Genomic DNA, 141,494 nt, shown 5'->3' with positions numbered 1-141,494 from the left:
GTTGGCTAGGCTTTACCTTGTCCATGCTGCTGGACAGTGAGGACCCCAGACCATCAGATGACTTTTTATGCCGCTCCTTTTGCCTCATCTTGTCCTTGTGACTCTGAATGAAACCAAAGGGAGAGGCTGAGGATTTGAGCATTCATGCAAATACAGCAATACAAGCCACACAAAGCAATAGTCAAATGCACGTTCAGTATGTACACAATACACACACACTCACCTTCCTGGGCCTGTGGTGGTGGGAGCCGTGTTTGTCCTGGGAGGGGGAGGTGGAGCGCCCCCTAGAGTGGCCGAAGGAGCTGTGTTCTGTGTTCTCCCCACTGGAGCGCATCTTCTTCTGCTACAGGAACCCACAGTGGAGAGGCAGAGAATCACACTGCTGCCAACAGTAACAATCACAGGGGCAAGTACAGCTAGAGGGGCAATAGCTAGTGGGGCAATAGTTACAGCTACAGGGGCAACTAGGGGGCAGTAGCTAGAAGGGAAACTGTCACAGGGGATATTTCTCTACGCAGGCTTGAAAAGCTATGCCTCCTTGCCTTCCTCAATGCAGTATGTGAATGGAAGTTACAAATCCAACTGAAAAGTTGTAAGTCCTTTCCAAAGCCTTCTTATTACACAATATAACACATTTACACATTACATGCCATTTAAATAAATAAGAATTGGAGATCTCTGAAAACAGAGTCGAATAGATTGCCAGTCTCTTACCATCTTGCTGTAATGGTGCTTGCAGTAGCCACAGTACTTGACGTTGTCAGCCTCAGGGCCCTCCTCCTCACACAGCAGGCCAGCCATCTGAGCACTGCACAGGGTCAGACAGTCAGACAGACGGGAGAGGACACACACACGCACAGTCACACACACAGACACACACACACACACAGACACACACACACAGACCACTCACCAGGTGACGTGGAAGGCTTGTCGACAGCCCTGGCGGTTGCACGTCATGCAGGCTCCACAGGCAGCCTTGCTCTCTCGCCCGTGGTCTTCACAGATATAACACGTCTAAAGACAGAGGAGGAGAAGAAGAAAAATGGTGGAAAAGAAAGATGACTGACCAGAACATATCTCCTCTTATCAACATCAGATGTCAACCTGAAATCACACACAGATGTAAAGGGCAGACTTAGCTATGGAAAGTAAATCAGTCGTTCCACGAAATGAGTGGCTTTTGCGTTCCTTTGATATTTTAAGTAGAAATTGTGCACAAATATTGCATTTTAAAATCCTGTTATATTACTGTAAATGCCCTTTAATATAGACCACATGGAAAATTCAATACATCAGATTTTTTATATGAATAAAGACTTAGCAGTATGACATGTCCCTCTGTGCATCCTCCGTGACTTATATGAAGATTTTAACCCACTTAACCCCAACATTTCTCCAAGTTCGCCCTAGTTATTTGGTCGCTTTGACAGTCATTTCTGAAGATAATTATTTATTTAATGTTATTAGTGATTCATTTTAAGGTCAACCCTGTTACGTGAACTGAACTCTCGTTTTAATATGGGGAAAGTATTGCTTTTTTAAATGGAAAATTCAAGAGACATTGAACATCTAATAGTCAAATCATAGTTTAAAAGCAGGTAAACTGGTTCTACTCTTTTTGGCCATTTTCTGGCGTTTTGTGGTGGAAAACTGAGCGGGTCGAGCATAACACGTCAACCCTGTTACCCATAGATAGACAGACTATACATTTTTAGATAAAAATAAATAAATTGTGAAGCATGCATTCAATTGCCTCTCCCTGTCGCACACAACAAGCCTCCATTCCCCCTGTCACAAGGGGATTCCTGGCTGATTTTAGATGAAGTCATCAACCCTGTTACTTTATTTGGCACTTAATAGGCACTTACTATAGTAATTTTTTTATTTAACCTCTGGAGATGGGAAAACGTGTTTTTTATTAAGTTGAACATGTGCTCTTTATGACAGAATGATAAAATTAGGTGAAATAAAAAGTTACACTACTCAAAAAGTACCTAATTGGTGGAACGACCCAAATGGCACCCTATTCCCTATATAGTGCACTACTTTTGACCAGGGCCCCATAGGGATAAAAAGTAGTGCACTGTACTCTAGGCTCTGGTCAAAAGTAGTGCACCACATAGAGAATACGGTGCAATTTGGGACGCACTCTGTGTGATACTGTTCAACTGTATGAGCCTCACCAGCGCCCAGAGCCCAACCCTAGCCTGTCATTGATAGCAGCCTTTTATGAAACATTCTGCCCCCCTTCCTCTTCACATCTCGCTCCCCCACGGCTACTACCCAGACAGAGGGGGCTGGCTGTCTACGGGGGCACGAGAGGCCTAGCAACAGGTGCTGGACAAAGGAACAGCGGGCTCCTTCTCTTTCTTCTCCCTACATCTACCTCTCCTCTCCCCTTCTGAGCCATATGTATCGTGGGCCGAAGGGAAACAGAGAAACGGCATCTGAAGCTACTGTAAAGGAGAGAGTGTGGTGGGCTTATTGAGTCTTCACTCATTGTCTGCATCCCAAATGGCACCCTATACTCTGTGTAGTAAAGCTACTTTTGACCAGGGCCCATAGGGGATAGGGTACTGTTTGGGACACGGCCATTGTCCACTCAAACGCTCTCTAAGAATGCAGGGCAGCAAATCCGGATGAATGGCTCTGACAACCCAGACTAGAGAGGTGCAAGCCATTTACTATGGCTTCACCTGACACTGTAACATGAGACCACTACCAGACAAGCACTCACTATTGTACAGCAGCAAGCATCTTAGTAGCTTCCCATTGACTCTAATAGAAATGTAATCTAATCATATAAAAGCTTTCGTTCAAAAAATCTGTCTGATGGGCGTATGTTGAATATAGATTTTTCCACAATAGCGATCACTCAAGACCATTAGGCCTAAAAGCATGCAGACTGTGGTGGGATACATGGCACATGACCATCCAGATGCCAACTCTAAATGGGCTAACTTGCAGCGAGGACTTGAAAGAGAGGGCTTTGTAAAAACTCTGGAGGATCTCATGAAAGCTTTGCCTGTGCAAAAATATATTGTATACTAATGACTGCTTGCAGTCACATCATATGCTTCTGCAAATCACAGAATATGACAAAAATGTCCCCACGTGTTTGTGTGGAATATTCAAGATAGGCACATTGATGAACAACCATTTACTCTGGCTAAATAAACAATATATCAAATTTGATTAAATCTTTATAGGCCTATACAATGCATTTCAAATGACAGTCAGAACACCCTTCACAAAAGACAAACAAGGTTATCAAAAGTTGAAGTGAACAGTGAAGAATACCTTGATGTATCTGTCGTGGGGGACGTACTGCAGCACTATAGGCTCCATGGTGAGAACGTTGGCAAACTGCACCTCGGGAATATAGAGCGCACACACCACGTGGGCCCAGCCTGGAGAGAGAACAGCTCACATTAGTACACACACATACACACACATACGCACACCCTGACGTGCATTCACACACATTAACACTAATCATATATTTGTAAAACAAGGCAAAAGTGGAGGAAGGCGGGATTGATGGAAAGTGGAGGATGAAGGATAGAGGGAAGAAAGTGCGCGTTCAGTAGTTTACCTCCACTGTCTGTCCTCTTGAGGGCGCCATCTTTGTGAGGGCACAGCTCACATCTCTGATGAGAAATAAGAGCACACCTCACAATAACCAACTACGCACAGTAGCTTCAATAGCATACTGTACTATCAGAGTTATTACTACAACAGGCAGGGTTATGCTGTACATTGATAGAGATGAAGTACATTACATTGATTTTAATGAGTATATGGATAATATATTGATATATTGGACATACAGCACCAGTCAAAAGTTTGGACACACCTACTCGTTCCAAGGTTTTTCTTTATTTTTACTATTTTCTACATTGTAGAATAATAGTGAAGACATCAAAACTATTAGATAACACATATGGAATCATGTAGTAACCACAAGAGTGTTAAACAAATCAAAATATATTTTATATTTGAGATTCTTCAAAGTAGCAACCCTTTGCCTTGATGACAGCTTTGCACACTCTTGGCATTCTCTCAACCAGCTTCATGAGGTAGTCACCTGGAATGCATTTCAATTAACAGGTGTGCCTTGTTAAAAGTTAATTTGTGGAATTTCTTTCCTTCTTAATGTGTTTGAGCCAATCGGTTTTGTTGTGACAAGGTAGAGGTGGAATACAGAAGATTTGGTAAAAGACCAAGTCCATATTATGGCAAGGTCACCTCAAATAAGCAAAGAGAAACGATAGTCCATCATTACTTTAAGCCATGAAGGTCAGTCAATCCGGAACATTTCAAGAACTTTTAAAGTGCAGTCGCAAAAACCATCAAGTGCTATGATGAAACTGGCTCTCATGAGGACGCCACAAGAAAGGAAGACCCAGAGTTACCTCTGCTGCAGAGGATAAGTTCCTTAGAGTTAACTGCACCTCAGATTTCAGCCCAAATAAATGCTTCACAGACTTCAAGTAACAGACACATCTCAACATCAACTGTTCAGAGGAGACTGCGTGAATCAGGCCTTCATGGTCGAATTGCTGCAAAGAAACCACTACTAAAGGACACCAATAAGAAGAAGATATTTGCTTGGGCCAAGAAACATGAGCAATGGACATTAGACCGGTGGAAATCTGTCCTTTGGTCTGATGAGTCCAAATTTGAGATTTCTGGTTCCAACCACTGTGTCTTTGTGAGATGCAGAGTAGGTGAACGGATGATCTCTGCATGTGTGGTTCCCACCGTGAAGCATGGAGGAGGAGATGTGATGGTGTGGGGGTGCTTTGCTGGTGACACTGTCAGTGATTTATTTAGAACTCAAGACACACTTAACCAGCATTGCTACCACAGCATTCTGCAGCGATACGCCATCTCATCTGGTTTGCGCTTAGTGGGACTATCATTTGTTTTTCAACAGGACAATGACCCAACACACCTCCAGGCTGTGTAAGGGCTATTTGACCAAGAAGGAGAGTGATGGAGTGCTGCATCAGATGACCTTGCTTCCACAATCACCCGACCTCAACCCAATTGAGATGGTTTGGGATGAGTTGGACCGCAGAGTGAAGGAAAAGCAGCCAACAAGTGCTCAGCATATGTGGGAACTCCTTCAAGACTGTTGGAAAAGCGTTCCTCATGAAGCTGGTTGAGAGAAAGCCAAGAGTGTGCAAAGCTGTCATCAAGGCAAAGGGTGGCTACTTTGAAGAATCTAAAATCTTAAATATATTTTGATTTGTTTAACACTTTTTTGGTTACTACATGATTCCATATGTGTTATTTCATAGTTTTGATATCTTCACTTTTATTCTACAATGTAGAAAATAGTAAAAAATAAAGAAAAACCCTTGAATGAGTAGGTGTGTCCAAACGTCTGACTGGTGCTGTATATACTCACCACTCTTGCAGCTCTCTCCTGAGACTCACATTTTCGACAGAACCACGGTCCAGTGGGCACCTGGACGATGCCATAGCACGCTGTGACACACACACACACACACACACACACACACACACACACACACACATAAAGACACAAATACAGACACATCTTTAGTCTACCACTCAAATGAATGAGACACAAACAAAGGAACCAAAACCGATACATAACTTATTAGATATGTAACTAACTAACTTCTTGGTATACCTTCAACTTTTAATTATTATTATTTTTTTTTACTGTTGAGAGCAAGCATAGTAAGTAGCCTTGCACGAGCCTTGGCTTGTGAGAGACGGAACGACTCATAGGAGCAAGAGCTGTTTCTGTAGCTTGAAGCAGCTTGATGTACAAGTACACCCCCTGGACAGGATGCTAGTCTATCGCAGGGCTTTACCCCCAATCTATCTCCTTAATGCTGAGTGCCAAGCAGAGATGCAGCAGGTCCCATTTTTACAGTCTTTGGTATGACTCGACCGGGGATCAAACTCCCAACCTTATCAGGACAGACATTCTTACCACAAGGCCACTGAATTAAGAGAAGGCATAGTTAGGGAATAAAGTTAAGTGTGACAATGATTTATAGATTTCTTGTCACAGATATTCCCGAGATGATCCCAATATTGATAGGCTATTGATGTAGGGCACCTTTTTCAAAGAATGGTGGTGGTTTGAATGCAGCCATAGTGGTTTTACTTTGCAAGACATAGGCTGATTTATAATAATATGACATTAATAACAGTTTATAAACTCAGATTGTATTGTGTGTCGGCTACATACGATATTGTAATTGATGTTTCCTATAAATAAATACATAAAAGCCTTGGGTGATAAAAACAATAAATAAAAGCCTTGGGTGATATCCTGTGAAGGTGTGCACAACTCTTAAAGCCTTACAACTGTAAAGATGTACAAATTAAATCCTAATTATTGGCTCTTATTAAAATCAAAACTCATGGACATACAGGGGATACAAAGATGTCAACAAAGCATGTGGATACATAGTTGAGGAAACAATGCATCCGGAAGGCCCGATAGGCCAGCTAGTCTGCTGCTCCAGTAGTAGCAAATGCTTGCTAACTCTGCGTGACTTAGTATCGAATAATAGCCACGCTACCAAAACCGCAACAGTCGGCGCCATAAGGGCTTAATGTAATTGTAAATGTAAATGTCCCCTCTCTCGCGCTCGCACCACGTCAACGCGTGCTGAAGGAAAACACCCCCTCCCACATAAACACACAGACACGCGCGCACGTAGGCACGCACCACCCCATCCTTCCCCAATACCGTAATTACATTGTAATATAGCAAGCTAGTTACCCTGGTGCACAGCGACGCTGCACCCGTGCCCATCACAGTATACAAGAGGATTTTCAGCCCAGCCTCGCTCATCGGAACACACGCAGCAACCTCCAACCATTTCCCGCATACTGTTCCCATACGGTATTTTATACGGTTTTGCGACGACTTAATTCGCCAGGGTGTCAAGTAGGCCCTGACTTCAACGGTGTATCAAACATGGTAGTCGGTAGTCGTGCTACACTGCAACCAAGAATGAATTTCAGCGTGGGATTCGGGTACGGCGAGTTTTCCGTGATGTCTTCCCGTCCCCTGTAGAACCGATGCAGTGCGCATGCCCACATCTGCATGCAGACTAGTCTCACTGTGAAGGTGACAATATTTCCATCCCTTGAAGTTATGTCCTCAGCTCTCCATGCTCAATGACGATATATATGCACCCTTTCTACATTATAATGACAAAACAGCCCAATCTCTTGCTGTCGAAAATCAATAATGACAAAAGTGTAGACTAAAGCATGCCTCTTCTCTTTGAACTGTGGATAAAAGCACTTTAAATGCATAGCGCCATCTTTAGGGATCAGACAACACAGAATTGTCTAGGCCTGCTAGCCTAAATTGAATATCCAAACATAGTTTGGGGAAACTGTTAATATCATTCAAAAAATATGTAGGCCAGGCCAACTACTTTGCAGATTTATTTTGAGACTTTACAACAACTATATCCAATATGTAGGCATATTAAAAAGTATTATCATAATAATAGTCTATAAAACAGAATCAGAAAACGTATGTTGTACTAGTGGCATTATAATGTCTCATATTGATGGTTGCTTAAAAAGAGGTCAAGAAAATCAAATACAATTGTAGGCTAATAATGCCTTTTATTGGGCACTTGTGTGATGTGTTATGTAAAGCATTGTTGTAAAACCTTAGACTGCAAAGCCTTACATGACTTATTACACGATCTTTCTCAGAAAGTGAAGTGAACTGTTAAATTAGAGATTAATGCATAAACATGTGAGAGAAAAAAACAATACAATATAATGTCTGTAATAGCCTAAAGATTACCACTATTGTTCATGAACATAAAATGTAATTGTAATCCAAAGTTTTAATAAGAGTTTATAGCTGAACTCAAAAACAGAGGATGTAATTATCTTTCCTTGGAATGACAGACTGCCAGTCAGCCTGTGAGACTTTAATAGCAATGCCTTTTGAAATGTTGAGCTCTGGCAACAACATCATTGGCATAGCCCCCTCCAGTGGTTTTAGCATCCACCTACTCATATGAGGAGATGCTGCCAACGCCCCTGAAAAACATAAACACAATGGGTTAGTAGTTGCATCACCTATATCCAGGTGTGAGTCAATGAGTACCTTTCAGCTTCTACTCCTTGGTCCAGCTAGGATATCTGAATAGGAGCCAGCCAAAAACTGTGCGCCTTGTTCGATATGTTCCTGACAGTTCCATTCCCCCTGTGGATGGTGCCAGCACCTGTCAACCTAGAAATATAATAGAGATCTCCAATAGAATTGTAGATTCTATTGATAGAATTGTAGATTCTGTAGACTCATACTGTATTGTAGAATGCTCATCAAACAAGTAATTCCACATTAGACATGACCTCCTGGGAAGCAGTTGCACAGTGGGTAAAAAAAAGTTAGAAATGAAACAACCAGATTACAATAATGGATGTAAAAATGATGTCTCTACAACCAGCATACAATCATGATTGTAATTATGTCATTTCAACCCTTGATCCAGAGTCTCACATTCATTCTCACATAAATGTTTAAATTACCCGCATTAGCCCATGGGCATTTCCATTGTCCCCTGAGCCATTGACCAGTCCTGTCCCATCCCTGGACTCTAGAGATGATACCACCGAGGACAGCTGGGTCCACTCCATACTTTTCGCCCTGCACTGGTGATGCGGTCCTTGTACTGGTCCACGTCGGGCCGATCATGCTCTGCCATTTCATGAGATGCTGACACGCCTTGATGATTGATTGCAAAGAAAAATAAGAATGTTATTATCATTCTGTGTTTGCTTTTCTATCAAATTGAATTATTAGATGAATGTATGTGTGACATGGTTTAGGTCTTGCCCAGGAATAAGCCAAAAGCTTGCTTATTAACATCCAAGCCCCACCCACAATTGCAACAAGCTGCACCTTGAGACCTGGGCGTTAATTAAGACATAACCATGTGACATATGGACTAGCAGTATTGATTATTTGTGTGTACTGAATTTATACATATATAAAGTGCATTCGGACAGTATTCAGACCCCTTGACTTTTTCCACATTTTGTTACGTTACAGCCTTATTCTACAATACCCCATAATGACAAAGCAAAAAACTAATAATAATAATAATAATAATAATAACTGAAATATCACATTTACATACGTTTTCAGACCCTTTACTCAGTACTTTGTTGAAGCACGTTTGGCAGCAATTACAGCCTCGAGTCTTCTTGGGTACAACGCTTCAAGCTTACCGCACATGTATATGGGGAGTTTCTCCCATTCTTCTCTGCAGATCCCCTCAAGATCTGTCAGGTTGGATGGGGACCGTTGCTGCACAGCTATTTTCAGGTCTCTCCAGAGATGTTTGATCGGGTTGGGCCACTCAAGGACATTAAGAGACTTGTCCCGAAGCCACTCCTTCGTTGTTTTGGCTGTGTGCTTAGGGTCGTTGTCCTGTTGGAAGATTGACATTCGCCCCAGTCTGATATCCTGAGCGCTCTGGAGCAGGTTTTCATCAAGGATGAAATGGCTTGGTTTTTGCTCTGTCATGCACTGTCAACTGTGGGACCTTATATAGCCAGGTGTGTGCCTTTCCAAATCATGTCCAATCAATTTCATTTACCACAGCTGGACTCCAATTAAGTTGTAGAAACATCTCAAGGATGATCAATGGAAACAGGATGCACGTGAGGTCAATTTCGAGTCTCATAGCAAAGGGTCTAAATACTTATGTAAATAAGCTTTTTTATCTTTAATACATTTGCAAACATTTCTAAAAACCTGTTTTCGCTTTGTCATTATGGGGTATTGTGTGTAGATCAGTGGTGTAGTGGTCCCTGGAGAAGTGGGTATACTCTCAGTATTCACCTTTTTTTTTTTTAAGTAGTCCAGAAAAAAGCCCTGTTTTAGAAACAGTGACATGTAAGACTATGATTTAGTTTACCCAAAAATATGTAATTTCTACTTGCACACTATTATAAAATGATCATGACTTGATTAGGAGCAGTTTGTAGTTACTACTGGTCACAAGAGCAGCCTGGATGAATGTAAAATGTATTTATCATGAGGCAAACAGGAAATGGTGTTTCGATTATTTTTTGCACATTTATTTAAATAAAATACTTCAAATCTGAAGGTGACAATGCATCCTTGTTCATATTGCTATATGCTTTGTTTTGAACATGCTCATTTACCGGTAAATCATTCAACAAAATATGTTACAACAATATTTAGTTAACAATTAACAAAAATATATGCATTAACAACACATCAACAGTGATATACTCTCTCAACCCAGCACTGGGTTTCTGACCTTTGCTCATACTACAGTATATTCCAGACAAATTTGCTTTCTGCAGGAGCTTTCACACTGCACTGTCTAGAACGCACCGAAGAGGCAGCACGATGGCTCTTCAACCAGGTCCTTGTATATTTTCTAGGATCAAACTTGGAAGTTGGTGGGCCGTTGATATTAATCATCATCAAGTTTGATATGTTTGAGATCAGAAGGACAGCCCTCTTGTCTGAGCTTATATTGTTCATAAGGCTAAAATTCCTCTCACACTCTGCTGTACCGACAGGGAATGTTTTCATACAGTTCATAAGTGGTTTTAGGTCCTTGGGCTCACTACTGGGCTCTTCCAGTAGGTCCCGCATCCCATTCAGTGCTTGGTCTGTGCACAAGTTAAATCGCTTGCACAGTCGCTTAACTTGTTCTTCACCATGGCGGATGCTGGGCTTTGATGGCCACTTACTCTGATCAAGGATGCTGAGGTCCATGATGGTCTCATCTTCAAAAGACAAGCGTTTCTCCAGATTGTTCACAAGGCTTTGTAAGAACTGGCCTGGATTGATAGACTTCAGCTTTGCATTTGTTTTCAGGGCTATAGACCGATACTCCCCAGTCTGTTTTGCTTCTAAAGCCTCACTATATTTCTCACCTGGACTCTCTTTGAATGACTGGATCACTCTGATTGAGCGTTTCAGCAGATGCTCTGCTCTGAGGAGCGTTATAGAACGAGACTGAAGCTCCTGTGACAGGAGACTTAGTTCATGGAGAGTGTCGTACATGAGGCCAAGGTCACAAATGAATTCTGGACTTTGAACACGGTCTAACAAACCTCTGTACATCTGCCTCTCTTTGGTGGACCTCATCTCATCACTGCAAGCATTTTTAAAGTGCTGCACAAGAGCTCCCAGGGATGTCCAAACAGCACGAACAGTCCGAAAGCTACTGGCCACCCAGCGTACATCCAAGATTCTGCCAATGCGAAGAAGTTGTGAGCCTACTTCAGCTGCTGCATTAACAAGTTCACGTTCATTTTTGTTTGACACACTATACAGAGAGTATAGCTTCTGGATAAAAGTTTTAAAGTGATTGACAGAGTTTACCTCATCAACTGCATCTGACACAGCAAGTTCAAGTCTATGGTTCATGCAGTGCCATACAAAAAGCTTTGGGAATCTCAAAGTCAGTCTGGTTGCTACTCCTGACTTCTTTCCTAGCATGACACTGGCTCCATCAGATACAAATGTTACCCAGTTTTCATGAAGCCACTCTTCTGTAAAGCCAGCATTAGTTAAACAGGTGAGTAACGCCTGTAATATGCCATCTGCTCTCTGATTGTCCAGTTCAACAAGTTCCAGGAATATGAACTCAGGGCTTTCTTCTTGAATTGATGCTTTAATAGAAACTGTCATGACAGCTTTGTGACTTAAAGAAGATGCCTCGTCAATTAGGACAGCTAACTTACTGGATGATGCTATAATGCTACTGATGATTTTGCTCTGCATCTCACTAGCAACATGTTGTATTATTTGTGTTGCACTGTAACGTGAATGAAGTATTGAGCCCATTTTTACACCATTCAGTTCCTGCAGCTCAATGAGGCTCTCATGGTCAGAAAAGGGTCGGTTCTTTTTGGCCAGATGGTAGGCTGTTCGAAACACAGCTTCAGTTTCCTTCATGTAGGACTCAGTCATAGTCTCCACTGCATTCTCAATGGCAGCTTCTTTCTGTTGCTCTGCCACCTTCACAGCCTGAGTGTGGGCCTTGGACAACGCATGTTTCCTCACCTTATTTCTCAAGATTGACAAACTTGTTGTTCTACTTCCCTGGCCAGACACTTGAATTTCAAAGTTCATCCATTCTCTTGAGAGCGATACACCTTGTCCTTGCTCCTTGTCGATCCCAATGGAGTTCACACTGCTACAGACCAGACATCCTGCGAAGCATAAACAAACAATGTAACTACTCCTGTATCCACAGCTGTACGTGTGCATGGTCCTTTACACACACACACACACACACACACACACACACACACAAAGTTATCTGTGCCCACTGTTTCAGAAGTTACCCAAACTAGCAATCTACCTAAACTTACCCAATTTTTTGTTTTTGGATCCCAACCAGGGGTTCTTGGATTTGAAGTCTTCTGTTTGTTTAGCACTCCACAGGTCTGGCCAGTCATTATTGATGTCTACAGACAACAACAAAACTAATTATGCATCTCCCTGTCTCTCTCTCTCTCACACACTTACACACACACACACACACACACACACACACTACTGTGATCACAATAGTCATCAGCAAGACATGGGTCCCCCTCTTTACATTAACAATCTGCATAACCAAGTGGAAATATTTTCAGCAAGTGAAGCTGAAGCATACAGGAGATTAGTGAGTGAAATACTTGGGAGAGTTTATTTAAAAAAAAAACAACAAATTTAACACAAAATGTACAAAATGTTATATAACAGTAGCATTGTAAAAAACAAACATGGATACAGACAAAATAAATAGAAGGGCAATAAAATAAATAACATCACACAGAAATTCAAAATGAGGCTTAATCTGTCAAAATCACCTTTTGTTACAGTGTGAGGCTTCACTTTTCAATAAACTGGAGATGCAATTTACTGCCTGTGTGTTCTGACCTGGTGGTGGTAGACTGGATCCTTCTCTATGCTCACACTGACTTGCCTGGCTAGCTCCCGGTTGAGAGCTGCCAGGGCTGCTGGTTTTAGGGGTGGGGTCTGCCTGGGCCTGATCTGGGCCTGATTTGTGCCTCTTTACAAAAAAGTCTGCAATATCTCCCTTCCTTTTCATGGTTACCTGTCCCTATACAAAATAAGACAGCCTGATTAGACCTCAATATTGTTTTAGGCTGAATCTTAAACTATTTGTCCCCATTCTTGTGTTTTAACTTACTTAAAAATCAACTACCAGCTTAGCTACTATGCAATTAAACTAGATCATATAGGTTAGTTAGGGCTAAGTAACTTGGCTAATGTTATAATTTAGGGCTTAGTAACTTGGCTAACGTTATAATTTAGACCTTTACAATAATAAACAAGCTTCATAAACATTGAGATAATCAGTTTCATCAGTCTGGTATGAAATTCTTATGAACTGGGTTGATTAAACACTTACTGAAAACCAACAATGCCCCGGTTTCCCCACATTATCCCAATCTACGTAGCTAGCTTCATAACGTTAGCCGACTCGCACTAACTATTGGCGGCAACATCTCTTCTCCTCTAAATGTGCAGTCACTGGCAATTTGCCAGTAGTTTAAAATAATGATTCATTTGGAAACCACCTTAAAACTTACCTCAGAATGATGTCTTCCATCAACTGGGGTGGCACACCGCCGCTTGTGTCCTTTCTTCATCCGTTGTTTGGTCTGCTGCCGTTATCGTAGTCAAGTGGCACCGGCACCTGAGTTTTTTTTTTTTTTTTTTTCACTGGCACCTGAGGTATTAGCGATATTTTCCTCGGCATGACCCGCCCTACTCTGCCTCTGATTGGCTCATCAGTCCTCATGCCTAAAGTTAACCAATCTAATCAGTGAAAGCAGCGAGTACCAGCCAATTAGAGGCAGAGGAGGGTGGGTCATGGCTTCACTATCCCCGAGGAAGAAAATAGGCAATCTGACTCACAGATATTACTGAATGATGCGCATCAGGGGGGATTTAGAAGTGGGTATACGCAATGCTGACTGAAAAATAAGTAGGTATACGCCGTATACCAGCGTATACCCTGGACTACACCTCTGGTGTAGATTGCTGAGGATATATTTTTTTTAAAATCCATTTTACAATAAGGCTGTAACGTAACAAATTGTGGAAAACGTCAAGGGGTCTGAATACTTTCCTAAGGCACTTTATAGGCAGGTCTTGATGAACCACCTGACTAGAAGTCATGGCTCAGTCCAGAAACAACCCAAAGCTCCCAACTAGGTCAAACTGAAACTGAAAACAAGCTCCCACTAGGTAAAATGATGATGATTTGTGTGGACATAGTAGGAAATGCATGCTTGAAATCTAAATTGAGCAAAGTGCCTCATTTTAACAGAACAATAGCCCCCATCCAATAAAATGGACCACAGGGATATTAAGATACAAGTCTTTTTTATTTATTTTACCTTTATTTAACTAGGCAAGTCAGTTAAGAACAAATTCTTATTTACAATGACTGCCTACCAAAAGTCAAAATGCCTCCTGCGGGGACTGGGGCTGGGAGTAAAAATAAAAATAGAGGACAAAACACACATCATGACAAGAGAGACACAACAACACTACATGAAGAGATACCTAAGACAACAACACAGCATGGCAGCAACACATGACAACACAACATGGTAGCAACACCACATGACAACAACATGTTAGCAGCACAACATGGTAGCAGCACAAAACATGGTACAAACATTATTGGGCACAGACAACAGCACAAAGGCAAGAAGGTATCGACAACAATACATCACGCGACGCAGCCACAACTGTCACAAAGAGTGTCCATGATTGAGTCTTTAATGAAGAGATGGAGATAAAACGGTCCAGTTTGAGTGTTATTTTGCAGCTCGTTCCAGTCGCTAGCTGCAGCGAACTGAAAAGAGGAGTGACCCAGGCATGTGTGTGCTTTGGGGACCTTTAACAGAATTTGACTGGCAGAACGGGTGTTGTATGTGGAGGATGAGGGCTGCAGTAGGTATCTAAGATAGGGGGGAGTGAGGCCTAAGAGGGTTTTTATAAATAAGCATCAACCAGTGGGTCTTGCGACAGGTATACAGAGATGACCAGTTTACAGAGGAGTATAGAGTGCAGTGATGTGTCCTATAAGGAGCATTGGTGGCAAATCTGATGGCCGAATGGTAAAGACCGTCTAGCCGCTCGAAAGCACCCTTACCTGCCGATCTATAAATTATGTCTCCGTAATCTAGCATGGGTAGGATGGTAATCTGAATCAGGGTTAGTTTGGCAGCTGGGGTGAAAGAGGAGCGATTACGATAGAGGAAACCAAGTCTAGATTTAACCTTAGCCTGCAGCTTTGATATGTGCTGAGAGAAGGACAGTGTGCCGTCTAGCCATACTCCCAAGTACTTGTATGAGGTGACTACCTCAAGCTCTAAACCCTCAGAGGTAGTAATCACACCGGTGGGGAGATGGGCATTCTTCTTACCAAACCACATTACCTTTGTTTTGGAGGTGTTCAGAACAAGGTTAAGGGCAGAGAAAGCTTGTTGGACACTAAGAAAGCTTTGTGGTAGAGCGTTTATCACAAAATCCGGGGAGGGGCCAGCTGAGTATAAGACTGGATCACCTGCATACAAACGGATGAGAGAGCTTCCTACTGCCTGAGCTATGTTGTTGATGTAAATTGAGAAGAGCTTGGGGCCTAGGATCGAGTCTTGGGGTATTCCCTTGGTGACAGGCAGTGGCTGAGACAGCAGATGTTCTGACTTTATACACTGCACTCTATGAGAGAGGTACTTAGCAAACCAGGCCAAAGACCCCTCAGAGACACCAATACTCCAATGCCGGCCCACAAGAATGGAATGGTCTACCGTATCAAAAGCTTTGGCCAAGTCAATAAAAATAGCAGCACAACATTGCTTAGAATCAAGGGTAATGGTGACATCATTTAGGAGTATTTTGGAGATTGCGAGGAGGATATCTTCTGATGTGATCAAAGCAACAATATTGTTTCTTATTGAGGTAATTTACAATTGAAGTGTCCTGGCTGCATATCAGTTCAAAATAGAGATGAGGGATAGTTCACCTAAATTAGAAATGTACACATTTGTTTTCGTACCTTGAAAACTATTTATGGAAATAATTACATTTGTGATTTGTGTGAACTATCAATATTCTTCTCAAACTCTTTATTTGTGTAATTATTAATCAAAGCAATTTCTTGGATGCAAATAAGTTAGACCTTGATTCAGTCAGCATTGTCACTGTGTGCCCTATTCCATTGTGCATCGTATGTTCTCCATTGCCATTTTATTACTCCTGTCTCTCACAGGAGGCTAGTGGCACCTTAATTGGGGAGAACAGGCTCGTGGTAATGACTGGAGCGGAATGGGTGGAATGGCATCAAATACATCAAACACATGGTTTCCAGGTGTTTGATGCCATTTCATTTTCTCCATTCCGGGACAATATTATGAGCCGTTCTCCCCTCAGCAGCCTCCACTGCTGTCTGTGTAAGTAAATTGCTGCTGGGTAACTTGTTTTAAACTTGTGGAAGAGAGAGAGACACAAGGACACTTGGGTAGACAGAGAAAGTTAGACAAAGGACTGGGTCATAAAACCAGGGAAGTAACAATGACTGGATGTATGCTTTTCTACCATGAACACCCACCCCACCTCTCTACCACTCTACACTCTCCTTTCAACCTAGGAGTCAGTTCTATTGTTGTTGTTTTTTACAGTTTACTCTCAACATTGATAAATATCTATTCAGCATCATCATTTTTAATGCAGAGACATACAAACCTGTCATCTTTACAATAAACACCCTGATAAGCATATCTGGGCATATTCATTGAGAGCCTGCTATGTAAGTAGCACGTCTCTTCACTCAACTCTGCACTGAGAGAGAGAGAGAGAGAGAGAGAGAGAGAGAGAGAGAGAGAGAGAGAGAGAGAGAGAGAGAGAAAGGGAAGTGAGTACTGATGGAAAGGACAGATAAAGAGGTGTCAGCAGCAGGATGAGATGAAAATCACACCTGTTCTGGTGGTCTGAGGCCGGCTTGGCAGCGAGGCGTGACTGACTGTGTCCCTGGTCTGTCTGACATGTGGCTGGCTCATCAACTTATTGCCTGCTTACTGTTACTGATACGACTAGGGAGTCTGATAAGACTACCTATATGTATATATCTACCTCAATTACCTCGTTCTTACCTCTGCACATACAGTGTATTCAGAAAGTATTCAGACCCCTTGACTTATTCCACATTTTGTGACGTTACAGCCTTATTCTAAAATGTATTAAAAATAAATAAATCTCATACCCCATAATGACAAAGCGAAAACAGGTTTTTAGATTTTTTTGCAAAAATAAATAAATAAATACCTTATTTACATAAGTATTCAGACCCTTTGCTATGAGACTCGAAATTGAGCTTGTGTGCATCCTGTTTACATTGGTCATCCTTGGGATGCTTCTACAACTTGATTGGTGTCCATGTTGTGTCGAGAAAACGTTGCTAATTATGCTGTGAAACCAAGGAGTCCGCTTATACTGTACTTTGATTATACGTTTTATTTATATCACAAGATTTCAGCATAAGTTTACAGACATCTGCAGCATCTGGAGAACAGTGTCCCAAAATAATATGTCTGTTCTGATCTCCTTTGTCTCAACCAAGTATTTATAATCTTTACCAGGATATGGGTGGTTTCCCATACTGACCAATCACCTGTCTCCACACAACAGACTTCCTCTGTTCTATGGGGTGTCCCTCTAAAACTGCTCCCCCTAAAACTGAATAAACATCCTCTCAGGTTCCACTTTGAAAACATTAGCAAAGTCATAATTCCTCAGATACTACATCCACCTGTGGTAAATTCAATTAATTGGACATGATTTGGAAAGGCACACACCTGTCTATATAAGGTCCCACAGTTGACAGTGCATTTCAGAGCAAAAACCAAGCCATGAGGTCGAAGGAATTGTCCGTAGAGCTCCGGGACAGGATTGTGTCGAGGCACAGATCTGGGGATGGGTACCAAAAAATGTCTGCAGCATTGAAGGTCCCCAAGAACACAGTGGCCTCCATCATTCTTAAATGGAAGAAGTTTCGAACCACCAAGACTCTTCCTAGAACTGGCCGCCCGGCCAAACTGAGCAATCGGGGAGAAGGGACTTGGTCAGGGAGGTGACCAAGAACCCAATGGTCACTTTAACAGAGCTCCCAGAGTTCCTCTGTGGAGATGGGAGAACCTTCCAGAAGGACAACCATCTCTGCAGAACTCCACCAATCAGGCCTTTATTGTAGAGTGGCCAGACAGAAGCCACTCCTCAGTAAAAGGAACATGACAGCCCGCTTGGAGTTTGCCAAAAGGCACCTAAAGACTCTCAGACCATGAGAAACAAGATTGTCTGGTCTGATGAAACCAAGATTGAACTATTTGGCCTGAATGCATTAATTTAATCAATTTTAGAATAAGGCTGTAACGTAACAAAATGTGGAAAATGTCAAGGGGTCTGAATACTTTCTGAATGCACTGTAGACTCGGTACTGGTACCTCGTGTATATAGCCATGTCATCGTTACTCGTTGTGTATTTATTCCTTCTGTTATTCTTTTTTTATGTTTCTATTATTTCTCTTTCTTTCTCTCTGCATTGTTTGGAAGGGCCCGTAAGTTTCACTGTTAGTCTACACCTGTTGTTTATGAGGCATGTGACAAATAACATTTCATTTGAGTTGGCCCTTAGGTTACTGGTGTGACTGACTGATACTCAGGTGTAGATGGACATAAGCAGTTTCGATTGGTTAGGAGAATTTCTTATCTGGATTGGGGTAGGCAAGTTCTCTCCTAAGAGACCTTCTGCCCCTTGGGAATTGCTTACTGTGTGCCAGACTTCTAGTTTCACATTGAGTGGCACTGAAGACTGATACTGTAGCAGGAGAACAGGACTATTTACTGGGTGATGAACCACAGTAGTGACCTGCTTCAGCCACTAGAGAGCGTCTTCTAGTAAAAGGAAAAGCAGAATGACATGTACAGTGGGGGAAAAAAGTATTTAGTCAGCCACCAATTGTGCAAGTTCTCCCACTTAAAAAGATGAGAGATGCCTGTAATTTTCATCATAGGTACACTTCAACTATGACAGACAAATTCAGAAGAAAAAAATCCAGAAAATCACATTGTAGGATTTTTTATGAATTTATTTGCAAATTATGGTGGAAAATAAGTATTTGGTCACCTACAAACAAGCAAGATTTCTGGCTCTCACAGACCTGTAACATCTTCTTTAAGAGGCTCCTCTGTCCTCCACTCGTTACCTGTATTAATGGCACCTGTTTGAACTTGTTATCAGTATAAAAGACAACTGTCCACAACCTCAAACAGTCACACTCCAAACTCCACTATGGCCAAGACCAAAGAGCTGTCAAAGGACACCAGAAACAAAATTGTAGACCTGCACCAGGCTGGGAAGACTGAATCTGCAACAGGTAAGCAGCTTGGTTTGAAGAAATCAACTGTGGGAGCAATTATTAGGAAATGGAAGACATACAAGACCACTGATAATCTCCCTCGATCTGGGGCTCCACGCAAGATCTCACCCCGTGGGGTCAAAATGATCACAAGAACGGTGAGCAAAAATCCCAGAACCACACGGGGGGACCTAGTGAATGACCTGCAGAGAGCTGGGACCAAAGTAACAAAGCCTACCATCAGTAACACACTACGCCGCCAGGGACTCAAATCCTGCAGTGCCAGTACATGTCCAGGCCCGTCTGAAGTTTGCTAGAGTGCATTTGGATGATCCAGAAGAGGATTGGGAGAATGTCATATCGTCAGATGAAACCAAAATATAACTTTTTGGTAAGAACTCAACTCGTTGTGTTTGGTGGACAAAGAATGCTGAGTTGCATCCAAAGAACACCATACCTACTGTGAAGCATGGGGGTGGAAACATCATGCTTTGGGGCTGTTTTTCTCCAAAGGGACCAGGACGACTGATCCGTGTAAAGGAAAGAATGAATGGGGCCATGTATCGTGAGATTTTGAGTGAAAACCTCCTTCCATCAGCAAGGGCATTGAAGATGAACCGTGGCTGGGTCTTTCAGCATGACAATGATCCCAAACACACTGCCCGGGCAACGAAGGAGTGGCTTCGTAAGAAGCATTTCAAGGTCCTGGAGTGGCCTAGCCAGTCTCCAGATCTCAACCCCATAGAAAATCTTTGGAGGGAGTTGAAAGTCTGTGTTGCCCAGTGACAGCCCCAAAACATCACTGCTCTAGAGGAGATCTGCATGGAGGAATGGGCCAAAATACCAGCAACAGTGTGTGAAAACCTTGTGAAGACTTACAGAAAACGTTTGACCTGTGTCATTGCCAACAAAGGGTATATAACAAAGTATTGAGAAACTTTTGTTATTGACCAAATACTTATTTTCCACCATAATTTGCAAATAAATTCATAAAAAATGCTACAATGTGATTTTCTGGATTTTTTTCCCTCATTTTGTCTGTCATAGTTGACGTGTACCTATGATGAAAATTACAGGCATCTCTCATCTTTTTAAGTGGGAGAACTTGCACAATTGGTGGCTGACTAAATACTTTTTTTCCCCACTGTATCAGTGAATCGCCCCAGCATCTGGGTGAGACAACGGATCTCAAAATCCCATGATGAGATTGGAACATTCCCCCAAATCAAATCAAGCATGTTTTTACATTTTGCTCCCACCTGCCATGTCTTTAGCCAACTCTTATATGCAAGCACAGTTCCCCATAAAAGTCACACTGTATGTACATAAAATACAGCCTAAATATTGGTATTAATGAACAATAATCAAGCAGCAATAAATTATAATTGCTACTATCAATCCTACATGCTCTCTATTAATGAATGTCTTTCAGTATACTGTCTACTTGTGCAATAATGTCCCCTCTATGGACAGACTTGCTTCAGCAGAGCCACAGAACATGTCTACAGAGCAGCCCATCACAGCACGTGTTCATAGCACAACATCTCCTTAACTTCTGGGAGAGCTAGATAAAAACTGTAACTTGAAATCCAGGACAGAGAAACAGTTAGACTTTGAGGAGTTGTGAAGAGGGGAGTGTACTGTGAAGTGATGGCTTTCTTTGAAGCTGTGAACTTCTCAAACCACAGCCTAAAACAGACACGTGACCTTTGAGATCATAAGGATAGTTTTTTTTCTATTTGCACATAGACTGTATTAAGAAGCAGTATTTTTTCTGTAATGGCGCTAGCTACTTCTTTCACAAGGTACAGTCCACACATGATCAGAATAGCTTTAATTATCTCTTTTTATTTTCAAACCTCAGTACAGTTAACAGGAAAACAAATGTACATCAGAGTCTGTCAGTCAGCTTACAGTCAACACAAAATGTACTCAGTACTATGTCCTACTACTACTGCTGTACATATAGAGGACATTTGGAAATACTGTAGTATATCACATCCTAAAAGCAGCAGGCATGGCAAAGGTAATGCCAAATATTGACTGCCTATTACCACTTCTATTGAATAAAACGTGGTCCCACATAAAACACATATTTCCATCATTTTAGATGGAAAAATAACTATTGATCAATGATTATCTTTCAGATAATCCTGATTTCTTATACTTTGGACACTTTGTTATTTGTCATAAATAAATGTTTGAGTCGAGGCATGACTATCCTCTATAAAACATTTTAAATGCTACTTTACTGAAATGCTACATTTCTTTGTGTATGTGTATGGTAATACTTGTGCTGATTAAAAACCAAAAGGAAAGTCCCTGAGATACTTTTTGTGTGTATGTAATGTATGTACACAATTAATGTGTGTACGTGTATAAACGTGTATGCATTATTCAGTTTAGGAGTCTGACTACATGTATGGGTGTGTGTGTGTTCACGTGCACATGTGTGTCTACATTACTTCAATTCCAAGCGGTGCTCGCCGCGCGCAATGTGTGAGGAGAACTCATAGCGGTCCCGGCTGCGGTGGCCACACACATTGCACTCCAGTGGGTCACGGAAGCCGTGGCAGCCCATGTGGATGGTGAACATGACGTAGTCCAGAAACCACACCCTGCAGTGAACACAGGGGTACACTGCCCCCGCCCCTGTACCTACCCCAACCCCTACCTCCCCCTCGCCCCTTACCACCCTCAGAGCCTCTAGGGGGGGCATGGGGAGCGCATGGGCATGGGGGTGCGGGAGGCTGTTGTGAGGACTGGGCCCCAGCAGGTGCCCCAGGCTGTAGATGAGAGGCTGGGAGAGCTGGGCCCGATCGGCGTGGAGTGAGTCCAGGCTAGGGTGGCCCTGGCTGGGCCGGGGCAGGTAGGCGAGACCGGTGCTCTGCTGCTGCTCCAGTTTGTGACCATTGGTGAGGGCCAGGGGGCTCATGTCAGCGCGGCTCAGGGGGATGGGGTAGGAGGCCCTGTGGGGGGAGGCAGAGTCAGGGTCCCGGCCTGTGTAGAGGGGCTGGTGGCTGTGGTGGTTCTCGGGTCCTGGGGAGGTGAGGGGAGGGTCCATGACGTCGGAGCGGTGGATCAGCTCCCTGTTGAAACTCAGGTCCAGACAGACGCCGTTGTCCCCTGGATCACCCACACAGGGAGAGACGCCTCAGCACTCACTCACTCAGCACTGTGCAGGTGGGGCCACTAACCCAGAGCCAAAAATATATAAACTGTATATCTCTCTCTATATATACTTATGGCTATATATATATATACATATATCTCTATATAAATGGCTCTGCAGTAACCATTTCACTCTCAGAAAAAAGCGAGAGACGTACAGTGGAGAGGGAGTCACAAGATAGCCACCTGCACTAACTGAAGGAGCTTCAGCAGCAAAAGAGCAAGCTTGGTCACACTTGGAGAAAAAAAGCACATTCTGTACAATTGAAATCTTGATAGCTAGTACAATAGCGAACTAGCAGGCAGCCGCTGACCCTGTAGATAAACGAGTTTCCTACCACAGAACGAACACTGAGAGGGTGTGAGAGGACAGAGAATCTGCGTCCCAAATGGCACCCTATTCCCTATATAGAGCACTACATAGGGAATAGGGTGACATTTGGTGAACTATAGGGAATAGGGTGCCATTTGGGACTCAGTCACAGAGACGAGAAGGAGACGAAGAGGACTCTCCGTCTCCACTGCTACAGCTGCTTCTCCAACCACAAGAGGAGACGGAGGCATCTGCTCACGTTTCGTGCTCTCGCCTGTTTTTCTAACTCTGTGGTCGAACACACTACTTCTCTTTTCCTCCTGTGGTCGTCATATTGCAAGATTTCAGTTCATTTGTCAGGGTGATGGGTGATAGGAGGATCTCTTTAGCCCAGACGCTTGCTGTTGTTTTGCAGCGACTCGAATTCCGAAACTAAACACTTCATGATCAGCGGAGACGCTTAACAAGAATGTGTGACCTGGGTATTGGAAATGGGTACACCGCCCTAGGGTTTGGGAAGTCAACGTGATGACAAATCACTCATTTACTGAAACTGATCGTTTTCAAACACTCAGCAGTAGTAGTGTATTAGTGACAATGAAGCACTACAACTTGGATGTTTATACTCGTCCGTTTGTGTGTGAGAGAGTTCCAGAGTGCAAAATGCACATCTCCCTCGATTGCTTCATGTTAATGGCATTCTCTTCCTATGCGTGGTTAACCATACCCACCTAACATATACATCAGGCACGGAAATTAGGGCAGTGGTCTACCACCCTATGGTGCAGTGCAGCAGATGAGGCTGGCGTTCTGCCCTGAATTCCTGCTTGGCAAGCAAAGCAAGGGGGGACAGGAGAACTGCATAGATAGAGAGACAGATAGACAGAGAGAGAGAGAGAGAGTGAGAGAGAGAGAGAGAGAGCGCGAGAGAGACAGACAGACAGACAGACAGACAGACAGACAGACAGACAGACAGACAGACAGACAGACAGACAGACAGACAGACAGACAGACAGCTTAGACAGACAACGATATGATACACTTTTTCTTAAATCATTAAAACTCACATTTGTTTTAATTAAATGCAACTGACAGTAAACACTAATACAATAATAGCAGCAGTAGCAGCAGCAACAACAACAAGTAGCAAGGGGTCAAATTATGGTAAAAATCATCTGACAGGTGCAGCAATGAAGCCAGTAATCAGAGACCCATTACACAAAGACATACAATGAATCACATTTCTATTGAATTACCAAATGAGCAATTTCGCAAAAGAATAAGCAATCATCAGTCAAGTTACAAAGTAATCATAAAATCAAAATTGCAATTCCTAATTTTGTTTGAATTATTATATCTATAAAAAAAAACACCTGCAGCTTTTACCGCCCATGCCTAGTTAACCCTTCCAAGGTCACAACCTGCAAGACAGTTGAACTGTCAGTGAGGAATGAGTCAGACTGGTCTTACCAGTGAACTTCTGTGGCATGGAGCTCTTGCGTTTGGCCACGTTGCTCGCCAGCCTGTCAAGCAGCAGAGCGCGCTCCGCGCCCATGTGAGTAGTCCTGGACACGTGGGTGTCCTCACCGGCTGAGAGACACACAGAGAGAGAGAGAGAGAGAGACAGAGAGAGAGAGAGAGAGAGAGAGAGAGAGAGAGAGAGAGAGAGAGAGAGAGAGAGAGAGAGAGAGACAGAGAGAGAGAGAGAGAGAGAGAGAGAGAGAGAGAGAGAGAGAGAGAGAGAGAGAGACAGTGAGAGAGAGAGAGAGAGACAGAGAGAGAGAGAGAGAGAGAGAGAGAGAGAGAGAAGAGAGAGAGAGAGACAGGAGAGAGAGAGAGAGAGAGAGAGAGAGAGAGAGACAGAGAGAGAGAGACAGAGAGAGAGAGAGAGAGAGAGAGAGAGAGAGAGAGAGAGAGAGAGAGAGAGAAGAGAGAGAGAGTGAGAGAGAGAGAGAGAGAGAGAGAGAGAGAGAGAGAGAGAGAGAGACAGAGAGAGAGAGAGAGAGAGGTCTCTTAACAGTACAGAGGTACAGTAAGGACACAGTGTGTGCTTTTTGTCCACTGTGCTGCAACTGTCCACTGCCTTGAGCATTTGAGATTGTGAAATTCTTTTTTTATTTTACAGAACTAACAAACAAAATTACTTTAAATGAAACTCACGCTCAGAGGAAACCAAGGAAAAATGTATTGCAGCCAAGATAACAAGCCCTGTGACCTCACTTCCTGGTGTTTGCCTCATCGACTACTGAGGCCTGCAGGAGGAAGACCGCAGGTCGAGGATGTGCTTCCTCACCACACACGCTACCGATCTGCCATACTTAACACATTGACCGAACAAACGACACAGAATTGATTGTGTCGCAACCGTCCTGGCTGTCCACCATGGCAGCCAACAGACTTCAGGGGGTGTGCAGTCAGAACACGACACCTGAGACATTTGTCCTACATCTCTTCTGACTGACTTCCCCTCTGGTGTTCTTACAACACAACGTCTCCCACCGCAACAGCCACAACCTATTTAGCTCTAATGGTGGGTAACTTATGACCATGAACTTAAATGAAGCTACACAACTCTGCAGCCAGCAAATGTGTATGTGTGTATGGGTGTGTGCACAAATGTGTGAGCAGAGTAAGTGAGTGCCTGTGAATGTTGTATGTGTGTGTGTGTGTGTGTGTGTTTGCATGAGTAAAGAGTAAAGTGTGTATGTGTGTATGTCTGAAGTGCGTTTGTGTAAGTGTGTATGTGTTTGTGTGTGTGTGTTGTAACAGAGGGTATGTAGGAGTGTTCCAGGGCCTCTCACCTCTCTCAGCGTTGCCTTTGTTCTGGATGTACACATGGCACCTCTCTCTGTGCTCTTCAAGGGAGCTGCGCTGCTTGTAACTGCGACCGCAGTGGTTGCACTTGTAGGGCTTCTCTACTGTGAGACAAGAGCTTCAGTTAAAACTACAAACTCCCACTTCAAACCATCATACAGTGGCTTGCGAAAGTATTCACCCCCTTTGGCATTTTTCCTATTTTGTTGCCTTACAACCTGGAATTAAAATCGAGTTTGTATCATTTGATTTACATAACATGCATACCACTTTGAAGATGCGAAATGTATTTTTTGTGTGAAACAAACAAGAAATAAGACAAAGAAACAGAAAACTTGAGCGTGCATAACTATTCACCCCCCCCCCCCCCCCCCCAAAGTCAATACTTTGTAGAGCCACCTTTTGCAGCAATTACAGCTGCAAGTCTCTTGGGGTATGTCTCTATAAGCTTGGCATATCTAGCCACTGGGATTTTTGCCCATTCTTCAAGGCAAAACTGCTCCAGCTCCTTCAAGTTGGATGGGTTACGCTGGTGTACAGCAATCTTTAAGTCATTCCACAGATTCTCAATTGGATTGAGGTCTGGTCTTTGACTAGGACATTCCAAGACATTTAAATGTTTCCCCTTAAACCACTTGAGTGTTGCTTTAGCAGTATGCTTAGGGTCATTGTCCTGCTGGAAGGTGAACCTCCGTACCAGTCTCAAATCTCTGGAAGACTGAAATAGGTTTCCCTCAAGAATTTCCCTGTATTTAGCGCCATCCATCATTCCTTCAATTCTGACCAGTTTCCCAGTCCCTGCCGATGAAAAACATCCCCACAGCATGATGCTGCCACCGCCATGCTTCACTGTGGGGATGGTGTTCTCGGGGTGATGAGAGGTGTTGGGTTTGCGCCAGACATAGCGTTTTCCTTGATGGCCAAAAAGCTCAATTTTAGTCTCATCTGACCAGAGTACCTTCTTCCATATGTTTGGGGAGTCTCTCACATGCCTTTTGGCGAACACCATACGTGTTTGCTTATTTTTTTCTTTAAGCAATGACTTTTTTCGTAATGCCCAGCTCTGTGGAGTGTATGGCTTAAAGTGGTCCTATGGACAGATACTCCAATCTCCGCTGTGGAGCTTTGCAGCTTCTTCAGGTTATCTTTGGTCTCTTTGTTGCCTCTCTGATTAATGCCCTCCTTGCCTGGTCCGTGAGTTTTGGTGGGCGGCCCTCTCTTGGCAGGTGTGTTGTGGTGCCAAATTCTTTCCATTTTTTAATAACGGATTAAATGGTGCTCCGTGGGATTTTCAATGTTTCTGATATTTTTTTTATAACCCAACCCTGATCTGTACTTCTCCACAACTTTGTCCCTAACCTGTTTGGAGAGCTCCTTGGTCTTCATGGTGCCGCTTGCTTGGTGGTGCCCCTTGCTTAGTGGTGTTGCAGACTCTGGGGCCTTTCAGAACAGGTGTATATATACTGAGATCATGTGACACTTAGATTGCACACAGGTGGACTTTATTTAACTAATTATGTGACTTCTGAAGGTAATTGGTTGCACCAGATCTTATTTAGGGGCTTCATAGCAAAGGGGGTGAATACATATGCACGCACCACTTTTCCGTTATTTATTTTTTAGAATTCTTTGAAACAAGTTATTTTTTTTATTTCACTTCACCAATTTGGACTATTTGGTGTATGTCCATTACATGAAATCCAAATAAAAGTCAATTTAAATTACAGGTTGTAATGCAACAAAATATGAAAAACGCCAAGGGGGATGAATACTTTTGCAAAGCACTGTACATTTTGCTTACTGAGGCAGTAGTTCAATAATGGGGCAACTACGATCTCTGCAAGAACCTCCTTTTAAATGAACGGCACTGACAGGCCCAACATGAAGTGGTTTATCTAAAACACTGTGTGCCGACTGGTTATAGGTACCTACGTGTGTGTGTGTGTGTGTGTGTGTGTTTGCATGTGTACGCATATATTTTGTACAATAAGTGCGAACAGGTGGAAAACACCTGAGTTTGTGTTATTATATTATGCATGTGTCTGTGCATGTGTGGTTATACATATGTAAACGCAGGTGGCACACAGATGGCGGATAGGTACTTGAGTGAGTGCGCAGGTGTCCACTGAGGGCGTCTCGTCTGCGGCAGGCGTAGCTGCACATGGGACACTTGAAGGGCTTCTCCCCTGAGTGCAGTTTGATGTGGCGAAGCAGGTTTCCCTTCTGGGTGAAGGAGGCACCACACTGGCTGCAGTGGAACGGACGTTCACCTGGATATAGGGCAAAACACAGGGATCCTATGTCATGGAGAAACTCTGTCAACCCTGCCAAGACGTACTGATACAGTGGTTATGTAGCATATAGTTGAGCTACTGTGGTACGTTAACTGGTATTTCTCAGTAGTACTGTAACTGAATATGAGGAACACTTGGTTTGTTCCACACGTCTAATAAAGCAAACCGTTGCGTGAATAGTAATTACTGTGTTATAGCAGATGTTGAAATTGTATGTAATCCGTACTAGGGCAAGTAATGTAGAGTGCATGTCAAGTCAAATGTGTCAATTCAAAGTGTAACGCATGAGTCACTGTATATATTGAAACACTAATCTTTCAATCAAACACCTTGATCTACTAAGTTTATCAAACGAACAATCAGCAGGGTTGGTTTGGCTGTGCTCCTCACCGGTGTGGCTTCGCTTGTGCACGAGCAGCACATTGATGCTGACGCAGGACAGGCCACAGACGTCACAGTTGAGCTTGCCTGCTGCGTGGCTGCGGGGTGCTGCTGCGTACAACGAGGAGTCAGTGTGGGCGTCCTGCAGGCCTGTGCTCTCGTACTTTACATAATCTGCTAGAGACAGGTCCTGTGGTTCGTTGAGGGTTTCTCCTTCTTCCTCCCCTTCCCCCTCCTCTTCTCCTTCGTCTTCCTCGTCCCTTTCCTTCTCCTCGTCTTCCTCTTCTTCATCAAGTTCATTGTCTCGTTCACCTTCTTCTTCACTCTTGGGGTACTGATCGTCATTGTCGTCATATTCTTCCCTCTCAGTTTTCACAGGAACCCGATCTAGGAAGGAGGGAGAGAAAGACAGGGTTAAATATATTTCCCTCCTTGGTTATTTGACTTCATGAGCACCTGGAGGTAATTGAATGAAACTAGTTATGACTGGTCTATGGTGGTAAAACAACATTTAAAAATATATATTTTTGCTTTTTGACTATTCTTATTTCAGCTGACCGGTTTCATAAACAGACTGACTAACTTTAAAGGAGAAATCAGCAGTTGCTACATCCATTTTTGGACTTATAAATTAATTATATGTACCCATTGGTTCTTGAAGAATATAACTTATAAATGCCTCATGAGCTTAGTTCAACTGTCGTAACCCATCAGAACCCAAAATAGAAGCTTGTTTTACTCCAATATTTGTAAACAAAGAAAATGTAAACAAACACTATGTAGCCTCAAAACATGGTCAAAACTATAATGTTGATATCATGGATGGTCAATCCTTGCATCCTTAGCTCTGTCTATGAATTTGAGAGTGATTACATTTCTCCAGCCCCATCCCTCAGCTTTTAACCGAACCAGGGGTGGTGAGGCCGCTTTGTTAATGTTTCAACTGCTGATTGCCACTTTAAGCCCGAAAGTTATTATTTTGTCCACTGCCAGTGTTAGAAGAGAAAAATGTTGGTCTATGTTTGAAAACATATACAGTGAGGGAAAAAAGTATTTGATCCCCTGCTGATTTTGTACGTTTGCCCACTGACAAAGAAATGATCAGTCTATAATTTTAATGGTAGGTTTATTTGAACAGTGAGAGACAGAATAACAACAAAAAAATCCAGAAAAACACATGTCAAAAATGTTATAAATTGATTTGCATTTTAATGAGGGAAATAAGTATTTGACCCCCTCTCAATCAGTAAGATTTCTGGCTCCCAGGTGTCTTTTATACAGGTAACGAGCTGAGATTAGGAGCACACTCTTAAAGGGAGTGCTCCTAATCTCAGTTTGTTACTTGTATAAAAGACACCTGTCCACAGAAGCAATCAATCAATCAGATTCCAAACTCTCCACCATGGTCAAGACCAAAGAGCTCTCCAAGGATGTCAGGGACAAGATTGTAGACCTACACAAGGCTGGAATGGGCTACAAGACCATCACCAAGCAGCTTGGTGAGAAGGTGACAACAGTTGGTGCGATTATTCGCAAATGGAAGAAACACAAAAGAACTGTCAATCTCCCTCTGCCTGGGGCTCCATGCAAGATCTCACCTCGTGGAGTTGCAATGATCATGAGAACGGTGAGGAATCAGCCCAGAACTACACGGGAGGATCTTGTCAATGATCTCAAGGCAGCTGGGACCATAGTCACCAAGAAAACTATTGGTAACACATTACGCCGTGAAGGACTGAAATCCTGCAGCGCCCGCAAGGTTCCCATTGCTCAAGAAAGCACATATACATGCCTGTCTGAAGTTTGCCAATGAACATCTGAATGATTCAGAGGAGAGCTGGGTGAAAGTGTTGTGGTCAGATGAGACCAAAATGGAGCTCTTTGGCATCAACTCAACTCGCCGTGTTTGGAGGAGGAGGAATGCTGCGTATGACCCCAAGAACACCATCCTCACCGTCAAACATGGAGGTGGAAACATTATGCTTTGGGGGTGTGTTTCTGCAAAGGACAAGGACAACTTCACCACATCAAAGGGACGATGGACGGGGCCATGTACCGCAAATTTTGGGTGAGAACCTCCTTCCCTCAGCCAGGGCATTGAAAATGGGTCGTGGATGGGTATTCCAGTATGACAATGACCCAAAACACACGGCCAAGGCAACAAAGGAGTGGCTCAAGAAGGAGCACATTAAGGTCCTGGAGTGGCCTAGCCAGTCTCCAGACCTTAATCCCATAGTAAATCTGTGGAGGGAGCTGAAGGTTCGAGTTGCCAAATGTCAGCCTCGAAACCTTAATGACTTGGAGAAGATCTGCAAAGAGGAGTGGGACAGAATCCCTCCTGAGATGTGTGCAAACCTGGTGGCCAACTACAAGAAACGTCTGACTTCTGTGATTGCCAACAAGGGTTTTGCCACCAAGTACTAAGTCATGTTTTGCAGAGGGGTCAAATACTTATTTCCCTCATTAAAATGCAAATCAATTTATAACATTTTTGACATGTGTTTTTCTGGATTTTTTTGTTGTTATTCTGTCTCTCACTGTTCAAATAAACCTACAATTAAAATTATAGACTGATCATGTCTTTGTCAGTGGGCAAACGTACAAAATCAGCAGGGGATCAAATACTTTTTTCCCTCACTGTATAAGGATTCTACATGCAGTTTTCTACAAATACGGACATAAAAAAGCTTCCCAGCTAGCACATACATTCTGAGAACCATATGCTTCTTAGAGCTTGGTGAGAGCGTGGTTGTCCTATGGTTATTTTGCATACAACCTTCCCACAACTTTCTGGGAATGGTGCAGGATAGTTGCTTGGCTTTGGAAAATTCTCAGCACATTTAAGGAACTTGACAAAAAAAACATTATTTTCTTGGTATTTCATTACTTTATAATGTGTCCTAAAAGTTCAAACATGGTTACTTTTTATTTAAATGTTGGTAATGTTCTAGGAATGTTCTCCAAATGGTTTGACATTGGGAATGTTCTCAAATTGTTGCGAGAATGTTAAGAAACTTAAGAAACAACTTTCTTCTGTGGTAATTTCAGTACTTCAATATAACGTTTCCTACAGGTTTCCTCATGGTTCCATTTAAAGTAATGTTCTCAAATTGTTCAGAGAACGTTATGAAAACTTTACATAAAAACCACAAGAACATTCTAAGAATGTTATTTAAAAACATACATTCCGTTTTCAGGACGTGAAGAAAACGTCCCATAAAAACCACAAGAAAACTTTTGTAACGTTCAGAGATTAAAAAAGATTTACATTCCATCCTCAGCATCAACAAAACTCTCTCTATCCTCTATCTTGTTAAGTGTGTTCAGGTGTGTTGGCCGTGCCCACTAATTGGCCACACCTGATCTTAATGAGTGCTTGTTTTCTTTTAAATGGGGTCTGTTTGAATAAACTAAAATAAACAGCTTTGTATGCTTAAAAAGAAAACATGGCATGCTAGCTCCATCCTGGTGGCGCAGTGGACTAATTCTATTGATAAAGAACAGAAGATTATAGGTTTGAATCTCACTCATGGCGTGTCACAATAAAAAAGAAATGTGTTTGCAAGATTAATGCTTAAGGAAATTAATTTTCATGTGTCCTATCTGTGCTTGGATTTCAAAAAAGTTAACCCACAATAAGCTAGCAGTGTTATTAAGTCTTATTGAAACATTAAGTGAAAGCTTTAAGGAAGTTATTAAAAAACCTTCAAATAACCGATCATTTCCATTCTCAGAGCTTTAATAAAACCTCCCAGGAAAACTTTCAAGGAACCAGAGTAAAACATTCTCATAACCTCCTTTCAACTTAAAAATAAATGTTCTCAGAACGTTTAAAAAACGTTCAGTTTCACCGGTGAGGAAGCATATGGCTTAATTCCCACAACCAATGTGAAACCAAAAATATAAATTCCTACAACTTCCCAAGGCACCAAATGTGCTAGCTGGGTTAGCAGAGCTCCACGGGGCCATGCATCAGACAGAAACGTCTACAAGGCTCTGTGATAAATGCCACATCTCCAATTCTTCATTTGTATTTATGGTTAGAATATTTTAATATATTGACACTAGCACGTCTAATTTAGGCCAAGGCAGAGTTTCAGAGAAAGATTTAGGAGATGTGCTTCGGAGAGAACAGCAAGGCATTTCCTTTCAATGCTCAGAAACCATAACCAGGGCAGGACAAGGTGGCATAGAGAAACCTCTCAGTCAACGTTGAAGGAAAGAAAAGAAAACAACAACCATGCTTCATCTTTTTCTGAACATATAGATTGAGAGCATAGCCTCCCCAAAAGTGTAGCATAGCCTTTCAAGTTAGAAGTGTATACCCCAAACCATGCAAGTGTGCACCCCAAGTCCTAAAAGTGCATAACTCAAACCCAGCAAATGTACACCAATATATGGCTGGGCAATATATTGTGAATACCCATATACAGGTATGGATCCACATTCCGGTATGGATTTTTACAATACCGTCTTTAAAGGTATTTTTATACAGTGCTAAATAATGTAAAAGTTCAACAAATTGGACTACTTCACTGTCAGTTTTGTCCTAGTTTGATTGCGAATAAAACCATCAGAATTTGTTGCCATTCTAGGGTCATGCACTACTCCTAAAACTTGTATTATTCAGAAACATAAAATACCATAAAATACCGCCATACCGTCAAAAATGAGAATAATATTGTGAAATGATATTTTGGCCATATCGCCCAGCCCCACACCAATAAGCCCAGCAAGAGTAGGCCTACATCCCAAGCATTGCAAGTTTAAGACCCAAACCCTGCAAGGGTATACCCCAAACCCTGCAAGTGTATACCCCAAACCCTGCAAGTGTATACCCCAAACCCTGCAAGTGTATACCCCAAACCCTGCAAGTGTATACCCCAAACCCTGCAAGTGTGCACCTCATACCCTACAAGTAAATCTCAAGCCCTGCAGTGTATAGGCTATGCCCCAAGTCCTACAGTCTGTATATCCTACACCTGCAACTGTGTACACCTCAAGTCCTGGGCTCTGGCCTGCAACGCCTGTCCCTGCTGAGTGTCAACCAACCCTTGTCGAGACTTTAGTTATATTCCATCCAGAAACCACACTGTGGTCTCAGCAGTGGCTGATGTGCTGAAAAGCGGCGCTTGGTTGTCATGCAAAGTGCTCAGAGGTGCGATGGAAACTTTGCACAGAGAGAGGCCCCATATAGAGTCCAGGGCCTGAGAGCAGTGAACCGCGGGGCGTGCTTCAGTAGAAAAGCAGAGATACAGGGTTACACCCCGACCGTGTAGCTGTGGCAAAATACTAAAATAAGGAAGAGCATGGCCTCCAATAGTAGCTCCAGTAGCCTGTATCTTACAGCACATCGGTAACACTTTATTTAAGGGTCCATAATAAACCATTTACAAGGCATTTAAAAACAGTTTGCTCACCATTTAAAAAAAATCATTACTCCCACATCTGTAAATGTTAGTAAGTTAGTTATTCACACACACACACACACACACACACACATATATATATATATGTCCTTAAACATCCTGTGTTGTGTGCCTATTCTTTTACCAGGTACTGCAGGAATGTCTACCAATGGCATGCCCATCTTTTTGTGAGAAATGACACTGGTCACTCAAAACATTTATAAAGTACACATAAAGTACAAATAGCGCTCACTTAAGATTAGGGACTGTAAAAAAAAACGTATGTATACTTAGAATTACTAATGATTAATAAATGGTTTATAAATGTGGAAGCAATGATTAATAAATGCCTTATAAATGGTTTTATTACGAACCCTTAAAAATAAAGTGTTACCAGCAACTCCTCTAACTCAGGCTGTACAATGGAGTCAATGACTGGTTAACACTTTGAATGTGTCCCAGAGAGTATCTGGGCGTCTGACCCCCTTTGTTCGCAGCCTCTGTTACGCCCAAGGGCTTGTTGCATATCATCCCATAGGTCGGTTGCGTATTGAACGCAAGTGGGTCAAACTAGTCAATACAGCATGGTTTTGGGACAATGTTCTCATGAACAATTTAGGACACGTCTCATACAACGTGTGTTTCGTACCTGTCATTCCTTCGTTTCCTGTGGGTTCCGAGCACTCCATTCCACTCTCTGAGTTCTTCTCTGGGGCCTCCTCTTCCTCTCCCTGTGTCTGCCCTGCCTCTTCTCCTCCCTCCTCCTCCTCTGCCCGTGGCCTCTCATCTGTCACAGCGCTGCTAACGTCTGTGAAGAGACCATCACCATCTTAGTCTTTAATACAGAGCCTAACACACATCTCAAACCGTATACTTTTTTTGGCCACCATTTTTCTTTTGTAAGTCAACTTATGACCATTGCACTATGTACAACATCTTTTTTGCAACAAGAAAGATTATTAGCCTACGGTATGGAATGTAAGTCTTATAGTGAAAGTTCTAAGTTGAAAAAAGCTGTCATACCCATCGTTTCATCTTGTGATGACTTGAGCTCTTGTTTTTCCTCTGTGTTCATCTTCAATGATTCTATGTGGAAATAAAACACAAAAGAGGCAGTGCGTCAATCAACCCATTACTGCAAAAGTTAACATTTACCTCAGAAAGTTCTAAATCAGTTCTAAATCAGTTATTATATGTGAAATAATAATAATTTAATTTAGCATATTCCCATGGAATTAGTAACTTTTCATGCAAGACTACTTGAACAGCAATATACTTTCACAAGCCATTAAGTAGGGCATACTCAATGCAATATGTACATCAATTCAAACATTTAAGTGAAAATAACGGTGAAAACTACTAAATAAATGTGTGGTAAATTGTTCATGCATGGTCCATTGCTCAACCCTAGCAGTTCATTCAAACGAAGAAGAAAAAAATGACGTTCACTGAACATGCATTTCCTGCCAAGTTGATGCAAATAGAAAACTGTGAAAGAGACATCCAACTCCTACGGCAATTTAGCCATACTATTCTCCAGAATATTATTTTATTTTCAACAGAAAAGACACCTCGAAATTGAAGTAGTTAATTTATTTGACAAAATTAAGCCCTATTTCTTCCAGCACACTTACATCTGTTTTTGAGGATAAATTAAAGCTAATAGTTGATGCTTAAAATAATATAAAACTCTCTCATTATCACAAGACTTATAGAATTGTAGCTAAATGCACCTATTTTAATGTGAACTATTCTGTTTTTAATACAGTAGGCCTATCTTCCTATTCACATTCCCTATTCCTATTAAAAATATGTTTAATTCAAGGAAGACAACAGCAGTTTTCATAATCTCTTTTTAAAATGTCTTACCTGTATGTATCTTCCACCTGATATTGAAGCGCTCATGTGCAGTTTTAAATTCGCCTGTCTCTCCCGCCGTTCAGATTCCCTTCTCCGCCACTGGAGAGGCTCGCGGTATGGAAATGCCAAAGTTGACTACGCTAAACTTTGGAGACCGTCTTAAAGGAACAGGGACTGATTTTTGCCATGACGAAGTGATGGAAATACTTTGTAATAGTATAGGAAGACGAGACTGAAGACATTTTAAGAATGGAGGTGAAGTGAAACTGTTGAAGTGGCAAATATGCATTATACATTTAACGCCTGGTTTTATCATTATGATATGAATAATTACGATCGATCAAAACAGGATATTACAGTAGATGTTCAACGACGGCTCCATATAAGATACAAGTAACCCTCCTTGTGGCCAAAGACTGCTACTGCCTCCTCTTTCCATTTAAAGTGTTTTTGTGAATGAATCCCTGCCAATAATTTAATAATTTGCCAGTAAGTCTATCCACTGATTGCATGAATAGACCATGACCAAACATGGTAATGCTTTCAGAAGAAACTTTTGTTTGGGTAATGGAAAATTATGCATTCAAGTGAAGTGCTGTGGTCGACCGGTTCAAACACAGCCTTTTGTTCTGTCTACCACAGGTAGCCTTTTGGTTATAACGGGATCGTTGCTTTATATTTTAAATTTTTAAATAGGCATATGGATTGTAATTATGGATAACCCACTGACAGCTCTGATACTAGTTGCTGGGTTTGACTGAATGATAGTCAGGTTTTCTATAGCCTGACTGTGTGTGAATATGTGCTTTTTAGAGTAGCATTGGACATTTCAGACTAAAACAGAGCAGCAAAAAGTGCTTTACTGCAGCTAGGGACATGCGATCAGGTGTGTGTGTGTGTATTGTAGGACACTGACTAACAGAATCACAATCTTATCTGGAAATTTGCTGTAAGGGCTGATGCAGACCGCACATTACTGACTCACCCCCTTTCCCGGCCTCATTGCTAACTAACCACCAACTGACCCAGGCAGCACCCAATGTTGTATCCCTGTCTCTCAAACACATACACATCACACACACACACACACACAAACACGCACACGCACACACTCACACCTCATAAATGGCACACCACTTATCCAGCAGGTTGAGCTCACTACAGTTGGCCTTATTATTTCAGGAGAGATGGCAGACCAATAAACACCTCCACTGATGACACCTGTGGATTTCTCTACCGCTGTTACAGTACAGGCTTATTCACAATCCAGTTGGTGCAGATTTATGACTTGAACAAGATATTTGACATGCCAAAACTAAACAGTTGAAGAAAGGTTTTGTGGTACTATTTGTGTTCTAATATTGTACTAATTTCTTATTCATTACTTAACGGCCCCTATACCAAGAGACTTGGATAGGTATTACAAAAGGTATTACCAAAAAGCAATAATGGGTAATGTGGGGATTTGTACTGAATATCAGTGAGGCCCACTACACCAGTAAAGAGGACAACTAATGTAGTCCAAAATGCAAAATACTTAGATTCACTGTGCGAGACTAGACGTTGATATCTTGCAGAACGCTGAGACATTTGTTGCATGCCCCTGTTGTTTTCTGCTCATTTATCAAGAGAGGGAAGGAAGGAATCTCATTGCTAACAACACGTAGCACCCACCTGAGTGGTACTACACTGCCTAGTGAGGTTTGGCCCACGGCCCATTGCCCAGCCTATGACAGCAGGCCACCAGCCTGAAGAATGAAAAAAAAGAGTGAAGTAAAGCACACAAAGGCATTACAATACATGCTGGGTTACCATGGTAAAATACAAGCAGAGGAACATAAAAGAGAATTGGCGTCGTCCCAGCGCTCTGTAAGCCTTGGAACCAAATTGTTGTGAATGAGAAAGAGCCTGGACACACACATATACACACACATATACACACACAAAATACACAGACACTAACACACACGTAGGTGACCTACTAATTTACATTCTCTAATTTACAAACACACACCCACAATCGAAACACTCCCAGCTAGCAGTGTAGTTCAAAGTTAGCTGGCGAAGCCCTCTGTGGGAGAGGGGAGGCTTTTTTAAGACCTGTGGGGGCAGGGCTACCACATGGAGGGCACTGTCCATTTGCCCTTTTATAGCTGCCCCGCACAGCTAGTTGGAGAGAGAGAGAGATAGAGAGAGAGAGAGAGAGAGAGAGAGTTTATTTCACTTTTGTTTATTATCTATTTCACTTGCTTTGGCAATGTAAACATATCTTTCCCTTGCCAATAACGCCCCTTGAATTGAATTGAGAGAGAGAGAGAGAGTGACTAAAGGGCAGATTAAAAGGGAGGAAAAGAGGGATGCTGGTGCCACACACACACTGGCCACACTAACCAAGGCCATGTGCAGGAAAGGGACATGAGGTTGCCCATGCTTTGTTATTTCAACAATGCTTTGTCATTATCTGGAGGTGTATGTGTGTGTCTTTGTGAAAGAGAGTTTAAGATGGTATGGAAGTGATGTTTCTTTATACCCTTTCTGTGTATGTGAATGCCTTTTATTGCGAGTGAGAATAATAGCTTTCCAGATACGTTTTTCTCTCTGTGTGTGTTTGTGTGTCAGTGTACAAGTGCATGTTCATGCTAGTGTGTATTTAGAGAGAGAACGAGAGAGGGGGGGTAGTGAGAGAGAGAGAGAGAGAGAGAGAGAGAGAGAGAGAGAGAGAGAGAGAGAGAGAGAGAGAGAGAGAGAGAGAGAGAGAGAGAGAGAGCGAGAGCGAGAGAGCGAGAGGGTAGAGTAGAGGTTAGTGCTTCAAGGCAAGCTATTGTAATGATGTGAGTTAGCAAATTTTTGTGTACACAGTCATTGTGTTAGGGTGAAGGTGCTGCCAGCTCTTGAGTCTGTACGTGAGAGAGGAAAAGGCTTTAGTTACATATTTTGTCCCTGTGATTCTGTGTTATAAAGGGACAAAAAGTGAAATACTCATTGTGTGAATATTCAACACAGGGAAAGAGAGATAGAAAAAGTGAGAGTGGATAGAGAGAGTGAAAGTGTGTGTGTGTGTGTGTGTGTGTATGTGTTAGGAAGAACGGGTGAGAGGGTGATTCAGCCCAGTCTTTCTTCCCTGCAATTCTGTGTGAGCATTCAAGATTGAGAGAGAAAAAGTGAGGGAGAGAGTATGTGTGTGTGTGTCTGTGTGTGAGCGCATGAGTGAGAGACAGCAAGAGAAAAAGAGAGAGTGAGGGAGAGAGAGAGAGAGAGAGAGAGAGAGAGAGAGTGAGAGCGCTTTAGCCTGGCATTTCTTCCCTGTGCCTTTCAGCTCCTCTCCCCCTGAAGAAGGAGGCGTGTCCATTGGCCAGCAGTATAAATTCCAAGAGGAACCACTTGTGTAGAGACATTCTCAGGAGCAACCCATTGCACTGCACACCAGTGGAAGAGGAAACTGCTACTCGACTTGAAAAACTTGTGTTTTGATGCCCCTTCCCTACACCTGGACATTGGCAAACATACTTTTTGTCTTTGCACTATAAGAGGCCTCATGGGCTCTGTGTGAATTCTACTTGAAGGGAGAAAGACTCACCTGAATAGACCAGTGGACATCCGTTGGTGCATTTGTTCTACTTCCCAACATATGAAAAACCACTTTGTGCGACTCAGACTTAAAGACTTTCGCCGCATGGGAGAGCAAGGACTAGATATTTAACATTCTTTGATCTACCTGCATTCTTTTTCCAACAAACATCCTAGGACTAGGAAATTCAGCGTAAGAAAAGACGAGGTTAAACAGCAGGGGCATTGTGTTCCAACTCCTGCCAAAACCCCTGCCACCCGAAACACCAACCAGCAGGCAACATCAAAGACCAAACCCTCCACCCGACCTCCCTCCTCCTCCTTACCCTCCAAAACTAAAGCAGAGACCAAACAGTTGTGGGTGAGAGAGCAGAGAAACAGAAGGAATACTAACAAACGAACTGAGGGAAAGTGCAAGAGAAATCGAGGGCAAAGGTTTGAGATCACGCCTTCAGGACTGCCATGGTGCGAGGTGGCGGTGCGGCTATAGCGCCGCCCTGCTGGGGCCTGTGGGCGGTGGGCGCCCTTTCGCTGGCGACGCTGTGTCTGACAGAGGAGGCCATCCGCTGCCCCGTGTGCTCCGAGGAGCGGCTGGCCAGCTGCCAGCTGCCTGATGGCAGCTGTGAAGAGACGGTGAGGGAGACGGGCTGTGGCTGCTGCCCCACCTGCGCCCTAGCCAAGGGGGCGCACTGCGGCGTCTACTCGCCCCGCTGCGGCACGGGGCTCCGCTGCTACCCGCCGCGGAACGTGGAGAGGCCCCTCCACTCGCTCATGCATGGCCAAGGGGTGTGCACCAACGAGAGGGACGTGGAAGAGAACTCAGGTGAGACAAGAGGGAAGGAATGGTTGCGGGCTACCGGTATCTTTAACGTTTGTCCACTGATGTGGCTGTATGTGCAGGTGGCATCACTGTGGTCACCCTCCGTTTAAAATGGGTGCTGCATTATGTTATCCCACCTTCTATTCTTCAGTGGTTACTTCTGTTGTGGTCCGACACTCCATCTTGTATTTTAGGCTACTGTACTCAACATTCTTAGTGGCGCTCTGGCATGCCTACCCAGAATTAGGACATGTGTGTGTATGAGAACATCGCCACCTCAACAGTACCCTCAGTCGTTTTCCAGGTTAGTACTGTATATAATAGGATGTAACTGTAAATCAAGCCTGGCAGACTGGTTGGTATCTCTCTCACACTCTCTCTCCCTCTCTCTCCCTCTCTCATGTTGGATCATAGCCGGTCCGGTTGGACCATACGCAGTTAAGAGGGCCAGGCCAGGGTGCCGGGGCTGGGCCAGAGTGCTCTCTTCCTGCTCCATGCTCTTACCTGAGCTGGGGAGGGTGTGACAATGTGCTGCTTGTTTGCTCTAATCTCCGCTAAGCCTCGGCCCAGAGCACACACACCAGCTCGTCACGCACGGCCTGACGTGAGAGCACACAGTCCCCCCGCTGTTTGGCGCCCGGCCGTACACAGTAAAAGGGCACCTTCTGCCTTAGACAGAGCAGAAAAGGTTTCGGTCAGAGAGAGATTCACTGTGGGGATAGTATGGCTGGGCGTGTGTGTGTATGGATGTATCCGTGCTCTGTGTGTGGGTTTGTATCTGTATGCATGTGTTTTTGCGTGTGTGTTCAGTGTGTATGTGTGTGTGTGTGTGTGTACGTACGTACACTATATATACAAAAGTATGTGGACACCCCTTCAAATTAGTTGATTCGGCTATTTCAGCCACACCCGTTGCTGACAGGTGTCTAAAATCGAGCACACCGCCATGCAATCTCCATAGACAAACATTGGCAGTAGAATGGCCTTACCGAAGAGCTCAATGACTTTCAACATGGCATCGCCATTGGATGCCACCTTTCCAACAAGTCAGTTTGTCAAATGTCTGCCCTGCTAGAGCTGCCCTGGTCAACTGTAAGAGATGTTATTGTGAAGTGGAAACGTCTAGGAGCAACAACGGCTCAGCTGCGAAGTGGTAGGTCACACAAGCTCACAGAATAGGACCGCCGATGCGTGTAGCGCGTAAAAATCTGTCCTGGGGTTGCAACACTCACTACCGAGTTCCAAACTGCCTCTGGAAGCAATGTCAGCACAAGAACTGTTCGTCGGGAGCTTCATGAAATGGGTTTCCATGGCCGAGCAGCCGCACACAAGCCTAAGACCACCATGCGCAATGCCAAGCGTCAGCTGGAGTGGTGTAAAGCTCGCCACCATTGGACTCTGGAGCAGTGGAAACGCATTCTCTGTAGTGATGAACATCTGGCAGTCCGATGGACAAATCTGGGTTTGGCAGAAGCCAGGAGAACATTGCCTGCCCCAATGGATAGTCTAACTGTAAAGTTTGGTGGAGGAGGAATAATGGTCTGGGGCTGTTTTTTATGGTTCGGATTAGGCCCCTTAGTTCCAGTGAAGTGAAATCTTAACGCTACAGTATACAATGACATTCTAGACTATTCTGTGTTTCCAACTTTGTGGCAACAGTTTGGGGAAGGCCCTTTCCTGTTTCAGCATGACAATGCCCCCATGCACAAAGCGAGGTCCATTTGGAAATGGTTTGTCGAGATCGGTGTGGAAGAACTTGACTGGCCTGCACAGAGCCCTGACCTCAACCCCATCGAACACCTTTGGGATGAATTGGAACGCCGACTGCGAGCCAGGCCTAATCGCCAAACATTGGTGCCCGACCTCACTAATGCTCTTGTGGCTGAATGGAAGCAAGTCCCTGCAGCAATGTTCCAACCTCTAGTGGAAAGCCTTCCCAGAAGAGTGGAGACTGTTATAGCAGCAAAGGGGGGACCAACTCCATATTAATTCCCATGATTTTAGAATGAGATGTTCGACAAGCAGGTGTCCACATACTTTTGGTCATGTAGTGTCTGTGTGAGTGTGAACTGAATGTGAATGTGTGAGAACGCATTATATGTGTATTTGTATGTATTTGTGAGTGTATGCATGAGTGTATTGATGTAGCTGGTGGGTGTATGCACCAAATGTGTGAATGAATGTCCATCTCTGTGTGTCTCCTGTTATTGATCTCAGCATGTTTATACGTGGTCATGCGTGTGTATGTGTGTGTGTTTGTGTATGTGTATGTGTGTGTGTGTGTGTGGGTGTGTGGGTGTGTGTGTGTTTAACGAGAGGAGGTAATAAAAGCTGCCTGTCTGCCTGTATGAAATGACTCTGTAATGGAGTGCGGCCAGTCTCAGGCTATTAGATCTCTCTGCAATCAGTAATTCATTCTCACTCTCTTCATGGCCCCCATTCCTCCTCCTTCTCTTCACTGGCACTGCAGATGTCTGACTGACTGACTCCCCTTTTACTGGAGATGTCTTGTTCACTTCTCTCGGCAGACATCTTGATTCAACTCCTGTCTTTTTCCTCTTACGGTAGTCACATTCTTCTTCCTACTGCAGCAGCAGAGGTCTGGTTCCACTTTAACATCTAATACTATATGTCTTATCTGCTATTCCTGTTTCATCTTATTCTTCAGATGGCAGCAGACTCTTTTTTTGTTCTTCTGCAGTAGATGAAACTGTTCCTCCTCTTTTATTCTTCCTCTTCCCTTCCAAAGCAGGGGAAACTCATAGGCAGTTTTTCACGGTGGTGATTTCCATTATGCCAAATAAGTTTGGTAGCGATCGTAAAAGCGCACCGCGAATGAAGCAATTCTCTCATTTGTTCCAGATCTCATCCACACTGATTGTTCCAACATTGCTTCTTCCACCAGCAGCACTGCTGCCGGGACCTCCAAAGGTTATTGGTAATGGCAGTGAACTATCTCCCAGTGCCAAGCGGCACAGCAAGGCAAGACTTTGGACAGACTTGAACAGCCCTCAACTTCCAGGCTGCGTCTGCAATGACACCCTATTCTCAGGGCTCTGGTCAAAAGTAGTGCTCTACTTTAGGGAGAATAGGTTGCCATTTCAGATGCACTTCCAGAGACTCAAGTCTCCAGTCGTCTCTAGCACTGCTGCATCTGGTTCCCCCTGGGCCTGGGTGAGTTGCTGCTCCTCTCCCCCCCCTGCCTCGGAGCGCATCGCCCACCGTCCAGCTCCGCTAGGATGAGCTCATCGGCACGCTTGCTGCCAGAGCAGAAATGAGAGCCTTCTGCTCTCAGTGCGAGGCCAGCCTAGGTTAGGCCAGCACATTGCTTGACTAAACGGAATCAGAGAGAGGGGGAAAGCTGTTTAGTGCATGATAAAAGGTTGACTGTCTTGGTTTTGGCTTCGTACCGTCCTCTGCATTGCTTAATCTGGCTGAATGTCTTTCCCTGAACATTGTTTACTGAATGACTTCGCCATCCATGCCATTATGTTGTCCGTTTGAGGCGAGCAGCGCTGAAGCAGAAGTGGGCTAAAGTGTGAAGGTTAAGCGGTTTGGGAGTTCTGGTAAACTCTCTCAACAAACTCTCTGGTGCATGGGGGGGGGGGGGGGGGGGGGGTAAACCAAAGCTCAGCACTGGGATAGTGGGATTCCAGAACATTGAAAACAATACGTGTCAGCGATTGATGAAATGCTAAATGGTGTCGAAATGTTTGGACGTTTTGTTTTCAATGTTCTGGAATCCCACTATCTCAGTGTTGAGCTTTGGTTGACCCCCCCCGGGTCCTGTCATAAAGCAAAGTAGCCCTACTCAATAAGTCTTACATCAACACTTCAGTGCAACGCCTTTGAAACCCCATGCACCAGAGAGACAGGAAGAAAAGGGAAAGAGAGAGAGAACAGAGAGAGAGGAAGGGAGAGGTAGGAAGAGAAAAACTCAAGGCACAAGTATACGAGTTCCTTTGTGGCACATTTGCCAGGTTTATCCATTATTAAACCGAGGGGTACATCTCGTTGAGACGCTTCCCGCACTGCCCCAGACCTAGCAACAGTGAACGTGCCTGATAAAAATAGAAGAGGGTTTTTAAAAAAATAATAACGGATTCCCAAAGAAAAGGACACCGTAGGGAGAAGTGTATGACTGATTCTGAATTAACAACACATGTACAGATGAAATACTACCATCATGCAGCAGTCCAAGAGACTGCAATGCTGCCTCATATCCCAATCAAACGGTCAATTCTCAGACAATATAACATTTCATAAATTTTGTAAATAAACTTTTTTCAAAGCTAGCCTACCATTTCAATGGGCCGATGCACAGACCATTTAAATCTGATGAATACATGTCCAGATGCAATCTACTGTACACCTTCTGTCACTTTCCTTTGTGAAATACATATGGATACAATGTCCTGGATTGTCCTCTCAATTGAATCAAGTTGAAAGCTACAGTATTCGTCAACTCAATTTCCATAGCAACTGTAAGTACTGGAATACATTCTGCATATTATCATGTCCTGCAGGTCTAATGCAGTTCCTTAATACCAGATTCTTAGAAACGCTCTCTCAATCCTAATTCTTAGAAATCGTTATGTGGGCTTGGAATCCATTCAAACATTCCGACTGGGTCTCCCTTGGTGTCATATTCAAATGCTTCACTAACCTTTTAAACGTAGAAACGTATAGTATTGACAAGCAGATACAGATGTCAATGGAAAAGTCATTACTGTCATAAGGTATTGCGAATGCCATTCATGCTGGTTTTAAGCTTACATACGTGTGTCTGATGTACTGTATGTAGAGTATCTGCATTTTAGGCTGGCCTATCGGTGGCACTTCTGGTCAACCATCTGTTCTTGTCAACCATCCATAACTCCTGTTCTTCTTATGATGTGAGGAAAACACTTGTCTGTGTGCTCACTGGAATTTTGAAACTGATTTTCTCTGTGGCCGATGAGGATCTGTTGGGAATAGGGCAAACCAATTGCAGATGTCCCTGATGACATGTTTTGGTCCTTATTATTTGTTTACTTTGAGTATTTATCCCATTCGCAGCAGAACTCAGTAAATGTGATTAGCTAATTGCTCCCTCCATGGAACAATGGATCTAGGACCCCCTCCTGGTGTTGGAGCTGTGGAGACAGAGATACACAAACAAACCAACTGATGCTGAGTAACAACACATAACGATGAAGAGCGCTCACTAGCTGGTCATAAAATTAAAATACGCCTAATCCTCGGAGCACAGTGAATTCAAAGTCCCTCATAAGCTGTGTGAGTTCATGTGTGAACGTATTAAACAGCAACCGCTCCCATCATGCTTTGTTTGGAAACATCCCATGCAAACACTGATATTACAAACATCTGGCAGGGGATTCAGCCAATGGTGCATTGTTTGAACAATCGTTCATTCATTTTGAATGAAGCCTGTGGATGTATGTATGCACAGTTTGCACACTAAACATGTAATTTATTAATTCAATGACTCACTTATCTAATGATCCAGAGACTAAAATATACTGCAATTAAAATGTGCTTAATCACTATGAACAATGTTACAATTGGCATGAGTAGTGTGTTGCTGTAATGTTTTTTGTTGTTTTATTTTCGTGCATGATCCAGTTTTTTGGGATATTCTTACTGTATATGAGCAAAAACAACCCAAACCTACCAGTAATTATGGTTCAGTTCTTATTTCATGGATAATTCATTTTGGCCCACTTTTGTGGGGTACCTACCTCTATTTATGGCTGCTACATGGTTTTAGCAGGAAGTCAAATGAAAGTTGAAGAAAGAAAGGGAAGGGAAGTTTTGAGCACAGCCCTTTTTATTGTAATAATGTCCACATGTATTATTTTACGGTATAGAAATATGTCACACAAAGCACTTTTCTATGGACCAATAAGCTTAAAATACCCTAAAAAAGTGTAGGGTAACACTTTAGTTAAACACATTGTACACATTCTTGCTAATGCCAGTTTACATAAAGAGCAATGAGTTGACATAGGATATGCAGTGGGAGACAAATTGTGTCAAACGTGCACTATTTACATTTAAGGGTGCCAAACGCCCATTGTCTCCTCACCCAGATTTCCACTGATGCAATGACGGCTGACGATAAGCATCTCGCTAGCTGACATACTATATAGTGTAACAAAGTCCAGCCTACGGAGCCAGACATGTCCCCCAGGACAGTGTTGAGACTAGTTCACATGCTCCATCCAGACTCCCAGTGACAGCTGCAACTGGAACATTGGAGTTCCATGCCACTCTCTGAACCTCTGTGGGCTGGGAGTGGGAACACACCACCAACATTCCCTGACAAACACCTCATTGGAAGAAGGTTAAGTCAGAGAAAAGTACTGAGAAATGGTTTGTAACTCGGTCGATTGCAGACTAGTCTGTGCTAATTCAATATGATGGAAGATGACGATGGTTTGAGGGACCCAGATGCTCTTGAACACACATTAACTTTACACGAACCTCCCTGTTGACATGTTCATGGCCTTTGGATTTTAAACGCTGTCAAAACAGAGGGAAATGATACAACCTTTATCAGAACAGTCTTAAAATCGAGTCCTTCTTTATCTTGGCTATGCACCTGTGGCTGGGCTTGGATGCGAGTGCATACTGCACACTGTCCATACTTGTGTTCTTCATCGTAACTCTAGCTGAAATGGTTGGCCCTGGCTTTTTTTCTGTTTATTTAACATTATGATTTTTTATTAAAAGAAGATTATACTTGGATTATTTTCCTGGAGTGCGTCCCCCCTTTCTATTCTTCATCATAGCAGCCTGCCTTGTGCCTTAGCCTGTCTGTGTTTGAAACTGAGATGTTGATACAGTCCTCCCAAAACCACACAATGAAGCAGCAGCTTCCTCTCCAGAGAAAAGAAGTGGCAGCAAACAGGACATGGCACCCCTGACCCACTTTTAAATAACTTTGTGCTTGTGTGAAATGGCACTCCAAAAGAGCATGGATTCGGCAAACCGCTAAATGGCAAAAGAGGGAAAGAACAATTTACAGGGAGACGGGAAAACAGCTGAAGTCGTGCTGGGTCTGGCGGAAAGTGTTGATGAGTAAGGCCAACAAAAACATACAAACAGAGACACTTCCCCCCGGTCGGCAGAGCACAGCCTGTCAATCAACTTCAGAGCAACTCCCTCACCTCAACCTCATGTAGAGAGGTACGGTATAGAGATGTAAACCACTCGTCTCATGACTAAAATATGACTAGAATAGCTAAAGGCAAAACCCTTTACCCCAAGTCTGAAACAGGCAAAGGTCACCGTACCTCACGAGTAGGCTAGTCTATCCGTTGTTCAATAACAAAAATAACTTCACAACAAAACCTGTTGAAAGCTAATTGCCATTTCATCCTAATTACAGGGTGAATTCCCTTGGAAAACTGGAAAGGTCAGAGAGAGCAATGCCTTCACATTGCATAAGATCGGGCTATGAGAGAAAGTAGGCTCCCAAAAGCAACGCTGACATGAGATGCCGTTCGTGCTTTGATCTTTCCAGTGATCTGACAGACAAAGCTCACGGCAGCACTAAAGCTCAGGCTCTGGGTGCTATGGTTGCAGTGCCAACCCATGAAATGCCACAGGTCACAACCAGAACAGCAAAGAACAGTTGGTGGGGGAATAACTTGTTTGGGTTACCAACCTACCCTGCAAAGGCCACAGGTGAACAGCCAAGCCAGAACAAAACAGCTGTAAAGCCCTCCACACTCCATACGTTTGCCCACCGGCACCTCATGACACTGCAAATTACCCTCTTACAATCTCCATCTGGCACAGTGAGGGTTTATTCTGCTGTAGGGGAGGGGCACTTTCCTGAGGAAACAGCTGGCTGCCTGCAGGGCCAAAGAACTGGAGGATTATTGTAAGGTAAATGGCCACAATGGGTGGGCAGGCAGTGAGGAGAGAGGGGATGCTAATTTAAAATGCATCAATAGCTCTCCTTGGCAGAAGTATGGTGCCAGTGGTTAAACGAAGACCAAGAGAGCTGAGGTCCAAATTGGGTCAGATCAGTGATATACTGTAAATGACGTACATTATATTATACATTTTCATGCAATCAACAAATTGCATAAAGCCTCTGAGAGGTGGTGTAATTGACAGAGAATCTTGTCAAAAATGGCATGGTCTATTGTTTTAACTCTTGAGTTGCGACTTTGTACGGGTTGGGATTGCGATTCTTACATGTGTTGTGTAGGTTGTAGCTCTAGAGGTTTCCCTTGTAAAAGAGGTCTATTGACATTGATGGGACTTGCAGGATAAATAAAGGTTTAAGTAAAATGTCTGTGACTTGTAGTGTTGTGACTCAATGTTAACTCTTGTGTCCCACAGCGATGGAGAGACAGGATGAGATCATCCCTGAGCACCCCAATAACAGCAACATCCGCTGCAGTCCCCAGGACAAGCGCTGCATCCAGAAGACCCTGGCCCGCCACCCCGCCAAATCCACCAATCAGAGAAGCAACAACGCCAGGGAGGACCCAAAGGCTGCCCTGGTGAGAGCACCAACCACCGTTCACCTCAGTATAAGAAAAGATTACACATAAAGATTACGTATAGGAAAATATTACATACGCACATTTAAAGTCTTTGAGCAGGTGCGGGATATTTAAAAAAATGTCACCCCATAACTTTCAACTAGAGTCTAGTTGAGTCTAGTTACTAGACCAACACAGGTCTAACAGTTTTAAAACTCATTCTACCTGTCTTTCTCAGGCTCCATGTCGTGCTGAGCTGCAGAGAGCGCTGGACAGACTGGTGTCCAATACTCGCACTCACGAGGATCTCTACAGCATCCCCATACCCAACTGTGACAAGAACGGAGACTTCCATGCCAAGCAGGTTTGTCGACTGACAAGCAATCATTATCACACTGTTATCTATATTATGCACTATTCAGGAAGTAATCCTTGACGTACTCTGAAATGGCAGTTTATTTATTCCCTATATAGTGCACTACTTTTAACCAGAGCCCTATTGGGCACTACCAAAAAAGTAGACCACTATAAGGAATATTGTGCCGTTTTGGATGCAGACATTTATCCAGGTAGTCTGTGGAGAAGGTCTTTAGCAAGGGAGACCCGATCGTCTATCATTCACTCTGTCTGGTATCAGACAGGCACATACGAACACACTTGTTTTACTGCGCAAACAATCCCGTCTAACTTCGTCACGGCTCTATTAGCCAAAACACAAAATGTGCGTGTAACAGCATTGTTTTATGTGAGCATTTTCTCCTGCCAAGACTCCACATCTTCAGGCAAGCAAAGTGATTTATCAAAGGAAAATCGAGCTGAACCGTGTACGTACAACACAACACAGTGGTTAACCTAAAAGGTTTGACAGTAATCGCTTCATTGCTGTGATGGATGTCATTAGCTTTTCGAATCAATTATTTCTTGCTATGTCTGAAATGGGCAACTTTGTAGATAAGACTGGGAAGAATCTTAGAACATGGAGTCAGATAAGGCTTGTTGCTCTGTAGAACTGAATACGCTACAAAGGCAGATAAGGCAGATAAGGCTTGTTGCTCTGTAGAGCTGAATACGCTACAAAGCAACAGGCGTAGCAAAGTCAGTCAGTGATGAAAGGCTTACCCTGCCAAGGGCATCAGAGTCTGGGGTTAGGCTCGATTGTGTAACTCAGTTAAAGTACCCTTGTCTGCTCTTTATAGTGTGTCAAAGGATTCTGTTTACTGTTGAACTATAATTGCACTATGGTAGAACTCTATGGCACCCTTTGTGAGCATAACTAAGGTTATGAGAGGTCATCTGGCATCTTTTCATTGCACAGGAGGAATCTCAATAGGAAAGTTGAGCCAGGCTGATGGGTTGTTTCAAAACCACCCCAGGCAATGTAGAGATACTAATCATTCAGTGGTTGTGAGTCATACAACTTGCGGTTTCTATTAAATTGATCCATGTTCACACTGGTGAGATTGAGGGGCTTGAGGAAAAGTTAATAACTAAGGGAACAATGTCGAATATAACAGTGGTTTGAATTTTAAGGTACCTCAGGTTTGAATTTGAAGGTACCTTAAATATGGAATCCGCAGTAGGGGGCAACATCTCAACTGGCCACCCCAACACCGTTGTTATTGTTTTAGTTTTCGTTTCTGAGCTGAGGAGCGTCGTGCAGCATGGGAAAAAAATAATTGCAGTACATATTGCGCTCTTCTATCGCGCGTGCAATGATGTCCGAGGGGGACAAAAAGTGTTTGTTTTTTGCAGGACCTAAGTGCTATAACAAACTGCATACCTTATGCCAGAGTCCCCGCGGTTTTTCTGAGCGAAGTTTTCTGAGCCAAAAATATATATTTAGTTGTTAGACATAAAATACTATAAAGTCACCAGGAAATCACCTCAAATTGATTTTAATTCCCAAGTATTCCCATGCATAAATAGAGAGGCATATGTGATCGTATCGCAATGTAATCAAGGTTTGAAATGATTCTGTTTTTGTCAAAAACTATATCTGTTTGGGATTCTTGCACCCAATTTGCAGTGTACAAATTATTTATAACTATGACCAATTGGCCCAAGGCTGAATGTATTTGGGGACCCCTGCCTTATGCCATCTATCTATATATTATCCCTACAGTAACAACTAAGTGTTCTTACTTCCTATCATGCAACAAGTGCCATTTGGCTTCTGAGTGATACCTGTCTTGTTTCTTGTGTCTACAGTGCCAGCCAGCGCGTGACGGGCAGCGGGGAAAGTGCTGGTGTGTAGACCAGAAGACGGGCATGAGGCTGCCGGGGCCCCTGGAGCTGCGGGGGGAACTGGACTGCCACCAGCTAATGACTGCAACCATGAGAGAGTGAGGAGGGGACCGGCGGGGCTCCCGGGGGGGGGCAGGGCTTAGGGCCAGCCAAATTCTACTTGTGCTGATTAGTTACAACTATGGAAGGAAAGGACTTAACCCTAAAGCCTCACTTCACCTGAGGCCAACGGTACTTGTTGAATATGAAAAAGATGAAAGGAAACCATAGAATTTTGTTATTTTACTATTGTTTGTTACCGTGTGTGAGTCTGTATGCATCTTTTTGAGCACGTGTGTGTTTTGATTCTGTGAAGTTAGGCCTGCCTCTTGCTTTAAATAACAGGTGGCAAACAACAGGCCCCCTGTTAACATTCTTCTCAAAACAGGACAACATTGGTTTTGTTTAGTCTAGTTGAACTCTGATTTCCATCTCTTAGCATCTTTGAAACAAAAAACATAAAAACTTTATGCATGAGTTAAGTGTCCTAATATGGCTCACCATCGACCATTTAGCAGCAGCTGTAGAAGATAATGAATATTGGGAGTGAGAGAGAAAGAGACAGAGAGAGAGAGAGCGAGAGAGCGAGAGAGAGACAGAGAGAGAGGGAGAGAGAGAGAGAGAGAAAGCAACCAGAGTCTCCCTGCTTTGAATTACCAATTGATGATAAGCCGCAGCTTTTCACAACATTTGGAGACATGAAGTGAAAAGAGAGATTACTTTTGAAAGAATAAACTGTACCTCTGAGAGGAGCCGAGAATAGATGTGCTTTATCGCTATCCCCCCCTTCTCTCCCTCCTCTTCGCATCGCCCCTTCTCTTTGACTGGGAGCTCTCTCTCTGGCTTATTTGTCCAGGGGGACTGGCAGCATAGCTGGGCTCAGAACTCTGTACACTGCTGATAGGATAATCTTGTTTCTCCAGCTGGGGCTGAAGTGCTAAGACGCCAGTGCTGCTGCTCTCATGTTTGTATGAATATGCTTCTATATACAGGATTTCTTTCCAACCAAGAGACTGCTTGTTGGCAGTATTGTGGAGTTTATAGTGGTGCTATACACTCATTGTGCCAAAAAAAACAACTGTTCTTTTCTGTGCTTTTTGGGGCATTGTTTTTAGAAGGAGACAGAGATACTCACTCCCAGATGAGGTGGACAATCTTAGAATGGCCTAAATGTGTGACTGACCACAAATACTGTCTAGTGGCAAAATATCTCCACGTTTTTACTACATTGATGAAATAAAACATACAAGTAAATGCACAGATATCAGTGGGAGCATTACTATAGTTAACTGCCTGACTGTTTTATGGACTAATGTAGTGACTTTGCATGCATAGTAGCATGTGTGGGTAGTGAAAACTTCTTATGGATATAAGAGAAGAGGACTTAGTGACTGCATGATGAAAAAACACGCTCTAGACAGCCTCTGTAATTGCTAGCTAGCTGAAATGTTCAGAGAAACGTCAGATGTCTATATAATAACATTAGAAACCTCACCGAGAGATAGCATCCTGGTCATATATGGACTCCAGTATCAATAAGTGAAAACCCTTGACCTTTACTCTGGCAGAGCCAGTTATCAGGTTTGACATCATCGATGAAGCAGTATATGAGCCAAGGAATCATTGATTTGTATTATTATGTTGACAAACTTACTGGTGCATCATGCTCTACCTACCTTGCCAATCATACCTTCCACATATACTACATGGACAAGACTGTTAACATCCCTACAGCGATTTGATTGTACTGTATTGCAAATGGGAGGAAAATATCATAATTGGTTCCCTGGGGCTATGATCTATGATCTGATTGGTTGATTGACTGACTCAGGCTAAAGCTGTGGACCACAGGGAGTTCAGGAGAGAAGACGACCCTTGAATACATGACAGTCTGATCAGTGAGTTCAGCGAGGTCGGTCGTTTGTCATTTCTAGAAATGGATAGTGCACGTAATCCTCCCCTGAGAGAGTTGGGTTACTAATTGACTCCAGGAAGGATTCATCTCGCCTGGACGTTCATTAGTAGTGTTAATAATACACAGGCACAGTGAGCTTCATGTAGAGCGAGGCGAGGGGACAGGGCCGAGGGGGTAAACCAGACGGACGTGGGGAGCTGAAAGAACAGTGCCGGACAGGACAGGTTGTCTGAAAACGGACTCCTACAAATGATAGGCAGCTCTTTTTGTCAGCTGAGATGTGAGTGGATAGACTAGAGGCAGAGGAAATAGAGACACCGTGTGATAGAGAGCTAGAGAGTCCCAGCTAAATTTGTATTGCACTGATTTACTCTCACAAAGCCACATTGTGTCCGTAAACTTTTACCATTCACTCTTTCTCTCACATACCCCTCCGGGTTCGACAGAGGAGCCTAGAAATCATTCAAGGGCTTTCCTCTGGCTGTTATCAAGAGCAGCAGAACACATTGCTAGTCCAACTAAGCCCCACATAGCAATGCCCTTCATCATGGTCGTGCTGTCATTGCTGCCATGGGTAGTAAATGTTGGGACAGAAACATCTCATTTCATTAGGCAACATTGAACATTCACACCTCCCAGCCTGGGGACCAAGTAGATAGAACACCATCTGTGCTACATTGCCGTTGAGAATCACAATATCAAAGACATTTGGGTCGATGTGTGACATGACCTGGCATGACATGAGCCGGTCCAAAGATAATTATTGCGGACTTAGCCAACTGTATTGTATATGTAACTTGCTTCCTTGTAAAAAATATATAATAAAAAACTGCCAAAGTTATCCAAAGGATTTATGGGGATACTTTATGGTAATACTGCTGCAGTTTACCTAGTAGTCCCTCAGTCAATGACTTATCTTCTGAACTAATTACTAACCTGTAGAGATTTACTTAGCCTACATATGGTAAACTTTGACGAAAGCTTTGACCAACAAACAAACATCCCCAGTGGGCTGGTTGAACCGACATCCAGTTTTGCCTGCTGCTGGGTCATTAACCTTGAAACTGAGCCTTTATAGTTAATATGAGCTTTTTCTCAATTGACAAGTCCCTAAAACATATTTTTGGCTCTCTGAGGCTATTCAATGAAACAGGATGCTCTTACTTTCCACCACATTCTAACATGACATCCCCTATTCCCATAGAATACCTAAGAGCAGTTCTACCCCAGCAGCCCCCAATGAAAAGCCCATCTTACAAAAGCTGGTCATATTTTAATTGTCATTGTAAAAATTCCTTGTTCTAAACCGTAATCACACATATCTTCAACAAAGCTACTGATGTCATTCCCAACTAGAAAGACATAGGAAATGGTATTAAGGAAGGAGGATATACTGCAGCAGATAAGTTGATTGTATTCCAAACACAATGAAGTGACATGAAGAACGAAAGGTATCTCCAAAGAAGTTACGAGCAAGAATATTTTGAGGTATGAAACCCCAAAAAAATATAGGGGTGCTTTGTGTACATTAAATGTTGATATTCACTTGTCATGTACTGTATGAAAAAACACCATACATAAGTCTAAGGCCTTATCTGAGGCATAGTACATTCCATTTCAGTGCTACTGTAGATATTACCTCTAGGTAAAGTAGTGCTATGTTTCAAGTGAATGGTCCTGGTTTTCCTTTTGGATCCAAGACCTTCAGTGTTTTACCTACATTAAACTGTGTATACTTACGCTATATTACTTGATCTCTAACTTTTGCTCTACTGTACTTGTATTTCTGAGGGATATTCCTGTTTGCCTTGGACTTTACCTGTTAATTTTACTGTAAAAAGATTCAAAGTAATGTTTGCATGTGTAGCCTAACTATATACTGGGTTTAAACATGTCAAGATCTTGTGTGTGTGGTCCAGAACAGGGCCATGCTTTAAATACATTGAAGAAAACGCAGCAAGAATTTGTGCTTGTCATGGAATAATGATTTGGTTACCTTAGAAATGTTTACTCAATGAGAGAATTGTATACATTGTATTAGATCTAATGAAATTATAAACGTGTAGCATCTCATCTCCCGCTTGATTCTTTTCCCGTCTAAACGGCTGCATGGCATGTAGTTAAATTGTTAATGTATGTTAGATCATGTACCAAAATATTCCACCACACAGTAGATACTGAGTTCAGGGAAAGTGCATACAGTGCTGAGTGTAGGCCATACTGATTGCACAAGAACTAAGGGTGCACTTCTAAATGGGTTGTTTCAGTCATTATGTCTGGACCATCAAAGGCAAAGAAAAACATAATCTCATTACCACCACACGATCATAGCTACATTTCAACAGGTCAATCAACCGGGTCAGAAAGGCTGAAGTTTCTGTCAAATGAAAATCTGAAAAATCTCAAGAATGTATTTTTCCGGATGTAACTTTTGAAGACTTGTTAACAGAAATATATATTCTAACTCCACTTAAATATACACGTCGTTAACAGTAATACTCAAGGCATGTCCAACGAATACCTCAGGGATGATACATCATAATAATGTGACTGCCACCGCTTCTAAAAATACCAGCACGGTCCACCACCAGAGTAAACTTTCAAGGTTGCTTAGTTCCACTGCCTGAGTCTATTTTGGTGAGCTCTACAGGCTTAAGAAGAACTGTGCCTGAATCAGAATGGGAATACAGCGGGACTTTCAGAAAAAATTCCTGTGCCTAATCCAAAATGGGAAGTCCATAGGGATTTACGTGGAATCCTCTGCTTGATTTAAAATGGGATTGGCCTTTTCCAGCCTGCAGGCATCCAGAATCCCACAGCTGTGCCTAGGAGGCCTGGGGGTGTGTCTGTTAAGCCCTTACATCTGGCATCTAGTCTAGGGGTCATCCATCTCTGCACACCTCTGTCCAGGACATGAACAATAGGCAATATGAAATAATTACGAAATACAATGGACTACTGCATAACAGGTGCCACACATCAAGTAAGTGATGCAGTGATGGAGGTCAAAGTACGCAAGCTGGCCTATCCATAGATATCGAACAGTACTATCTCAATGGGCCTATCTAATGAACTGTTGCAGAGCAAATAGCAAAGGTTTTTATGTACTCAAGGTATTTGAACTGTATTCAAGGTTGTGTTGGAGGACAATACAAATAGAGGGTCACACCATGATCAATAGCCTGACAAATGAAACAGCAAGTGGATTATAGCAGAGCCATTAAAAAAAAAAAGACACAATTTCAATCCAGGTCAGAATAGTTATTATAATGACTGCAACAAACAAAGAAAGCATTACTGTTGACATGTACAGCTTGCAAAGAATGTGAGCAAGAATGCAAAGTATTTGAGTTCTAACAACATAGGAGCTACGAATGGACCAGCCTTGGCTTTTCTCAAAACCCTTTTTGTCAGTGAAGCAGAATGAATGCAGCTAAGTTTCATGCTTGGGTGACATAAGAAATATGTTTTTGCATTTTTATCATAAAGAATTTGAAGCTAAGGATAACACTCCTCTTGGCAAGCCATGGAATATGAAAATGTATGGTCAGAATGAATTAGCAAGAGTCATTCTTCTGCCATAAGCAGTGGCAGCTCAACCTTGGATCAGTGCACCAATGACAAGACCTGTCATCATGTAACTGCAGCAGCATAGTTCAATTAGTGCAGCTTATATTGGTTATGTATAAATTATAAATGGTTAATGAATTCTTGCAATGTCCTCCTTATTGTATGTTCATGTTCATTACAGATTCATTCACAGTTCACTATAGTGAACCAGTGTATTCAGATTATTTGATTCCAAATCAGTAATTGGTTAATTATGAATTTGATAGTCTCAAATTCAGTATTATATTGCAACATCATCACACGTGTATTCATTATGTAGCAATTCCTTTAGTAATATATTGATTGAAAAATGTTAACAATGAAATTAAGTGATTCAATTTAGAGTAGGCTAGCCTTGGGGTGTAATGCAAACATGATGCCCTTAACAGAGGAGAAAGGAATAGTTCTGGAAAATTCTACTGAAATGTGTGTGGACCCCATATCATTTTTTTTTTCATTCTGAGGACTGTTTCTGCTAGCAAGCTAGCTAAACCTGATTCTAGCCTTACACACACTGGTGGGGGACAAAGGATTTTGGGGTGAGTTTGCTTTCCATTACTTTCACTTGCTTGCTATGTTAACTAACCAAAATATGAAAAGCAATAGTATTCATTAATTGATTTATGTTGAATAGTCTTTCAATTGTATGCCAGGAATTTATGTAAAATGCCACTTTTGTTTGAATAACAGATTTACAGATACATGCAAGGTGATGATGTGACCATTGTGACAGCTCTAGCTAGCAAATAGCTTATTCATATACAGCGTAGGAGGTAGTGGCTATCAAGCTAGCAGGGTGCTTGCTAAATTCTCTGATCCAAGGTTTTTCATGGCAAAATCCACATCCAAAACGGTAGTTTATCTGGTTCGGGTATAGTCACTGTCAATCTGCTGTTTTAACGGTTCAAATCAAAATTGAAATGTTTCAGTGACAGCTAGATAGCTAACGTCAGTTTGCTTTAATCTGAATGCTTAGTAGCTATCTAATGCTAGCTAGCTGACAACGTAGGCGGAGTATCAAATATAGTGTTCTGTATCTTAGCTTTTGTTAAATAATTTAAACTGCAGATTATTCGCCTTCTCCACAAGTTACCAAGCTAACTGATTATGTTATCTACGTTTGCATGCTCATCATCTGCTGATCAGATGGTCCAAGTTAGCCAGCTAGCTAGCTATAGCTAGTAGCTACATAGCAAGTAGTTAGCTCGACGTTACTAGCCTCGCTAGCTAGCACAGCTGGGTGTCAGCCAACTGCGCAAGATGACAGCGCTTTATTTTTCAGCAAATGCATTTCCATTTATCTGCTTTATTTACCTATGTGCAATTATAAGCAAATGCCATTTCAAATAATGTAAGCGATGTTTTTGCACGCGAACAGCTTGCTAGTCGTCACATCAAACCACTGTCATGTTCATGCCTGTCCACTGACACTGTTGTGATGTTGCACATACGTCGCCTGACATCATTTTGGCACCAACATCTCTTTTGTCCTCCCTCTCAAACTACTTACTTTCTTTGCTATTCAATGTAGAAGGACTGTAATAACAAATGAAGTTAATGAAACACCTAAATGCTTTTCCCCATTATAATGTGTTTATTACAGACCCAATGACTGGAATAAACTGATAGAATTCTTCCTCTCTACCAAGATGTCAAGTAAGAAATTGTTTGCAATTATAAGTTTAGCCATCAGATAATGAAAATATGAGTACTTCTGTTAGGTCTCTGACAAAGCTGGGCAACTATGGCAACAAAAATGTGAATATACAAATGTATATGTTATCACAATAAAACAAATTGAGTTTCAGCATGAAATATTAACTTCTGGTAGCCTATATGATTTCCTAGTGGTCCTCTGTAGCTCAGCTGGTAGAGCACGGCGCTTGTAACGCCAAGGTAGTGGGTTCGATCCCCGGGACCACCCATACACAAAAATGTATGCACGCATGACTGTAAGTCGCTTTGGATAAAAGCGTCTGCTAAATGGCATATTATTATATATTATAGTATTATAATTGATAGGTTAATAATTCGCCATCATGTATTTGCTGAGAGAGAAATAGAAAATCACAAAATTCATATCTACCTTGATGGGATTGATTTAATCAACATTGAGAGATGTAAAAGTGGGCTTTTTGCCTCGATTTTAACATCTCACCTTTTCTTTCATAACAGAAAGAGAAAGAGAAAGGCCATATGCCCCTCCCCCTCCCCCAGCCCCTACAACAGTAAGTATTTCTGATGGCACATGGGAAGCCATTTGGAAAGGGTTGTCCCATAATAACATTCATCCCGGCTATTATCTTTCAATGTTAACTTGCTACTGTCCATTTTGAGAGGCACACATTTTTTTGGTCTAACTTGTTTTTAAAAGTGGAATCCATTTGGCCATGCAATACAGTATACCCTGCAGATAGTCCTGTTACCACAGTAGAGTTGGTCAATGCAATAGGCTTTGCAGTCTCAGATAATAAGCTCCACTCCCTAAGATGTGAGGGACCATTTATAACATACTGTAGACTATACATTATTTTCATTACAAACAACACTAATGTATAGATAACACTGCTGTCTAGATTATCCTTCATGTTGCTTTAGCATGAGTGCAAGTCTTTTTCAGTTGCTTTTTTCAGCTTTCCAACATTCATGTTTTCACAAGTTTTTCATTGATTTTGTCTTGTTTTACCCCATTATTTGATGTCATTTCTCATCTGTGTTTCTATCTCATTTGTCTCCATCAGCAATTGCCCAACACCCCCGGGTTTGTGGGGTACAACCCATACAGCCATCTGGCTTACAACAACTACAGGCTGGGAGGGACAACAAGCAGCAACAGTCGGGCAACGGTAGGAATATAATGACGTAGCGAAAACACAGGGATAAAATCCGAGAGACACAGACAACTGAAGGAAACGAACGTCAATATTTAAAATAACTGTCTAGTTTGATTGAAACGGCCTAATGTAGCTTGCTTAGTGAAACTCAGTAATAACGTATATGCAGATGTGAGCTATAACAGCCCTTGACAACTTTGCTCTTTTGCTTTGTTCAGAAATAGTACTTTTTCCTGTGCTTATAAGAGCAGACATTCTTGCACAGACAGACAGTATGATTCGTCTAACCCATTCCATTACCAAGGCTTTCTGAGATGTATGCCATCCCAACATTCCTCTGCTGCCTCCATCATACTGTGCAGACCGGCCAAGCGTCCATCTGTGTGTATTCAAAATTGCTCGATCCTGCCCTTCAAAGTCTGCATTGCTGACAGCCATGCAAAGTAACCCATGCCATCAGCGTTGCCATGGCATTATAGACCCCATGCTTGGCATGGGTTTCGGCTGCTACAGGAATAATTCAGTCGCTGCATGCAAGATGTGGTTGGCACTCAGATTCTGATAATGGCATTATGTCGCGCAGTGTGCAAATCTCAGCTTTAGGGAGATTTTGTATTTTCTTCAATCAGCGTTACTCAATCATAGTCTCTGTGTGACTTCTGTACACTGGTTGGGCTCAAACAGGCTTTAATTTAAAAAAGGCGATTTAACTTATGGTGTTGTAGTTTGATGCATCTTTGTTGGAATTTTTACATATACTTTGTTGAAGGTTGGATGATCAACTATGTGGATGCGTATTTTTCTGCAGGGTGTTTCTCAGTCGAGACTTTGCTTAGTGTAAAGTTGTATGACTAGTCATTTTTAGCACCAGTTGGTGTCCTAACTTTGACTTCTCTAATAAGTGCCTTTTTATTTCCCAGAATTCTTCAGGAATAAACATTCCAAAGCCACCCAAGCCACCAGACAAGCCGTTGATGCCTTACATGCGATATAGTCGCAAGGTAAGTTGTCTACACGCAACATTAGTTAAACACAAACTGCTCCACCGTGCGCACCATTGCAAGACATATTCAAATGCTGTACTATACCCTTACAACACGCAGCACTTTAGCCAGGGTTAGGGACGAGCACTTTTAAGTTAAACTACACATCGTCTGCCCCATGAGTCCACGGAGGTAGGTGTGAACTGTGAAACTTGACATACAGCAGCCTAGTCATTAGGAGTACTACAGACAGACTGGGATATCTCCCTGGAGATGGACTTTAAACACAGCCTACATAGGTTTGTGACCTATCTGCTTAGAGATAATGAGCCCCTGTCTGGTTCTCATCACCAGGTTTGGGATCAAGTAAAAGCCTCCAATCCCGATCTGAAGCTATGGGAAATTGGGAAGATAATCGGTGGCATGTGGAGGGACCTCACTGATGAGGAGAAACAGGATTACTTGAATGATTACGAAGCAGAGAAGGTTTGTTTTACCGGGGTGTTTATTTACGGGGTTGTTATGGGTGACCAGTAACAAGTGTCTCCAACAGTTGTCAGAAGGGTCCCTCCAGTCATCATTCCTTCCTTTGTAAAAATACTGAGTAACTTTTCTTCAATGTTGAATAGTTTGTTTTGCATTGAAGGGGCACGTGTCTCTCCCTTTGTTACATCTGTGTCTCTCCTCTACAGATTGAGTACAATGAGAGCATGAAAGCCTACCACAACTCTCCAGCCTACCTGGCTTACGTCAACGCTAAGAGCCGTGCCGAGGCTGCTCTGGAGGAGGAAAGCCGACAGCGCCAGTCTCGTCTCGACAAGGGCGAGCCATACATGAGTATCCAGCCAGCAGACGACCCAGACGGTAAGACACTCTCAGCACTACTAGTATTACCATGTCAGTCACACTCTGGTTCCCACACCATGTTTCAGCAACTGTGACATCACCTTGGTGTCAATTTCAATCCCTCCTCTCTTTGTCACACTTGCTACTTCACCATATAGGCCACACTCCATTTCAGCTCTGTAGTATAAGTCTGGGCCCTGTATTTGAGATCAATGGCTTCAATGAGTTCCAGTAAGGAACAAGGCAACAGACATCACATAGAAAACTGGACTTCTGAGTTACACCCTATATGAAATGATCCTTGTCTCGGATCGAGCTGGATAATGGTTTACAGGAAATGCATAAAAAAACTTGTGGTAATTGGAAACACCCAAGATATAAAAATGTAATAATTAGTATCCCTATGGGTTACGTTCTCAACAAGCTGCATGTACATTGATGACTTCAAAAAGATTTGCCACATGAGTTGCTTTATAGACATTTGAAACCCCACCTCTTTAAGGAATACCTGGGATAGGATAAAGTAATCCTTCTACCCCCCCTTACCCCACCCCACCCCCCCCAAAAAAAAAAAAAAAAAAAAAAACATTGTAAAGTGGTTATCCCACTGGCTATAAGGTGAATGCACCAATTTGTAAGTCGCTCTGGATAAGAGTGTCTGCTAAATGACGTAAATATAAATGTAAAATAGATACAGAGAATGGGGAGAGTCTGAACAAATTGTTCTGTTGGTTTTGGATAAAAAGCACCAAACAATTATAAGTGAAGATCAACCAATGGAACAAGGCGTTGGATGAAGATGATGATCATTTTCGAATGACGTCTTTCTCCACCGTATGATGTCAATATGAAGCCAAAATTGTATTTCTTGCTCTCAAATGCACAGACAATCAAATGCACCCATTGCTATTTTCAAAGGGTAGCATCCTTCACAGACTTCAAATGAAATGGGTGTTTGACTACTGCAATAAATCACTTTATTTATTTTGTTTTAGATTTTTTGTCAATTTAAGGACTTTTGGCCTAACGTGGAATAAATGAATTCTCCATGTGTTCAATTGTCACGATCGTCTACGAGAGTGGAGGACCAAAGCGCAGCGTTGGTAGCGAACATATTGATTTTAATGTAATACACGAGAATACAAAAACAAAACACGATCATGAAGTCCTCAGTGACAACGACTGAACATAGAACAAAAACCCACAACCCCAAGGTGAACAATGACAGTTTAAATATGGCTCCCAATCAGAGATAACGAGCCGACAGCTGACACTCGTTACCACTGATTGGGAGTCACTGGACCAAACAATGAAACCACCAATAACAACCCAACTAATCCCCAAACACAAAAAATGAACACACCCTGGCTCAATAATACAAAGTCCCGGAGCCAGAGCGTGACAGTACCCCCCCCTAAAGGCGCGGACTGCGACCGCGCCTCAAAGAACCCAAATAGGGGAGGGCTGGGTGGGTGTTGCTCCTCGGAGGCGGCTCCGGCTCTGGCTCCGGGCTTGACCACCATCCTACATCCATCCCCCCGTAATGGCCCCGGTCCGATCCAACCCAGCTGGCTGGATCCGGACTGATGACGCGCACCCCTAACTTGGCGCGTGAGGCAGGGACGGACCGGACCTGGCTGACGATACGCATCCTCGGCTTGGTGCGTGGAGCCGGAACGGACCTCCTCAGGCTGACGACTCGCCTCCCTGGCTTGGTGCGCGTAGCAGACATAGGCTGAACCATGTTGACGACTCGCCCCCTTGGTTTGGTGCGAGTAGCCGGAACGAGCTGACCCAGGTTGACGACTCGCACCCTTAGCCTGGTGCGAGTGGCAGGAGCAGTCCGGGTTGGGCCGGCGACGCACATCGTAGTTTTGATGCGTGGAGCAGGAACCGGCCGGGCTGGGCTGGCGACGCACCCCTTTGGCTTGGTGCGTAGAGCAGGGACAGGCCGGGCTGGGCTGGCGACGCACCCCTTTGGCTTGGTGCGTAGAGCAGGAACGGGCAGAGCCGGGCTGACGAGACGCACCACAGGCTTGATGCGGAGAGCAGGCACGGGCCGTGCCGGACTGACGACGCACACCACTGGCTTGGTGCGGGAAGCTTGGATGGACCGGACTGTACTAGGGACACACACCACTGGCCCTACACCGGGATCTGGAACGGGCCGGACCGGACTGGCAACACACGCCAGTACCTCTCGCCGTGCCTCTACTTCCTCCATCCCCTCTTCGACCAGTGGCCCCCGTAACCCGGCGGCCTTCTCCAGCAACCCACTGGGCCGCTCTATCGCGGCCTCCTGCTGGTCCGACGTCGTGAGGGGGGAGGGCGGCAGGTAGCTTAGTGGTTAAGAGCGTTGTGCCAGTAACCGAAAGGTCGCTGGTTCTAATCCCCGAGCCGACTAGGTGAAAAATCTGCCGATGTGCCCTTGAGCAAGGCACTTAACCCTAATTGCTCCTGTAAGTCGCTCTGGATAAGAGCGTCTGCTAAATGACTAAAATGTAAATGTAATGTAAAATGTGAGCCCCCCCCTAAACATTTTCGGGGCGTCTCTCCTACCCGTGGACCAGGTCTCCATATCCCTCGCCAGCCTCTCGCCCTTCTGCCATAGTGTCAAGCCCTTCTCCTCCTCACTCGGCTTGACCCAGTCCAGGAGGCGAAGGAGATCTGTGAGGGATCTCCCTGGCGACGGCTCCTGGACACGCTGCTTGGTCCCATCTTGGTGGGTTTTTCTGTCATTGTTCGTCTACGAGAGTGGAGGACCAAAGCGCAGCGTTGGTAGCGAACATATTGATTTTAATGTAATACACGAGAATACAAAAACAAAACACGATCATGAAGTCCTCAGTGACAACGACTGAACATAGAACAAAAACCCACAACCCCAAGGTGAACAATGACAGTTTAAATATGGCTCCCAATCAGAGATAACGAGCCGACAGCTGACACTCGTTACCACTGATTGGGAGTCACTGGACCAAACAATGAAACCACCAATAACAACCCAACTAATCCCCAAACACAAAAAATGAACACACCCTGGCTCAATAATACAAAGCCCCGGAGCCAGAGCGTGACATCAATAAGAAGTTGACCTTATTAAAGAGACAATTTCTTCTCCTACATTTATGACATACTTTGATGTTAGTATTATAGAGGACAGCTTAATTTGACCCTGGATCTTAAAGAAAAGTGTCATGTACTTATAGCTTGGATGTTCACTTAGTTTCGCAATATCTTCTACTTTTTCTAAGAAATAGTAAGAGCACGAGCGCCAGTAAAAACCACTAAGACGTTTCTGGAGTAAATGTGTAAGGTTTTTGAGATTTAGGGAGAGAGAAAGATGAATCTTTAACTCTCTACCCACACATGAATATCATTTCACCATTCACCACAACAATGTTGAAACTCCCTTTGTAAATGTGTATAAGTATATTCATACAACAAACATGTAAACAGCCAACTATGCAGACATTTCCTACTGATATAAATGATTTAAACAAACGTAGGTATATAAATGTTAAGATATGTCAGATCAGATTTATTTCCTGATGCCTACGACCTCTATACTTGTTGGGTGAGAACTCCGCTCTGTACCCATTGACAGTTGTATTCATTGAGAGTGCCCAAACTAGCCCACATAGCACCCGCCACGTACCCTTTCATTCTCTTTCCCAGATTACGACGACGGATTCTCCATGAAGCACTCGGCCGCCGCCCGTTTCCAGCGCAACCACCGTCTGATCAGCGAGATCCTGAGCGAGAGCGTGGTCCCCGACGTGCGCTCCGTCGTCACTACCGCCCGCATGCAGGTCTTAAAACGGCAGGTCCAGTCTCTGATGGTGCACCAGGTATGCTACGCTGGGTCTGTCAGTCTTCCTAGATACACATACAGTACCAGTCAAAAGTTTGGACACACCTACTCATTCAAGGGTTTGTCTTTATTGTTACTATTTTTTACATTGTAGAATAATAGTGAAGATATCAAAACTATGAAAAAACACATATGGAATCATGTAGTAACCAAAGAAGTGTTAAACAATATTTTATATTTGAGATTCTTCAAATAGCCACCCTTTGCCTTGATGACAGCTTTGCACACTCTTGGCTTTCTCTCAACCAGCTTCACCTGGAATGCTTTTCCAACAGTCTTGAAGGAGTTCCCACATATGCTGAGCACTTGTTGGCTGCTTTTCCTTCACTCTGCCGTCCGACTCATCCCAAATCATCTCAATTGGGTTGAGGTCGGGGGATTGTGGAGGCCAGGTCATCTGATGCAGCACTCCATCACTCTCCTTCTTGGTAAAATACCCATTACACAGTCTGGAGGTGTGTTGGGTCATTGTCCTGTTGAAAAACAAATGATAGTCCCACTAAGCCCAAACCAGATGCTATGGCGTATCGCTGCAGAATGCTGTGGTAGCCATGCTGGTTAAGTGTGCCTTGAATTCTAAATAAATTACAGACAGTGTCACCAGCAAAGCACACCCACACCATAACCCCTCCTCCTCCTTGCTTTACGGTGGGAACTACACATGCAGATATCATCCGTTCACCCACACCGTGTCTCACAAAGACGGTTTGAATCAGAAATCTCAAATTTGGACACCAGACCAAAGGACAAATTTCCACCGGTCTAATGTCCATTGCTCGTGTTTCTTGGACCAAGCAGGTCTCTTCTTCTTATTGGTGTCCTTTAGTAGTGGTTTCTTTGCAGCAATTTGACCATGAAGGCCTGATTCACACAGTCCCCTCTGAACAGTTGATGTTGAGATGTGTCTGTTATTTGAACTCTGTGAAGCATTTATTTGGGCTGCATTTTCTGAGGCTGGTAACTCTAATAAACGAATGCTCTGCAGCAGAGGTAACTCTGGGTCTTCCTTTCCTGTGGCGGTCCTCATGAGAGCCAGTTTCATCATAGTGCTTGATGGTTTTTGCGACTGCACTTGAAGAAACTTTCAAAGTTATTGAAATGTTCCTTATTGACTGACCTTCATGTCTTAAAGTAATGATGGACTGTCGTTTCTGTTTGCTTATTTGAGCTGTTCTTGCCATAATATGGACTTGGTCTTTTACCAAATAGGGCTAACTTCTGATTGGCTCAAACACATTAAGAAGGAAATAAATTCCACAAATTAACTTTTAAGAAGGCACACCTGTTAATTTTAATGCATTCCAGGTGATTACATCATGAAGCTGGTTGAGAGAATGCCAAGAGTGTGCAAAGCTGTCATCAAGGCAAAGGGTGGCTATTTGAAGAATCTCAAATATAAAATATATTTTGATTTGTTTAACACTTTTTTGGTTACTACATGATTCCATATGTGTTATTTCATAGTTTTGATGTCTTCACTATTATTCTACAATGTAAAAAATAGTAAAAATAAAGAAAAACCCTTGAATGAGTAGGTGTGTCCAAACTTTTGACTGGTAGTGTAGATGTTACTATACCTAGCCCTATCAAGTTGGATGTTCCCAGTCATGGTGTTATTGTCATGGTAACCTGGATATCTGATCCTTTCTCCTTATTTGATAATTCAGTAATGATTAAAAACATGTAATCAGTCAGGTAAATTGACAGGTCTCTCTCTGTGTGTCTGGTCCACAGAGGAAGCTAGAGGCAGAGCTACTTCAGATTGAAGACCGCCACCAGGACAAGAAAAGGAAATTCATCGATGCCACGGAGTCTTTCACCAGCGAGCTGAAAAGGGTATGGAATCATCATCTAGGAACTTGTATGCAATCCATTGTGTTGCACATAGTAAATATTACAGTGTTGACCTCAGGCTATGTGCAATGGGCCAGTTCTGTATTGTAGAGATCCGCAGCTGCTAACTTTATCCATGTGTATTGGCTAACATGCGGCGTCATCACTTAGAATTTGTAGACTGACTCGTTGCAGTTCTGAATCCAGATACTGCACTGTATAGTGAATACACTGTGTTGTCCATACCCCAGGTGGCGCCATTTACTTAGAGTCAATTTACTTCCTCTGCTTCACAATGGGCAATTCAATGTAGTATTATTGTAGAGGAAACAGGAACTGTGCCAAATCTGATCAAGGTATACTCACTAATCACAGTCCATGTTACTAATCACAGTTGCACAGGTGTGAGATTGATTGTGAGATTAATAGCATTAATCCCCAGCATTAATCCCCGGTGGGAGACTCAACATGTTGCCACTCTGTGCCCAGTTGTGTTGTATGAAAGTGGAGGTGGACATGGAGAAGATATCTGCAGAGGTTGCTGCGGCAGAGGAGGCATCCCGCAAGCGTATGTCGGAGCGGGAGAAAGAGGCATCCACGTCCTCTAGCCTGGAGGAGGAGCAGAAACCAGTTGGTCCGTCAAACAGCAGCAAAAGCCAGCATGAGTCTGTCAGTGACAGCAGCAACAAGGAGAGAGAGGAGACGGAACCCAGCCTCATGGATACTGGTGGTGAGGCCCAACAGTATTAATAACTAAACTGTATGGTTTTTTAATGTATGGTTCTGGTCAGGTCCCCTGAGTTAGGTTTTCTCTCTTGGGTAGATGCTTCTCTTGGTAGATTGACTGCTAAGCGCATTTTACAACGTTATTTTCACGTTTGAAAGTAAATTGGTACAAACGTGTTTGCTGTCTGCTAATATTTCCTGCTTTCTTGGTTACAGAGAAGTCAAAAGCCTCGGAGGAGTCGGCGGCTCGTCCTGCCAGTGAGGTTGAGGAGGGTGCGCCGTCAGAGGACAAGGAGAGTGTTCCGGAAGGGGTGATGGAGGAGGGCACCAGTGACAGTAACACGGGGTCGGAGACCACCTCTGCCGTGACGGAGGACGCCCCGCCCAGCGAGCCAGCAGCCTCAGAAGGGCCCAGCAGGGCACGCCCTGCCGCCCACTGAGGAGTCAACCTCTGACCTTTGGGCCGAGAAATGTCCATGATGTGTCACTCCATCTCTTCAGTCACACTCAGATGATAACACATTGTACATTATCATCTATGTGAAAAAATCTGTGTTTAGATGGGCTTTATTTCAAATGTGAAGTTTTATGCAATTGGTTGAATCTTCGGAGCTCTGTTGACAGGGTCAAAATGGATCTGCTGTCAATTTGCAAAGCGCTTCAAGTCTGCAAAGCAAAGTAATTATCCCAACAAAAATGAATGACATCTAAATTGAGTCACAATAAGCCCACGTGAATTCACCGTATTTCCATCACAGACCACGGTGGCAGTCGAAACCAACCATCCATCCTGTCAATATATCAAAACATATCTCCTGTCTTATTCAATGGTACTATATCTGGCAGACACCAGATCTTACCGATTGAGGCTGGTTGTAAAAACTGTCACAAAAAATAAGTTGTTCAATGTTTAATTACTTGTTCTTTATAGTGTAATGTTATTGTTGCTTTCAATTTTATTTTTGCATGGTGTCGCAACTCCTCAAATGAAAGAGTTTGCTTAGTAGACTCTGGCCGATATTTTTTTATGTTTACTCGTAAGTATCAGTATTAAGTGACAGTATTGTCTCAGGAGTTAGTAGAAATAAGTCGTTGTTTTCATTATTTATTATTATTCTTGTGTATTGTGAGTCCTGGGCCCAGTCCATCCGTCCACCAACCTGTTGTATGCTAGGAGTTCATCCATGCTGTACAATGCTCTACCAGTCAGTGTTCTAAAGTCTGCTAGCTCTCAATCAAATCAAAAGCTGTATGCTTAGAACAACCTTTCAGTGTTATGTGATTTTGATCAGTAGTACAGTGTTCAACCCAGAACAAACTCTTAAATGTTAATATGCAATGTAATAAGCAGTGTTACAAGGTTTGCTTGAACGTGAGTGGTTTTTCATCTCATCCTAAAGCAACTTGAGCAGAGTGAGTCATCAACATACCGTCTTAAAATCGATTTTGTTTGACATATTTATACCAATAAACTTTTCTACCCTGACATGACGTTTGTTTTCAATGTCTCACGCGGTGTGTATAGAATGGTAATCATTTAAGGTGGTTCATATTAACAGTTCCCAAACTCAGGCTGAGGTGACAGAGGATAATTCCATTTTGGAATTGTGACCTATTTGAACTGGCCAGCTTTTATGAGACATAAAAAACTCTAGGCAGAATGTGGTACACTTCCAACGGCTTATCATATACAATCTATGGCACCCAATACTGATGATAGATTTGATACTATCTGTAAAAGATGTGGTCATCTGGTCTGTGTCTGATCTGCAAGGTACAAGGAAGTGGGTGAGATGAAAAGGAATTTGCATTGGTTTCCTGTTTTCAATGTAGCACCGCTCTTTCCAGCTGTCTGAGGTAGTGTTATCTTTTGTAGTTACCATGTTTTAAACTACAGTATTTATATTGTATTGACCTGATGTGAGCAAGAGAGACAGGTAGAAGATAAACAGAGAAAAGAGACTCCACGTGCATGAACCACACGAGCTGCCCCATAGAATTTGAATTAGTGGAAAAGACATTCCCATTCAAATCAACATTCCATGATGGGTGGACCGTTGACCTATTGAGTTTACTCCCCCCCCCCCCCCCCCTCACAATAATTACATTTCAATGAGCAGCCTTCTGCAATAGTGATGAGATTTGTCACAGCTTTATTGTAGCTGCAGAGGTGCACAGTTGCCACCCTGCAGCAGTCACCTGGATGCACAGAACTGTGGTTAGTGTTTCTTGCTGGGTTCCTTTCCTGAGCACAGTGAAAACTCAAAGCCGCAACCGCACAGGCAGACAGGTGTGCAGCTTGTGCAGAGTTGGGGAGAGTAGAGGAGAATAAGACTGAACGTGACCTTTACTGACCAAGGTAAACCAAGACAGCAGTCGAACTGCCACCACTGCCTAAACAAAAGTGTTGTGGTGGTAAACACACAATGACAAACGTATACTGTATGAGTATTGGTTTTACTTTTGGATAAATTACTGAGACTTTTGTGTAAATCACTCATTTGTCGAGGTTGTCAAAGGGGACATGAAGAAACATTAGTATCTCTCTAATATTTTGGATTAAACACACATAAAGCATTGATTGTAATGAATCTGTCTGTATGTCGCTCTGGATAAGAGTGTCTGCTAAATGACTAAAAATGTTAAATGTAAATGTCTCACCTTAGAAGTACTCTACATATCAGCCACTTGCTCTGGGAGGCCTGTTTTGTAGTTGTTGGTTTGGCAAACATCCAGAATTGGTAAGACACTTAAAAAGAGTCCCTTCAATGCATGCTGTTTACAGAATGAGCATCCATCTTGTTTGTTACTTAACTGTGCAGTAAATACTGTTCAGTATTTTTTAAAAGTTATATTTGTACTTTTATTCTCGCTAAATGTAACTCAAAGTGGGGTATTTGCTATGATAAAGATTTCATTTTAATACAGACTTTGTAATACAGCCTTTTCATCCAACAGATTATAACCCTTTTGGTCCCAGACGGTTCTAAATGGAACCCAAAATAGTTCTACCTGGAGCCAAAAAGGGTTCTACCTGGAACCAAAAAGGTTTCTCCTATGGGGACAGTCGAAGAACCCTTTTGGAACCCTTTTTCTAAGAGTACATACAGTACATCTATTGTAATGATAAGCAGTAAGCCCTGTTTGACCCAGAGACTGAACTTTTCCTAACCTTCCTCAATGCTCCACCTGAAAGGACAGGCAGGTGTGGGGATAAACTGCAGACAATAGAAAATAGTAGACAAAAGTAGAAAATACAATTAAAATCAATGTCTAATGGCTTTTAATCTAACATCAGCTGTAAACTCAGTCAGAGATGGCATGGCCAATTTCATCAACATCTAAGCCTATTGATAAGTAATGGGGTTGTAATGGCGAGGTGAGAAACCAAATCTATACCAATTTAGGGCCTAAATATTGTATTCTCAATGAACTGATGTAGCCTATTCTTCACTGTAGACTAAAAATAAACATAAGTCTTAACAGCACAAGCGCAATGGTGTTATCTTTCTAGTGACTGTGGGTTGAAAATAGAACAGACGATACATTTTCCCTTGACCACTGCGGTCACTAAGATATTTGTGTGTCTGAGTGTCTGTGCTGAACATCATGAACACTAATTTCCTCTCATAGGGTGCAATAGCTGTATGCAACAGTTCAGGTAGTAAATCACAAACTACAAGCAGGGATGCAGTAGCTTCTCTCTGTACTGTCATACAAATTATAATACCGAGAATAGTTTATTAGCCAACAAAATTTGCATTCACTCTCATTCCTAATAATTGTTTTTCATTAGACACCCAGGGGAGTAAAGGTGTCTTTTTTTTTTAGCTTAGTTCAAAGGGGAAACCAGCACCTCACACAACCTCATCTAGACTAGCAGGCTGTCTCTCTACTTTCACAACCTGTGTACTGAGAGAAAGCACAGTTGTAACTCTTAATCAACATGACCTCTGTCAAAGGTGAGCACATCATTCAATGTTTTATGCATTTTCATAACTGTGGAAAAGTGATTTGAACATCTTACTACTGTAATGTAAACCATCTAATTAATGTATTTTAAATAGTTGATTATTCATAGGATATTAGCTTCCTGCAATTTTCCAACTAATAAGAACAAACACTTGAATCAAAAGGAATATAAATACTTTGTCCAATAAATAAATAGATAAATAAATATGTTTTATAAAAGTAGGGGTAATGTTGAATTAAATTACTAAAAAGGCACTATTATGGGGCAAGTTTAGCAAAACAGTGTGTCAAGTCAATTGCTGCATGCACGTAGACAATGACATACATAAATAGTAGACATGCTTCCATTAGGTAAACTTAGTATATGTGATGTAGGTGCTAAGAGGGAAAGGCTGATAACAAGCCATACAGCTGTATAGCTACAGTAGGCTGTAATCATAACATTTTGCTTTTACTTCTTATTAACACAATATCAGTGAATCGCTGACATCCGCTGCCTTTGTTTAATTAATGGTTTTTAACTGTTAATTCACTTTTTTAAGTGTTTCAAATCAATTGAGTATAGAAATACTGGTGCTGAAACTGGAACCGGGTTTGTAAGACTGAGATGGTTGCAGGTACAGCCCCGGTTTACTCATGATACGTTTCGTAATAGAGTCACTCCTGTTTTGAAGGTTTGAGAATTTCCAGTTTTCTGATAATGTGATGAGCCAAAGGGGGATTTTTGTTTCTTTGTTTCTTTTTCTCTCTTTAGAAAAAAATGATAGTTTTAATGCTTTTCATATTTGGATATGCTATGATTTCTTTGAACAACCAATAAATTGGTGCATGCCCTTCTGTTACTACCAGATGTCCTTACTATGTCTTTGTTGCACAACAGGGGTCCTCAATTACATTAATCCGTGGGACGATATTTCCTTGAGTGGATGGTCAGTGGACTGGAACCTAGTTATAAATGATTTGTACACTCCAAATTAACTGCAAAAATCTCAAACAGATATAGCATTTGACAAAAACAGAATAATTTCAAACCTTGATTATATTGGGATACGATCACATATGCCTCTCTATTTATGCATGGGAATACTTGGGAACAGATTTTCTAAATTAAAATCCATTTGAGCTGATTTCCTGGTGATTTTACAGTGTTTTATGTCCAACAACAAACATTTTATGCTAAGAAAACTTGGGGGGCCAAATAAAATCACCTGTGGGATGGATTTGGCCTGCTGGCCGCTTATTGGGGAACCCTGCGGTACAATCTAAATACTTAAACAGTTGAGACAACTCAGATTAATTATTGACACTTATAAAAACAATTTATGCTAATAACAAGGGACATCAACCCCCATGTATCATCATAAGTGACGTGTCTTGAACTCTTTCCAAAGGTTGTTCTTATAGTCAACTAACATATCAGTCTATTTATCAATCAACTGGTACTCTAGAGCTTTAACCACACCTTATCTGATTTTCAGACATTCAAGTCTTAGTACCAGCTCTACTGATCTGGACCTACTTTGACGTAAGAACAATGGATGAACACAATCTTCAGTATACCATATCATACAATATCATTTATATGAAGTATCAATAGTCTTTAGATAATCTTTTTCAGACAATCAATTAACTGATATGTTGATAACTCACTTAATAACATGACACATACTCTACCCACAGAAACACACAAACACTACACTGGTACTAACCACAGTCTTTCATTCAAGAGCATACTGTATAGCACTACTTCTTCTCAGGAAATGGTATACTCATTTGAAAGCATGCCAGTTTATCAAGGGGCCGGATGCAGGGTACATTGTGTCTGCTTTATTTTGGACACAGTTTACTGAACCTGAACCAAACACTAATATATTTCAATTACATTTTATTTGAATTCAAGGCATACGATTACACCAGTCAATCATCAATTACCCTGATTTACAGTATGCCCCATTGTCTTTTTTCAGATTTGCTTCTCTCAGAATGAAAACGTCACTACAGAGTCCACTGAATACACTGATTACCCCACGGACAAGAATGACTTGGATTATGACCATTGGTCCCAGCAATGCCTGAAGGAATCCAACCGCCACTTCCGCTCCTGGTTCATGCCCACCTTCTACTCCCTCATCTGTTTCCTCGGTCTGGTCGGTAACATCCTGGTAATCGGTACCTACGTCTACTTCAACCGACTGAAGACTGGGACCGATGTGTTCCTGCTCAGCCTGTCCGTTGCCGACCTGCTGTTTGCCGTGTCGTTGCCCCTCTGGGCGACCAACTACATGATGGAATGGGTGCTGGGGCTGTTCATCTGCAAGGCCATGCACACCATCTATAAGGTCAGCTTCTACAGCGGCATGTTCCTCCTCACCTCCATCAGCGTGGACAGGTACGTTATTGCAAATGTGAACGTGTTCTCAAAGACTAACCTGGTTAAATAAAAGCCTGAGAACAATCTGTTTGGTCGAAACGTGTTGCAGTATGCGTCCTGCTGTGACCTAATAGGCTGATCTGCTCCTATCTCTGCTCTGACCTAATAGGCTGATCTGCTGCTATCTCTGCTGTGACCTAATAGGCTGATCTGCTGCTATCTCTGCTGTGACCTAATAGGGTGATCTGCTGCTATCTCTGCTGTGACCTAATAGGCTGATCTGCTCCTATCTCTGCTGTGACCTAATAGGCTGATCTGCTCCTATCGCTGTAAATAGTTGTGTATGGTTCACTAAAGTATTATGTGCAATATAAAAGCCTACTTTTTGTCATTTTTCCGACAGGTACTTCGCCATCTCCAAGGCCGTCTCTGCCCACCGCCACCGCTCCACGGCAGTGTTCATCAGCAAGGTGACCTCTGTGGCCATCTGGGTGACGGCGCTGGTCTTCTCCATGCCCGAGATGTCCTACACCACCATCAGCAACAAGACCTGCACCCCCTACGCCGCCGGCTCAGACCAGGTGCGCGTGGGCATCCAGGTGAGCCAGATGGTCCTGGGGTTCGTTCTGCCGCTCCTAATCATGGCCTTCTGTTACGGTGCCATTGTGAAGACCCTGTGCCAGGCCCGGAGCTTCGAGAAGAACAAGGCCATCAAGGTGATCTTGGCTGTGGTGGCGGTCTTCCTGCTCTGCCAGGTGCCCTATAATGTGGTACTGCTGCTGACCACTCTCGCCGCGGTCAATGGGGGCAGCGACGACTGCACCTACGACAACAGCCTCCTCTACGCCTCTGACATCACCCAGTTCCTGGCTTTCCTGAGGTGCAGCCTCAACCCCTTTGTATACGCGTTCATCGGGGTGAAGTTCCGCCGCGACCTCCTGAAGCTGCTGAAGGATCTGGGCTGTTTGAGCCAGGAGAGATTCTTCCAGTACACCTGCGGCAAGAGGAGGAGCTCAGCGGCCGCCATGGAAACCGAGACCACAACCACTTTCTCCCCCTAAAGCTGCCAATGCTGCCTAATCTGTCAGCCTTTTCAACATGGACAAGACCTTGTACCTATGTTTATTTCAGATTATATTTAAAATGTTTGCTTGTAAGTGTTCTATAGGTCACTGAAAAGGTCTAAATGACATATATGTTTGATGTAGACAGAGAGCCTGCATCGAGAACATCATGAGAGTGTGCCTTGGTCTCCCCCCTCAGAACCACATGCACCTGGAGCACAAGCTGCAGAGGGGCTTCCTGCCTCGCCACGACAACCGTATTTACAAAGATGTGGCTACCAAGACCAAGATGGTCCTAAGCAACGGTTACCACGCCTCCCAACAGAATGGTGTCTGCGCACATGTGGTGAAAGAGGCAACGATTGGATAATGGCTGCAGATTAGGTCTCTGTCATCACAGGGAAGATTCTAGAAGTGTCCACAGCCATAGAGAAACAATTACATCCATAGTTTAGTTTACTAACTGTAAGTCGCTCTGGATAAATGTCTGAAATGTAAATGTAAATGTATCAGGCAGCTTACTTGTCGTCACCAGGTATTGATTTAGATCAAGTCTGTACCATTCAATTTTTTCCCGTTATAGAGCTGCCAGTGGAGGACCATCACTGTAAATACTCAATGTCTTTGTATTATTTCTGTGTTGTTTTGAGTCTTATTTTCAAAGTATTGTAAATAAAAAAGTGTACTCTGGTCTCTGAGCTGTCATTTGACCACTTGTTCAACAACCCACATGAAAAAATAATAAAGGATACTATGGTATAAATACTGTAGTATTCACTGTAGTGTTTTTGCGGACTTTACTGTAGTATTCACTGCAGTGTTTTTGCGTACTTTACTGTAGTATTTACTATAGTGTTTACTGTAGTATACTGTATACTGTAGTATTTACAGTTAACTATAGTATAAATACTGTAGTAAAAGGAAGCTGTAGTATATACTATAGTAATTAATGTGGTGTTTTTGCGGATTGTACTATACTGTAGTATTTACTGTATTGTTTTTGCAGACTGTAGTATACTGTAGTATTTACTGTAGTGTTTTTGAAGACTGTAGTATACTGTAGTATTTACTGTTTTTGCAGAAGTGTTTTTGTTTTACTGTCTTTGAAATAGAAGTGGAGGCTTTCTCCTTCAGGAAACCTACTGGAGAAATACTAAAACAGGACATTTTTCATAACCTGTAGGTAGGTAGGATTGGGGTCTGAACAGCTAGTTCAGCGATTCTGTTCTTTTCTCTAACCTGTAGGGAAATGAATACAGTGGGGATAAAAAGTATTTAGTCAGCCACCAATTGTGCAAGTTCTCCCACTTAAAAAGATGAGAGAGGCCTGTAATTTTCATCATAGGTACACGTCAACTATGACAGACAAATTGAGAAAAAGAAATCCAGAAAATCACATTGTAGGATTTTTAATGAATTTATTTGCAAATTATGGTGGAAAATAAGTATTTGGTCAATAACAAAAGTTTCTCAATACTTTGTTATATACCCTTTGTTGGCAATGACACAGGTCAAACATTTTCTGTAAGTCTTCACAAGGTTTTCACACACTGTTGCTGGTATTTTGGCCCATTCCTCCATGCAGATCTCCTCTAGAGCAGTGATGTTTTGGGGCTGTCGCTGGGCAACAAGGACTTTTAACTCCCTCCAAAGATTTTCTATGGGGTTGAGATCTGGAGACTGTCACGGATTCTGCCGAGGCTGCTCCTCCTCCTGGTTCGGGCAGGCTTCGGCGTTCGTCGTCCCCGGAGTACTAGCTGCCACCGTTGAATGTTTCTATGTGTGATTGCTTTTGTCTGTCTGTCACACCTGTGTCCGTTTGTGTCTGATTACGTGTTCTATAAGTTGCCTGTGTTGTATTGGTTAGGTTGTGTGTTGTTTTTCGCCTGTCCGTAGTGCTGCATGTTTTGATTCTGTTTCGTTGTTTATTGTTTTACGCATAGTTTGCGTAATGCTCGCCTCTGTTTTTCTTGAGGCCGTTTACTGTATCGTTGACTTGTATTTTTCACCAGTAAACTTTGTTGGACTAGCTTCGGTGTCCTGCGCCTGACACACCACATACACCTCAGCCTTGACAGAACAACACACCAGTATGGAGTCAGCAGGAGCAGTGGCGGCACCCAAGTCGCTGGAGGAGCGGATCAGCGACCAAGACACCATGATCCGGCAACTTGGGACCGCCATGACCGAGGTGTCCAACACTCTGCGCCGGTTGGTTACGGGAGAGATGCCCACGCCTTCTCACACCATCCCGTCACCAACGGCCAGTCCTCCTCTCTCAGCACCGGGACCCAGGGGCATTCGGCTCTCGCTCCCGAGGGCATATGATGGTTCTGCAGCCGGGTGTCAGGGGTTCCTCCTGCAGGTGGAACTCTACCTGGCCACCATACACCCAGCGCCCTCGGGATACGAGAGCGTCTCCGCCCTCATCTCCTGTCTATCCGGCAAGGCGTTGGAGTGGGCCAACGCCGAATGGAGGGGAATAGACGACGCTACCATCACCTACGCGGAGGGAGAGTCTGTTCCACCTCCGACAGGGGAAGAGGAGCGCACAGGAGTTCGCCCTGGAGTTCCGGACTCTAGCGGCGGATGCGGGGTGGAATGAGAGGGCCCTCATCGACCATTACAGGTGTAGCCTACGAGAGGACGTTCGTCGTGAGCTGGCCTGCAGGGACACCAACCTATCCTTCGACCAGTTGGTGGACATCTCCATCCGTCTTGACACCCTGCTGGCTACCCGCGGACGTCCCGAGTGGGGGTCGTCCATTCCACCCTCCAGCACCTCCGAGCCGATTCCCATGGAGCTCGGAGGTGCTGGCGCTAGAGAGAGGAGGAGAGAGAGCCCGAGGGGGGCCATCCCCTGCACCAACTGTGGCCGTGGAGGACACACCGCGGCCAGGTGCTGGGGAGGGTCTCCTGGGAGAGGGGACAACAGGTCACGCACTGGGGAGTCATTCCAGGTGAGTAGTAGCCCCACCTACCCAGAGCTCTCTGTTGGTCACATGTGTATACCTGTGAGATTTCCACAGGTGGCACCTCATTCCCAGCATAAGGCGCTAGTAGATTCAGGCGCAGCTGGGAATTTTGTTGATCGTGCATTTTGTCATAGGTTAGGAATTCCCCTTCGGCCGGTAGAAGCCCCTTTTCCTGTTCATGCCCTAGACAGCCGGCCGTTGGGGTCGGGGTTGATCAGAGAAGTCACAGCACCACTTAAGATGACGACGCAGGGGGGTCATGAGGAGATCATTCAGTTTTATCTGATTGACTCTCCTGTGTATCCCGTGGTGCTGGGGCTTCCCTGGTTAAGCGCCCATGATCCTACCATTGCGTGGCAACAGAGGGCTCTTATGGAGTGGTCTGCCCAGTGTGTAGGGAGATGTCTAGGTGTTTCCTTAGGGGTGACCTCGGTAGAGAGTCCGAACCAAGTGCCCGCAATGCGCATTCCCCCTGAATATGAGGATTTAGCACTTGTGTTTAGCAAAACGAGGGCAACACGGCTACCACCTCATAGACAGGGGGATTGTGCGATAGATCTCCAAACAGGAGCGGCACTTCCGCGGAGCCGTGTGTATCCCCTGTCTCAAGAGGAGACAGCGGCTATGGAGACTTACATAGCCGAGTCCTTGGCACAGGGATACATACGGTCCTCCACTTCCCCGGTTTCCTCGAGTTTCTTTTTTGTGAAGAAGAAGGACGGGGGTTTGCGCCCGTGTATTGATTACCGTAGTCTCAATCAGATCACGGTTAAGTACAGTTACCCTCTTCCACTGATTGCGACTATGACGGAATCATTACGCGGAGCGCGGTTCTTCACAAAGTTGGATCTCAGGAGCGCGTACAATCTGGTGCGCATTAGGGAGGGGGATGAATGGAAAACAGCATTTAGCACCACCTCGGGTCATTACGAGTATCTCGTCATGCCATACGGGTTAATGAATGCTCCTTCAGTCTTCCAATCCTTTGTTGACGAGATTTTCCGGGACATGCATGGGCAGGGTGTGGTAGTGTACATCGACGACATCCTAGTGTACTCTTCTACACGAGCCGAGCATGTAGCCCTGGTGCGCCGAGTGTTGAGGAGACTGTTGGAGCATGACTTGTATGCCAAGGCAGAGAAATGCTTGTTCTTCCAGGAGTCCGTCTCCTTTTTGGGTTATCGGTTGTCCGCGTCTGGTGTGAAGATAGAGGTTGACCGTGTGTCGGCTGTGCGTAATTGGCAAACTCCAACCACTGTAAAAGAGGTGCAGCAGTTTTTGGGTTTTGCTAATTACTACCGGAGGTTTATCCGGGGCTTTGGACAGGTTGCAGCTCCCATTACGTCCCTGTTAAAGGGGGGTCCGGTTCGCTTGCAGTGGTCAGCTGAGGCGGACAGGGCATTTGTCAAACTGAAGAACCTGTTCACCTCGGCTCCGGTGCTGGCGCATCCGGATCCCTCTTTACAATTCCAAGTAGAGGTAGACGCGTCCGAGGCCGGTATTGGGGCAGTCCTGTCGCAACGGTCCGGCACGCCACCTAAGCTCCGCCCCTGTGCGTTCTATTCTAAGAAGCTCAGCTCGGTGGAGCGTAATTATGACGTAGGGGACAGGGAGCTGTTAGCTGTAGTCCAGGCCCTAAAGGTGTGGAGGCATTGGCTTGAGGGGGCTCAACACCCTTTCCTCATTCTGACTGATCACCGTAACCTGGAGTACATCCGGGCAGCTAGGAGATTGAACCCTCGTCAGGCTAGGTGGAACATGTTCCTAACCCGGTTTGTTTTTAAGATCACATACATCCCAGGGTCCCAGAACGGTAAGGCAGACGCCCTGTCCCGGCGGTATGACACAGAGGAGAGGTCCATTGAGCCTACTCCCATACTGCCTGAGTCTTGTCTGGTGGCTCCGGTTGTGTGGGAGGTCGATGCGGAGATCGAGCGGGCACTGCGTACCGACCCTACTCCCCCCGAGTGTCCTGTGGGGCGGACGTACGTTCCGCTCGAGGTTCGTGATCGCCTTATTTATTGGGCTCATATGTCACCCTCCTCTGGACATCCAGGTATTGGCCGGACAGTGCACTGCCTTAGCGTGAAATACTGGTGGCCAACGTTAGCTAGGGATGTGAGGGTTTATGTCTCCTCCTGCTCGGTGTGCGCCCAGTGTAAGGCGCCTAGACATTTGCCCAGGGGAAAGTTACATCCCCTGCCCGTTCCACAACGACCATGGTCCCACCTCTCGGTGGATTTTGTAACCGACCTACCCCCCTCCCAGGGGAATACCACCATTTTGGTCGTTGTGGATCGGTTTTCCAAGGCCTGTCGTCTCCTCCCAATGCCGGGTCTCCCTACTGCCCTACAGACCGCTGAGGCCCTATTTACCCACGTGTTCCGGCACTATGGGGTCCCCGAGGATATTGTGTCTGACCGAGGTCCCCAGTTCACCTCCAGAGTCTGGGGGGCGTTCATGGAACGCTTGGGGGTCTCGGTGAGCCTTACCTCTGGGTACCACCCAGAAAGCAATGGGCAGGTTGAACGAGTCAACCAGGATGTAGGTAGGTTTCTGAGGTCCTATTGCCAGGACCGGCCGGAGGAGTGGTCTAGGTATATCCCCTGGGCAGAGATGGCCAAGAACTCTCTCCGCCACTCCTCCACCAATTTAACACCTTTCCAGTGTGATTTAGGTTATCAGCCGGTCCTGGCACCATGGCACGAGAGCCAGATCGAGGACCCTGCGGTGGATGAGTGGATTCGGCGCTCGGAGGAGACGTGGGACGCTGCCCATGTCCATCTGCAGCGGGCCATCCGTCAACAAAAGGCGAGCGCCGATCGCCACCGCAGTGAGGGACCGGTATACGCACCGGGAGATCGAGTCTGGCTCTCGACTCGAAACCTGCCCCTCCGCCTGCCCTGCCGGAAGCTGGGTCGGCGGTTTGTGGGGCCCTTTAAAGTCCTGAGAAGATTGAACGAGGTGTGTTACAGGTTACAACTGCCTATTGAGTACAAGAATATTAACCCCTCGTTCCATGTGTCTCTTTTCAGGCCGGTGGTAGCTGGCCCACTCCAAGAACATGAGATAGGAGAGACCCCTCCGCCCCCTTTGGACATCGAGGGGGCCCCGGCGTACAGGGTCCGGACCATCTTGGACTCAAGGCGCCGGATGGGTGGTCTCCAGTATCTCGTGGAGTGGGAGGGGTACGGTCCGGAGGAACGGTGCTGGGTGCCTAGGAGGGATATCCTAGATCCATCCCTCCTGACGGAGTTCCACCGTGGGCATCCCACGCGCCCGGGTCCGCGTCCTCCTGGCCGTCCCCGAGGTCAAGGGGGGGGGTACTGTCACGGATTCTGCCGAGGCTGCTCCTCCTCCTGGTTCGGGCAGGCTTCGGCGTTCGTCGTCCCCGGAGTACTAGCTGCCACCGTTGAATGTTTCTATGTGTGATTGCTTTTGTCTGTCTGTCACACCTGTGTCCGTTTGTGTCTGATTACGTGTTCTATAAGTTGCCTGTGTTGTATTGGTTAGGTTGTGTGTTGTTTTTCGCCTGTCCGTAGTGCTGCGTGTTTTGATTCTGTTTCGTTGTTTATTGTTTTACGCATAGTTTGCGTAATGCTCGCCTCTTGAGGCCGTTTACTGTATCGTTGCCTTGTATTTTTCACCAGTAAACTTTGTTGGACTAGCTTCGGTGTCCTGCGCCTGACTCCCACACCACATACACCTCAGCCTTGACAGAGACTGTCTAGGCCACTCCAGGACCTTGAAATGCTTCTTACGAAGCAACTCCTTCGTTGCCCGGGCGGTGTGTTTGGGATCATTGTCATGCTGAAAGACCCAGCCACGTTTCATCTTCAATGCCCTTGCTTATGGAAGGAGGTTTTCACTCAAAATCTCACGATACATGGCCCCATTCATTCTTTCCTTTACACGGATCAGTCGTCCTGGTCCCTTTGCAGAAAAACAGCCCCAAAGCATGATGTTTCCACCCCCATGCTTCACAGTAGGTATGGTGTTCTTTGGATGCAACTCAGCATTCTTTGTCCTCCAAATACGACGAGTTGAGTTTTCACCAAAAAGTTATATTTTGGTTTCATCTGACCATATGACATTCTCCCAATCCTCTTCTGGATCATCCAAACTTCAGACGGGCCTGGACATGTACTGGCTTAAGCAGGGGGACACGTCTGGATTTGAGTCCCTGGCGACGTAGTGTGTTACTGATGGTAGGCTTTGTTACTTTGGTCCCAGCTCTCTGCAGGTCATTCACTAGGGCCCCACTGGCTATAAGGTGAATGCACCAATTTGTAAGTCGCTCTGGATAAGAGCGTCTGCTAAATGACGTAAATGTAAATGTAAATGTTCTGGGATTTTTGCTCAAGGTTCTTGTGATCATTTTGACCCCACGGGGTGAGATCTTGCGTGGAGCCCCAGATCGAGGGAGATTATCAGTGGTCTTGTATGTCTTCCATTTCCTAATAATTGCTCCCACAGTTGATTTCTTCAAACCAAGCTGCTTACCTATTGCAGATTCAGTCTTCCCAGCCTGGTGCAGGTCTACAATTTTGTTTCTGGTGTCCTTTGACAGCTCTTTGGTCTTGGCCATAGTGGAGTTTGGAGTGTGACTGTTTGAGGTTGTGGACAGGTGTCTTTTATACTGATAACAAGTTCAAACAGGTGCCATTAATACAGGTAATGAGTGGAGGACAGAGGAGCCTCTTAAAGAAGAAGTTACAGGTCTGTGAGAGCCAGAAATCTTGCTTGTTTGTAGGTGACCAAATACTTATTTTCCACCATAATTTGCAAATAAATTCATAAAAAATCCTACAATGTGATCTTTTGGATTTTTTTTTCTCAATTTGTCTGTCATAGTTGACGTGTACCTATGATGAAAATTACAGGCCTCTCTCATCTTTTTAAGTGGGAGAACTTGCACAATTGGTGGCTGACTAAATACTTTTTTCCCCCACTGTATATGGCATGTACAGTACAGGGGAGGGGAATGGGCAGAGTATATGCAAATTAAATACTGTAGTGTTTACTATAGTAAAAAAAGTTTTGTGTTTTTGCAGACTGTCGTGTTTTTGCTGACATTACTGTAGCATTTACTACAGTGCTTCTTTTGCTGTTAATACTGTAGTATTTACTATAGTATTCTACAGAATGCGACAACATTCTATAGTAAGTACTACACATGGTCGAGGGATTCTACAGTGTGGTATAGTATTCCACAGGCAACCCTGGTCCTGGAGTGCCACAGGCACTTCATGTTTTTGGTTTAACTGACCTGGAATACCAGGTGTGTTGAATTTAGGCAGTCACTGAACTGATCAACGGTATACTACAGTTTACTGTAGAATTCTATAGTAAGTACAGTAGTATTCTATAGTAAACTAGTATTTTTTCATGTGGGAACCCTACTTCTAAGCTATTTGACATCTTAGTTTTCCACCAATTTATAGTACCTTGCTTCAATATGGGTCTTTGAAGCCCGTAATACTTTATTTGTATAGTCCATCTGTAGATGCTCTACAGACTATCTACAGACTATCAGTAACATTTCAGCTAACTATCTACTAACCCTAACCCTAACCTTAACCCTTACCCTAACCCCGGGTTTCCCAAACTCGGCCCTCGGGACCCCAGGGGGTGCACATTTTGATTTTCTGCCCTAGCACTACACAGCTGATTCAAATAATCAACTAATCATCAAGCTTTGATGATTAATTAATTATAATCAGAATAATAATTCACATTTCCTGTTGCGGCAGGATTCTTTTCCTGTATTTGCTTCACACTCTGATGACATCATCATACCTAACCCAGAATGTTAGAGCTGCAAGCAAGGGCTTGTGAAACAGGCTGCTGATTGGATGACAGTAGGAGGGGTTGGGAGCTATCAATAAAAGCATTCTAGCCTTGGATTATCTTACTTTGAAACCTCAGGGATATAGACAACCCCTTTCCTTACACATTGAGAATAAGACAACAAGAAAAACAGGTAAGATACCTCAACTATATTTCAACAAATACAGTATAAAGAATCTCATACATGTGACGGAGGGAGATTAAGAATGCATTTAATTAGAATATGTATACTGTGTTACACTTAACCCTTTGGAAAAAAAGATTTATGCAAACAAGAATCATAAAACATTACTACTGTATTCATCATATTAGTAATCAACTAATTACTGAAGGATAGATAATTGTGTGTTTCCAAATGTTGGGGTAGTAGTGGTTTTTCAGTAATACATCTATATCTATTATTCTTAAGTGTAACGTGGTGAAGGTGGGAAGGGACCTCATGCACACGCTACCTGCACTTACACATACAAATTAGACGTCCTTCGCAGGGTCTCAGGAAGTTGAATTAAGCAATCTAATGTACAACCTCGTGCTTCTGCAACTACAGTATGTGTTGCCCCCAAGGCTGATAGAATGATTTCGAAGTGTTTCATAATGGAGAGCAGTGCCTCAGGCATCAACTTTCCTCACTCTGTCTAGAATGTGGAAATAGTAGGCTACAGTACACTACAGCAACACTAAAGGGGCTCTTTATAGGAGGTAGGTTTTAGATGTAACATATGCACATCTTTTAATTGCTGTAAATACCAGTGGTAAATCAGGATAGAAAACGTATGGGCTCTGATTGCTGTATCAGCAATGGAAGTGTTGGGGGGACAACAAGGGTTGTGTTGTCATGGCGACTCCCTCCGGCCCTGTGACTCACTGGGTGCCTTGCCCTGTCTGAGCTCACAGGGGAGACGAAGGAGAGGAGGGGGCAGAGTCTATGATCTCCCTCCTACACACTACACACCCTTCCTCTGACTGCTTCATTCATCCCCTCAACTATCGCTGTGAGCAAACCTTTCACTTTCACAAGAGATTGCGTCATACTTTTAGGTCAAACATGTATCTTTCAGAATGACTATGGCCCTTACCTATACTCTTGCATGTGTGATGCTGTAAAGTTAACCACTGCATTGATAACCACTGGTAGGCAGAAAACTTTAAGGGAAGCATATGAGTATTTGTTCATCGCCAGTAGTTGTTAAGCCAACAGCAAGTATTACTCATATTTAGATGCAGCACCTTTCACTGGGATCACAAAGAGTTGACCTTTTCTGACAATACTATCAACAATACAATGACAGTTTGTGGAGGGTTCATGTAGTACACGGGACAGCTGCAAGTCTATTGAGACTGGGAAAGGCTGGGTGGGGTTAACACATAATGTGGAAGAGTGATATTTGAACTTAATTCACTCAAGATAACGTTGTGTCAAGATAACATTGTGTGTGAATCCAAGGAAAAAGCAATATGATGTGAATCATAAAGGAAACATGTCGATCATCTACCACATCTGGACTTTTAGTACTGACCCTTCTACTTGGGTTCTGTTGAATTGCAATGTCTTTTAACGGACACCTTTTTCCTAGTTGGCAACTCTTGTTAAAATGACGTTTCTTACAACCAGACAGTTCTGCTAACTTTTCCCTGCTGGGTTCCTAAACATTTGATCTGTAATGTAGATTTGTATACATACATGTACATTTTACTAAAGTGTAAATATAACTCATATAGTAGCAGGGTCATGTCTAGGGTAGGCACAGCTGTCCTATTTGGGTCAGTTCGGACACAGTATAATAACCGTCATTCATCCCATTGACACACCATTGTAAGTGATCTCTCTTATGCGAATCAAATCAAATCAAAGTTTAATATCGGATGTCGGAATGAATCCAATTAACAACCCAAATAGCACTCTAACAGTAATCCAAATGCAATCATACATATGTACACCGGATGAATTTACACAAGATATGCTAAGAATGATATGTACAGCAGTAGATACATTAGCGTGAGTTAATCCTACTGGTGGTTCTGTTTCAGAGAGCTCCCCTTTACATGATGCCTATAGCTGGAGCTATGTCCCACATAATACCCAATCACATTCTCAGGGTGGGTCAGAGTACCCGGCTGGACTCTGCTCATGAGGCGGCTCTAGGGTGCAGTCCGAGCGCCATGATGGACCCCAACGGGGGTTGCAGTGAACAGGACGATCTGGACATCTCCCTAGATAACCTGAACCAGCTCATTCTGGAACTGGACCCCACGTTTGAGCCCATCCACATCAACAAGAGATCCCAGTCCAGTAGCCTCCACACAGGTAGGATAATGAGTGAGAGAGCGTGTAAAACCCAATAGTTATTCATATGCTGTGATATAGGCCTATTTACTTTCTACAGTACAAGCTCACATGCTTTATTTAAACTGTAGTTTATCTACGTATAAAACAATATATATTTCTACGTAGACCTGTCAGGAGGCTTATGCCTACTGAATTACTTTCGGTCATTCAATTCAACAGTTTTGAACATTGCAAAAATGTCCAACTTAGTCAATGAAAGTATTCAGACCTAGGGTACTTTTCCGTCGTAAAAAAACAGCGGTTAGAAACATCTGCAGGTACGTTGGCTGGAGACCAAGCCTGAGAACCTTGAATAACAACTTCCATTGTGCCCCATTCATGTACCCATGGCCCGGGGCTATGTAAAAATCCACATCAGTTTAATGTTACAAAATAGAGTACATTTGTCTGGGGTTACTGCCCAGACAAAAAAGCATACCACACCCAGAACATCTGAGGCAGACACACAGTGGTGCTTTAAATACAGTCAACCTTTTCAACAGTCACAGTCTGACATGGTCTGAACAACTGAAAAACAGAATAGAGCAGAATTCCATATATATAGAAGTATTCATTCTTAGAAAACCAAATAACAAATGGCGTGGGATGTACTGAATGAGGTCAGAGTAATTGTGATGGATATAGTTACTGTTACTACCTACTCATCAATTTATCTTCCCCTTAGTATTAGTCACCTTTCCACGTCAACTCTAGTCACTACATCACAGTGACCCGCCCGTCTCACTCACACTGACCACAGGATACCCCACCTTAGTGGCATGGGGCAACAGACTTGCCTATTTCAATAGGTTACTGACAGGCAGGTAGGTAGATCATACAGTCAGCAATCATTTTTTTGGGACAAGTTGAAACTTCTCTAGAAATTCTCCATGGCAAAGCACTGTATTCTCATCATCACAGCAGGAACACAGTGTTTGCTTGGTGTATTTGAATAGGCAGGGTTGGGACTCACTTGAACAAGTAAAAGCCTGCATGACGTGGAGGAATTTCAACCTTATATCTTTAGCCTGCCAGGAAAACACTTGTGTGGTATACACTGAGTGTACAAAACATTAAGAACACCTGCCCTTTCCATGACATAGACTGACCAGGTGAATCCAGAAGAAAGCTAGGATCCCTTATTGATGTCACTTGTTAAGAATGGTCCACCACCCAAAGGACATCCAGCCAACTTGACACAACTGTGGGAAGCATTGGAGTCAACATGGGCCAGCATCCCTGTGGAACGCTTTCTACACCTTGTAGAGTCCATGCCCTGACGAATTGAAGCTGTCTTGAGGGCTAAAGGGGAGGGCAACTCAATATTAGGACGGTGTTCTTAATGTTTGGTGTACTCTGTGTAGTATTGACATAATAAAGCCACGCCCATCTAATACAGACACAAAGCCATAGAAGGGAAAGGAATGGGATGTATGAGTGTGTACACGTATGAGATTAAACGAGTCTCCACCATCTGCTCTGACTGTATAGTATGAGTATGTGGCACTTGAAAAGGCAATATATTTAATCTGTAACAGCATGCAATGGATATGATTTTTGATCATAGGAAGACATCTATTTCAACATTTCTCATTCATATTATGGGGAAGGAAACGTTTAAGACCTCCAACTTTAAATGTGTGTACTCACTTCTCGTAAGTGACTGTATGCTAGAAACACAAGGAGAAAAAAAGACCACGAATTGGGTGACTTATTGCTCGCAGAATAGGGAAGTTCAGTTCATTCATTGCTTAAGCCACTGAATATACAGTACCTTCCTCACGCTACTCTCTGATGTTCTTCCTCTCTCCTCTCAGATAACATAACGTTAACAATATAAAATTGCATAGACCTATTAGGTTTTACATTCCCTTTATTTATTCGATATTTAGCACCATTTGCTCCAACTTCCCTCTGGCATTCTCCCTCTCTCCTCTCCAGTTGACTTCTCCTCTCCAGATGAAGATGTCTCCAGATGTGTGCTCGTCCCCAGAGGCTGTTCTCCAAGGAACACCTCCACCTCCTTCTCCTCCGTCTCCCCCTCCTGCAGCATTCCCATCCCACTGTCCTCTGCTTCTGGCTCCAGGTGCAGCCCCCAAAGCTCCCTGGTGTTCTCTGATGCCTCCTCTCGCCCCCCACTGCCGTGTGGAAGTGTCCTCCGCCGGCAGCAGCCCTCAATGCAGGGAGGCGAGGTGGGCATGTGTTCATCCCCGGTCATCCTGCTCATGTCACACTCTCACAGGAACAGTGCCGTCTCCATGCTCTCCACGTCCCCCGGCTCAGAAACCAGCTACATGATGGGCAGGTCAGACCCCTTCACACTGTGTTAATACATGCTTTTGGAAATTACTTTAATATCTGAGTTTGATGCAAAGATAATGGCAAGTGAGACCAGTCATGACTCCATAGAGCAACACTAACTGGTGTTGACACTTGAAAGCTCAACCAATGCTCTGTCTGGACTCTACAGCGCTGTAAACATCTTCTCTCTTCAACTCATCTCTCTTCCACAGCTGTCAGTCCTTGCTCAGTGACAGTGAAGGCGACAGCCCAGAGTCTCTCCTCCTCTACCGCACATCCAGCTCCTTCAGCGACGTGTCCAGGTCCTCAACCAGGCCGTTCACCAACAGGCAGAGCCCAGACAAGCCCTCGCCGTCCGGCCCATCACCACTCGGCCACTTCCAGGGGATCCACAGCAGCCCTCACAGCAGTCCTGCCTCCCTGGCCGGCTCCCTGACAGACATCCCTGTGGTGTTGGTCAACGGAGCGCCAGAGTGGGAGCTCAGCCCCCAGTCACCTCCAGAGGCAATGGTCCCAGACATGCAGATCAAGCAGAGGCCCAGCTCCAGGCCGTCCTCGCCATCTCCCTCTCACTGTGAGTCCTGATGATGATGATCCTCGTCAATCTGTTTCAAATCTAAAATCTCTGTCCAGTGCCCTCTGCTGGGAAAATGGTTTGTGCGTATTCAATAATAAAATAATGTGCAATTCATTTTCATGGTCCCTCAGCTTTCCAAGGCCATTTCAAAGGCAACCAGCACTCCATGAAGTTTGTCATGGACACCTCCCAGTTCTGGTTCCGCCCACACATCAACAGAGTTCAGGGTAAGCATTTTGAGAAGAAATGAGGAGCCAATATATTTGGCCACAACTGTATGTACTTTGTTGCATTTTATGTCCTGTAATACATTTTAAAGACGCAAAGCAAATGTATGTTTCCACAGAAAACAAAAGCTTATCTTATCTAAAATGAATTATTGTATTAATACTCGGTCTACAACAGAGTGACAAACAATGGTGACTCTATGGGGATACCCCTGCACTGTCTGAGCTGTGTCTGTGGTACCTGTGTGATTGTAGCTGAGGCCATAGTGATAGACAAGGAGCCGGGGACCTTCGTGGTGAGAGACAGCACGTCCTTCAGAGGCTCCTTCGGGCTTGCTATGAAGGTGGACCAGGTGCCCATCAATACATCCCCTACTGGCCAACCAGGTAAACAATCCTGAAGTCCTTCTCAGTACAACACTGCTGCTCAGAACAACCACACACACACCACATCACACAGTCCTATAAACATAGTATACAACTAAAGCACACTAAATGCCAGGATCAACACCAGTGTGTCCTGAAATGACCTGATAGGACTTACCTAACTCTCTCTGCTGCTGACTTAAGTGGGCATGTCTGTCTGTGTTTATCCTGAAATCTGTGGTGCAACCCGAGACCGCTCTTTACTCATAATGTCTAACTCTGTGGCAGTGCAAACACTCAATAGCATTTGATTACCGGGATGTTATTATAGTGTTTAAATCTTGGCTTCTTATATCAACAGTAACTATGATCAATATTACAGTATTATCACAACACCACATCATCAACAATACCACAGTCAAAGTAGAACCAAAGGCTTCTGTCCGTATGTGATCTAACTGTCATATCTCATACCAGATTCGTTTACAGTAGCTACTACACTGCTTATCTGCCTTGTCTCTTTTCCTGACTCTTGGCTTCTTTATTGTAGCGGAGGGCAGCTCAGAGCTCGTGAGGCACTTTCTCATTGAATCGTCGGCCAAAGGCGTCCGTATCAAGGGCTCTTCACAGGAACCATACTTTGGTAAGAAGTAGGCTATGTTAACTTTGTTCATTCATAGCGTGACAAGCTATCAATCCCACACTTCTTTGTTTACCATGAATGAACAATCTGTCAATCAAACGTCTTGACAAAAGGCTCACACCCTGGTTAAGGAGAAGTATGACTCACACCCTGGTTAAGGAATCACAAGACTTGAGTCAGCCATGTCTGGTCGGTCTGCTGACAACTGGGAGGCATAGGTATTGAGCTGTTTGCTTTTCAGGGCTCTGAGAGATGTGAGCTTCTATCCTATGTCCTGTAAGAACGTATGAAAGTACATTAGATTTATATTGTCTGTACCACATCTCAAACAATCACACTACAGAATAATAAAAAACTAAGTTGGGTCTGATTGTGATAAGCTATGCAGATCTTAAACACACTTGTGACTTTGAGGTTGCTTTGGATCATCAAGGCTACTCTGGTGCATGGATGCAAAACCACAACTCAGAAAGATCATCCATGCCCTCTTGTGGACATTCCTTGAAACAACATTCATGCTTTATCATTTGACATGTACAGTGCCTTCGGAAAGTATTCAGACCCCTTGACTTTTTCCACATTTTGATACGTTACAGGCTTTTGGAAAATGTTGCACAGTTATTAAAAATAAAAAACTGAAATACCTTATTTATATAAGTATTCAGACCCTTTGCTATGAGACTCGAAATTGAGCTCAGGTGGATCCTGTTTCCATTGATCATCCTTGAGATGTTTCTACAACTTGATTGGAGTCCACCTGTGGTAAATTCAATTGATTGGACATGATTTGGAAAGGCACACACCTTGACAGTCAGAGCAAAAACCAAGCCATGAGGTCGAAGGAATTGTCCGTGGAGCACAGAGACAATATTGTGTCAAGGCACAGAGAAACCAAGATTGAACTCTTTGGCCTGAATGCTAAGCGTCACGTCTGGAGGAAACCTGGCACGATCCCTACGGTGAAGCATGGTGGTGGCAGCATCATGCTGTGGGGATGTTTTTCAGCGGCAGGGACGGGAGACTAGTCAGGATTAACGGTGCAAAGTACAGAGAGATCCTTGATGAAAACCTGCTCCAGAGCGCTCAGGACCTCAGACTGGGTCAACTTCCAACAGGACAATGATCCTAAGCACACAGCCAAGACAACGCAGGAGTGGCTTCGGGACAAGTCTCTGAGTGTCCTTAAGTGGCCCAGCCAGAGTCTGGACTTGAACCACATCGAACATCTCTGGAGAAACCTGAAAATAGCTGTGCAGCAATGCTCCCCATCTAACCTGACAGAGCTTGAGAGGATCTGCAGAGAAGAATGGGAGAAACACCCCAAATACAGGTGTGCCAAGCTTGTAGCGTCATACCCAAGAAGCCTCGATGCTATAATCGCTGCCAAAGGTGCTTCAACAAAGTACTGAGTAAAGGGTCTGAATACTTATGTGAATGTGATATTTCAGTTATTTATTTTAAATTAACAAACATTTCTAAAAACCTGTTTTTGCTTTGTCATTATGGTGTATAGTGTGTAGATTGATGAGGAAAAAAACAATTAAATCAATTTTAGAATATGGCTGTAACCTAACAAAATGTGGAAAAAGTCAAGGGGTCTGAATACTTTTAGTTAAAACAACTGGACTGTGTTTTTGATCCCCTTGCAGGTAGTCTGTCTGCCCTGGTCTTCCAACACACCATCACTGCATATGCCCTACCCTGCAAACTTCTGCTCCAGTCACATGGTGTGCTATAATAATGTAACAGATAGCCTACATCTATTAAGCAACAAGCCACTGATGATTATGATTACATAAATTGTATGATGATGTGAATAATAGCATATTCCACATATAAGACTACCTTTTTATTTCTAAACCAGGCAATTCAATAGTATCTGTTTGGTCTACAGATCTGAACAAAGGAGAGGAGGGAACAAATGACAGGTCATCACCAGAAGACAAGACCAAGACAGGTGAAAATTGTGCACCCACCTTTCATCAATAGGTTATCTAGTTGTGGTGTCAATTTGCCAATCAACTAGCTAGTTTTATATTCTTCTGTCTCTAAAGAATAACTTGCATCAACATCATATTTCATGAACAAGGTTGGTAGGCCTACCCTTACGAAAAAAGATTGCAGTTTTGAAACTGCAATAAAAGTGCAGAACCTGCAGTCGACTGTGGTATTTTGGACACAGTAATTGCAGAATAACTACAGTGTACTGCAGTTGAACTGCAGCTATACTGCACTGTAACTGCAGTTAAACTACAAAAGTACTGCAGTAAAAAAAAACTATGTTATTTTGGACGCAGTATTTGTAGCGCACTGCAGTTATACTGCACTCTGACTGTGTGGGGACTGGCTAAAGAAGTAGGCCAAGCTAGCTAGCTATAGTATCTAGCGTTTCATTGTAATAATAGCTAGTTATCTGTTAATGGCTTGTCTGAGTAAACTAGCCCTTACAAGAAAAGATTGAAACTGCAGTAAAAGTACAGTAACTGCAGTCGACTGTGGTATTTTGGACACAGTATTTGCAGCATACTGCAGTTATACTGCACTCTGACTGCAATCTTTTTTCGTAAGGGGTGGAAACTACTGCACTACTGCATTGGTTATCTTGAACTTGTTACAGTTCAACCATAAGTAATTTTCCCCATAATATACCTTTGGAAAATCGTTACATTTGTATGAAGTTAGAGAACTGCATCTTCAGATAAGCCTTGCAGAGATTCCCTAAAAACACGCCACTTTGATACAGCTCTGACTTTTTCGTAGCAGGTTAGGATAATTTAAGCAGCAGGTTAGGAGAATTGATGTAGCAGGTTAGGAGAATTCCGTTAAGGTTAGGGTTAGCGAAAATGCTTTAGTTTTTAGGGATTCCCAAGCCATGCATGCCAAGAAAGCTCACAGGTGAGGTGACCACCTGACCTCTCGCGACTCCAATTATCTGGATCATCGCAGTATGCTGGATACAGCCAGAGATTTGGATATTGACGAGATACCTATGTCTCCGTCCCAACAATGGAATGGCGGGCTGTCAAGCTCCCACCTATTCCTCTCTTTGGATTGGTGGATCCATCTAGTTATTTGAATGCTCTTTTCAATATTCGATGAGGGGTATTGACGTCAACCGCCTGTGTTCAATGGAGAGTGAGAGTCTATGCTAGCCTCATGAATATTACCGTCTCGAATTTCAACAGGGACAACTCTGATATAAAGTGTTTTTCTCAAAGTTGCCAGGATGTCACGTGAACCACACTTATATCAGTACGCTCGTAACAACCTAAGCATTATGAAACTTATATTAGATCAAATAAGCCTCACGTATAAAAATAGCAATTCATGTTTATCTTGACTAAATTCAACACTTTCATTGCCGCCCATACAAAACTCCTCACCTGCTTAATAATGAAGAATCTGCTTAACGTGGACAGATTTTATACAACGCGGTATGCGTGCAACACAAGTTGCAACAATGTTGCAACTTCTTGCATTAAATAATTTATGCTACATTATAAACAGTCACGGTAGGCTACATTGCACACAGTATTTGGTCTCCTACAATAGTTTGGAAAGGACTGGTAAGTGTAGAAATCTGCAGTAGGCCAGAGTCCTCCAGACCTACATGCAACAGTAGACAGCTGTGGTAAAAAACACCACACTGGTTTTTTAAAATGATCTAGGTTTCTCTTCTCTCAAATTAATTAATGATCTTCCATGTCTTCTCCCTAGCTTGCAATTTCCTCTACCTGAGTGCTATCCCCACTGAGATGCTGACAGGGCCATGTGCTGTACAAAAGGCTGTGTCCTCCACCTTCACGATGGACTTGAGCACCATCACACCCACCATAGTCAACCTGAAGGTGTCACCCAAAGGTGTCACTTTGACAGACATCCAGAGAAAGTAAGAACATTTTGAAATGTCTTAATTACATTTTCTGTAGAGAATTCAATAACTCGAAAGCTGATGATGGTAATGACTTGTAAGACCTTTCTTGATGAAATGAAATCTGATGAATGTGTGTGTTCCCATCAGACACTTCTTCCGACGTCATTACCCTGCACACCTGCTCAGCTACAGTGGTGAAGATCCAGACAAGAGACTGTGAGTTGATTCTTTCAAAAGCTTGTGTTTAAGGGCCCTGAGTTTTCCCTGGTAAGGTTATGTGGTCAGGAAAAACTCAGGGCCTACAAATCAGAAATCTAATTCCACTCTGAATGGACTGTTTCCCCTTCCATTTTTAAACATTGTTTTCATCTCTAAATTATACCACTTTTATCTTCACAGGTGGCACAAGAGTTCCAAACCAGCAAGGTAATGTTTTTCATTATTAGATCGCTTCAGCATGCATACGACCATATTGTAATAGGTATAATTTTGTGAATGAAAGCTAACAACAATGTAGGCTAATATCCAACTTTGTTGATTTTTTTCGCTCCAGGATATTTGGTATAGTGGCAAAGGGCACTGAAGCTGGTATGGAGAATGTGTGCCACGTCTTCGCAGAATACGACCCTCTCCAGCCCTGTAATCCGACCATTGAGTTGACACGGGGCATCATATTCAAACCGTAACCACACTCCGTCCAGTGTGGGAAGATGAGATAAGACAATATCACCAGACTGAATGTCGGAAGCTCTTTAAGTCATTTCCGTCAACGAGGGTGCCCAGAGCCAGACCTGATACAGATACTCTGATGTGTCATAAAGACATGTAACAGGGATTCCTGTAGCATGTTGCAGGTCTGAAGACCCGCTGAGGCCAAAAAGCTTTCCACCAAAGCTAAGACTGTGGTGTCCGTTCAGGAAAATGTGGTACCCCCAATTCATTTGATAAAAGGTAGGAAGATACTGTAGATTTCAAAATCGATAAGTAATAGATGTTACACGGTATAACATTGTATAGTTTGGATGGAAAGGGTTTCACAAAGTACCCTACTGATGTACTGTAGATCAGTACCTTGTTTAATAGTCACCCCCTGATTATGTGGAGGGCACAGTAACTGGAGCTATCTTCATTTCTACAGGAAACTGTGATGTAGTAGTTATCGTAACGAGGTTGAAAAGCAATAGAGGTTCATTAGATAAGTAGAGATATCCTCTCAGGGACAAATTCTAACTTGAGATCCATGTCACTTGCATTTTGGCACAACTCTCCCATTTACACTAATGCATGGTTTATGAGAAAATGCGAGTTATGGGCATGCAAGTTAGAATTCGGCCCTAATATGGGTCATTTGATTTGACAATAATTATATTTCTTCCTGCACTAACTTTATCAGATCTATTTTCTCAGATGTTGTATATTCTTGTGTATTGAATACAAAACATATCTATTTCATATTTTGTCATATTTATTTTATATGTAGGATAATAATAAACTTAAAGTGACAAGAATGTTTGTGTCTTGTCCTGTAATGGATCTTTAATATCCCATGGGGTATTGTGCACCCATACCCCAAATACATACCTGCCAAATATTATTATTATTATTATTATTATTATTACATGAAATCATCTGGAAATACGTGAAATAATCTGACTCTGTGGAAATACTTTATCTCTGAAATATTCACAGCATTTGTACAAAAACCCATGACTAGAGAAATATACTATTCTATATTGATACAAAGAAACACAACAGACAGCGTTTGTGGTCTTTTTATTTAAATGAATACATTGTTAGATAAAAGCATAATTCTTCATTCTAAAGTTAAAGTGCTCCAAAAATGAAAATAAGTTCTAGTCCCAAGTACTCCACGAAGCAGAGCAAATCAAGCACATGAAGAACTGCATAGAAGATCATTGTTTTTAACATTTTTACACAGGAGGCACCCAACTGCAATTCACAATGGTATTATTTTCGCGTCATATATTTGGTGCCAACTCAAAAACATAGCAAAAAATATGAAATAAAGATATTGTCTTATAGAGTGTAATCAGTCATATAGATATTATGAATACGACACCACAATCCCAAAATAAAGCATTCAAGATACTGTAGTGCAACTATTTACAAATACCGCCCCCTGCTGGCTAAACCAGGGTATATCTCTGCGATACAAGAGGCGGGGTTAGATTAGAACAGGGCTCTCTAACCCTGTTCCCGGAGAGCTACCGTCCTGTAGGTTTTCGCTCCTATCCTAATCAAGCGCACCTGATTCTAATAATTAGCTGGTTGATAAACTGAATCAGGTTAGTTACAACTAGGGTTGAAACGAAAACCTACTGGAGGGTTGCTCTCCAGGAAGAAGCCTCACTGCAATTTCGGCTCACAGTGAGCAGTGTGGGGGAAATAAATAGTATTTTTTTTTTTTTTTTACTGTACATTTCTATTTTCGTTGCTTTGTTTTGACTGTGGCCATATTGTCCATATATAGATACAGCCATAGGCAAACTGTCAGTGCTGGGTTGATCCATGACTGCATAGCAAAACCATTAGCATTTTACACACAGCGAATTGACAAGAAAAGAACCACCCTTAAATAGTCCACAGTAGAATGCCACATACAACTCTGTGATGGCTCAGCCTTTTCCATGTTTATATTTTTCACCACCTGTATAAAGTGTTAGTTGTTACTGAGGGATGGTTGGATTATACAGTTGTTAAATGTGGTGACCACAGGGAGTACTATATACTGGTATGATGTATTATTGACCACAGGGGAAATCTCTTGAACATGTTGTCACATTTGCCTTGATGGCAAAATCGTAAGTAAGCAATATGACTTTCTACTTTTATACATGACTGAGAAATGTTGATATATCAAATGAATTACATTCACTTATTTTCTGAATCACACATGAACCCCTCATGTGGTCTCGTGTGGATGTCACTGGGATGGTTTGGTCATGGGGGTGGCAAAATGGCTGCAGGTAATGCTGATGTCACAATGATGATTGTGGGTGATAGTGGAGTTGCAGGAACTTTGATGACATGACAATACCACTCTGGTCAATGGCTAGGTTCAAAATATACAGGTTAATACAAGAGGATTCTAATTAAGCAATAAGGCCCGAGGAGGTGTGGTATATGGCCAATATACCACGCCTAAGGGCTTTTCTTATGCACAAAGGAGCGTGGAGTGCCTGGACACATCCCTTAGCCGTGGTATATTGGCCATATACCACAAACCCCTGAGGTGCCTTATTGCTATGATAAACTGGTTACCAACGTAATTAGAGCAGTAAAAATAAATGTTTTGTCATACCCATGGTATATGGTCTGATTTACCACAGCTGTCAGCCAATCATCATTCAGGGCTCGAACCACCCAGTTTATAATATTTCATAACTCTGCAATGCTGATCTTATTGTGATATCACTGTCAAGGGTAGGGATGCTGTTGCCAGAGCACGACATTTATGAGAGAGGCAATTCAATGATGATATCACCTATCAATGATAGGTATACTGTTGCCTCGACTATACTGTTGCCTCGACATTTGCCGCGATGGTGGGGATGCTGCGGGACCTCTTCATCACCAGGCGGACCTCCACGTCGGGCAGGCTGTCCTGCTTGGTCTGGGCGCAGCCCTCATCCGCCGCCGCCATGTGCAGGTCGAAGCGTAGCGACACAGACTTCTTCCGCAGCTTGGGGTTCCCCTTGAAGAAGGAGCCCTCCCACTGCTTAATCACCTTGTCGATCCTGTCCGTCCTGGGTGGGGAGTTTGGGAAAACAATGGGTTAGGTTTTAAAATGCAATAGATGCTAGACTACAACTGGAAACGTAGAGTACATGTATAGGAACAATCAAACAAACAATCATTTACAGCTTAATTGGTAGAGCATGGCGCTTGTAACGCCAGGGTAGTGGGTTCGATCCCCGGGACCACACATACGTAAAAATGTGTGCGCACATGACTGTAAGTCGCTTTGGATAAAAGCGTCTGCTAAATGGCATATTATTATATTATATTATTGAAGTGTACCCTGGCCACAGTAAACCAGGGTTATATCCTAATATGGTATCTCTAACTGATGATTGGTCCGATATGATTGTATGGGTGGGATTTTTACAGTAAAAAGTATGTCAGAGAACCCCTCCCAAACACACACAATGATTGTACATGCCTCATTGACAGTTAATTGTAATAATTATCTCATTCAGAGTTAAGGAAAGTTCACGAGATGACACAGTTAGTAAAACAACAGCTTAAGCACCAGACATCGGGGTGGCGTGTCAGAGGGCGACGATGACTCTGAAAGCAAAAATATTTATGCGGCCGTTCCCATCCCAGTTGGTACAGTGTGTGGTTTTAACACCTGATGTGTACACAAATCATTTAGGAATGACAGACGCCACTCCCTCTTGGGAGACGCCGGTGTCTACACATCTAATGGAGCTCATTAAGGAATGCCTCTCAATGAGAAAAATTCCAAACAACCCCCAGACCAACAGTTCATGCCAACTGTTAATCACTCCTAGCTTAGGCATGCAGAGATACTTCCCTGTGTGTGGGTGTGGTTGTGCACGTGCGTGTCTGCACATCTTGTCTCTCAGACTAGATGTTGCCAGGGAGGGAATATAATAATATAATAATAATATAATATGCCATTTAGCAGACGCTTTTATCCAAAGCGACTTACAGTCATAATATGAGTGTGTCTATTGCTGCCATTATTAGTCGAACAAACACAATACAAACTGAAAGGTGCTTCATGTGAAAGATGCATTCAGCTGCTACCTAATGTGGTAAAAAACATTCAGTTTGTCCTGAATTATATTTAGAATACCTCATTTGACAGTTTGAAAAATTATCCCATAATAGTCTATTGAATAACATCATAAGTAAAGCATCCCTGCACCCTTCATCGTAGTTGACACTTTCTGACACTAAGGAACGATTACTCTTCACACTACCTGAACCAGGTGTGGCGGTAACATTGGGTCAACGATCATGATTAATAGGTCTGATTAGGGCTGTGATGGTCACAAAATGTTGTCAGCGCAAATAACTGCCGGTCTCACGGTAATTGACTGTGAATTAACATAAACAATTTTAGTATCTCCTGGCTTCCACACATAGCCTACAAGCCACTGATGCAGACCTTTGGAACATATATATTTTAAAAAGTCCAATAAATCCATGTAATATAGCCTACACCTTCACAATAAATCCATTATTTATTCTAGACAGGTCTAAAGAAACATGATATGAAGAAAATGTAGTCTATTTCAGAAGAACAGAATAGCATACTCTGAGTTGACCATGATGCTGCTGTGCCCTTGGCTAAATATAATAATTATAATTCCCTTCTCCCTAAGTGCTGCCTGCTCCGAAGCACCTCTCACTCACATGGCTCTCCATCACGTGACCGGGTCTTTCTCACAGGCTACAAGTGAAGACAGACACATCGGGGACGCAACTGCGCGTGTCCTTATCCAATTCCGAGGTGCATATTGAAGATATTGGAAGACCTGTCCACATTTACTTTTCGTCAGCCAACAAGATGAGTAGGCCTAACAAACGGCAAAAGCATTAGCCTATGTCAATCTACTATCCCCCATAGTACAAAAGTTGACCTATTCTATTCTGTGCGACAGTTGTGGGATGCGATAGATCCCAAATTAATACAACCACTAGCATCAAAAAAAGGTTTTTAGGCAATGAGGCTGATGCAACAGATCAGAACGTTTAGCTTAAAATGTTGATAAACTATTAGGCTATTTCTTTACATTATAAGCGCAGCAATGCGCACAGGGCAGTAGGCTATAAGCACGAATGTTCCATTAGCGGGAAAACACCATTTTCAAAAGTGACCACAAATGCGATTATGCATGTAATGCCTTTATTATAAAGGTGCATTTTTATGGTGAAAATAAAAAAACTTGTATACCAGTTAGGCTCTACACTCCTTTTATAGTGGATTAATGTGCTTAATTTTAAGAAGTTATTTGGCCACTTTAGTTATGATACAAACCTTATTAAAACATACAGTGGCTTGCGAAAGTATTCAACCCTCTTGGCATTTTTCCTGTTTTGTTGCCTTACAACCTGGAATTAAAATGGATTTTTTGGGGTTTGTATCATTTGATTTACACAACATGCCTACCGCTTTGAAGATGCAATTAAACATTTTTTGTGAAACAAACAAGAAATAAGACAAAAAAACAGAAAACTTGAGTGTGCATAACTATTCACCCCCCCCAAAGTCTATATTTTGTAGAGCCACCTTTTGCAGCAATTACAGCTGCAAGTCTCTTGGGGTATGTCTCTATAAGCTTGGCACATCTAGCCACTGGGAATTTTGCCCATTCAAGGCAAAACTGCTCTAGCTCCTTCAAGTTGAATGGGTTACGCTGGTGTACAGCAATCTTTAAGTCATACCACAGATTCACATTTGGATTGAGGTCTGACATTTAAATGTTTCCCCTAAAAACACCTGAGTGTTGCTTTAGCAGTATGCTTAGGGTCATTGTCCTGCTGGAAGGTGAACCTCCGTCCCAGTCTCAAATCTCTGGAAGACTGAAACAGGTTTCCCTCAAGAATGTCCCTGTATTTAGCGCCATCCATCATTCCTTCAATTCTAACCAGTTTCCCAGTCCCTGCCGATGAAAAACATCCCCACAGCATGATGCTGCCACCGCCATGCTTCACTGTGGGGATGGTGTTCTCTGGGTGATGAGAGGTGTTGGGTTTGCGCCAGACGTAGCGTTTTCCTTGATGGCCAAAAAGCTCAATTTTAGTCTCATCTGACCAGAGTACCTTCTTCCATATGTTTGGGGAGTCTCCCACATGCCTTTTGGCGAACACCAAACGTGTTTGCTTATTGTTTTCTTTAAGCAATGGCTTTTTTCTGGCTACTCTTCCGTAAAGCCCAGCTCTGTGGAGTGTACGGCTTAAAGTGGTCCAATGGACAGATACTCCAATCTCCGCTGTGTAGCTTTGCAGCTCCTTAAGGTTATTATTATTTTTATTTTTTTATTTTTTTATCTTTGGTCTCTTTGTTGCCTCTCTGATTAATGCCCTCCTTGCCTGGTCCGTGAGTTTTGGTGGGCGGCCCTCTCTTGGCAGGTTTGTTGTGGTGCCATATTCTTTAAATTTTTTAATAATGGATTTAATGGTGCTCCGTGGGATGTTCAAAGTTTCTGATATTTTTTTATAACCCAACCCTGATCTGTACTTCTCCACAACTTTGTCCCTGACCTGTTTGGAGAGCTCCTTGGTCTTCATGGTGCCGCTTGCTTGGTGGTGCCCTTTGCTTAGTGGTGTTGCAGACTCTGGGGCCTTTCAGAACAGGTGTATATATACTGAGATCATGTGACACTTAGATTGCACACAGGTGGACTTTATTTAACTAATTATGTGACTTCTGAATGTAATTGGTTACACCAGATCTTATTTAGGGGCTTCATAGCAAAGGGGGTGATTACATATGCACGCACCACTTTTCCGTTATTAATTTTTTTGCATTTTTTGAAACAAGTTATTTTTTGCATTTCACTTCACCAATTTGGACTATTTCGTGTATGTCCATTACATGAAATCCAAATAAAAATCCATTTAAATTACAGGTTGTAATGCAACAAAATAGGAAAAACACCAAGGGGGATGAATACTTTTGCAAGGCACTGTATAGACCTATGGGCTAGGCTGCATGAGGTGTGCGACTATGATTAGAAAAAGTCGCCAAAAAAAGGCATTGTTTCTTATGCTGTGCATCATTCACAAGTGATAATATATAATTCACAAGTGATAGGCTAATATTGTCACCCATCAGACTATTCTTGATTTAATCTTTACAGATACTAAATAATATATGTGTGAAATTTGTTTTGATTAATAATGGACCATTATTATGTACCTGTATCGAAACAGGGGCAGCGGAAAAAATATACTTAATTGCATTTAAAAAGCGAATGGAGGACACGTTTCCCGTGGTTCATTTTTATGCCAGCCAGGTAGGCTATACTCCTGTTATAAAGAGAAGCAATGTGTTTAATATTAGGAAAGTTGAGAAATAAATATAGTAGGCCTAGTCTATAAAAAGCTGATGTGATCTTTTTAATAGAGGCAATCACTCAGTTTTTTCTCACACAATTGCATAGCCTATAGAAATGTTGCGCAACATGAGCTCATGGGCTCTCATTGATGTCAGAGTGATTAGAGGGACAATAGAGTGCTGAGTACCAGGCAGTTAGCAAGTTTGGTAGGCTACTAATGACCATCAGCAGCATCAGAGCTTGGAGAAGCCTAATTACCATGACTAAATGGTCACGTGGAATTTGACTGCCTTCATGACTCGTGACCGCCAGTGTGGCGGTAATACGGTCACCGCAACAGCCCTAGGTCTGATCAATACTTACTCCACGGTGCCGGTACCCTCTGCACTCTCCCGCACCATGTTGCCTTGGAGGATCTCCTGGGTCTTCACTGTGGAAATTCTCAGATCGTTGTCTCGCTCTGGCTCTGCACATAAAACACATACTCAAAACAAATAAAATCAAATTTGATTGGTTGCACACACATTCACTACATGACCAAAAGTATGCGGACACCTGCTTGTCGTACATCTAATTCCAAAATCATAGGCATTAATATGGAATTGGTCCCCCCTTTGCTGCTATAACAGCCTCCACACTTCTGGGAAGGCTTTCCACTAGATGTTGGAACATTGCTGCAGGGACTTTCAGACACAAGAGCATTACTGAGGTAAGGCACGGATGTTGGGTGATAAGGCCTGGCTCGCAGTTGTTGTTCCAATTCAGGGCTCTGTGCAGTCCAGTCAAGTTCTTCCACACCGATCTCGACAAACCATTTCTGTATGGACCTCGCTTTGTGCACGAGGGCATTGTCATGCTGAAACAGGAAAAAGCCTTCCCCAAACTGTTACCACAAAGTTAGAAGCACAGAATCATCTAGAATGTCATTGTATGATGTAGCATTAAGATTTCCATTCACTGGAACTAAGGGGCCCGAACCATGAAAAAGAACCCCAGACCATTATTCCTCCTCCACCAAACTTTACAGTTGGCACTACGCATTGGAGCAGGTAGCGTTCTCCTGGCATCCGCCAAACCCAGATTCATCACTCCAGAGAACGCCATTCCACTGCTCCAGAGTCAATGGCAGCAAGCTTTACACCACTCCAGTCGACGCTTGGCATTGTGCATGGTGATCTTAGACTTGTGTGTGGCTGCTCGGCCATGGAAACCCATTTCATGAAGCTCCCGACGAACAGTTCTTGTGCTGATGTTGCTTCCAGAGGCAGTTTGAAACTCAGTAGTGAGTGTTGCAAACAAGGACACATTATTTTAACGCGCTACACGCTTCAGCACTCGGCAGTCCCGTTCTGTGAGTTTGTGTGGCCTACCACTTTGCGGCTGAGCCGTTGTTGCTCCCAGACGTTTCCACTTCACAATAACAGAACTTACAGTTGACCGGGGCAGCTCTAGCAGGGCAGAAATTTGATGAACTTGTTGGAAAGTTTGCATCTTATGACGGTGCCACGTTGAAAATCACTGCGCTCTTCAGTACGGCCATTCTACTGCCAATGTTTGTCGATGGAGATTGCATGGCTGTGTGCTGGATTTTATACACCTGTCAGTAACAGGTGTGGCTGAAATAGCCAAATCCACTAATTTGAAGAGGTGTCCACATACTTTTGTATATATAGTGCATTTAGCATACTGTATGAGTGTGTGTGTGTGTGTGTGTGTGGTACTCCTGCCATTCTGTGTGTGTATGTGCTTGACCACATCCCCCACCTGTGAGGATGACCAGGCTCTGTTGCCTATGCAGCGTCAGCGCAGGGCTCTTCCTCAGACCGTTTTCCGTCACAGACCACCGCTGGGGTCGCTCAGGCAGGGGCTCGGACAGTGGCTCCTCAGGGGTCACCGTGGGGTCACTGAGGCCGTTCTCCTCCACTCCATTCTCCTTGGGCTCCTCCCCTATAGGGTCTGGCTCTCTTATGGGGCCCCTCCAGCGCCGTAGCCCCATCACCTGTCCGTTATGCCCACCTGGGTACCTGTGAATAGATGAGGAAACATGGTGAGTAGGTCCCAATGGAATCTGTGTCGGGGGACACTCCTTTGGCAGCTGTCTCAGATGCTGTCTACCTATTTGATGGATAACTTCAGCCATTTCTGTGCACTCAAAGAAATTGCGGGGCTGAAGGATATCTTATAGTGTGGTCAGCACATCCGAATCATGAAATGACAGAGCAGATTGATACAATACAGAGCCTGGCATCTTGAGTTGAGCGAGTGCATTGTGATCTTCTGAGAATATAGATATAAATCCAATAGACTGGTAGAAGATCTAGGATGCATCATCGAGCGTCACCTTACTCAACCTGGATGGTCATAAAACTAGATAATGCGGGGCACTTCCCAGATAAATAAAAGGTGGTAATAAAAACATAATTATGAGGTCTGCTGGGGTGCTAAATTGAGGGACAGATCTGCGATGTACAAACATTATGGCCGTGAACTGTCTGTGATTGAATGCATTCGTGTGACCAGCCTGTGAATTCCTCAGTGATGATAATTGAGTATAATCTGTAGGCCTGTAAATCGAATGGAATCTTTCCTAATAAAACCAACCTTGATGTTAAGAGGAAACGACATTAAAGATCTGAACGAAAGCCATGAGGTTAAGACGTGAATGTGGGGCTGTCTGGTACAGAACAGCTGGTAGTTTAAAACTCTCTTTTATCTGTGCACACAATGCAGAGGAATGTGTCTGTCTGCCTGTATGTCTGTCTGTCTGCCTGTCTTCCTGCATGTCTGTCTGTCTGTCTGTCTGTCTGCCTGTCCAGTCTTCCTGTCTGTCTGCCTGTCTTCCTGCCTGTCTTCCTGCCTGTCTTCCTGCATGTCTGTTTGCCTGTCTTCCTGTCTTCCTGTCTTCCTGTCTTCCTGTCTTCCTGGCTGTCTGTCTGTCTGTCTGTCTGCCTGTCTGTCTTCCTGCCTGTCTGTCTTCCTGCCTGTCTGTCTGTCTTCCTGTCTGTCTGTCTGTCTTCCTGCCTGTCTGTCTTCCTGCCTGTCTGTCTTCCTGCATGTCTGCCTTCCTGTCTGTCTGTCTGTTTGTCTGTCTGTCTGTCTGTCTGTCTGTCTGTCTGTCTGTCTGTCTGTCTGTCTGTCTGTCTGCCTGCCTTCCTGTCTGTCTGTCTTCCTGCCTGTCTGTCTTCCTGCCTGTCTGTCTTCCTGCCTGTCTGTCTTCCTGCATGTCTGCCTTCCTGCCTGTCTGTCTGTCTGTCTGTCTTCCTGTACTGTATGTAGGTAAATACACTGAGTGTACAAAACATTAAGGACACATTCCTAATATTGAGTTGTGTGAAGTTGGCTGGATGTCCTTTGGATGGTGGACCATTCTTGATTCTTGAAACTGTTGAGCGTGAAAAACCCAGCAGCATTGCAGTTCTTGACACAAACCTGGCACCTAACACCATACCCTGCTTAAGGCTTAAAAATCCTTCTTTAACCTGTCTCCTCCCCTTCATCGACACTGATTGAAGTGGATTTAACACGTGACATCAATAAGAGATCATAGCTTTCACCTGGATTCACCTGGTCAGATTATGTCATGGAAAGAGCAGGTGTCCTCTTGTTTTGAATTTCCAGTAACCAACAGTTTCACTGTTATATTGAGTCGCCGCCAGAACATCTCTGTCTCAACCTGCAATTATTTTTGATTCTCTATGCAGATAAGACTTTCTTAAGCTGCAACAGTTAAGAAAGCCATCTGTCACACTCCTCAACAAAAGAGAAAGACTCAACACATAAATCGAGCTGTTTTGACAGAGAAACAAAGTGGTAGATTAAAAGGAATCCTTTTTTAAATTACCTTCATCCTTTAAGCTCCTTTTGGGTGGTTTTTGGATGTTTAATTTCACTGAAAATGTTTGGGAACAAGGTGGTGCTTTCCTATGTACAGTGGGGAAAAAAAGTATTTAGTCAGCCACCAATTGTGCAAGTTCTCCCACTTAAAAAGAGAGGCCTGTAATTTTCATCATAGGTACACGTCAACTATGACAGACAAATTGAGAATTTTTTTCTCCAGAAAATCACATTGTAGGATTTTTTATGAATTTATTTGCAAATTATGGTGGAAAATAAGTATTTGGTCACCTACAAACAAGCAAGATTTCTGGCTCTCACAGACCTGTAACTTCTTCTTTAAGAGGCTCCTCTGTCCTCCACTCATTACCTATATTAATGGCACCTGTTTGAACTTGTAATCAGTATAAAAGACACCTGTCCACAACCTCAAACAGTCACACTCCAAACTCCACTATGGCCAAGACCAAAGAGCTGTCAAAGGACACCAGAAACAAAATTGTAGACCTGCACCAGGCTGGGAAGACTGAATCTGCAATAGGTAAGCAGCTTGGTTTGAAGAAATCAACTGTGGGAGCAATTATTAGGAAATGGAAGACATACAAGACCACTGATAAACTCCCTCGATCTGGGGCTCCACGCAAGATCTCACCCCGTGGGGTCAAAATGATCACAAGAACGGTGAGCAAAAATCCCAGAACCACACGGGGGGACCTAGTGAATGACCTGCAGAGAGCTGGGACCAAAGTAACAAAGCCTACCATCAGTAACACACTACGCCGCCAGGGACTCAAATCCTGCAGTGCAAGACGTGTCCCCCTGCTTAAGCCAGTACATGTCCAGGCCCGTCTGAAGTTTGCTAGAGTGCATTTGGATGATCCAGAAGAGGATTGGGAGAATGTCATATGGTCAGATGAAACCAAAATAGAACTTTTTGGTAAAAACTCAACTCATCGTGTTTGGAGGACAAAGAATGCTGAGTTGCATCCAAAGAACACCATACCTACTGTGAAGCATGGGGGTGGAAACATCATGCTTTGGGGCTGTTTTTCTGCAAAGGGACCAGGACGACTGATCCGTGTAAAGGAAAGAATGAATGGGGCCATGTATCGTGAGATTTTGAGTGAAAACCTCCTTCCATCAGCAAGGGCATTGAAGATGAAACGTGGCTGGGTCTTTCAGCATGACAATGATCCCAAACACACCGCCCGGGCAACGAAGGAGTGGCTTCGTAAGAAGCATTTCAAGGTCCTGGAGTGGCCTAGCCAGTCTCCAGATCTCAACCCCATAGAAAATCTTTGGAGGGAGTTGAAAGTCCGTGTTGCCCAGCGACAGCCCCAAAACATCACTGCTCTAGAGGAGATCTGCATGGAGGAATGGGCCAAAATACCAGCAACAGTGTGTGAAAACCTTGTGAAGACTTACAGAAAACGTTTGACCTGTGTCATTGCCAACAAAGGGTATATAACAAAGTATTGAGAAACTTTTGTTATTGACCAAATACTTATTTTCCACCATAATTTGCAAATAAATTCTTAAAAAATCCTACAATGTGATTTTCTGGATTTATTTTTCTCATTTTGTCTGTCATAGTTGACGTGTACCTATGATGAAAATGACAGGCCTCTCTCATCTTTTTAAGTGGGAGAACTTGCACAATTGGTGGCTGACTAAATACTTTTTTCCCCCACTGTATTTGATGTGTTTGGTGATGAGGTTTTGACTGTCTGCATATGCATGAGAAACAAAATATGTCTCATTATAGGTGTGGGACCCTCATGGGAGAGTTTTTATAGCAAGTTTTCATGTTCTGTTAAAAGCAACTGGTGCATCTTAATTTCGTTTAATTTGCAACCACCCTTCCTCATGTCCTCACAGGTCCTGAGATCATCTTTCTCATACTGACTAATGATTCAACACCTTCACTTTCGATCCCTATTCTTTAAAAGGTATAGTGCCCTCAAGAAGTTTCTCTAGTAAAATAACTTCAAGTTCCTTCACTGTCTTGTTAAGAGATACAATTTATTTTTTGACACTAATATTGTACGAAAACGTATCCTGCCTGTTTATTTCAGCCATCTTCATTCTTTAAGCAGAAGATCATTTTGGGTCATGCCATTTTGTACCACTCAGCACTTTATGGTTCTTATTAATAGTTCAGGTTTACGGTTTAGGATGAAGACCTGCCAGCTCATTGTGGTGAATATGCCCTGTAGCATAAAACTGTTTCATCATTTAATATCACAATACATTATACCTTTATATCAACTATCTCACCCTTAGTAGGTGCGTATTCATCTATGTGCATCTATGTCTGTTTAATTGACCAGAAATCTAACTTAGCTCAGCTGCTCAATTCTAGAGTAAAGCCTTTTGCTCTGGGGGCTACAGTTTCATCTCAGGAAAGGATACTCATCACCATGTAGTTCACCAAACCACCTCTGCTACATCTGCCCCAGGATCCGTCCCAAATGGCACCTATTCCATTTCTGTGACCGTTGGCCCCCTCACCTGCCCTCCTCGCGCTCCAGCAGGCGTCTGTAGTTGGCGATCTCTCTCTCCAGCCTCATCTTGGTATTGAGCAGCTGGCCGTGACGCTCTCGCTGCGTGGCCAGACCCCCCCTCACCTGCTCCAGCTCGCCCTCCAGGCCCTGGATGACCTGGGACAGGCCCTGCAGCTGGCTGGAGTACTGACGCTGGGTGTGGTGGAGGGAACTCTCCAGACCTTTCTCCTGGTGAGGGGAAGGAGGGGGATGGAGGAGAGAGGGTGGACAGGATAAAATGATGTGGGACAGAGAGAGGAGAGAGGGAGCAGGTAGAAAAGGGAGAGAAATGGCAGAGGAGATGGAGGAGAGAGAGGAGAGTGGAAAATAGCAGGATCAGAGAGATGAAAGAATTGTAAAAATGGAGAGGTGGAGAGAGAGGGGATGTAAAAGGTGGAGCACAGTGATGGAGAGTGAGGACAGCGTAGAGGGAAAAGAGGGAATATGATAGAGAGGGTCGATCGGGACGAAAGGGGATGAGAGGATGACACAGAAGGTGGAACAGAAGAGAGAGTGAGAGGGGACGGGGCAAGAGAACAAGAGTGAGAGGGGATGGGGTAGAGGGGACGGGGCAAGAGAACAAGAGTGAGAGAATCACCAATAGTGTTTTCACAATCAATAAAGATGAATGTTCTCCAAACTCTACTGATCCATTACGGGTGTTTGGCAGAGATGGGAAAGTACTGTATGTGTCTGCCACAATGCCGAGGCTATAGTGGTGTGGTGTGTGTGTGTGTGTGTGTGTGTGTGTGTGTGTGTGCATGTGTGCGCGTGTGCGTGCGTGCGTGTGTGCGTGTGTGTGTGTGTGTGCTCACCAGAGCATGTAGGGACTCTATCTCCACCTGCAGGCAGTGCCACTGTTTCCTGGCGTCGGCTAGCTCTGCCCGCGCCTCCCTCAGGGCAGCCCCGCCGAGGTTCACCTGGGCCCATGCTGCCTCTTCTGCATTGAGCTGGGGGAGAGAGAAGGAGGTCAGATAACACACACACACACACAAACACACACACATACATGCATGCATGCACCTACACACAAACACACACACATCATTCACATGGAAGAACACAAAATTAAAGTTCTGATGGAGATAGATGCTGACGATCACACAAACAGGAACAGTTCACATGGAATTCTGGGACACACACACACTCGTACAAATTCGCACCTACACACACCCATAAAAACTGACACCCACACACATTGGCACACAGCCAGAGGACTCCGGGCACAGATGGAACAGGTTGATGTGGGTAATCTGACACCCTAGACGTTAACACGAACTGATGAACTAACAGGTACACAAAGTAAAACAACCCTAAACCAAGACTTAAACTTGATGACACATTGTAAATAGGCTTCACACCTTTATAAATCTACCTGTAATCCTTTTCACCACAGATTCCCACAGGGCACAAACATGTTGAATCAAGGTTGTTAGTTAAACATGAAACTGACACTTGTTCTCAGTGGATTCTTCAAAACTGTGGACTTCATAATATTATTCTGTAATTACCATGTAAATAACCATGTATTAGGGGCACTTACTGTAAATTGGAACCGTAACCAGTAATTTTACAGTAAGAAGCATAACATAATAGCTAGTTAGCCTCGTCTCATACAATATGTACAGTATGTCCTTTAGCCAACTCTGCTTCCCCGACAGATCTGGAACCAGGCTGTAACAGGGCTGTATTCTGCTCCAGACTCCAGTCCACTCTGACATAACGGGGCTCTAACTAGGAGGGCAACAAACAAAGTCATTCTGTAGAGCAGACGCTGGTTAAGTACCAGTCACTGCCTGCCTGCAGCCATGGGCCAAGGTGCTTAATCAAGCTTGACACATCAAAGTCACTGGTTGCATCCCAAATAGCACCCTATTCCCTAAAATTACACTACTTTTGACCAGAGCCCTATGGGCCCCGGTCAAAAGTAGTGCACTATCTAAGGAATAAGGTGCCAATTGGGATGCAACCAGTGTGCCACAGACGGCAAAACTGACCAGACGGAAACAACACAGCCATGATGAGTGACTCATTCTATTCCCCCTACTCGATTGAAACCGAAATGCTCCTATTTCAAAACCTGAAATATGAGCTGAAATATCATCTCATGGGTAATAAGCAAAACTGACCAGACGGGCTGTGTCGTTGTTGAAAACAACATAGCTATGAGAGGAAGTCATAGGTCAATTGCTAAATATATCCTATTCCCTATTCAACTGAAATCAAAATGCTACTATTTCAAAGCCTGAAATACTGTCCCCATCTGATGTGATGTTGTCGAAAACAACAGCTATGGAAGGTGGCTATAGGCTACATGCCAATTGCAAGTTATCCTTTTAAACTGAAATCTAAATGCTCCTATTTCAAAGTCTGAAAATAATATTGTCCTCAGCTGATGCCTTATAAGTACTTAGCAGTAAACAGATCAGAGAGGCCCATTTCAAGTGGTGTATTACAATGCTGCGATTGTGGTTTACGACGTATCAATATCTAAAGAGGTTGTACGGAGCAGCGTTTCAATATCGTAGTAAAAGTTGATCTCTTCTTCGAGGTAATAGACTGTCTATGGGGTACCTTTATGTATATGGAGAGGTGTGATGGGGATAAAGAGGGAAGGAGAGAGAAAGAGAAGGCGAGAGAGAAAGAGGGATAGAGGTAAACAACCCATCTCAGACCTCAGACCACCTCAGAGCTCCGACTAATTCAGTACAACAAATCAAAATAAACCAACTCCTCTTCTCTTACCACATATCACTGTGTTGCCTGGAAACAGCCGAGGTGAGCTATGATCAGGGTGTGACTAGGTGGCAGGGAGCCAAAGGAGGATGAAAGGAAAGAGAGAGAGAGGAATGGAAGGAAGGGAGAAAAGAGAGGGGGAGGGAGGAGGGCAGTGGGACACTGCGTACCTGTGGGAGAGATCCTCTGTGGGCTCGGGATCCGAGTGTGGCTCCGAAAAGGCTAGGCCCGGCAGCGGAGCATGGAGCTTGATATGGGCCGGCGGCCAGGCCGCGGTGTCGGTCATCTGGGACTTGATTTGGGCCGGTGAGGCTGAGGCGGTCGCACTGCGTCCTGATTCGGTCGAGGAGCTGGGAGAGCTCCATCCCTGTGCCATCCTCCTCCCACGCTGTGGCCGTCACTAGCAGCGCATCACAGGAGTCGGCCTGCTGCTGCTGCAGAGCACGGGCTGCCTGCACAACGAGCCAACCAGCGAGAGAGAGAGGGAGAGAGAAGAGGGAGAGAGAAGAGGGAGAGAGAGAAAGGGAGATATATGAGTGTAAGAGAGTATACAAGAGTGTGTGTGTGACAGCAAGAGGTGATGGATCAGAGAGTGAATCTGAGAGAGAATGAGAAAAAGGAACAGAGAGAGAACGAGGGCAGAGGAAGAGAGAGAGAGAGAGAGAGAGAGAGAGTGAGAGAGAGAGAGTGAGAGAGAACAGTCTGAGAGCAGACACACGCAATGCAGGGGAGGGGTAGTCTGTTATTGAGCATGAGCCTGTGAGTGTGGGACAGTGTGTGTGTGTGTGTGTGTGTGTGTGTGTGTATGTGTGTGTGTGTGTGTGTGTATGTGTGTATGTGTGTGTGTGTGTGTGTGTGTGTGTGTGTGTGTGTGTGTGTGTGTGTGTGTGTGTGTGTGTGTGTGTGTGTGTGTGTGTGTGTGTGGGAGAGAGAAGCTGGATCACGTAAAGACCTGAGTGGAGGAAGGGAAGGGGAGTATTAGTCAGCAGGAATAAAAAAGGGTTAGTAAAAGAGAGACAGAGAGAGTGAGGAGTGAGAGAGAGAGAGAGTGAGAGAGAGAGTGAGAGAGACAGAGAGAGTGAGAGACAGAGAGAGTAAGAGAGAGAGAGAGAGAGACAGAGTGAAAGAGAGTGAGAGACAGAGAGAGTGAGAGACAGAGAGCGTGAGAGACAGAGAGAGAGAGTGAGAGAGAGAGAGAGTGAGAGTAAGAGACAGAGAGAGTGAGAGAGAGACAGAGAGAGTGAGAGACAGAGAGAGTGAGAGACAGAGGGAGTGAGAGACATAGACAGTGCGAGACAGAGATAGAGAGAGAGTGAGAGTGAGAGAGAGAGAGAGTGAGAGACAGAGAGAGTGAGAGACAGTGAGAGTGAGAGACTGAGAGAGTGAGAGAGGGAGGGTGAGAGTGAAATAGAGAGAGTGAGAGACATAGAGAGTGAGAGAGATAGAGAGTGGGAGAGATAGAGAGAGTGAGAGATAGAGTGAGAGAGAGAGAGAAGGGTGGGAGGATGAAAGGAAAGCAGTGAAAGGGAAAGGAGGGCGTGAAACCTAACAAGCCTTGCCACTGAGGTCAATAGGGGAGGTATGAGAAAACAAGAGTAGGCATTCTTCTGGCTAATGGGCTACTGAGGAGAAGGTGTTCTGAGACGCTGCTCTTTCTTTACAGTAGCTTTCTTGTGTCTTTCTCTCTCTCTCTCTATCTTGTCTCACCTTCCTTCTGTCTCTCTCTCTCTTTTCTTTCTCTCTCTTTCTCTCTCTCTTCTCTCTTTCTCTCTCTTTTTTTGTCTCACCTCTCTCCCCTCCCCCACACACAAACATAAAAAAAAGAATGATACAATGGGAGTTATCAAAGGTGGAGTATACTGTACAAACACACTGGATGCTGATCAGTAAAAGGTCAACGAATTTCCTCCTAATTGGAACAGGACGTAGAGTTGGCTAACCCCTGCCAGAGTAACTTCCCACTGGGCACAAACTGGTTGAATCAACGTTGTTTCAACATAAGTTTTGATTGTATTGTGATGTGGAATCTACGTGGAAAATACATTGGATTTGAAAAAAGTAATCAAAGTAAACTGTAGTTTAAATGTTGAAACTTCAACCACAGGATTGTGTAATCATGGTAACCAAATATCAACATAGACAAACCTTGTATAAAATATGTTGAATTTGTAACTTTAAAACAATGTGAGATCTTCAACGTTATATCCAGTATCAGAAAAAAATACTATAGGCTGGGCAGCACCTCCTACTGGAGAATGTATATATCTACAGCTATCCTTTGGTCTCCCAAGCCCAGCCCTGCTTAGCCTTGATATTTGTCACTGACTATTACCAATGTGCTATCGTGAGAATGATCTCCACTTAAAAACAAAACATATTCACTGTTGTTATCGAAGTCACGCTTAATAGAGCAAATAAAATGTGGCCATACTTTATCACTCATATATCATCAATGATGGTATTTAGGCTTATATAACAATTACAAAGTCATCAATAGTTATTGTTTCAATTCAACCCAGAATTCAACTTAAAATGGTCAATACAATAGGCCTAAGGTTTCAAGCTCTGGTTGATTTCAAATGTAATGATATTTAGTGATATTGAATTATTTTTGGTTGTCAACGCAACCAAATTAACATTTGAAGGAGATGTATCTTCTGCTTGGATAGTTCCATCTGTGCCACTGACTTAGTCTGACTTTCAATTTTGTCTACAAATTAACAATTGATATGTTGGATTCACGTCTGCATCTCAACCAAAAATCTAAGTTAAAGAATAGGACTGAATCAAAACAAACTTTGATTAATGGCCATTTAAAGTTTGATTTGATTTAGTCCTGTTCTTTAACATATATTTTTGGTTGAGATAGATGTAAATCCAACATATCAATTATTAATTTGGAGACAAACTGGAATTAAATCCGGACTAAATCAGTGGCACAGATGGACCTATCCAAGCAAGAGATAAATCTCCTTCAAATGTTGATATTTGGTTGCGTTAACCACCAAACAAAATTCAATATTACTTTTGAAAAACAATAAATAGCCTGTTAACTTGTCGACATGTTAACAAATTACAGTTGAAGTCAGAAGTTTACATACACCTTATCCAAATACATTTAAACTCAGTTTTTCACAATTCCAGACATTTAATCCTAGTAAAAATTGTCTTAGGTCAGTTAGGATCACCACTTTATTTTAAGAATGTGAAATGTCAGAATAATACTAGAGAGAATTATTTACTTTCATCACTTTCCCAGTGGGTCAGAAGTCTACATACACTCAATTAGTATTTGGTAGCATTGCCTTTAAAATTGTTTAACTTGGGTCAAACGTTTCGGGTAGCCTTCCACAAGCTTCTCACAATAAATTGGGTGAATTATGGCCCATTCCTCCTGACAAAGCTGGTGTAACTGAGTCAAGTTTATAGGCCTCCTTGCTCGCACACGCTTTTTCAGTTCTGCCCACACATTTTCTATAGGATTGAGGTCAGGGCTTTGTGATGGCCACTCCAATACCTTGACTTTGTTGTCCATAAGCCATTTTGCCACAACTTTGGAAGTATGCTTGGGGTCATCGTCCATTTGGAAGACCCATTTGCGACCAATCTTTAACTTCCTGACTGATGTCTTGAGATGTTGCTTCAATATATCCACGTAATTTTCCTTCCTCATGATGCCATCTATTTTGTGAAGTGCACCAGTCCCTCCTGCAGCAAAGCACCCCCACAGCATGATGCTGCCACCCCCGTGCTTCACGGTTGGGATGGTGTTCTTCAGCTTGCAAGCTACCCCCTTTTTCCTCCAAACATAACGATGGCCATTATGGCCAAACAGTTCTATTTTTGTTTCATCAGACCAGAGGACATTTCTCCAAAAAGTACGATCTTTGTTCCCATGTGCAGTTGCAAACAGTAGTCTGGTTTTTTTATGGTGGTTTTGGAGCAGTGGCTTCTTCCTTGCTGAAAGGCCTTTCAGGTTATGTCAATATAGGACTTGTTTTACTGTGGATATAGATACTTTTGTACCTGTTTCCTCCAGCATCTTCACAAGGTCCTTTGCTGTTGTTCTGGGATTGATTTGCACTTTTCGCACCAAAGTACATTCATCTCTAGGAGACAGAAGGCGTCTCCTTCCTGAGCGGTATGACGGCTGCGTGGTCCCATGGTGTTTATACTTGCATACTATTGTTTATACAGATGAACGTGGTACCTTCAGGCGTTTGGAAATTGCTCCCAAGGATGAACCAGACTTGTGGAGGTCTACAAATTTTTTTTATGAGGTCTTGGCTGATTTCTTTTGATTTTCCCATGATGTCAAACAAAGAGGCACTGAGTTTGAAGGTAGGCCTTGAAATACAGTGGGGGAAAAAAGTATTTAGTCAGCCACCAATTGTGCAAGTTCTCCCACTTAAAAAGATGAGAGAGGCCTGTAATTTTCATCATTGGTACACGTCAACTATGACAGACAAATTGAGAAAAAAAAATCCAGAAAATCACATTGTAGGATTTTTTATGAATTTATTTGCAAATTATGGTGGAAAATAAGTATTTGGTCATCTACAAACAAGCAAGATTTCTGGCTCTCACAGACCTGTAACTTCTTCTTTAAGAGGCTCCTCTGTCCTCCACTCGTTACCTGTATTAATGGCACCTGTTTGAACTTGTTATCAGTATAAAAGACACCTGTCCACAACCTCAAACAGTCAGACTCCAATCTCCACTATGGCCAAGACCAAAGAGCTGTCAAAGGACACCAGAAACAAAATTATAGACCTGTACCAGGCTGGGAAGACTGAATCTGCAATAGGTAAGCAGCTTGGTTTGAAGAAATCAACTGTGGGAGCAATTATTAGGAAACGGAAAACATACAAGACCACTGATAAACTCCCTCGATCTTGGGCTCCACGCAAGATCTCACCCCGTGGGGTCAAAATGATCACAAGAACGGTGAGCAAAAATCCCAGAACCACACGGGGGGACCTAGTGAATGACCTGAAGAGAGCTGGGACCAAAGTAACAAAGCCTACCATCAGTAACACACTACGCCGCCAGGGACTCAAATCCTGCAGTGCCAGATGTGTCCCCCTGCTTAAGCCAGTACATGTCCAGGCCCGTCTGAAGTTTGCTAGAGTGCATTTGGATGATCCAGAAGAGGATTGGGAGAATGTCATATGGTCAGATGAAACCAAAATAGGACTTTATGGTAAAAACTCAACTCATCGTGTTTGGAGGACAAAGAATGCTGAGTTGCATCCAAAGAACACCATACCTACTGTGAAGCATGGGGGTGGAAACATCATGCTTTGGGGCTGTTTTTCTGCAAAGGGACCAGGACGACTGATCCGTGTAAAGGAAAGAATGAATGGGGCCATGTATCGTGAGATTTTTAGTAAAAACCTCCTTCCATCAGCAAGGGCATTGAAGATGAAACGTGGCTGGGTCTTTCAGCATGACAATGATCCCAAACACATCGCCCGGGCAACGAAGGAGTGGCTTCGTAAGAAGCATTTCAAGGTCCTGGAGTGGCCTAGCCAGTCTCCAGATCTCAACCCCATAGAAAATCTTTGGAGGGAGTTGAAAGTCTGTGTTGCCCTGCGACAGCCCCAAAACATCACTGCTCTAGAGGAGATCTGCATGGAGGAATGGGCCAAAATACCAGCAACAGTGTGTGAAAACCTTGTGAAGACTTACAGAAAACGTTTGACCTGTGTCATTGCCAACAAAGGGTATATAACAAAGTATTGAGAAACTTTTGTTATTGACCAAATACTTATTTTCCACCATAATTTGCAAATAAATTCATAAAAAATCCTACAATGTGATTTTCTGGATTTTTTTTCTCATTTCGTCTGTCATAGTTGACGTGTACCTATGATGAAAATTACAGGCCTCTCTCATCTTTTGAAGTGGGAGAACTTGCACAATTGGTGGCTGACTAAATACTTTTTTCCCCCACTGTACATCCACAGGTACACCTCCAATTGACTCAAATTATGTCAATTAGCCTATCAGAAGCTTCTAAAGCAATTTTCTGGAATTTCCCAAGCTGTTTAAAGGCACAGTCAACTTGATGTATGTAAACTTCTGACCCACTGGAATTGTGATACAGTGAATTATAAGTTAAATAATCTGTCTGTAAACAATTGTTGGAAAAATTACTTGTGTCATGCACAAAGTAGCTGTACTAACCGACTTGCCAAAACTATAGTTTGTTAACAAGACATTTGTGGAGTGGTTGAAAAACGAGTTTTAATGACTCCAACCTAAGTGTATGTAAACTTCCGACTTCAACTGTATGTGTTGGATTCATGTCTCCAACTTGAGTTGAAGAAGTTGAATAATTGGATTAAGCCAGTGGCGCAGTTGGAACTATCCAAGCGGTAGATACATCTCCTTTAAATGTTGATGTTTTGTTGCGTTGTCAACCAAACACAATTCAAATATTACTTTTACAGTAAATAGCCTAATGTTAAGGTTATCTTACAAACTAATGTAACATTCAACCTTAAAATGAGTAACACATCCTTGGCTACATTTATTCAATGGATGTCTTTACTTAACGAATGCAGGTGTACGCAACCGTACAGACCCTTGCATGTGCACACACACACTTGCACAAGACCGTACCATATAGTCCTGGTGCATGTCCTGCAGCTCTGTCATGGAGTGGTGTAGCTCCGCATCCAGCTGCACGTTGGTATGCTCCACCCTCATCTTGTTCTCCCTCAGCAGAGCCACCTGTTGCTCCAGACACTTGGTCTGCCTCTCTTCCACCTCACATCTATGACAGGACACACAACACATCTCATCATATCAACTGGGTTGTGTTCATTAGAGCACTCAATGGAAAACGTTTAGAAACGTTTTGAAATGGGAGAACAAAACAATTTGTGTTTCTTACTGGACAGGTAGTCTCTGTTTCCATGTTTCAACTGGTGATATTGACTTGTAATTAGCTTTGACCACAGTGGTCTATGCAAAGCAGCTATAGGCCTACACTTTACCAAGAGGTGGTGTTGGTTACATAGAAAATGTTTTTCAATGTAGGGCTACTGAATGTACCCGACTCTGGGTAAACTAGTCAGGGTACTCTACATGGGTGGTGAAACAGCTACACATACTGTGCATGTAAGTAAACACTGTGACACAGTATATGGAAATGTTACAGCCGCACATCCATTGTATCTAAGCAGGTGCGTAGACCTTTCCTGCAGTCAATTACCAAAAGCACCCTCTTTGGCCTCATGGCTGAAATGTTATTAATATTTTTCTTAATTTCATAATTAATGAAGTTGGGTTTTTTTTACCGACGAAAATCCAGTGTTTCTATGTCGAACGGTTTTGTTATATTTCAGTCTTCTGTGATGCATATAAAGTGTAATAGTGGGATGCAAGCTCAAAATGGAATACATTTCAACTCTATATCTGACATGGTACAGGTGTTTTCTTTTTTTAAAGCCCTTAACCATGTGTGTGAGGTGTATACTTTTGTTTCAAAGTAGATTTGTTTAAGACTACCAAGAATCACTCTGTGTGACCCTGATTTAGCCCACTGCAAAAGGTTTTAAGATATACAAGTGTTTTCAGGTAAAGGTACATAGACTGCACACTGCAATCTATGCTCCCATGTGTTTTAGTGAGCCTTACGTCTTCATCAGATCTGACCTAATCACGTAAAAGTCCTTATCTCACAATGGGAGAAAAAAATCTTGCAACAGTCATTCAGTAGTTGCAATAGTCCTCACTTCCCGAAAGATGCTAAAGTCACAGACATCAAATCAAAGTTTTTTGGACGCGTACACAGCTTAGCAGATGTTATAGCGGATGCAGCGAAATGCTTATGTTACTAGCTCCTAACAATGCAGTAAAATGTCAACAAGTACATATAATATAATAATAACAAATAAATAATAACAAATACAATATAAACCTTGTGACACAGTGATGCAGACAACATTGTGACAGTGACCCAGGTAAGGCCAGCAGGACACAGTATATAAATAGAGGAGATGTGTATTCATAGCTCATAGCTGCCTGCATGTTGTTGCCCTCCCTTGCCCTTCAGGGGTTAATGGATCTCTGTCTGCGTCCCAAATGGCACCCTATTCCCTATTTAGTGCACTACTTTTGACCACACTCCGATGGGCCCTGGTCAAAAGTGGTGCACTAAATAAGAATTAGGGTGCCGTTTGGGATGCAGCGTCTCTGGCAGTAGCAGAGGGGCCGGTGTGTCACTCTGCATCAATACAGATGGGAAAGTGCCGACGAGGCACAACGCAGCCGGGTTGCGATTTGTATGCAGGTTGTTGAACCGGAGTGGGAACGAGCCGAGCTATAACAAAGCGTGGACTGTACTGCTGCTACAGTAGAGAAGTGATTATAAAGTCTCGCTGCAGGGGGAAATAAAATATCTGATTGTTATTCAAGAGGTGCATTTAAAGTGCATTTAAAAGTGATATAATCTGAAATCGGTCGTTAGGTATTGTACTAACAGTAGGAGTAGGATTTGATGGATTTTAGCCCTTAAAATAAGATGTTTACAGAAGGCATTCACAACTGCTATGGTATATCTGTGTTTCTTTAGATATGATGAAAATAAATACTATGAGGCTATGTGTTACTGTATTAGTGGATGGCCCTCCATAGGCCTAACCTAGTGTGTCCCAAACACTACTGACCTGGCCTGGATGGTAGAAGCCTTGGACTTCATGTGGTCAGACTGCAGCGCCAGCTCAGCATTCTCCATCAGCAGTTTACCAACCTACAGAACCAAAACACAGTCAACACACGCAAGACAAAATAACAAGGAAGTGAATAAGATGTGACGAGAAGCATGCAAAACATGAACGTTTTCAGAATGTGTTCAATCTTGTTGATCCATGTAATGTAATTGGTCCAATAGGTAGGAAAACCCAATAAAACATGAAATCACATACAACTACACCTCAGTACACTGGAAGTTCACATTGACAGGTGCTGCATCAAATGGGGTCTTTCTCAAAATGTGAAAACGTGGGTGAGGCTTATCAAAATAGAACAACTGTAATAAAGGTTTCGCTTCCTTGTATTACACTAGCCTCGGCTCATACTGTATGGCATGATAATGACCAATAGAAGAGTTGGCTACAGCACATGGAGCATGGGACAAGGCTAATGCACTAGCACAAGCATAAAATAGAAGCCTTTGAAAGTTCATCAAAGAAAGGAAGTTGGAACAGAGGTAGTTTTGCGGGCCAATGTAAGTTAGAGGTAGTTTTGCGAGCCAATGCTAACTTCCAGTCATTGCTAGCATTGGCACTGGAAACCACCTCTGACGTCCTTCATACTGGACACAGTGACATAACAATGGTATCCACGATTCCATCTGACTCTGGGGAAGTAGATAAAGGGCCTCATTGCCAAAATCCCGAAGTATCTCTTTAATCAATTTATACAAGCCAGTTGGAACTACTCTTTGTTTTGTGAGAATAAGATAACTTGAGGTTGATCCATTTCACATCCATTTAAAAGACTGCATGATAATATTCTGCCTGTTCATGCTTGTCAGATTGCCACCAGCTCAGAGAGTCAGTTTTATTACATGATGATCCCACAATTTGGGTTCATTAAGACAAGGCCTGAAGCAGTTGTGGCACAGATATTAAATCCAAAGAGCCTCTCCCAGTAATTCTAGTGTTTAACCTGATAAACCATTTATTGTTGGCTTTAACTGCAATGTAAGTACATGAAACTTGAACTAACGTTATCCAAAATCCCTTGCATCTTTGATATTCAAATTTTTACTGTACAAGCTAGGGCCATTTTGAGCAAACAGAGTTTCAATGTTGACTCTTCCTTTGCCAATCACAATTCACAATGCTTACTCAAGGCCAACACACCCATTTCGAAGGAAATCTAGGAATAACTTGGACTATTGTGTGGTATTTGCTTACAGAACCGCCTCAAAGATTATGATCATATTTTAATTGTTTTTAATTATATCCTTTCCATTATCTTAGCTCTTCCAGTTATTCATCTCTGACTGTGTTGATTTATAGCCCTGTGAGAGTACAAACCAGATATCAGCACTTTGTTTTCTTCCAAAAGGGCACGTCTCCAACTGAACATTAACTGATTGATTTCAAATAAAATCACATCAAATCGTATTTGTCACATGCTTCGTAAACAACAGGTGTAGACTAACAGTGAAATGCTTACTTACAGGCCCTTCCCAACAATGCAGAGAGAAAAAAAGAAAAACTAGAAAAAAAACTAGAAAAATAATAATGAAGAATAAATACACAATGAGTAATGATAACTTGGCTATATACACGAGGTTCCAGTATTCCTTATTATGGATCGTTATTCAATGCTTTTAAATAGAATGAGGGTGGCACCTGGTCTTGACACTTAAACCCACAACAATAACACTAGTCTAGGACTGAAACCGGACTTGAAGAAGATGCACATAACAAAAATAATTGTTACTATAAATAATGGATTCATGTCAAAGGAAGATTTGAAGAATGTTATCAGTTATGCGTATGTCAAGCAACACTCTCACTGAAAGTAAAATTGAGCATAAAAGTCAACCGTCCCTTTGGCTTCAATACTAATAGGTCAGATCTAGGTGGTTTCTTCGCCTTTGTCTCCATTCACATCCAGAGACCATCAATCAAGGACTGGTTGCAAAACCTCCAATCAGCTCATGCGAGCGAGCTGACGATTACAGCAGCCTGTGTTAATGGTCTACTAGGGCAACGGCATTTAAATCAATAAAAGGATCCGCATTCTTGAGTGTGACATTGGAATGATGGCTCGTTTCCAAATGTCATGACATAGAGTGTGACACTACTTCTCATCCTCTGTAATAGTGGACGTTGTCTTGGTATGAACCACTTTGTGATATGTCAGTTTTAATTTGACTGCTATTAAGTGTAATCATCACCAGGACTGAAAATGGTTAATAACTGGTTTGTTCAGCCAATGCTGTGTCTGTCTCAAAGCCAAAACCCTGCTAGCATGAAAACATATTTGAAGTAAAGATGCTTTGTACGCTATTTTCAGAGACATTTTGTCTGCTTTGGTCAACTATGGTTAAAAATGATATGGATAATATACAGTACAATGGGCAAGTTAGATTCTAAAAGTCAGTCCTACTTGCTACGGTATGGCCACAACACACTAGCTCAATCAAATCAAGGCATTACAGTACCTCAGCATAATCACTGGCAAACAAATGGACTGTCAGTGGACATAACAAAAACCATGTTTTGAATGAGTTGGGGTCCCTCAGGGCTCAATGTTTGGACCAATTAAAAAGGGAATAGATGCTAGTCTCACCTGGAAATGGAGCTCTTCCACAGTCCTCTCCTGCTGGGTCGATTCCTGGGGGTGCGGGGCATTCCTCAGGCCCCAGTCTGCTATCTGGTCCTCCAGACGCCGGTTGTCCTCTTGCAGCTTGTTTACCTGCTCCAGGAAGCCTTTCAGACGGCTGTTGAGGCCCTGCATGGTCCACCGAGAGTCCTGCAGAAAATCCATGGTGCCCCTACACAGTGGACACCCAAAAAACGCACACAGACGCCTCTCAGGGGTGCTATCAAACACTTACAGCCACGCCAACTCAGGAGAGTGTCCGATACAAAGTGTCAACCCAAACGTACAGTAAACACTTATGCCATCCAAAAACTCTTTCACTACTATTGCAGCATGCGTCCACACCACAGCCACTTCTACCCACTTGCAACCCTGGCAGGTGGCACCCTGCCTGCCACCGATACTGATGAGATTACGGACTCATGAGGTGTTTACTGGGTAAATATTTACCCAGCAATACTCACCTGTGAGGCAACGTGGCGTACCTCTCTCTCTCTCTCTCTCTCTCTCTCTCTGTGTCTCTGTCTCTCTCTCCAGGCTAGGCAGCACCGTGTGTTGGCAGTGGTAAGGCAACTACCAGTCCCAGTAGTCCCTGGTCACTGCAGCGAGCTGGTCCTGATCCTCCCCTCCCAGACGGAGCTGGACCACATTATTCTCCACTGCTTCAACAACTTTCACTTTCCCACTGGGTCCCAGGTCAGAGATGGTCCCCTGTCTGTGACAGATCAGATAGGAATGGTAGGGTTAGCGCTAGTCTCGCTATCGCTCTCGCACCAACTATGTGTCAGCTGTCATTGAGTCAGCCATGACAGGGCCAGTGGTACTGTCCCTGTTCTTTCCACCCCTAACACAGCCTGCAGCAGTGCTGTAGGGGTGAATGCTGGGGTAAAGCAAAGCACTCACTCGCTGGACACACTGCTGCTTACATCATTAGCGCTCTGAGGCTCTTTGTGCTCTCTGATCCAGGATTACTGAGCCCTGTGTGGAGGGAAGGTTCAGGCACACACTGCGACAACCCTCTCTGTTTGCGTGTGTGTCTGTGTTTGTGTGTGTTTGCGTACGTGTGTGTTTGTTTGCACACCTGTGTATCTTCTAATATTACACTTTATTAATTAATAATGAGAAACTAATGTCTATCCACTGACTCATCAGATCAACATCCTGTAATAAACATTGAACTTTGTGCTGTGTCACATGGGTTGCTCAAATCCTCCCTTGACCACCACTACCCTCTCATTGGCCTGTGTTGTGAGTGAGTGTGTGTGTGTGTTTGTGTGTATGTGTGTGTGTTTGTGTGTGTATGTGTGCATGCATGTGTGTTGTGTGTATGTGTGTGCATGCGTGTGTGTGTGTGTTTGCGTGTGTGTGTGTGTGTGTGTGTGTGTGTGTGTGTGTGTTTGTCTGGGGGAGCAAGTGAGATCATTTCCCAGACATTCTCGCAAGTCACAACTTTTTCCTCCTCTTGAAGTTGACAACAATGTTATACTTGTATAAGAGTTATCAAATGTGTGTTGATTCGTCATGGCAATCATCAACCTTTCTTTCAATGTTTCACTGACTTTTCTTATGACTTTACCTTAAGTAACGTGAGGGTGTCATTTCCATTGTCAATTAATCTAACTTAGATCTTAGACATTTTGGCACTAGAACATAAGTCATAACAATACAACCTTTAAGTCAGCTGAGGTAATATGATAAGACGTGTGGTTAAGGTAGTTAAGGTGTGGGTGCAGCATCTAAAGAAGCCGGTGAACGTCTGACGGAAAATGACGCACTAAAACATAGAATCTAAGCCGCTCTGACAGGGTGTTTTGAATGTGAGTCAAGGTAACACAACTCATAGTCTCTCTCTCTCTTGGAGTAGGCACTTTCAAGTCCTTTCCAGTCCTTTACACTCTCAATCTACCTCATTATGTGATAAAGGCATCTGTGGGATTTACTTGTTGGATCAATAAAGGATTTCTCTTCCTTTCTGTGTAAACAGCCGCGCCTGCATTTGACCATTCACAGACAGGATCTAGGGATCATTAATATGAGGTCACACTTAAACCTGCTACAAACACTGTGTCTGTCTACATTTACATTTTAGTCATTTAGCAGACGCTCTTATCCAGAGCGACTTACAGTTAGTGAGTGCATACATTTTAATTTTTTTATACTGGAATCGAACCCACAACCCTGGCATTACAAATGCCATGCTCTGCCAACTGAGCTACATCCCTGCCGGCCATTCACTCCCCTATCCTGGGCCAATTGTGCGCCGCCCCATGGGTCTCCCGGTCGCGGCCGGCTACGACAGAGCCTGGATTCGAACCAGGATCTCTAGTGGCACAGCTAGCACTGCAATGCAGTGCCTTAGACCACTGTGCCACTCGGGAGACTCTATAGTACAATTATCACCATGGAAACACTTTATGAACAAAAAGCAGAGTGGTTAAAGAGACCGTTGAACGTTCTCTCACTGAACTGTTTCCCTCAGAGGTTGCCAGAGCTGTGGTTTCGGCTTTGGGCCATAACAAGCGCGTACTATTAGAGAGAGTCATACAGTCTATTCGGACAGGGACAGAGAGAGAGGTGAGAAAGGTTAGACCCACACATCCACCAGACAAAAATGTGAAACCAGGTGAGACCTAACAAGCATGTCAAAGGGAAACGAAAACTAGAGCAGGTGGAAGCTAGCGGCCACACAGGGCTGTTAGGGCTCTTACCATCACACATGCCCACGCAGAGCTGGCCCTCAGCCTCGCCTATCCCTCTGGTATAGAGGGCGTTGATGGTTTGATGGTTATGATGAGGGCGGTTGATAGTGCTGTCGTTAACGAGATGAAAACAATTCGGTGTAGCAAGCTCTTCTGTGCGCCTGGGAGAACCGATCTCAAAATGTGAGTGAATGCGCACGGGGAATGCGGCCTAGCCTGTTCCAGTCACTGACGTGTGTTGCTCCCACAAGCCGAGGAAGCAGTTTCGTCTCACGACATTCGGAGGGAACGTTGAGGCACGCAATTAACTGAGGGCATTAGGCAGGCAGGGAGTGACTCATTGGTCTACATCTATGAAGCTAATAACCAGAGGAAAACCCATTAAAAAAAGGTGTCAGGTCAGGTGGTTATCAACTGAAATGGTCAAGTCGATGCAACCGATTGCAATATCATAAGGAACAACTAATCTTCTGTGTGATAAAATACATATCTTGATGGGTCGAACCCTGATAATGGTGTTACGCTCCACAGAGAGCAAGAATTAGTAAACAAGTAAAAACCTGATAGAGGTCAGGTGTTGATCTTGACAGTGCTACTGAAGACCTCTAGTTCAGACTCCTTAACCCGTTGCCCCTCTTAAAGTACATTAATTCCTCTATATGTTTTCTACAGCAAAAGAGCAATTCTGACAGCTGACATTTTTTTAACCTATTCCTTTAGGCATTGAAGCTTTATTAAAGTAACAGTGGGACCTGCAGGTATCTGTCACGGTTTCGGCCGAGGCTGCTCCTTCTCCTTGTTCGGGCAGGCTTCGGCGGTCGTCGTCTCCGGAGTACTAGCTGCCACCGTTCTATGTTTCTATGTTTGATTGGTTTTGTCTGTTTGTTACACCTGTTCATTGTTAAGTGTTCATTATGCGTCCTATTTAGTTATCTTGTGTTTGGTCAGGTGTTGTGTGTAATTGTTCGATGTCACGTGTAGTAGTTGGTTCGCTGTTCTGTGCTCTCTGTATTTCGTTTTGTTTGAGAGAGTCCTGCACGTTGTGCGCATTTACTTTGGTTCTTACCAGTGTGCGTATGTTTCGCCTGTGGCCTGTTGCCGTGTTTGGCTTGTATTTTCGGACTTCACTAAAGACATCTGTTTCGAATCTCTGTGTGTCCTGCATGTGATTCCACATTACCTCTACACTCAACCCTGACAGTATCATTTCAAACACACTGTAGCACACAGTACTGTGTTAACGCCAAGAGGGTTTTGTCGGAGAATGATGTCATTATGTAAGCCTCTGAGACTAGAGCCCTGATTTGTAGGGTTATTATGGTATCAATTACAAACCAGTTGAAAGGATTAACTGCAGTTAAACTCTTTAGCATTATCTCAGTAACTGGTCGTGTTTTGGCTTCCGCATACCTGACATGCCATTGTAAACCAGTAAACCATTATTATACTGTTGAAGATGGTCTGGGACATACAATTTACATTTACAATACTTCATAATCACACTTTGTAAGAATAGTGGTAATAATGTCTGTCTGGGCCAAATTCCTAACCTGGTCTAGCATACTATCATGGCCACCTAATTATCCCCAGCTTCTAAATGGCTCATTTAAAACCTGTCTACTTCCTCCTGCAATGCTCCACATGTCTCTGCTGTTAAATAAGTTGCTGTTATAGCTCACTTTCTAAGCTACACCACATTGTGAAAATGGATGTCTTTCGAACTGGTAATGAATTTTCAGGAAAACTGACTGGGTCCTGGTTAGAAAACATCAGTTTTGTTCACTTCGTGGGCCACAAACCTTTGTGAACTAACTTGTGTGAACTTTTAATCTTAATTCATCATGAACCATGGAGCTTCAGTCACTTAGTCAATAAGTCAGTAGAGAGTTCAAAAGGCTAGAGTAAGGCCTATCCATTGGGCCTTTCTCTCCTGTCACTAAGGGAGTGTGCAGGGGTGTTACGTTTTAGACCACCTGCATGGAGAGACACCCCTTAAATCCTACACCCTTTCACGACTTCCTCTGAAGCTTGTTCGGGCAGGCTTCGGCGTTCGTCGTCACCGGCCTTCTAGCCACTGCCGCTCCTCATCTCATCATTCCATTTGTTTTGTCTTGTTTATTACACACACCTGGTTCATATCCCCTCATCAGTACCTGTATAAGTGTTCCCTCTGCCCCCTTGTCTTTGTGTGAGATTGTTTATTGTGGAGGTTATATGAGCTCGGTGGAGCTCCTTGTACTTTGTATCGACATATATACAGAATAAACCTTTATTCTGTGATTTACCCTCCTGCGCCTGACTCCGTCCAAATCACACGCCACAGAATCACACAACCGCCATGGAGTCAGCAGGAGAAGAGCCCATGCCTGGAGTCATGGCACGGGTCCACGAGCATTCTAGGATGCTCACCAGCTTGGGAGAAGCGATGGATCGGGTTCTCCAGGTCGTCCAACGCCTGGAGAGGAGAGGACCCGACCCGTCGGGACCAGCTGAGCGACCGGATCCGGCCACCCACACTCCAGCACCCCGAGGGATTCATCTATCCCGACCGAGGGAGTTTGACGACACGGCTGCCCGCTGCCAGGGATTCCTCCTGCAGCTGGACCTCTACTTCGTGAACTCAGCCCGGCTCTATCGGAGCGGGAGAAGATCTCCGCCCTCGTCACCTGCCTCTCGGGGCAGCCTTCGACCACCCGCCCGAAGGACGAGAGGCTGGCGAGCGTCTGGTCCAACAGAGGCAGGGGACGAGGACCGCACAGGACTTCGCCCTGGAGTTTCGGACCCTAGCGGCTGGGTCCGGGGGGAACGAGAGGGCCATGATCGACAGATTCCGGTGCAGCCTGCGAGAGGACGTCTGAAGGGAGCTAGCCTGCCGGGATGCCATGTTAACCTTCGACCAGCTGGTGGACATGGCCATCCGGTTGGACAACCTGCTGGCTGCTAGAGGACGTCCTGGGAGTGGCCTGCCCGTTTAACCCCCCCCCCCCCCCCCCCAACTCGGAGTCCGTGCCGATGGAACTGGGTGGGGCAGCGATCCGGGAGAACGGAGGAGGACAGCTTCAGTGTCACTCTTGTGGCAGAAGAGGACATTATACTGCGCGCTGTCGTCAGGGTTCTCCCGGGTCTGGAGGCGGCAGGCAGGACACTCTCGCATCACCCCAGGTAGAGCAAACCCACACTCGGTCAGAGCCCTCTGCTGCACACTGCACCATACACGTCACCTTCCCTGACTCCCCCCGTAGTTTCCCAGTGTAAAGCGCTGGTTGATTCAGGCGCAGCTGGGAACTTTATGGACAGGTCCTTAGCTCTAAGTCTAGGTATTCCTTTGGTTCCCCTATCCACTCCACTGCCCATCAAAGCACTTGACAGTCGACCATTAGGGTCAGGGTTCGTTAGGGAAGTTACAGCACCAGTCACGATGGTTACCCAAAGGACCCATAGAGAGCACGTCACATTATTTATTATTTTGTCCCCCAATTTCCCTGTTGTGTTGGGTCTTCCCTGGTTAGCACTACACAACCCCACCTTTTCATGGCCACAGAGGGTTCTCACGGGGTGGTCGCGAGAGTGTCAGGGTAGGTGCCTAGCTGTTTCCGTTGGTGCAACCACGGTGGAAAGTCCAGACACTTCCTCCACCGTGCGCATCCCCCCTGAATACCTCGATTTGGCGCACGTGTTTTCCCAAACGCAGGTGACCAAATTACCACCTCATCGGGGCAGGGGGGATTTCGCAATAAACCTACGAGTAGACGCTGTGCCTCCCAGGAGTCATTTATATCCCCTGTCGCAGGCTGAAACGGAGGCGATGGAGACATACATCTCCGAGTCCCTGCGTCAGGGGTTCATACGTCCTTCCACTTCACCCGCCTCCTCTAGTTTATTTTTTGTGAAGAAGAAAGACGGAGGTCTGCGACCGTGCATTGATTATCGAGCATTGAACAAGGGAACAATACGTTATAGTTATCCTCTGCCCCTCATCCCATCTGTGATCGAGTCAATGCATGGGGCGCGCTTTTTCACAAAATTAGATCTCCGGAGTGCGTGTAACCTGGTGCGTGTCCGAGAGGGGGACGAATGGAAGACACCATTCAGCACAACCACGGGGCATTACGAATACCTGGTGATGACGTACGGTTTGATGAATGCTCCATCCGTTTTCCAGTCCTTTGTGAACGAGGTGTTTCGGGACATGCTTGGTCATGGTGTAGTGGTCTACATTGATGACATTCTGGTGTACTCCGCTACGCGCGCCGAGCATGTGTCCCCTGGTTCGCAAAGTGCTGGGCCGACTGTTGGAAAATTACCTTTATGCCAAGGCAGAGAAGTGTCTGTTTTTCCAGCAGTCCGACTCCTTCCTCGGATACTGCATTACCACCTCAGGTGTGGAGATGGAGGGAGATCGCATTTCAGCCGTGCGTAATTGGCCGACTCTAACCACGGTAAAGGAGGTGCAGCGCTTTATTGGCTTTGCCAACTACTATTGGAGGTTTATCCAGGGCTTTGGCAAGGTCGCAGCTCCAATCACATATCTGTTGAAGGGTGGGCCGTCCCGGCTCCGCTGGTTTGCTGAGGCTGACAGGGCCTTCAGTAACCTGAGGGTTCTGTTCACCTCAGCCCCGGCACTGGCCCATCCCGATCCATCACTTCCATTCGTAGTGGAGGTGGATATGTCCGAGATAGGGATAGGCGCTGTCCTATCTCAACGCTCGGGCAAGCCACCCAAGCTCCGCCCCTGTGCCTTCTTCTCCAAGAAGCTCAGCCCGGCGGAGCAGAACTACGACGTTGGTGATCGGGAGCTGCTGGCTGTTGTCAGAGCCCTGACAGTGTGGAGGCGAAACACCCTTTCCTCGTCTGGACGGACCACCGTAACCTGGAGTACATCCAGGCAGCGAAGAGGCTGAATCCTCGTCAGGCCAGGTGGGCCCTATTCTTCACCTGGTTTGAATTTACTCTGTCATACATCCCGGGTACGAAGAACGTGAAGGCAGACGCGCTGTCACGACTGTACGACACAGAGGAGAGGCCCATAGACAACACCCCCATACTCCCGGCCTCCTGCATTGTGGTGCCGGTAGTATGGGCGATGGACACGGACATAGAGCGGGCGGTACGCAAGGAGCCATCTCCACCTCAGTGTCCAGCTGGGCTGCAGTACGTGCCGTCTCTTGTCCGTGACCGTCTGATCTATTGGGCCCACACATCTCCCTCCCGCCTGACCGGAAAGTACTGGTGGCCTACCTTGGCTAAGGACATGAGGGTGTATGTCTCCTCCTTCTCGGTGTGCGCCCAGAGTAAGGCACCTCCCAGCGGGTAAGTTACAGCCCTTACCAGTTCCACAACGGCCATGGTCCCAGCTGTGTATTGACTCAGGCCGGTGGTGGCTGGTCCGCTCCAGGAGTCTGAGTCCCTCGATGTCGAGGGGGCCCCGGCGTACTCTGCCCGTTCCATCCTGGATTTGAGGCGTCGGGTGGGGGCCATTCAGTACCTCGTGGAGTGGGAGGGGTACAGTCCGGAGGAGTGGTGTTGGGTCCTGGTGAGGGATATCCTCGATCCCTCCCTGTTGCGGGATTTCCACCGTCGCCAATCTGGCTCGCCCTGCTCCGCGTCCTCCTGACTGTCCCCGAGGCCGGTGTCGGCACGCTGCTGGAGCTGCGCGTCAAGGGGGGGTACTGTCATGACTTTCTCCTCTCCTTGTTCGGGCAGGCTTCGCCGTTCGTCGTCACCGGCCTTCTAGCCACTGCCGCTCCTCATCTCATCATTCCATTTGTTTTGTCTTGTTTATTACACACACCTGGTTTCAATTCCCCTCATCAGTACCTGTAAGTACCTGTAAGTGTTCCCTCTGCCCCCTTGTCTTTGTGTGTGATTGTTTATTGTGGAGGTTATATGAGCTCGGTGGAGCTCCTTGTACTTTGTATCGACGTATATATTCAGAATAAACCTTTATTCTGTGATTTACCCTCCTGCGCCTGACTCCGTCCAAATCACACGCCACACACCCATTCTAATCCAGTGTGAAAGCCCTTTTATCAGATTACTTCCCTGAACTTCAGATAGTTTGCATACAGTGCCTTCAGAAAGTATTCATACCCCTTGATTTATTCAATTTTGTTGTGTTACAGCCTTAATCCAAAATGGATTAAATTGATTTTCTTCCGCACCCATCTATACACAATACCCCATAATGACAAGTTTTTCGAATTTTTTGCAGATTTCTTTCAAATGAAATTCAGAAATATCTCATTTACATAAGTATTCACACCCCTGAGTCAATACTTTGTAGAAGCACCTTTGGCAGCGATTACAGCTATGAGTCTTTCTGGTTCATTCTCTAAGCGCTTTCCACACCTGGATTGTGCAACGTTTGCCCATTATTCTTTTCAAAATTATTCAAGCTCTGTCAAATTGGTTGTTGATCATTGCTAGACAACCATTTTCAGGTCTTGCCATAGATTTTCAAGTAGATTTAAGTCAAAACTGCAACTCGGCCACTCAGGAACATTCACTGTCTTCATGGTAAGAAACTCCAGTGTAGATTTGGCCTTGTGCTTTAGGTTATTGTCCTTCTGAAAGGTGAATTCATCTCCCAGTGTCTGGTGAAATGCAGACTGAACCAAGTTTTCCTCTAGGATTTTGCCTGTACTTGCTCCAATTTGTTAATTTTTTATCCTGAAAAACTCCCCAGACCTTATTGATTACAAACATACCAATAACATGATTCAGCCACCACTATACTTGAAAATATGGAGCGTGGTACTCAGTAATGTGTTGTATTGGATTTGCCCCAAACATAACACTTTTTATTCAGGATAAAAAGTTAATTGTTTTGCCACATCTTTTGCAGTATTACTTTAGTGCCTTGTTGCAAACAGGATGCATGTTTTGGAATATTTGTATTCTGTACAGGCTTCCTTGTTTTCACTCTGTCATTTAGGTTAGTATTGTGGAGTAACTGCAACGTTGTTGATCCATCTTCAGTTTTCTCCTATCACAGCCATTAATCTCTGAAACTGCTTTAAAGTCACCATTGGACTCATGGTGAAATCCCTGAGCGGTTTCCTTCCTCTCCGACAACTGAGTTAGGAAGGATGCTTGTATCTTTGTAGTGACTGGGTGTATTGATACACCATCCAAAGTATAATTACCATGCTCAAAGGAATATTCAATGTCTGCTTCTTTTTTCTTTACCCCATGTACCAATAGGTGCCATTCTTTGCGAGGCATTGGAAAACCTCCCTGGTCTTTGTGGTTGAATATGTGTTTGAAATTCACTGCTTGACTGAGAGACCTTACAGATAATTGTATGTGTGGGTACAGAGATGAGGTAGAAATTCCAAAATCATGTTAAACACTATTATTGTCACGCCCTGACTTATGGGACTCTTGTATGTTGAGTCAGGGTGTGGATATCTATGTTAGTATTTCTATGTTTGCATTCTATGTTGTGTGTTTCTATGTTTGGCCGGGTGTGATTCCCAATCAGAGGCAGCTGTCGCTCGTTGTCTCTGATTGGGGATCATACTTAAGTAGCCTGTTGGCACTCATTAGTTGTGGGATCTTGTTCCGTGAGTAGGCTTGTTTTGTGTTTAGCCTTAGGACTTCACGTTTCATTGGTTTGTTGTTTTGTTAGAGTGTTTATCGGTGAAATAAACATGTACGCATTTCACGCTGTGCCTTGGTCTGACCCGTCCTACAACAGCCGTGACAGAAGATCCCACCAAACATGGACCAAGCAGCATGCCCAGGAGCAAACACCCTGGACACAGGTGGGGAACATTTGGTCTTGGGAGGAGATATTTGCGGGGAAAGGACCCTGGGCGAAGAAGGAAGCCCAGGCAGGAGAGGAGCAACGGCAACACAGAAGGCGCCGGCCGAGGAGGAAGCCCGAGAGGCAGCCCCAATAAAAAAAATGTGGGGGGCTAAAGGAGTGGTCGAGGAGTGAGAGAGAAGAGCCCCGACCACTGCACCCGGTGGGTTTCCAGGTTGAGTCCCTACGACCATGTGAAGAAGAGGAGTCGGAGGATGACGACAACGATGAGTTTCTGTTCCCTAACTCGTGGGGGCTCCCGGAGGAGTCCTCACTGGAGGAGGAGGGCCGAGAGAGAGAGAAGGATTGGATCTGCAAGGTAAGAGAGGAGGCCACCACATTACGGGGCTGATAGCAAGAATAGAGCGGGAGAGCTCCATTCAAGAGGAGGCACTGCAGGAGGCTCGTAGGGAGAAGGAGGAAGTAGATGCACGGAGAGAGGAGCTGGTTAGGCAACATAAGGAGCGTGGGTTAATAGAGGAACCCATGTATGCGGAGACATGCACTGTATCGCCAGTGCGCATGCACAGCCCAGTGCGTTCTGTGCCAGCGCCCCGCACGTATCGTGCGAAAGTGGGCAGCCAGCCAGGACGGGTTGTGCCGGCCAACGCTCCTGGTCTCCAGTGCGCCTCCAAGGTCCAGTATATCCTGCTCCGGTTCTACGCACTGTGTCACCAGTGCACCTTACCAGTCCTGTACGGCCCGTACCTGCTCCTCGCACCAAGCCAGTGGTGTGTGACCCCAGTCCGGCCCGGCCCGTGCCTGCTCCCCGCACCAAGCCAGTGGTGTGTGTCCCCAGTCCGGCCCGGCCCGTTCCTGCTCCTTGCACCAGACCAGTGGTGCGTGTTCCCAGTCCGGCCCGGCCCGTTCTTGCTCCTCGCACCAGACCAGTGGTGCGTGCTCCCAGTCCGGCCCCGGCCCGTTCCTGCTCCTCGCACCAAGCCAGTGGTGCGTGTCGCCAGCCCGGTACGACCCCCACCTGCTCCCCACACCAAGCCAGTGGTGTGTGTCCCCAGTCGGGCCCGGCCCGTTCCTGCTCCTCGCACCAGACCAGTGGTGCGTGCTCCCAGTCTGGCCCGGCCCGTTCCTGCTCCCTGCACCAAGCCAGTGGTGTGTGTCCCCAGTCCGGCCCGGCCCGTTCCTGTTCCTCGCACCAGACAAGTGGTGCGTGTTCCCAGTCTGGCCCGGCATGTTCCTGTTCCTCGCACCAGGCCAGTGGTGCGTGTTCCCAGTCCGGTACGGCCCGTGCCTGCTCCCCGCACCAAGCTAGTGGTGTGTGTCCCCAGTCCGGCCCGGCCCGTTCCTGCTCCTCGCACCAGACCAGTGGTGCGTGTTCCCAGTCCAGCCCGTTCCTGTTCCTCGCACCAAGCCAGTGGTGCGTGTTCCCAGTCCGGTACGGCCCATGCCTGCTCCCCGCACCAAGCCAGTGGTGCGTGTTGCCAGTCCGGCCCGGCCCGGCCAGTTCCTGCTCCTCGCACCAAGCCAGTGGTGCGTGTTCCTAGTCCGGCCCGGCCTGTGCCCGCTCCTCGCACCAGACCAGTGGTGCGTGTGTCCAGTCCGGCACGGCCCGTGCCCGTTCCACCGGTGCCTGGTCCGGCACCGGTCTGTTGCTCCACTCCGGAGCTAGAGCAGTCCGCTCCACCGGTGCCCAGTCCAGCTCCGGTCAGCTGCTCCACTCCGGAGCCAGAGCAGTCCGCTCCACCGGGGTCCAGTCCAGCTCTGGTCAGCAGCTCCAGTCCGGAGCCAGAGTAGTCCGCTCCACCGGTGTCTAGTCCAGCTCCGTTCAGCGGATACACTCCGGAACCAGAGCAGTCCGCTCCGTCGGGGTCTAGTCCTACTCCGGCAGCAGCTCCAGTCCGGAGCCAGAGCAGTCCGCTCCACCGGTGCCCAGTCCAGCTTCGGTTCAGCGGCTCCAGTCCGGAGCCAGAGTAGTCCGGTGCCCAGTCCAGCTCCTGTCAGCGGCTCCAGTCCAGACCCAGACGTCAGCCCCTCTCCAGGTTCGGGGTCTCCCACACCAGGGTCCAGACAGGGCTTGGTACATCGTGGGAGGAAGGAGAGGGGAAGCAGCGCGCCGAGGTCCAGACCAGACCAGGGGCGTAACGGGGAGGCTGAGAGAATGTGGTCGTCACGCCCGGAGCCGGATCCGCCTCCGAGGCGGAATGCCCACCCGGACCCTTCCCTGTCATGTCAGGTTGGTGCGGTCGTAGTCTGCACCTTTGGGGGGGGGGGGGGGGTACTGTCACGCCCTGACTTATGGGACTCTTGTATGTTGAGTCAGGGTGTGGATATCTATGTTAGTATTTCTATGTTTTGCATTCTATGTTGTGTGTTTCTATGTTTGGCCGGGTGTGATTCCCAATCAGAGGCAGCTGTCGCTCGTTGTCTCTGATTGGGGATCATACTTAAGTAGCCTGTTGGCACTCATTAGTTGTGGGATCTTGTTCCGTGAGTAGGCTTGTTTTGTGTTTAGCCTTAGGACTTCACGTTTCATTGGTTTGTTGTTTTGTTAGAGTGTTTATCGGTGAAATAAACATGTACGCATTTCACGCTGCGGCTTGGTCTGACCCGTCCTTCAACGAGCGTGACAATTATTGCACACAGAGTGAGTCCATGGAACTTTTTATGTGACTTATTAAGCACATTTTTACTCCTGAACTTATTTAGGCTTGTCATAACAAAGGGGTTGTATACTTATTGACTCAATTATTTCAAAAAACATAATTCCACTTTGACATTATGGGGTATTGTCTGTAGGCCAGTGACATAAAATCTGAATTTAATACATTTAAAATTCAGGCTGTAACACAACAAAATGTGAAAAAAGTCAAGGGGTGTGAATACTTTCTGAAGGCACGGTATACTGTAGAGTGACAGTCGTAAACCTTAAACCCTTTATAATCAAACTATAGGTGAACACACCCATCAGATGACTCTACTGAAGCACAGATAGTACATGTTTTTATCTACTGTCCTTGCCACACCTTAGACATAAATAATAACCACGACAGGTATTCAGAGAGGTGAGATCCAACCATTTCTGTGGTTGTCCTCTAAGTAGGCAGCAGACATGCTAGGCACCAATAATAAGAAGTGTGCAAAGCTGTCATCAAGGCAAGGGTGTCTACTTTGAAGAATCTAAAATCTAAAATCTATTTTGATTTGTTTAACACCTTTTTTGGTTACTACATGATTCCATTTGAGTTATTTCATAGTTTTGATGTCTTCATTATTATTCCACAATGTAGAAAATAGTAAAAATAAAGAAAAACCCTTGAATGAGTAGGGGTGTGCAAACTTTTGACTGGTACTGTATGTCGTCTTTATTTCATATATGTCTTCTTCTGTTACTTCCTTTTCTTGTAAATGTATGATTCAAATCTAGGACAATAAATGTGGACTGTAAAACCAATATGTGTTTTATGACCGAGACTGTTGATCTTAGCACAAAATGTAGCACAACTGAGGCATGATAAAGTTATTCACATAGTGTTCCAAAGTTCCTTGGGTTCTAAGAACTTTTAATATCAAGAATAAAAAATAAAAAAGTGGTCCGATAAAGGTTTATAAAATGAATGAATGCACTCACTGTATCGCTATTTCATTAAGGATAGAATATGATAAAGTGATAAAACATCAGTAAAAATCTGGCTTGGTATTCCAGTAGGAGGAATTCTGGCCACTCTTGCATGCATAACTGACTTGTGAATGTTGACCTGTTTAAAGGTCTTACTCAAAGCACTCGCTCAATACGGAAGTGATCAGATGACGTAGATGCTAAGGACAGCGTGATCACACAGTCGTCTGGAACAGCTTGTGCTCTCATGCATGCTTCAGTGTTGCTTGCCTCGAAGAGAGCATAAAAGGCATTTAGCCCATCTGGTAGGCTCACATCACTGGGCAGCTCGCAGCTGGGTTTCCCTTTGTAGTCCTGCCACATAGTTTGCAAGCCCTGCCACATCTGACGAGTATTAGAGCCGGTGTAGTCGTAGTCCTGTATTGGCGCTTTGCCTTTTTGATGGTTCGTCTGAGGGCATAGCGTGATTTCTTATAAGCATCCGGATTAGTGTCCCACTCCTTGAAAGCGGCAGCGCTAGCCTTTAGCTCGTTGCGGATGTTGCCTGTAATCAATGGCTTCTGGTTGGGATATGTACGTACGGTCACTGTGGGGATGACGTCATCGATGCACTTATTGATGAAGCCGGTGACTGAGGTGGTATACTCCTCAATGCCATCGGATGAATCCCGGAACATATTTCAGTCTCTGCGTCATCTGATCACTTCCATATTGAGCGAGTCACTGGTACTTCCGGCTTTAGTTTTTGCTAGTAAGCAGGAATCAGGAGGATAGAATTATGGTCAGATTTGCCAAATGCAGGGCAAGGGAGAGCTTTGTACGCCTCTCTGTGTGTGGAGTAAAGGTGGTCTAGAGTTTTTTCCCCCTCTGGTTGCACATGTGACATGCTGGTAGAAATGCAGTGTTTGGTTTTTGCCAGACATATAGGGACCCATCTCGTTCAAAAAGTTGACTGAAGTTTGCCAAAAAGCACCTGGAAGCACCTGGATGATCATCAAGACTCTTGGACAAATGTTCTATGGACAGATGAGTCCAAAGTATAACTTTTTGGACGACATGGGTCCCATTATGCCTGGTGAAAACCAAACACTGCATTCCACAGTAAGAAACGTATACCAACGGTCAAGCATGGTGGTGGTAGTGTGATGGTTTGGGGATGCTTTGCAGCCTCAGGACCTGGAAGACTTGCCTTAATAGAAGGAACCATGAATTCTGCTCTGTATCAGAGAATTCTACAGGAGAATGTGGTGCGGACTGTGGTGCGCATATCCAGTCCGGTACAGCCCGTTCCTGCTCCCCGCACCAAACCAGTGGTGCGTGTCGCCAGCCCGGTACGCCTTGTACCTGCTCCCCGCACCAAACCAGTGGTGCATGTATCCAGTCCAGTACAGCCCGTTCCTGCTCCCCGCACCAAACCAGTGGTGCGTGTCGCCAGCCCGGTCTGGCCCGTGCCTGCTCCTCGCACCAAGCCAGTGGTGCGTGTTCCCAGTCCGGCATGGCCCGTGCCCGTTCCACCGGTGCCTGGTCCAGCACCGGTCAGCTGCTCCACTCCGGAGTCAAAGCAGTCCGCTCCACCGGTGCCTAGTCCAGCTCCGGTCAGCAACTCCACTCCGGAGCCAGAGCAGTCCGATCCACCGGTGCCCAATCCAGCTCCGGTCAGCGGATCCACTCCGGAACCAGAGCAGTCCGCTCCACCGGTTCCCAGTCCAGCTCCGGTCAGCTGCTCCACTCCGGAGTCAGAGCAGTCCGCTCCACCGGGGTCCAGTTCAGCTCCGGTCAGCGGCTCCACTCCGGAGCCAAAGTAGTCCGCTCCACCGGTGCCCAGTCCAGGTCCGGTCAGCGGCTCCACTCCGGAGCCAAAGTAGTCCGCTCCACCGGGGTCCAGTTCAGCTCCGGTCAGCGGCTCCACTCCAGACCCAGAAGTCAGCCCCTCTCCAGGGTCGGGGCCTCCCACACCAGGGTCCAGACAGGGCTTGGTGCATCGTGGGAGGATTGCCGATCCAGGCCCAGACGTCAGCCCCTCTCCAGGTTCGGGGTCTCCCACACCAGGGTCCAGACAGGGCTTGGTGCACCGTGGGAGGAAGGAGAGGGGAAGCATCGCGCCGAGGTCCAGACCAGACCAGGGGCGCAACGGGGAGGCAGAGAGGGAGAGGTCGTCACGCCCGGAGCCGGATTCGCCTCAGAGGCTGAATGCCCACCCGGACCCTCCCCTAATGAGTCAGGTTGGTGCGGCCGGAGTACGCACCTTTGGGGGGGTTCTGTCACGCCCTGATCGAGAGAACTCTTGTTGTTTGGGTCAGGGTGTGAGTTTTCTGTTGAGATCTATGTTAGTGTATTTCTATGTTGTAGATCTAGGTTGATCTATCTATGTTTGGCCGGGTGTGATTCCCAAACAGAGGCAGCTGTCGCTCGTTGTCTCTGATTGGGGATCATACTTAGGTAGCCATGTTGCCTACCTTAGTTGTGGGATCTTGTTCCGTTTAGACTTGTATGTGTATAGCCTGAGGACTTCACGTTACGTTGTTTCTTGTTTTGTTTTATGTTTATTGAGTTAATAAACATGTACGCTTTTCACGCTGCACCTTGGTCCGACCCGTCTCTCAACGATCGTGACACCCCTTGACTTTTTCCACATTTTGTTATGTTACAGCCTTATTCTAAAATGTATTAAATTGTTTTTTCCCCCTCATCAATCTACACACAATACCCCATAATGACAAAGCAAAAACAGGTTTTTAGAATGTTTTACAAATTTATAAAAAATAAAAAACGTAAATATTACATTTACATAAGTATTCAGACCCTTTACTCAGTACTTTGTTGAAGCACCTTTGGCAGCGATTACAGCCTCGAGTCTTCTTGGGTATGACGCTACAAGCTTGACACACCTGTATTTGTGGAGTCCCTCACATTCTTATGTGCAGATCCTCTCAAGCTCTGTCAGGTTGGATGGGGAGCGTAGCTTCACAGCTATTTTCAGGTCTCTCCAGAGATGTTCGATCGGGTTCAAGTCCATGCTCTGGCTGGTCCACTCAAGGACATTCAGAGACTTGTCCCGAAGCCACTCCTGTGTTGTCTTGGCTGTGTGCTTAGGGTCGTTGTACTGTTGGAAGGTGAACCTTTGACCCAGTCTGAGGTCCTGAGCGCTCCGGAACAGGTTTTCATCAAGGACCTCTCTGTACTTTGCTCCGTTCATCTTTTCCTCGTTTCTGACTAGTCTCCCAGTCCCTGCCGCTGAAAAACATCCCCATAGCATGATGCTGCCACCACCAAGCTTCACCGTAGGGATGGTGCCAGGTTTCCTTCAGACATGATGCTTGGCATTCAGGCCAAAGAGTTTAATCTTGGTTTAATCAGTCCAGATAATCTTGTTTCTCATGTTCTGAGAGTCCTTTAGGTGCCTTTTGGCAAACTCCAAGCATGCTGTCATGTGTCTTTTACTGAGGAGTGGCTTCCGTCTGGCCACTCTACCGTAAAGGCCTGATTGGTGGAGTGCTGCAGATATGGTTGTCCTTCTGGAAGGTTCTCCCATCTCCACAGAGGAACTCTGGAACTCTGTCAGAGTGACCATTGGGTTCTTGGTCACCTCCCTGACCAAGGCCCTTCTCCCCCAATTGCTCAGTTTGGCCGGGCAACCAGCTCTAGGAAGAGTCTTGGTGGTTCCAAACTTCTTCCATTTAAGAATGATGGAGGCCACTGTGTTCTTGGGGACCTTCAATGCTACAGAAATGTTTTTGTAGCCTTCCCCGGATCTGTGCCTATACACAATCCTGTCTCTGAGCTCTACGGACAATTCCTTCAACCTCATGGCTTGGTTTTTGCTCTGACATGCACTGTTAACTGTGGGACCTTATATAGACAGGTTTGTGCCTTTCAAAATGATGTCCAATCAATTGAATTTACCACAGGTAGACTCCAATCAAGTTGTAGAAACATCTCAAGGATGATCAATGGAAACAGGATGCACCTGAGCTCAATTTCTAATCTCATGGCAAAGGGTCTGAATACTTATGTAAATAAGGTATTTCTGTTTTGTTTTGTTTATACATTTGCAAAAAAATCTGAAAACCTGTTTTCGCTCTGTCATTAAGGGGTATTGTGTGTAGATTGTTGAGGGACATTAAAAAATATATATATTTTAGAATAAGGCTGTAACATAACAAAATGTGGAATAAGGGAAGGGGTCTGAATACTTTCCGAATGCACTGCATATATACTTATTTAGGAAAACCAAGAATGGGGGGACATGACTTTAAAAATGGCAGAGTAATTAAAAATGTAAATGAGTTTTGCGTTACATGACGTTCTGTGCACTTCTAGTGTTAAAGCTGAGGAGAGAGGGACAATTAAAAAACGATTAGGCCACATCATAATCTGCTTCGACATGGTTTTGTGAAAACACCTCCGGGCTTAGGAGTCCTTGTTGTTCTGAAAAACAATTACATCTAGGAGTGGCACACTTTCCTGCCATCTCCTTTCTGTTGAACAAGGATGGGGACATACTTTATACACGTCCAAACAAGTCAAGGTAAAGGCTCCATAGACAGCAGGAGGGGTCGCCAGAAGAGCAAGAGGTGTGGAGTCTGTGTGCACTGGCATGATCTGGTTTAGCCTCTGACCATCACAACTGATTTAGGATTAACCGTTCCTTCCTAAGTTATAACTGATCAATTCAACTTGGTTAAAGCTAAAATACTTAGTTGCTACTTCCTTTTTTGTCATAAAAATGTATTATGCATACCCATTGATTCTTGAAGAATATGACTTATAAATGCCACATGAGCTTAGTTCAACTGTCATACCCCATCAGAACACAAAATAGAAGCTATTTTTACCCC

The 141,494-nt window shown here is 44.1% G+C and overlaps 7 protein-coding genes across 11 annotated transcripts in view; 4 read left to right on the top strand and 3 right to left on the bottom strand.

The window, feature by feature from the left end:
* LOC311113476 (protein AF-17-like) overlaps positions 1-7,046 on the bottom strand; it is a 19,699-nt gene extending 12,653 nt beyond the window's left edge. Inside the window, exons 1-8 of the mRNA XM_084156700.1 lie at positions 6,779-7,046; positions 5,420-5,499; positions 3,599-3,653; positions 3,304-3,413; positions 914-1,017; positions 715-808; positions 224-343; positions 17-103 (exon numbers count right to left, since the gene is read on the bottom strand). Of these exons, the coding sequence (XP_084012826.1) occupies positions 17-103; positions 224-343; positions 715-808; positions 914-1,017; positions 3,304-3,413; positions 3,599-3,653; positions 5,420-5,499; positions 6,779-6,887 (759 nt within the window). The 5' untranslated portion in view covers positions 6,888-7,046. The remainder of the gene's footprint in view (positions 1-16; positions 104-223; positions 344-714; positions 809-913; positions 1,018-3,303; positions 3,414-3,598; positions 3,654-5,419; positions 5,500-6,778) is intronic.
* Positions 7,047-21,297: 14,251 nt separating this feature from the next.
* LOC311113607 (zinc finger protein Aiolos-like) lies at positions 21,298-54,866 on the bottom strand. Its single transcript, XM_084156864.1, has 8 exons — positions 51,627-54,866; positions 34,875-34,937; positions 34,501-34,659; positions 28,453-28,830; positions 27,871-28,038; positions 25,756-25,872; positions 24,425-24,544; positions 21,298-22,596 (listed from the first exon to the last, which is right to left on the bottom strand). The coding sequence occupies exons 1-8, from the start codon at positions 51,691-51,693 to the stop codon at positions 21,932-21,934; spliced, it is 1,737 nt and encodes a 578-aa protein (XP_084012990.1). The 5' UTR covers positions 51,694-54,866; the 3' UTR covers positions 21,298-21,931.
* Positions 39,100-54,873, top strand: LOC311113609 (insulin-like growth factor-binding protein 4). Its single transcript, XM_084156868.1, has 4 exons — positions 39,100-40,101; positions 48,457-48,620; positions 48,841-48,966; positions 50,811-54,873. Exons 1-4 carry the CDS (start codon positions 39,741-39,743, stop codon positions 50,946-50,948), a joined length of 789 nt encoding a protein of 262 aa, XP_084012994.1. The 5' UTR covers positions 39,100-39,740; the 3' UTR covers positions 50,949-54,873.
* A 1,222-nt stretch (positions 54,874-56,095) lies between these two features.
* LOC311113608 (SWI/SNF-related matrix-associated actin-dependent regulator of chromatin subfamily E member 1-like) lies at positions 56,096-68,991 on the top strand. 3 transcript variants are annotated; one of them, XM_084156866.1, is made up of 11 exons: positions 56,096-56,948; positions 58,013-58,065; positions 58,585-58,637; positions 59,151-59,255; positions 60,164-60,244; positions 60,581-60,712; positions 60,919-61,090; positions 64,751-64,923; positions 66,681-66,782; positions 67,269-67,509; positions 67,722-68,991. In XM_084156866.1, exons 2-11 carry the CDS (start codon positions 58,059-58,061, stop codon positions 67,943-67,945), a joined length of 1,290 nt encoding a protein of 429 aa, XP_084012992.1. In that variant the 5' UTR covers positions 56,096-56,948; positions 58,013-58,058; the 3' UTR covers positions 67,946-68,991. The 3 variants fall into 3 exon arrangements, with proteins under 3 accessions (XP_084012992.1, XP_084012991.1, XP_084012993.1); XM_084156865.1 differs by lacking the exon at positions 56,096-56,948 and adding an exon at positions 57,167-57,262; XM_084156867.1 differs by lacking the exons at positions 56,096-56,948; positions 60,581-60,712 and adding an exon at positions 57,192-57,262.
* A 2,460-nt stretch (positions 68,992-71,451) lies between these two features.
* On the top strand, positions 71,452-75,602 carry ccr7 (chemokine (C-C motif) receptor 7; the record flags this gene model as incomplete). Its single annotated transcript, XM_084156569.1, has 4 exons — positions 71,452-71,467; positions 72,956-73,002; positions 73,445-73,866; positions 74,252-75,602. The coding sequence occupies 4 exons, from the start codon at positions 71,452-71,454 to the stop codon at positions 74,907-74,909; spliced, it is 1,143 nt and encodes a 380-aa protein (XP_084012695.1). The 3' UTR covers positions 74,910-75,602.
* Positions 75,603-83,800: 8,198 nt separating this feature from the next.
* LOC311113597 (tensin-4-like) lies at positions 83,801-95,798 on the top strand. Its single transcript, XM_084156849.1, has 13 exons — positions 83,801-83,870; positions 85,766-86,042; positions 88,005-88,368; positions 88,577-88,938; positions 89,073-89,168; positions 89,424-89,555; positions 90,085-90,177; positions 91,827-91,904; positions 92,072-92,134; positions 93,895-94,066; positions 94,199-94,267; positions 94,451-94,477; positions 94,605-95,798. Exons 2-13 carry the CDS (start codon positions 85,781-85,783, stop codon positions 94,735-94,737), a joined length of 1,851 nt encoding a protein of 616 aa, XP_084012975.1. The 5' UTR covers positions 83,801-83,870; positions 85,766-85,780; the 3' UTR covers positions 94,738-95,798.
* Positions 95,799-95,807: 9 nt separating this feature from the next.
* On the bottom strand, positions 95,808-125,464 carry krt222 (keratin 222). 3 transcript variants are annotated; one of them, XR_014611018.1, is made up of 12 exons: positions 125,285-125,464; positions 123,041-123,291; positions 122,544-122,748; positions 119,900-119,982; positions 117,849-118,002; positions 111,392-111,673; positions 109,301-109,435; positions 108,454-108,674; positions 103,873-104,132; positions 102,472-102,574; positions 97,400-97,818; positions 95,808-97,213 (listed from the first exon to the last, which is right to left on the bottom strand). XR_014611018.1 is itself a non-coding variant. In XM_084156851.1 (11 exons), the coding sequence occupies exons 3-11, from the start codon at positions 122,739-122,741 to the stop codon at positions 97,587-97,589; spliced, it is 1,668 nt and encodes a 555-aa protein (XP_084012977.1). In that variant the 5' UTR covers positions 122,742-122,748; positions 123,041-123,291; positions 125,285-125,464; the 3' UTR covers positions 95,808-97,586. The 3 variants fall into 3 exon arrangements, 1 of the variants encoding a protein (XP_084012977.1); XR_014611019.1 differs by having other exon boundaries at positions 96,485-97,213; positions 97,294-97,818; positions 125,285-125,420; XM_084156851.1 differs by having other exon boundaries at positions 95,808-97,818.
* Between the last annotated feature and the right edge of the window lie 16,030 nt (positions 125,465-141,494).

This window comes from Coregonus lavaretus (genome assembly GCF_964263955.1).
Source record: "Coregonus lavaretus genome assembly, chromosome: 40".
Lineage (NCBI taxonomy): Eukaryota > Metazoa > Chordata > Actinopteri > Salmoniformes > Salmonidae > Coregonus > Coregonus lavaretus.
Note: the sequence above shows the minus strand (reverse complement) of the source record. Positions and strands in the feature narration are given on the sequence as shown.

Excerpts from the sequence above, each read along its gene's own strand:
- LOC311113609 (XM_084156868.1), top strand. The coding sequence starts at position 39,741 with ATGGTGCGAGGTGGCGGTGCGGCTATAGCGCCGCCCTGCTGGGGCCTG. Across the intron at positions 40,102-48,456 it reads GGACGTGGAAGAGAACTCAG|CGATGGAGAGACAGGATGAG; the intron begins GTGAGACAAGAG and ends TGTGTCCCACAG. Across the intron at positions 48,967-50,810 it reads GAGACTTCCATGCCAAGCAG|TGCCAGCCAGCGCGTGACGG; the intron begins GTTTGTCGACTG and ends TTGTGTCTACAG.
- LOC311113607 (XM_084156864.1), bottom strand. The coding sequence starts at position 51,693 with ATGCGAAGAGGAGGGAGAGAAGGGGGGGATAGCGATAAAGCACATCTA. Across the intron at positions 34,660-34,874 it reads ATCACAAGATGAAACGATGG|ACGTTAGCAGCGCTGTGACA; the intron begins GTATGACAGCTT and ends GTCTCTTCACAG. Across the intron at positions 28,039-28,452 it reads GCACAAGCGAAGCCACACCG|GTGAACGTCCGTTCCACTGC; the intron begins GTGAGGAGCACA and ends CCCTATATCCAG.
- LOC311113608 (XM_084156866.1), top strand. Across the intron at positions 61,091-64,750 it reads GCCAGCAGACGACCCAGACG|ATTACGACGACGGATTCTCC; the intron begins GTAAGACACTCT and ends TCTCTTTCCCAG. Across the intron at positions 67,510-67,721 it reads CAGCCTCATGGATACTGGTG|AGAAGTCAAAAGCCTCGGAG; the intron begins GTGAGGCCCAAC and ends TCTTGGTTACAG.
- LOC311113597 (XM_084156849.1), top strand. The coding sequence starts at position 85,781 with ATGATGCCTATAGCTGGAGCTATGTCCCACATAATACCCAATCACATT. Across the intron at positions 91,905-92,071 it reads ACTTCTGCTCCAGTCACATG|ATCTGAACAAAGGAGAGGAG; the intron begins GTGTGCTATAAT and ends TTTGGTCTACAG. Across the intron at positions 94,268-94,450 it reads GAAGATCCAGACAAGAGACT|GTGGCACAAGAGTTCCAAAC; the intron begins GTGAGTTGATTC and ends TTATCTTCACAG.
- krt222 (XM_084156851.1), bottom strand. The coding sequence starts at position 122,741 with ATGGATTTTCTGCAGGACTCTCGGTGGACCATGCAGGGCCTCAACAGC. Across the intron at positions 102,575-103,872 it reads GAGCCTGGTCATCCTCACAG|AGCCAGAGCGAGACAACGAT; the intron begins GTGGGGGATGTG and ends TTTTATGTGCAG. Across the intron at positions 97,819-102,471 it reads GAGGGTACCGGCACCGTGGA|GACGGACAGGATCGACAAGG; the intron begins GTAAGTATTGAT and ends CTCCCCACCCAG.